General features: G+C 37.0%; 1 protein-coding gene across 4 annotated transcripts; it reads right to left on the reverse strand.

Annotated features, from left to right (window-relative positions):
• Window positions 1-49,136: 49,136 nt before the first annotated feature.
• Window positions 49,137-117,711, reverse strand: GRB14 (growth factor receptor bound protein 14). Of its 4 annotated transcripts, none has more exons than XM_054070204.1 (14): window positions 117,578-117,711; window positions 115,999-116,131; window positions 79,651-79,825; window positions 73,715-73,836; window positions 71,460-71,534; window positions 63,403-63,540; window positions 62,234-62,344; window positions 61,947-62,042; window positions 61,272-61,352; window positions 58,927-59,043; window positions 58,771-58,828; window positions 58,592-58,679; window positions 55,031-55,124; window positions 49,137-51,298 (listed from the first exon to the last, which is right to left on the reverse strand). In XM_054070204.1, exons 1-14 carry the CDS (start codon window positions 117,607-117,609, stop codon window positions 51,152-51,154), a joined length of 1,467 nt encoding a protein of 488 aa, XP_053926179.1. In that variant the 5' UTR covers window positions 117,610-117,711; the 3' UTR covers window positions 49,137-51,151. The 4 variants fall into 4 exon arrangements, with proteins under 4 accessions (XP_053926179.1, XP_009553823.1, XP_053926181.1 ...); XM_054070205.1 differs by having other exon boundaries at window positions 49,139-51,298; window positions 79,651-79,807; XM_009555528.2 differs by lacking the exons at window positions 115,999-116,131; window positions 117,578-117,711 and adding an exon at window positions 98,911-99,048 and having other exon boundaries at window positions 49,138-51,298; window positions 79,651-79,807.
• Window positions 117,712-121,896: the final 4,185 nt, after the last annotated feature.

The raw sequence follows: 121,896 nt of genomic DNA on the forward strand, positions 1-121,896 counted from the left end.
AGTTCAAAAGAAATATGAGAAAGAATGAAGAATCCAGCCTCTACTGAAAAAAAGCATAAACCAGCATAGTGTTAACGATGAAATGGTATCTAACATACAAATTCTGCTAGGACTCTAATAAAGACTGAGAGGTAAATACAGATGTTTCACTGCTTTTCAATGCTATACATTGGATGAAATTTTGCATTCACCAATAAATGAGAAGCAGAATTTGAAATCCTACATTGCAGTAGTCTAGTTTGTGCAATTCTACATCCCACTTTATGAAAAGTGTTAGCACAAGCTCTAAAAAAAAATTATATTCCATTCACCACCTCTATATACTTTAGAGTCACTTTAAGATAAACAGTGCTGTGATAAGAAGAAAAAAGCATTAGCGCTAGCTTTTCAGCAAAACTGTTTCCTTCTGAAAAGTTCTGCAGAAATTACACTGACAGTGATATTTAATTGTAACATAAAAATTAAACACCATTTACTTGATACAAAATTGGGATAGTATGTAAATTAAGTAAGTTTCAATTCATGTCTTCTTACTCACATCTGTTGGCAGTTTAAATAGTTTTACTGCCATTAATTGTTACAAAAGTGCAAGATTTGCTGTATGCTTGCCACTTAGGACCAAAGGCACAAAAGTCTAATTGAACTAAGTAATTAGTAATTTGTCATTTCCTATTGTCAGCAATTACTTTCCATTAGAAATCCTCACTGCAAATTCTAATTTGAAGTGAGGTTTGCATTTTATTGCTGTCCATCCAAATTAGTTTAAAATTGACAGCTACATTTTCATGTAAAAATTTAAAGATATTAAATATGCTTGAAGACACTGAGACATAGTCTACCACATGTCTAGTTGCAATAACGTATCTGGAATCAAAGGAACGACAAGGAAAATCCAAAATAATTCTTTCTTTTCTTCAATTATGAAGTATGTACCAGCATTACATAGTAGGATACATCACACTCCCGTTCACGTGAACAGTCCCTTTAATTGGCAATTTAAACAGCTAACACAAACAAAGTTTGACACACAAAATTATGTTGAGGATTCATTGGATTTTTTATTTCCTTTTACACAGGGAACCAGAAACGGGTTTTGAAAGTGAACTATACCTGAATGGAACTGTGTGTTTTCATGCCTTGCCCTAGAGGCTTTTCCTTGTGGTTTTTCTGCAACAGCAATTTTTCTTTCGTTATTTTTCAGACTTGTTAAAGCAGTCAGCACTGTCCAGTTGTCAATAGTCAGTGTGCAGCATGAGGCAGCACTTGGGAGGACAGAAGTGCTGCAGGTTCCTCAGAAATGCACATGGCTGATTAGCCGCAAGGAGGTAGAAATTTATAATTAAGATGTGTCAAAACGATATGAACCATCATTTCAGGGCTCATAACATGGAACTGCCAAGCAAACAGCAACTTGGTGCCTGGTAAAATGCTTCTGCTGCCCAGTCCAACTCAGTTCTAACACTAGTGTACAAGTGGTTCAACTTCTCTTAGTTCTTAGAAAGTCAAAATAATAATGGTATAAATTTATCAATATCCAGGAGCTCTTTTGCATGCAAGTTACAAATCTGAAAGCAAAGAATATGGAGTTCTATTGTTTTTAATGTTAAAAAGTGCTCAGACCTTGAAATAAGGTCACGGTTAGAGTGAGTTGACAAATGTTTCAACAGTAAAGCTAACAGTTTAGCAGAGCTTCATGCTAAATCTGTTCAGAAGATGCAAGTGGATAGCAACTGATATCCAGCTGGTAAGTAAACCTCTCGTAAAAACATGCAGAAGACAAAAGGTGTATGATAAGTTCTCACCATAAAATGAAGGGAGGGAATTTGATGTATAGTTGGTCAAATGTATTGATTTATAGAATTAGAAAACTATTAAGACCAGAAGAAAACAGCATTGCACAATTTTATGTCTCGGAATAAAACACTTATTAGAGGTAGTATCAAGGACATTTGCACTTCAACTGCAGTTCTATGGTATACTGGCATCTTTCCTTTTCTTCATTTATATGATAAAATAATTAAGCTTTAAAACTAGCAATGGTGATTAATTTCTCCTAAATAGCTATTCTACATTCATATATACTGACAGCACACATCTTTCACTGAAACTTTCTCTGATAGCTAGTTAATATACATCACAGATCACTAGCATTCTATATTCAGCACACATTAATTATTGTTAATTTAGAACACGATTCCTATGAAGAAACATATCCATGTGCTTGCAAAAAGCTCATCACAATCAATGCTATGAAAAAGAAAAGTGACAAATTCTAATGATTCATCAGTAATAAATAACAAGTAGTTCCACAATACTTCCATTACCAAAGTAGACTGTACCAGGGAATCTCTCAGATAGTAGCACAAGTCTCTTTCCTTACAAAGATTTAAGTACCATGTTCACTAGGAATAGATACATTCCATTTTCAGGGGGGAAAAAATAAATTATCGGGTACAAAAAAAAATGGAAAACAGAAGGAGAAAATGTCAACTGGACTCTCAACACAAGTCCACTGGACTGGCAGAAACCTCATTGTAACACACACACACCACCTTCCATTTCAATTAATTTTACTTCATACAGTATTGGTAGGAGTTGATTATAATTAGATGTTTGATGTGTACTAAAGAAAAAATGGATCTCCAAATGCATAGACTGCTTCCTAATTATGTGTTTCCCAATTCCATGGGGTGTTCAAAGCTAGGGTTTGGAGGTATTTTCAGAATAATAAAGACAGTAGTTATATTCCAAGCCATTTCTGTAGCTGTGTTTAATTGCCAATAAGGCACTGAAAAAAAAAACCCAGAATTAAATTAAAAGTTCAATAAACAGGGATCAATATTCTTGTAAATACCAAGTCTATAAAACGATCTTCTCTTTAAGTGTAGTTATACTACAGGTACCGTGTAGATTACCCACATTTAAATTTTATGTGTAGCTTGAAAGTCTAGTTAAATTTCTTTCCAGTAAAAACATGTTGAATCTAGGAATGCTGTCAAAAAAGATTACAAACCTGCCATTATTCTTAAACTGTTGCTGTCTTCTGATTTCGTATTAGCTCACGATCAGCTGAATAAAGAAGTCATCTTCTGTCTAAGATGTAAATAAATCATCAGCTTCAGTTACTTTACCACTAGCTGTTTGTCATTCAGGAAAATAATGGTTAATCAATGACTAATCAATGAAGATGTGTAACGTATTAGTTTGCAGTCCTTCATCATCCTATTTTCCTCAATTGCCTGGGGGTTTGTGTTCAGTACTTACAGAATCGATTACAATTGTGAGTGATCATTCAACTCATGTTGAGAGCTGTCAGCTGTGCTTTCTGCTAGGAGTTTTTACCCTCCTGTTTAATAAAAGATGCTAATATTTAGCTGCATCTGACAAGCTATATACCATAGTAAAAAAATTTATAAGAAGTGCTTAAGTAACTAATTGCAACACTACATGTCACTTGATGAAACTAAACTTTTCCTGACTTCACAATAATCATAAGCATTACTGGCTTGCTGTGGAAAATTAAAGGAAAATAGCTGTCTGCTTGAGTCTGATCATGCCTGCAGGGAAGGTCTAAGAAAGGCAACTGACAATGATGCCTTTGTGCATAACTGCGGGGGGAAAACAGATAATTCTTCAATTTTCATATAAACTGACATTCCTCACCGCATAACATTCATGTGTGTGCTCAATTTCCTACTAGAGCCACTGGAAAAGTTGGACCTACAGACTTTTGATACACAACAACATAAATGAGAACAAAGGTTTGTATAATGAAAGTAATGTTTCACTGCTTGACAAGACTGTTTGCTTTGAAGCAGATTTAAGCTTGTCACCATCATAAGGAGAAAAGATTGGCTGTTGTTCCCCCACACACGCCAAATATATTACTACCAATGTATAGGTTTATTGACTTTAATTATTGTTTTCATACTTCTCTTGGAAAATGCACGTCAGTGGTAGTCATAGGGTGTGATGGTGGAAACTAATAATTGTTAATGTATTTCATTAAATATTTAGAACTGAGCAGTATTGATTAAAACGGCAGTGGGTAAGAGCACATTTCTAGTAGTTTTAGCTCCAACAGCTCCCTCTTGTGATTGAAATGCCAAAGCTCCCCTGCCTTAACAGCTTCATTTGAATGTCATGCTAAGCTTAACCAACATTAAGAAAAAGAGAGTGAAGTTGCGCTACCAGAAAATCATGTTAATATATATTTTTTAACTTAAAACATTACAATGTATTCCAATTATCAAGGTTAATACCCAAATTTAAACTAAACCGGTAAAAAGAGTAATTTCTCCATTAATTTAAGGAACGTACCTCATTTAAGAATTATTTTAATATTGTAGGGGTTTGTTCAGTCGCCTTATTTTTAGCTGATGCGATAGACAGAGAAGACAGAAATAGGTTTCAGGAAACAAGCACTTTCCTAGCACAGAAGGTAAAAGCTGTAAATAATCCATGCCTGGTATTTACACGGCGCACGGAAACTGTCCAAATACATCCTCTAATTCAAAGTAATAAGTGACCAATCAAAAAAAAAAAAAAAGCAGCATTATTACCTTGCTATAGAGAAGAGCATTCCCAGCATTAAATCTTATTTTATTTCTATTTCAAATAGAGATGAGGGACAAAAGCATAAAATTACCTTTAGCAGAAGAACAGATATTCAAAACTTTTTTATTTTATATGCAGATAGATTGATCTAAACTACCAATTTCTAAGACTGACAGGGAAATTGCTAGTGTATTTAGTATTACTACATACAGCAAAACTAAATCAAATTAGGTAATAGTTACAAAAGTACCCCTAGACAAACAAAAATATAAAGCTGACAAATTCTGTGTAGCAACAATCTCCCTATAACCAAATAATAACCAAATATTGTAAAGGAGTAAAACTTCAGGTAGCCACGTAGTCACATTACCCACAACAATTGTAAAAGCATGACAACAATCATTATATTTATCCTCCATTTCAAAAGAATCCGGTTTAATTTAAGATTGCTTGGCTAAGCTGTCCCCTAGGATCTGAATAAAATTCCTACTGGTAGCTTGGTTGTTTCCCCCTAAAGCTTCCTATAGTATACAGAAATATTTAGACATGGTCAATTCATCTTAACAACATCTTAAACAACCACCCCAGCTTCCAGCCCTTCAGAATGACAACACAAATAATTGCTCTGAAACCCCAAAGTAAAGGAAACAACACTTTAAATCATGGATGGCATTTTTAGTGCAAACTCCTATTGTTTCTCATTTCTTAAGTTCCTGTCAAAGACTCAAAGAACACAAATAGGCAAAACAGATCCATTCCCTTTTAATTATTCGGTGTCTCCAGAATAGCCATATTTTTTTAGACCAGATGAGACAAGAACAAAAATACTAGCTGGCTTATATCACATTCATACTCTGAATTACCTTGCTTTGTCAGCTGACACTTTTACTTTTGGTCTGGAAGGCCTCAGCTCATTATCAATAACAGCCAGAATGTAGTGACTACATGTGACTAAAGTCCTCTCATTCATGACTTTAAAAGCCAAACTGTGTTCTGACATATCATGAAAATTTATTTCTAATATGCTTCTTGAGTAAAATTCCTAATCTTTCTGTTTAGAATGGAACATTCATGCAGAAACATCTTGCAAACATATTACATAAAAATGACAAAAGCACTAATTTTATCCAAACAATTGATAAGAAAAGTCTATGAACGATATGATTCCTGATGCACAGAACATTTCTCTTTTTAAAAAAGATATAATCATTGAAACAATGACAAATGAAAGATTCAGAAAAGGTTATGACTTGACAAAGTAACATTTTTAAAACTTGGACACCAGTCAAATTGATATAAGCCTCAGTGATGCAACACTTTCTGACAGTAAAGTCTTTACCACTGTCTAAAATATATAGAATAGCCTATTGTGATTGCTTAATGTCAACTTTTGTTCATATGCTCTTTCATAAAAGTGAAACAGGGAAAAATGATTTAAAGCAGTTCAATTTGTCTATTTACCTTAATCTTTAACTATTCCCATATGTCTTAGCTACATGATGTATGACTCGCCATAAACCAATTTTTCAAAGATATACAAGACAGAAAAAAGTCAGGCTCCTAACCTTTTATGCACTGAACTTTCATAGACAGCTGGCAAAACAAAACACTTCTAGGCTTCAGAAAAAGCTGAAAGGTTATTTTGCTCTCTTGCTTTTAGGAAACATTTGCATCTGTTAAATAAGATACAGTTGCAACATTTCATCATAGCAAACAATCTTGAGGGAGAAAGGTCTTTTCCGAATCAAACTAAAAAGTTGATGGCTGCTATTCTAATAGAACAATTAGACTGCCGTTCGGGAGGCAAAGAGTTGTGCACTCTTTTCTGAAAACCACCCTGTGATACCATATGAATAGTGACATTAAAATCTGCAAGTAGCATAATCTCACTTTACAGTCGCATGCATAACTCAAAGCACTTAGTCTAATGACCATTTTTCTAAGTATTTAGTAGTAACACGCACTTTAATATGCATCAGTCTGAAGGACAGGGCAATGCAACACGCACTTCTGCTTTCGTTTAACAAGACCTTCACTAGTAATATAGGAATTAAGAAATGCATTGCAAAATAAAAGCGCCTGACTTACCTAGAAGAGCTGGTAGACTGGAGCAAGGCGGAAAGGTGTTAATGAGCAGGAAGTTTTTGTCCCGTCCAAGAAGTTGCAGCATAGGATCCACATGAGCATTGGATTAAGCAAGGTACCAGGTAGAACTATGCAGAAACTTGTTAGTCCCACTCTAAAAAAAATAAAAACAAAAAGAGAAGAAAAACTTACATAGGTGAAACCAGTTTCAGAGTTTTAACACCATCAAAACCAGTTATAATTCTGTGTAGTGGTAAACAAATTAAGAAATATAATCTTCAATATTTTTTGTTTCAATTTGAAATATTTAAAAAACCTTCTACATTAAAGGACAGAATTGTGAACTTCATAACTAAGACAGCTTTTCATATCAACAGGACCTAAAGCAACATATGCATTGTCTGTAATTCGGTATTGCTATGCATTTCAAAATCATTTGGCGTCAGAGACAGACCAGTAGAGATATCTAACAATGGGAGGGGGCCAAGGGGTTGTGTGTAAATTTTCTGTCTGTATTTTCAGAAACATCATTTTGCTAAAAGCTGTTTGTGCTAAAACAAAGCAACAAGAAGGTGTATATATAAAGAAAAGGGGGGGGGGGGATAAACCAAACACCTCTTGAATTTACAAGATCAGGGAAATAAAAATAATTTTAATCCAGAATATATATTTAAATGTATATATAAAACGCTAAAATTAAAATGGCTGTTTTTTAAACTTCAAGTAAGCTTGAAAAACTGACTGCAGATCATGTGTACAATGTAGGGTCAATGCTGTATTGAATTTCTAGACCATTTTCAGACTACCTTCTGGCAATGGAAGCATTTTGACCACTGACACTCCCTATGGGTATATCTGACTATCCTGGTACAAGGCACCGTTCCCCATTATTGAATCTACAACAAACTGCTGTAGGTTATTCATTGATTGAGTGTTTAAGTGTATTCTTCAGGAGCAAATGGAGAATGAAATCTGTAAACAATCATGCACACAACATCAGCCAAATTCTTCACTTGGAGATGGTTTTCAGTTCCAGTACTTAATTATCTGTATTCTTTGATAAAACCTCTGTCACTTTAAATAAAGATGCACAGGAATTTTGCTTTTAAAAGATACACCAATCTACAATGTGGAGCTATACATTTTATTGCAAAGTAAAATTAATTCATCATTGGCCAATATGACTACATAGGGACATAATGTTTAAACGCATCTGCCATGCTTTTTGCTAACATCTTTATCTAGATCAATTACAATATGCACTATCACTATTAAATAACCAATATAGATGCAGGCTGCAGCTCTATAATATCCCTAATGGAGGTTAGAACAGATATTAAGAGCTACATTTTCATAAGCTCAAGAAGTAATTGTGTGTACTTGTCTGCCTGGGCATATCTTCAATCAAGCTGTATTTTGATATCACAGGAAAATGTTCCTTTTTTCCACTTTAACCAATGCAAACCCCTCTTTCTTTCACACATATATAGTTATGAGTTCAATTGTACAGTTCATCTGACACTGTATTTATAGCTATTGCCTGAATGAGTGGTTCATACAGTACTAGTGAGCTAAAAAAACCAAATAAGACTTACGAATTTTATTTCATAATTTCCACCTTTAAATTAAACAAAAAAATAAGAAAATCTATTACCCTGAGAAAATATGCAAATTATATTATTTCAGCTTGGTAAAACTGTATTCGTGTGTCATTGTAGTACAAAAGCGTAACAGTTTACCTTTCTTAGAGTTAAATCTCTAAGGTTAATTTTACCATAAATCTACAATGCAGCTTTATAATTCCCTCCCATTTTCACTGAAAAACTGTAACTACAATACCATTACTATTTCAAAATAGCACCCAAATGCCAGGGATACTGGAGCCTTTGCCATTTGAAGTCCTTTCCATACATGCAGCAAAGATTTGACTGTGCTGTAATAATACATAACATTACCATATGGAAAATAACTTTTTTGCTCTATGAACTGAAATTCAAACTACATTAAGATTCTGTTGCACTAATGCATTGAAGAATGGGGAGTACCTGCATGCTCTGTGCGTGAAGACATTGCAACATAAGTTGAGCATAGACTAGGTGAAAAAAACCAAAGAAACAAACAGAGTACCTGATCTGTTTATAAACTATCTAAGCATGCATGTTGTTAGACAAGAAAACATTAGGGTGCACAGAAAGACTCCACAGGCATGATAATTCAGTGTTTTAGCTGCATATGCACTGCAAGACAAGGCGCCTTCATGCCTCCTGGCACCCAGACACCTGTGGCTCTGTTCAGACGGTAATTTGGAGTGAGGTCTTCAAGAGGGTTCCCCCTTGGAGAGGTGCCTTCAGAGAGAACTATAAGGATTTAGTTTAGACAGCCGGGGTGTAATACTGCAAGTTGCACCACGGAGAACATCTGTTCTGCAACTCAGACACTCTCAATAGGCACTTTTGAACTGATGCTCAAGTGTGTTATTAAATTGTGGTAAGGTATCAATTTCCTTTGCTTTCTGACAAGGTTCAAATCCATACCTCCTACCATCCCAAGGGGGGCAGCTCAGCCATCTGCCAGTAACTACAGACTGCACTTTCCTTTCCATTTTACTAGAATTATGCACACATGCTTGATGGGCTACTGGGGGAATGGGCAGATTCATATTTGGAAATCAAACAGTACTAGCCACTAGATGCTTGCCTAATTCCATACATGTCCACAGCTGTGCCCAGGAATAGGATTCAGTTGCATCCTATTACAAGTACTTTTGTAATAATCCTAGAGTATCTTGCCTGGTCTCCGACTGCCATTTCAGAAACATGGAGCTTTCCCAAAGTACACCTTCTGGCCCTGTGCAGACATGTTGAATGCTCCAAGACTGTCTGAAACAGCACAAAATATCTACATTTTTACATGTTCTACACTTACGCTGACACCGTGAACTGAACTTCAACACAGTACTCATTGGACTACGGAGACTTAACTCCTGTTCTGCTTCTACAGACGCTTAGAAGCATCTTATTCTTGAGCACTGAATGACCACACATTCATATAGCCCACTGGGAATCCACTTTTATGAATGAGATTTCACGGACTTTGTATAAAATAGTTACCAGACCAAGAAGAAGAACGCATATTTCCTATTCCCTTCAAGTAAACTCATCTTTTCTGCAAAGAAGGAGGAGAAAAGCAACCTAGATATTAAAAAACTATTAATATATATTAAATATTAAACTAGAAAAGCTAGTGAGGCATCTTGCTGGAAAAAAGAGATACGGGTTCTGGCCTGATATACGTTCAGACCCTATCAGTCTGATTGATGCTCTTTCTACTGAGCACCTCACACCAGTGGACAGAAATTCCTTTCAGGAAAGGAATATCCTCTTTTGCTTTTTGTAAAGAAACAGCTCCAAGGATCAAACACCAAGAGATTACTTAAGGTTATAAATATGACATAGAGGTAGATGTTCAAGCTCTGAAAAATTAATGTGGTGCTTCAATACTGCTTGTAATCATGATTTCTTATTGACTAATTTAGATGGTCACCTTGTAAGTATCTTGGCATAAAAGAGATGAGTAAGTCTGATCATTTCTGCTATCAGTAAATCTCTATAATCAGAGAAGACAGAGTAGAAGTTTCACATTGCAAATAAGGTCCCTAAACATCAGGTATTGCTACATCCAGCTTCATAACAGCTGTACTGTGACCCCTTAAAGGAAGTGTATTCCTGCAGGTCCAAATGCACAACTGACTGTGTAGGCTATACAAAGGATCTGGAAGCACTTTAAATCTCCCCTTGAATCTTTTGTAGCTGACTAACCTTACGTTAATTCTGTTGTGTCTTAGGGCTTCATTTTGGAAGTCTTTGAAAACCGAGGGCTTACATCATCACAGGAATTTCATAATGCTTTAAAGCAAGGCAATCACAAACTCAGATACAGCAACACAAAAAGTAAAGTTCTGGAGTTTTGTTTGGTTTGTCGGTTTTGGTTTTTTTTTTGGTTTTGGTTTTTTTTTTTTTATCATCAATAAAGCTCTATTGCACTAGTAACCATGGTTTCTTTGTAAGCTCATTTTGTAATGCTGGGTAAATCTAGCAACAGCAATATTTTAAAAAGTCACTCGAGTTTTGTATTCTTATATTTTAGCTGGCAGGTGTAGGAGAGAAAAAGGAATTTCTTCCTCTGCATGCTAAACATGAACAACAAAGCAAACTTTCTTCATAAAGAATTTTTCCTTTGGGACAGTTCTCTGCACATACCTATCTTTAAGTTATATTAACATGGAAAAAATAGGGCATTCAGCACCCTTCTGCATAAAAATTTATTATGTTCTACTTCCCATCCTAAGCAAGACACCAAGACTGCATATAATCACCTTGTCACTGTTTCATTTTAAGTGCGGTCAAAACTTGTGTTGTAAATCCCCTAAAAGAGGGGCTTACTCTTTTGACAGCAAACATTTCACTCCCCAAGTCAAGTTGATTGGTTGAAAGAAATTTGCTCTGGTACAATATTCATTTCAAATTTGTTTTGTCTTAAATATAGGGATCACCTTACATGTGATTACATCAACACATGAAAGCAATCTGAGCTCACTTGGGTGGGAAAGTTGAAATCTGGCAGAGATGCAGTGTTTGCCATTAAGGCTGCGCTGGGGAGAACTCATGATCGGAAAGTGACGAGGCTTGAGAATGCACACACTGCATTAGCTCTGCTCTCTGATGCTCCCTGTGCTACAACAGTCTTGAAAACATAGGGTCACCTCATTTTTATGATATGTACTTTCTATAGGTCAACATGTGTAGCATAGAATTATAGAAAGCTTTAGTTGGAGAGGACCCCAAAGATCATCCAGCCCAACTCTCCCACAGGGACACCTCCCACTAGATCCAGCTGCTCAAGGGCCCATCCAGCCTGGCCTTGAACACTTCCTGGGAGGGGACATCCACAACTTCCCTAGGCAACCTGTGCCAGTGCCTCACCACCCTCACTGTGGAGAATTTCTTCCTGATGTCTAGTCTAAATCTTTCCCCCCTTCCAACTTAAAGCCATTCCCCCCTCATCCTGTCACTAGACGCCCTTGTAAAAAGTCTCTTCCCAGCTTTCTCGTAAGGCCCCTCCAGGTACAGGAAATCCGCTATAAGGTCTCCCCACAGCCTTCTCTTCTACAGATTGAACAATACCAACTCTCTCAGCCTGTCATCATAGCAGATATGCTCCAGCCCTCTGAGCATCTTTGTTGCCCTCCTCTGGACCTGTTCCAACAGTTCCATCTCCTTCTTATGTTGAGGATTCCAAAACTGGACACAATAGTCCAGGTGGGATCTCATGAGAGCAGAGTAGAGGGGGAGAATCCCCTACCTCAACCTGCTGGCCACGTTTTGATGCAGCCCAGCATCCTATGTTACATATTTCAGGCAGAGAAAGTCTTCTAGAACTTTCACAATGTACTTTTACAATAAGGAATACGATCCTAGAACATGGCAAACCAAGAGCAAACAACGGCTGTACGCTTTCATTCTGCCAAATACCTAGTTATCTCCTCCCACCTTTTGTTGTACCTAAGGGAGTCTTCACTGATGACTGAAAATAAATTTTTACCATGGTTGCTACTTAAGTTCATAAGCTTGCCACAGGGGAGAAAATATGTTACTAGGATCATCCCCGCTTTTACCAACCATGCATTAGTAGGCACTGGTTTAGGAACTATGGGATAAACAAAAAAAATAGATTAAGTTTGCCTCTCACAAATAGTCACAATCAAGAGAGAATAATTATTATTTTGCATTCCTTTTCAGGGGCAAGAAAAATACACAATACACAGAAAATGCTCTGAAAATTATTTAGGCAGGGGTCCAGCCTGAATCCCTAGTAACTGGGAATTAATACTACCTTCTCTTTCTCATCAAGGAAAGCTTTTCAGTTCAGATTAGTATGACCCTAAATTTTTTAATGGTGGTGTGTTACTGCTTCTAATATGAAATTTAAGGGGGAATGGCAGAAGCACACAGAGCAAATTGTAAGCATTCTGTTGAATCATAGAATTATTTAAACTGGAAAAGATCTTTGAGTCCAGCTGTTAAAGTAACACTACAAAGTCCACCACTAAAAATGGTGATATATGAATAGTCTGTTTCTCTGCTCGGACAATTGTTTAAGTCTTGCATTTGGGAGATAAGACCTGAGAATTAAGTAAGAGTAAGAATAACCTCAGAGTCCTAGAGCAGGAAACCTAAAGAGCAGAACATCTCAGAAACAGGTTTTTGAAAGAACTGAGCTCTGATCCACTGCAACTCCAATAAGAACAATTTTCTACTTAGGAAACTATTTGAAGATGGGAAAAAAAAAAAGTTACGGTTAAAAGAGAATATTTCTGTAATTTTGAAACTGTACTACTTGCAAATAGTAGATTCTCTGGATACAAGATAGTCTCTAAATAATCTAAGATTCTTTACTTTGTTGAATGTTGCTGTTGTTGTCTTGCACCTTAACAGATTCAAAAGGCCCAAAACAGAGGCAATAAAGATAAGATACATGCTTGTAAGTCTTATGTGATACTAAAGGAGAAAAGTAATTTTAGGAGCTGGACTATGACATCTGAATACAAATAAAGGGACTTCTGATGGTACTGCGTTTTATTTATGTAGAGTATAAATGAGGTGAGTGTGGCTTTTTTACATCACAACTCAGAAAATAACTGTTGATCTAGAACAGCTGCAAAAAATTAGTTATTGACACATCAGTTTAGTAAAGACTTAATACAGAAGGACAAGGAAAGGGCTGCGTGTTTAACATTAGCATAAAAGAGTGACACTTATTGCAAATTTAATTACCTAATATGCATATTTGAAAGTTGTCTGAAAATAATCACTGACAATTTATTGTAGTTACTGAAAAATTAGCAGCTCCAACTGGCAGAGGCAATGCTTGCTGCTGTCAGAAGGAAGGGAGAAGTTGGTGGGAACATAGTCACTTTTGGATTAACTAAGGAAGGATTATGGCTAGGGTATATGATGCAGATGGTGGATAAATAGTCATTTTCTGATGGTGGGTAACATCTAGGAACAATATCTGGTACAGCCTGAAGAACTTTCTCTTTTCCTTCTCCTATTAATTCTGCTACTTCAACTTAGAAAGAAAAAGCCAAGTATATATAACATAGTAGGAAATCGAGAAGAGAAATGTAAGGCCATTTGATTGTTACTTACAAAATTGACCCTTTACTAACCTATGAGAAACTAGTGAAAATAAACAGACTTCACCTGTAGCCAGCTGAATGCACGAGGTGAGCAGGGATGCCTATGATTGATAAAACATACAACACTTGGAAACCCTGGAGCAGAGAGACTAATCTATGAAAAACAAGCTTAAAGAACTAAAACAAAAAAAAAAAAAAAAAAAGCAGCTTCTTGGACTAGAGCGCAAGCCGCTCCCAAGGATGAGCGCTGTATAAGTTTTATACCACACCCTTCAATGAGAAACTGCTTTCACGATGGCTTATCCACATTGTCATCGCAGAGATACCCTTCACACAAGCACCAACAGGCACCAAATCAAGGTCAAAATGCAACCTCAAGAGTTATTTTAGGGTCCCAAAAACTACTTGAGTAATTCCGCTTTGATATCACTGATAATTAAATGTAAACATTAAATTACCTATACGCTACTAAGCAGTAGAAATGAATTTTAATTATGTTTGGCTGCTTGATTCAAATATTGATTACAGACATCAGACAGCACAATTCAGAAATCAGGAATTTCAGACTGTGATTACGTTTACTACATAATAAATAGCTGCAAATATCTCACTGGGACTATTTAAATGGAAGTGTGATTACTGTCACAATAATTCGTTCTTACATATTACTTCCACTACGTAAATAATCTCGAAATGGCAAAGTATAAGATAATGCCCACAGTCATACAAAAGGGTTGTCTTGGCCTCCTTTCCATTGACTAGAAAATGCATTTATCTATATTAGGATTACAGAAATGAACAGGGGTTGCGTGACACAACCTTACCTTGCCCTATTTTTTTTCAGCTATAGCATAAATAAGGTCATCTCTCCTATAACAGAGAGACTGGGCACGGAGAAGAGCCCATTTAAGAATTTTCCTTAATTCAGGAAATTAAATTGGGGCCCTTTCTATCCCATCACTCTACAGCAAAAAGGAGCTCAGGAGGGAAGAATGGTAGATTTGCAAATCGGATTAAAAGTGTGTTTGATTTCTTAGCAATCTAAGACAGACATTGTCACTTATAAGAAAAAAAAACATTGCTTATGAGTGATCTACTGCACAGCAGGATTTTGGTTGTGGTTACTTGCAATCTGCTCCCTGACAGCTGCTCATCCATTCTGTGCTCAGTGAGTCTCAGAGCAGAAGCAAACTTTGTCCTTACACTTGTTGATAGAATTAAACTGTTCTTAACCAAATGAGTGGACTTGAGGCATCCAGTCCTATTAAAACATACAAGAGAGTCACTTGCCTTCTTCAAATCTGTTTAAAGTGCACTGAATTTCTGGTCAACAGAAAACTGTTTTTCTTCATACAGCCACAACTGCAAAGGAAGCATTTGTTTGAAATTGATCTCTCCAGTGCAAGCTTTAATGTGTTGTTAAACTCAGCCATTTAAGCCACATCCAGTGAAATAAAACTCTGATGACTCTTAAAGAATTTAAGATTAATGCAGGAGGAAATTACCTTGCCTAGTCATGCCTACTTTTATTAGTACCCTGCAGTTGTGTTTCATTTTGGATGTGGCAAAAGTATGATTTGAAAGTCAAGAAGGCAACTTCTTGCATTTTGTATTTAATTATTGAACACAGAACAATGCTAAATCTGCATTTCCAAAGTTTGTGGTGTTGTGGTTTGCAAGTTCTACTTAATAAAACTGCAGTCATGGCAGTAAGAAATTATATCCTCTCATGATCACACTGAGAAACAGCATCTGTATTTTTGAATACTTATGTCCAGTAATCATTATACCAGCACTGCAAAATTTGACAAATTTTGCTTTTTTATTTTATTTTTAGATTTCTTTTTTTTAATATGTTGAAAAAGATTAAGTCTTCAAATGTTCCAGTAGGTTCCACTGATTATACATGTTGGGTACAAAATTTGAGGTTATTCCTGGTGTATTACTTCCAATCTTTATGGTAATATAATTTTAAACAGAGAGCAAGTTTCATCTTACGGTTAAGTTGATTTTATTTATAAGGCTACGGTATACTTGGAATTCATCAGCAAAATGGCAGAACAAACTAGACCAACGAGGTTAGAGAAGTTCTAAAACATTTATCAGGTTCTCCAGACGAGCTGTACTTCCCTTGACACATCCCTGGGCACCATGTGGACTTCCCAGCTCTTTGTTCCCAAGAGCTACACAGCCACACTCTTGTGCGGCTGTTTCAATGCCTAATCATTACCAACACAGCTCGAAAGATATTCAATATATTAACTAATTTAATTTCAAATTAAGATGCTTTCTGTTGTTTAGTCAGGCCTGCCTTTAAACACAAAGCTGAACTGAATTAAGCAATTTTGTTACCTCCTTTACACTCATATCTTTTCCCTGCTGCAAAAGTAAGTAAGCCTCCAGAACATTTTATCAAAACACATACATACTAAATAGCAACAGGCTGGTAGGAGGCAGTACACTAGAGGAAAAAATGCTGAAGAGCAGGTTTTGTTTTAGAGTTAGTGAATATGAAAACCATACAAGACTAGCATTTAGTGCTTCATGATCATATTTTGACCGTTGCTGACATGACCAAGAACTGGAGGAAACTCATCAAGAAGTAGTATTAGATTTCTAAATATTTCTTAAATATTTTCCTCCTTTTCTGGCCATAAGAAAAAAAAAAATAAAAAGAAATAAAAGAAAAATCAGTAAAAAAAAAGGGAGAAACTTGACAGTGAAGAGCAGCAAACATTCTTAAAAGTACTTCGAACTCTTCATAAAGAAACATGAGAGAAATAGTATAAATCCTTTGAGGTATGAAATTCTTTCATCATAAAAGAAGTTATTACATGCCGAGATTCAAACTTCAACCACGAGTTGTGCAGAACTCCTTTTAGCTATTTATGTGCACGCAAGTGTTTAGAAAAAGGTCGACAGCTCTACAGAGAGCTAAGCAAATGGTGACTGCCTGAATCTGTGCTTAAACCTGTCTGGTCCACAGCGAAGATCTTAATATTACTCAGCATCACCAGGCAGTATTTTTCTGAAAGAAAATGAAGAGTTGATTCTTCCATTTGGAAAGAGCAAAGGTATTTTTAGGAAGGCAGAATATAATTACTGAAGCTGGAGTTTGGCCAGGTCATTGGCATTAACTTTCCAATTCTTGGGAAAAAAAAAAAAAAAAAGAGCGCCATGAGGTCTTTAATGGTCACAGGTGGTCAGAACCTTGAATTTGCATCTTGTCTGAAAGACCTGAAGTGCGTTATGCAAGTATGCATGGAAAAAGAAAGTCTTGATCTGTCAAAAGGGTAAATCTTCTACTTAAATTTAAATGTCAAGAAAGACTTAAAGTCTAACACAGTCTAATCCCTGAGCCCCTAACCTTAGTGAGCACTCTTCATTCAATCACTAAAAGGAATAACAAAAACAAGTCTTATAAGTTTTGAATTTACATCCCAGATATTTTACTGTCCTTTACTGCAGAGTGGACCTTCATCTGAATAAAGGTAAGAACACCAGCAGTTTATCAAGCACAGAACTGGGGGGCAGAGGAGGAAACAGAAACAGAGAGAGGTAGAGAGAAAACACTGCAACAGCAGAGCATATACTTTGAGGGCTAAAGAGAAGGGCAGTTGATCAGACTGAAGTTAATTTATTTTTATATTCAGAGCCAATCAATTTTAGGCAGAGGGAAAAAGAAGCGGTGAGATTTTTCAGTTGCTCTATTCAACAAATCACATGGGGTAACTGAGCATGACATCTTTGCAATGCCCAGTCAACCTCTAAACAATAAACCAATCCAGCCTGCAGACCAATACGCAGTTGCCTCAGGGTTACAAGAAGGGATTCAACCTCTTGCAAGACTGATCGTTAGCCTATTTCCTAACTCACCTGGAAGTCATTCACCAATACTCAATATTTTCTAGTACACCAGAGCCCTGAGCCCCAAAAGGCCATTAGATCAACAACTAGTATTCAGACTTTAGCAAGGGATCTGTCACACTAGAAGCACCTGAAAGCATTACAGGTATAAAGTAGTTTGCCACCACAAGCCACTCTTACCTTGTTTGTGCTGGAGAAGACAATAGGCAGCAGTTCCAGGTCACTCCATGACAGTTATCTCCTCTTGTTCTCTCCAAGAGAGAGGACTGAACATACACCTGAGTCTTCATCTCAAGAGCTAGCTGTTACACATCAAAGAAATTCCTGGCCGCAGTAGGGACAGAAAAATTTTCTATCCCACAGGTCCCTTTTGGGATCAGCCCTTCCTCTCTCTGCCCTTCCAGCACTGTCTATCTTCTCAGCAGTACAGGAAGGTGCCAGAGCTTATGCTTACAAAGAGAATGTAGGAGTGGAGATAAGCAGGTGCCTGCTTGAAAAATAAATAATACACTTTCTGAGGAAATGGTGAGGGATGGATTAAGATATCCTGAAAGGATGAAAGTAAGAAAGAAACCAACCTGTTTCCCCAATAACTGTATCCAACTCAGTACCTCAAAACCAGCCCTTCTCCCCTACTCTTCCTCAAAATTTGTCCCTACTATCACCAAAATAATTTCAACTTTGCTTATACCACAAAAAGTCTTACGTCAGCTGAACATCTAGTAGCAGCAGTCTTTGGCAGGACTTAAAAACCGTGTATAACTGAACATACATGCAATTTCAGCTTTACTGTGGAATGCTTTTAGAAGCACTCACTGTGATTCTCCATTTGCCTAATTTCAGCTTTTTGCTAATATTGAAGACAGCACTTTCATCTTGCTGCTTACTCTTAAGCCCTCGCCATATCTGCCAGTTCATTTGTGTAGCCAAACTATGTGTTACTACAACAGATTTATTTATTTATTTATTTTTAACTCATTTTCAAAAAGTCAGTTCCTCCCACACAAATATCCCACACACAATTTTCTTCTTTATCCAAACTCCTTTGTGTTTGTTACTGTAAATGACTTGGACTGGATGGCAAGAATGGCTAGATTTTATCACTACTTTGGTCTGAATAATTAGATAGTTCCTACATTCTTGAAGGTAACTACTTCTTTCCAAGGATTCTCGGTCATATTTTTTTTTTTCTTCGCATCCAACAGGCTCATTACACAGAACACAATCCCATCTCTTTGAACACAGTAGCAAGAAATCAGACAGGGAAATTTTATTTCTTTTTAGAGAAAATCTTTCTAGTCACACCTAAACAAAAAGAATTTTCTCCATTTAGCTGATAGAAACAGGCTATATTGTTGTATCTGTAGGTTTGGGATTTTTTCTCCTATATTTACACACTACCGCACATAGGTGCAATTGAACTGAATTTGCACTGCTTAGTTATGGTATGAGAAACCCCCTTTACATCACAGTTCATCTTTCCTGGACAGGGATGATTTTTTTTTTTTTCCCCCAATAGTTACATCTCCATTCAGACATGATTAAACAAGCATTTAACCATTCCCTCCTGCATCCTGTCAGAAGGCATCTTGCACTATCGGTAACTCTGGGGAGACATTGTCATTGTACTGCCAAGGGTTGGGCAACACTTATTGATGTGAAACTGTGCTAAACTTTGTGGTGTTTCTGCTTACCTGTGTGATATCCAAGTATTTCTAGGGTTCCTGTCATTGCAACATGTAAGCTTACACTTAAAAGCTTCTCTCTCTACTCTGAAAAATTATGTTCACTCTACAACAAGCAAGAAACAGCTGAAAGCACTGAAAGCACAGCAGGACAAGGTTGGGGACATCAAAGGAGCAACAGTTGTGTCACCAGCCAGGTTAGCAGAGCCAGCAGGGAAGCTGCACAGAGGATAGAGGACATAAGATGTAATGAATTTCAAATTTGAAAAGTGCTATAAAAATTCAAAATCGGACAGAAATAGTACAGTTTGAGCAAAACTTAAAAAAGCCCCTCAAGTATACCACAGAGAGGAGGGACAAGTATTTCAGAAAAAGAAAATAGGAAGAGTTTAACAATGAAGGTTGTGGTGAACAAAGAAACAAAGAACAGCACGCAACATTTCTCCAGGCATGCTAATAGTATCACAGCATTACCAGTTACAGCCAGGATGTCCAGAAGCAAAATTTTCCTGAGCTCATGCACAGGATTAAACACTCAGGCTGATCTGAATCTCCAAATATATGTATGCCCCTTTGTTCACTGACAGTGGTGCTGTTGTACTCATGATGTTCTACAGTAGCAAGCAGAAGAGATGACCTTTCCTTGGAAACATCATCAAACTACATAAAATTTGATTTTTAACAATGGTGAGACACAGACAAGCTTCCAAGCACAAAAATCCTTTTTCAGGTGTTTTGACTTGTTTCTAAATTTAGAGCTATCACTCTAAATTTCATTTGATTAATTTTGAAGAGGAGATGATCTGATCCATTTAAGAGTTTCTCTTCAATACAGTTTCTGAAACAATAGCATCACAAGAAGTACAGCCTATCCAAGATCCAAAACCAAAATAACCTGCAGATCTACTTCTCAAAAGCCCGAGGCCTCCAAACACATCAAAAATACTTGCTCTCAGGACACCTTGAGCAACTCAAGGACATCTTGCAGACATTCCTTTAACCCAGGCTCTCGGGATTTTTCTGGCTCCTCTAGGAGACACGTAGCTCCTTCAAAGATGTACTACAAATATAACGAAGATAACAAAGCACCCAAAACAACGTGGCCAGCAGGTGGAGGGAAGTGATTCTGCCCCTCTATTCTTCTCTTGTGAGACCTCATCTGGAATCCTGTGTCCAGTTCTGGAATCCTCAATGCAAGAAGGATATGGAGCTGTTGCAACAGGTCCAGAGGAGGGCTACAAAGATGATCTGAGGGCTGGAGCACCTTCCCTACGAGGACAGGCTGAGAGAGTTGGGGTTGTTCAGCCTGGAGAAGGCTCAGAGAAGACCTTATAGAAACCTTGCAGTACATGAAGGAGGCCTTCAGGAAAGCTGGAGAGGAGCTATTCATAAAGGCTTGTGGTGATAGGATGAGGAGCAATGGGTATAAACTGGAGAGAAGCAGATTTAAACTAGACACTAGGAAGAATTTCTTCGCCAAGAGAGTAGTGAGGCACTGGAACAGGTTGCCCAGGGAAGTTGTGGCTGCCCCATCCCTGGAGGTGTTCAACGCCAGGTTGGATGGAGCCTTGGGCAGCCTGATCTAGTGGGATGTCCCTGCACATGACAGGGGTTTGGAACTAGATAATCTTTAAGTTTCCTTCCAACCCTGACTATTCTATGATTCTATCATCTATATCTTAGATCATCATCTACCAGCTTTCCTTGAAACTTCAGTAAGTCATTATAATTTACACTAGGAGAAGATTTACACTCAGGAGAAATTCCCCCACAGTGGAAGATATTGCTTTTAGTCTTCAAACCCAGTAAGCCTAAAGCAAAACCCATTACTGGAATCAAATACCCCATGAGCTATGCTTTACCTAATAGGTAGAGGCAATCACAGAGCAGTCAAGATAGAAGATTGCCATTAATTATCCTAACCACACCACACTAAAATTATTTATGCCTTTTACAGAGCTATCCATAGTTTCAGCTACCTTCTTTATAACTACCACCATGAACTTGAATATGAATAGAGCAATTGAAGAAAAACGTAAGAGAGAACACTGGAACTAACATTCACAGCTCTACAGGGACAACTGGAATGACAAAATGAAGTGACAATATTTTTCTAGAATATTACAGTTTATTCACGAATCTTATACCCCCAAATATTGCTTTAATGTTCCTCAAATTATAATTATCTGTCTCTTTCTCTGTGCCACAGAGGTTAGTGACCTTGTCACCCCTCTCCTTGTTAATACTTTCCCCTTCGCTCCATGGGTCCAATCACCTTTTCTTTCAAATTGCCTAATTGATGAACATAATCAAGTTAAGCTCAGAGCAATTATTATCTTTTTGGCTTCCATTTCAGATGCTAAGAATGGCTTTATGCTGAAAAGTTTGTTTGTCCCCCCTCTCCTACCCCGCAGCTATATCGGCTCTTTTCTTATCAGTATTAAAGAGCTTGAGGTAGGGAACAAAATTTGTTCAAACTAAACAAAAAGCTAAAAAAACATAAAATTTTTACCTTACTTAAGCCTTCAGATACATGAAAACTTTACCTAAAGAGTTAATTTATATCTGTAACCTGAAGCTCTGGAAGAAGAGATAGGAGAGCACAACAGCTTTCTGTAGTTACTTTTTCTTAGGTGAATGAAAACACAAGCTAAGAACAAGATGCATCTAATGCAATAATGGCCTTAAGTCAGATGCAGAGTCCCATGTTATGACAATTCCCTTCCCTCAATCTCTAAACCAAACTTATTATGGCTACAGCTGATTATTTAAAAAAAAAAAAAATCTTAAACTTTATTTCCAGTCCTAAGGTATCTCAGGTCCTTTGAAAAGATTGATAAAGCTCTGTTATGTCAGACTCTCCTTTAATCTAGGCCATTAGAAACACAGACCTTCCCTTCTGAGTACAGGGAACTGGTGCAACTAATGTTTAAAAGTATGTCAACTGAATATTGTTCTAATGTTGGGTCATCATGCATATTGGAAAAGGATAATTCAATGACGGAGACCAAAGAATCAACCTGAACTTTGCAAGTCGGGATACACACTATCTGCTAGAAAGATGCACTTGCTGTGTAACATCAGTGGCTTGTTGGTAATAAAACACACTGAAGACTAAGTATAAATTTGAAGTTAATAATTTTATCAGCTTTCCAGTTCAGAGCTTTACTTTTTCCTTCCAACTGGCACTGATGTTTCCCCATACAAAGTCACTCAAGTTACACATCCATCATATTTTACCATGAGGTTCAACAAGGCACAGATGCAAACTCCTACATCTGCGTCAGGGCAATCCACAGTTTCAATACAGTCTGGGGGACAACATGATTGAAAGCAGACCTGTGGAGAAGGACTTCGGGGTGCTCATTGATGAGAAGCTTGACATGAGCCAACAGTGTGTACTCACTGCCCAGAAGGCCAACCGTATCCTAGGCTGCATCAAAAGAAGCAGGGCCAGCAGGTCAAAGGAGGTGATCCTACCCCTCTATACTCTGCTCTCATGAGATTCCATCTGGATCACTGTGTCCAGTTCTGGAATCCTCAACATAAGGAGATGGAACTGTTGGAAGAGGTCCAGAGGAGGGCTACAAGGATGATCGGAGGGCTGGAGCACCTTCCGTATGAGGACAGGCTGAGAGAGTTGGGGTTGTTTAGCCTGTAGAAGACAAAGCTCTGGGGAGACCTTATAGCGACCTTCCAGTCCCTGAAGAGGCTACAAGAAGGCTGTGGAGAAACTTTTTACAAAGGTGTGTAGAGATAGGACTAGGGGAAATGGCTTTAAATTGGAATGGGGGGAAGGTTCAGACTAGACATTAGGAAGAAATTCTTCACAGTGAGGTTGCCCAGGGAAGTTGTGGAGGGAAGTTGTGGATGTCCCCTCCTCCCTGGAAGTGTTCAAGGCCAGGCTGGACGGGGCCTTGAGCAGCTGGGTCTAGTGGGAGGTGTCCCTGCACATATCAGGGGGGTTGAAACTAGACAATCTTTAATGTCCCTTCCAAATAAACCATTCTATAATTACATGCTTTATCAAAATGTGTATTGTTTACGTTGGACTAAATATTAACAAGCTACTCCAAATCACTTCTGCTGCTTTCAATTTTAAATGCCATGGGAAGAAAGATATTTTGCAGAAGAGGCAAGACTAATTGGTTGCTTCAATATTTTGGGGTTATGTTATTTCTGCTGAAACAATTACCAATTTACGTTTGCCAACTTGCTTGTCACTGAAAAGGCCTCCTCACATTAGCACACCAAGCTAACCAAGAGCTGTGGCATCCCTGCTTTTGAGCTCTCAACATGCTTTTCAATTGAAGCTGCCAATAGTACTGAATTATACAGTTTTTGATGGCAACTATACCAGCAGTAAGAGAAAAACCAAATTCTTTTCAGCACATCCAATATCAATAAGATCTGAACTCAGGTCTCCCAAGGTGAAAGGAGCGTGTATCAAACCTACCATGCCACCTAGCCCTCAGCATATTAAGATATTAATTAGTCACTTTCCTTATTATTCAGTCAAAATATGCTGGATTGAAACAAATTAGATTTTTAGCACATATTTCACACATTGGATCAAGTCTTGCAAGGATTTTCTTTTATTATTTATAAGATCATGTGCTGTCTTCCTGCTGAAAATGAGATGGTCTGCATGAGGAAAAAGGTAAAAGAAAAGCAGAGAAATGAAAATCAGATATTCCCTAATGATATTTAAAAATAGAAATTTTGCTAGTGTTACATACAGCATGTTCCATCTTTTGAGATTTAATGGCTCTCTTGTGGTTTAATGGAGAATTACTTTCTATAATTGATTATTAAAATTTAAAATTGCTAACCATCTTCATTACTAGACGAGCGAACATGTTATCCTTGTAATTAAAAAAGCTTGAGATTCACTTTCATCCTGTTGACAGAATGGGCAGATAGTCTCAGCACTCCAGTGTGATGGTTTCAGGGTTCTTGTTTCGCAAAAATAGCCAGCAAGTTATTTGATGATGAAAACACAGAGCATCCACAGAGATTGAGCAAAAAATAATGAACAAAGATAAAATAATAATAATAAGCCCTACAAACTAATTAAAGTTTTCAGTTCAAACTATCATAGGCAGAATGCATTGAGTATTTTCCAATTAATTTCAGTTGAGCTTAAGGAAAAAAAAAAAGAAAGGGGAAAACAAGACATGCATGTTGTTTGTGTTACTCATACGTCTTATGCAATAAATTGGAAAATTTTTGCTAGTTGCCTTTTGGAATTCAGTGCTGGACTTCCTACTTGCAGTAATACAGAAAAGCATCTGGGACAAGTCTGAAGATCACCATCTTCTCACTTTGGAAAGCCTTAAAACTGAATGAAAGGAAGTAGACAGGATGACTGAAGGTACCAGGTCTAGTTCATAAAAAACAAATTTTATGATACTCTCTTAAGTACAATTCAAAGGTCTGAGGGTTTGCACAACAGGAGCTGGCCTTTCTGTTGAGACTACCAACAAAATTTTAGGTCTCAAATTTTAATACCACAGGCAGAACATGAGGGAAAAAAAACATATTTAATACAATGTTTTAAAGTTATAAATCATATCACCTTTCTAGAACTGTCTGCATTGTTCTGTCAGTTCCCCTGCTTTGCAATATGATACACGACCATCAAAATTTTAAGTCTTACACTGAAGCTCTGCTACTGTTAGCCTGAAAATCATCTTTTCACCTGAAAACCATCTTTTCATCCTATATGTTTAATAGTAGATTCTTTGTTAAAAGACATCACTTAACATGACTCTATTAGCATATTTTCTCCAGTGAGGGGAGAAAATTATCACCTACAATTCTTATCCTGAAAAGCACAAGGAAGTTTCCAAATTACATTGCAAAGATGTTTAATTACAATGGGAAAATTGTTCTTCAAGTGGGAAATACGTTCTATTTGCAATATGCTTCATGTGATCTTTCTAAACAAATTGTAACATCAGTGCCAAATCTCTGAACCATGTCAGTAGCACAGTCCACAAGCTCTGCAGTATTTATAAACACATTCTCCCAGCTATTCCAGCTTCTGGTTTCTTCCACTCAGTTCTTGCCCGGGACAGTTCTTTTCACCTCCTCACAGAGCATACAAATGCCACTTACAATACATATGTTAGCATAGGCTGCAAATCTCAGCACAGTGCAAGGGCAGATTGAGAATAATTAACAGCAGGCATTGACATATTGTTCACTAGTAATGGCCCAGAACATAATGTCAATGCTACTTTCAAAATATGCCATGGAGGGAGCTCCCAAATCCTTGTCAGAGTGTGCTCCAATGCACAATGTATAAAGTAGCACCCGTTTACCTCCATATAACTACTAGCAAAAGAAGAACTGTGAGTATATTAACTTGAAAAATACATACTATATTACTATTCAGTGTTAAAAATATGATCACGTTCATTACTGTACTCTAAGTGGCTTACCTAAACCCAATATTTCTAGCCGCTACTGCTACCTTTGCATTAGCGCTTAAAGGTGTATTATACCACACCCCTAGGCTAATCAAGCCCTCTAACCTCAATGAGCCTACAAATCTCTAAAGTTTTACTAAAACACAATATACTTGGCTACAGAGAGCCCCTTTCTGATCCCATGGCTATAGGGCAAGAGAAACATGCTTTAATATTCCATTCTTCTATTTACTTTATCCCAATGAGACAAAAGATTTCAAAGAATTTTCCTATTTGAAAGGAAAAGGAGTATGTTTTTCATATCTAACAGGAAGCAATGTGTATAGCCATTCAAAAAAAAAAAAAAACCTTTGGTTTGTTTTTGAAAACAGACAAGCTGGATCTTAAAGTGTGATGGGTTATGATTTCACATGGCTTCTGTTACAGAGATAGCTCTGAAAATTATCTAAGTGTCATGTAGGTATGAGATTCTCTTCATCCTCCAAGCTGCAAAAATGTTTTAATCAGAAATGGCAGAATCAGAACAAATTGGAACGGACTGCAATGAAGGAAAAGTTCACTATTTCAAACCTGCTGCGTGAATCATTTTGTGTCTTTATGCATCCCGTATTTGAACACTAGGCACCTTGAGACTCACTGGCAGATAACAAAATTCAAACTAAATTATTTCTGAGGGTGAGCACTGTAGTGTTCCAGGCAAGGAATCACAAATTGAGATGTCAATAGGATTATTTAGAGAGAACTAGAAGAACCATCTTATTATAAAAAACATGTTTTCCCCCACGGTTTCAAAAATTATGTGAAAGTTGTCTGCATATACCTGTGATATTCCATGATGTCAATAACCCTGCTGTCCATTTTACCTCATTATGCCTGCACTTCACACCAGGTATTTAATGCCTTAGCAGTACAGAGACTAGGACCAGATTTCTCCCTCTTCAGTCACAGGCAAATCCATGTCACAGAGGTACCCTAATGCTAAAGATATGGACAGGGTTGCAAACACTTGGAAAAAAAAAACCAAAAAACAAAAAACCAAAACCAAAACCAAATCCTGAATAGCTCTGTTTTCTGCTTCAACCTGTGCGGCACAGAACAAGCTACTTGCAGACATCAGTAAGGTTTTAAGAGATACAGTTAGTTTTGCATACTCAAAAAATCCACAGATTAGTCTTGAATTACATCTGAGATTAAACAGAAAGATGTGAAAATTAGATTTTTTGGCTCATTTGAGCAGGCTTTCATGGATAGCTGGAAATAGTTTGTAGACATCCAAAGGATTATGCTTCCTTTTGGTTTTGTACTGTCCGGTCAGGGAGGCTCACAGAGACAGTGTTTTGGAGATCACCAAGTGCAGTCTATTCAAACAGTCCCAGAACTACAAGTACTTTCAGGGACAGGGGATGGAGGGAAACAGAAAAGGGCCATGTAGAAGCAAATCTGAAGATCTTTATTTAAATAGCAAAGCCAGCGAGGCCCACAGCGCCTCAAAGCAGAGTCAAAGAAGACAGCAGAAGAAAAGGTAATTTATATTTTCTGTACTTTGCCCTTTCCTTTAATCACATTGATTTCCTGGTAAGTAAGCGTTACCATAAGCAGTGCCAGGAAGAAACATCTTTTCATGTGTCTAAACGTAAAATCATAACTCTAGTGTTTGCTCTAGGAGAAGCTTGGAGGGAGTGGGGCAGGAGGTGAAAGCACCAAAAAGGTACAGATAACAGCTTAGCCAAAGAGCGTCAAGACCCAACTATCCATGATATGCAGTCACACTAAGCTAGTGCAAATATCCATACAATCACACAGCTATATACCGCATATGTAAAAATGAAAATCCTGTCCACGCTTCTACTATTGTTAAGTAACTCATCACATTTTCCTGTATGAAAACACCAAATCCCTCAAACTTAACACCAAAGGATCTATTTCCATGAGACACTTATGAAAATTACAGATTGCTCTAATTCAGTATGTCGTTAATTAATGTTGTTGTGGCTGGATTACAAACCCATTGTCACCCTTACACGTGATACACTGCATATCAGTTGGATGTTTGGCTCTGTGCCTGGTTACAGCATGGGAGATCCAAACCTTCAAAGCTGGCCTTATGTCCTTCTTCCCTCCTGAGAGGGTTTCTCCTTGTCCTTACATGGCTCTGCTGTGCTCTTATTATAGCAACAGAATACCTAAAGCCTACTGCAAAGACAAGTAAATCTCTACCAGCAAGACAAAGTAGAAATTAACTAATTGGGCAACATATTTTTTCCCCCCAAAGTTCATTAATGTTAAACTCACATCTTCCTGCACTTACATAACGTAGTGTACATGCATTGCTTATGTATGCAGGAAACCCTTTTTGCTCTCCTTCTTACAGTATCTCCATGCTCGTTCTTAGGTCCAATTTGCATCACCTCACCCCAGCCAATTTCCATTCCAATATTCTAAATGACTAGCTTATAGTAAGCAACTTCAATTTTATAGTTTTACATACAATGAGACAGAAAAGACAACTAATTATTTTCACTTTCAAGGGAATCAGATGAAATTATGTGTAATTTAACATGGATGTTTCTTTAACCAAAATGCAAAGTAAAAAAAAGTTACTCTTAAAGTTGCTGAGAAGCGGTACCTGAAGTCTACTTGTACTGACTACAAAAAGCTGGGTTTCTATTTTAAAGAAACCTTTTAAAAACAAACAATACAAAAGCATTTACAGTGGAAAATTCTACATTAGGTTTCATAGAGAAAAAGAATATAGAAGCAGTGTTTAACTTTCAACTCTAATTGGAATCTCTGAGATCTGAAAGAATACCCAAAAGCCTCACACCATACCGAAACCAACATACGTCATCTTTTTTTGCTTCTTCCAGATGCAGATGAAATCTGATGCATTACCATTATAATTATTCCATTCATATCTACATTAATTCAGGTAATGAAAGAATCTTACCACATGGCAATTAATGCTTCATTTGCAAAAGAATGCACTGGTGCTTAGGTACTGCATCTGGAAAGGACAATTTAAGTATTGTTTTTAATAGCTTAACTACCAAGACATATCAAATTCACAACAATACAACTGAAGCACTAATTTTAATATTGACCCAAGAAGATAAAGGGGAAATGTGAAGTACCTTTAAGACAGTGCCAGTGACATGCAGATAAAATGCAATCTTATTCTACTGACGTCTTTCAAATTAACCCCAAAAATTTCATTCCTATTACATTGATAACTTCCTTTAAAACTTCAGCTGGTAATTCTAACAAGCCACCACAGAACATTTTTCTCCCTATCAAAACATTGTCAATATATGCTCTAAATTTAAGGGTCTATAACACACTAAAGCAGAGTATCACCAACTGAAAACAAGACTTCATTAAAGAGGCTTGCTTTCGTTTTACAATAAAGTATTAAATGATTGAAATTTTACGCTGCTTTCTACACCCAGAAAGTTTTCTCTCTGTTGTTGGAACCATGAAAAGTGCTAACTGTAATATAGCTATTCATTTAAAAATAGCTTCATTAACATAAACAGCATAAATTCAGTCAGTTTTGATCTTGCTGCAGGGAGCAAAACCTTCAAAAGACCAATAACTATCTTAGCTAACTAAATTTTCATGCGGCAGCAAACCAAACAATTGATTTGCTGATGCATTCAAACAGGATTTATGAAATTCCCTCAGTCAGGTTTTCCCATTGCTTTAAACCTATACCTGCTCAACTAGCAGGATCTGCTGTAGCTTCCTCAAATCCTGCCAATCCAGTTCTATTACAGTGCCAGAAGGATTTATATGTGGTCCTACTTTTATAAACTGCAGGCTGAAGACAATGTTTGACACCTCCAAGGAAGCGACCCAGTCTGGCACACTGATGACGGTGAAACAAAACCGAGCAGATTTACTGGCAGACGAGAGAGCCTTCTCAGGCTACATGGACCTACAGTCAGCCTACCTATCATCACCAACTCCAAGAAACTTAAAACTACAGACCACCAGTCCCATACCACTCATATGCCCTTGGGTAAAGAACAAATCAAGACTCTGAATCAAAAAAGCAGCTCTGGACGGTCCTGACCTCTATCAGCTCCCTGACTTTCCAATACCACTGCACAAGTCGCTCAGCTCAGCCCCACCAAGGACATCTATCAAGATATTGGGTCCCCCTCCAAATCATTACTGAGCCACAAAAAAGGAGTCTTTTGGGTCTCAAATCAAAGTGCCGTAAAGTCCTTTATCCTACATGCTCCCATTCCTCTGATTTTGCTCTCCTTTCCTAGCAGAAGAGAGTCAATGGTCCTCAACCAATAGTCAGCACGTATTTCACTAAGTTGTTCATGAGCAAGAAACATAAGCTACTAGTAACACTTGCATTTTGCGAAGGTACCAAGATTCACTGCAGTAAGGCATCTCAAAACATCGGTTTAGTTGTTTTAGCAGGAGAAAGAGATGGAAATAAGCTGATAAAAAAAAATAAAAACCAAATGAAATGCATACAGGTAAATCCAGAAACAAAGAATACCAAGTACAGTCAAATCAATGCTTTGCTAATTAAAAAATAAAGCTATCAACTGTACAGTAACTAACTGTAGCATCTAGCCCACAAGATTTAAAGAGGTTTTTCCCCCTTAAAATAAACAGAAAAACTTAGTTATGCACATGCATACACAAACAAAATATCTTTAGCTCTTTACAGAAATTCTACAACATACTTTCAAAAAGTGTATAAACTGAGGACCAAGTTCTAGTCTGATAGCATGCCCGAAGCATAGCATTCGCCTCCATGGGAACCAAGATGATGGATGTACAGATGTGCAGAACGTGATCAACACAGCATAGGTACTGCTATCATTTCATGGGAAGCACAATGAGAGCAAGAGGTTTTGTCTTCTCTCTGCAGAAAATATTTTTCTTCTCTGAAATATTTTATATACCTTGTCTCTTCCTTTTTACACAGAATCAATGAATGAGTGATGTTTCTGGTTTGGGTGTTTGTTTTGTTTTTTTTTGTGGGGGTGTTTGTTGATTGATTTTTTCTTTTTTTTTTCCCTCTCTTCATTCAGTGTGGTCATGCACAGAGAGCAATTCACCACCTTGGGAGTCACACACCCTTCAAAATATTCTTGGATCAACAGAAGAACCACATGGCAGCCCTCATTTAGAGTTACAGGAAATAGTAGATAAACTATGATTGTGTTAACTAACAAACAGTGCATTGAAAACAATTTGTTTTCCTGGTCTTATAAACCATGGGTTTCTTTTCCATTGCATACATTTGCACAAGCACTGTGATGGCAACATTCAAATTTATATACAGTTTACCACTCAAAGCCTATAATTTAAGGAGTGTGACAAATCTTATACACAGAATACCAAGAATATTAACCATTGCCACAAATATCAGTGCAATGATTATAAAAGTATACTGACCTCTGAACTTGCGGCTGTTGTTTAGTCATGGATTCTACAAGCACTTTGTTGTTGCTTTATTACATACCAACTACTTTAGGTTACATATGTTTGGTTTCTCAGTCCCACTTTTATAAGAGTGCTGAAAGCCCGCAGCCAGTCTCATACTGCAGACCAGCAGCAGAGTATGTTACAGTTCCCTGCTGTGCTCAACACACTGATGTGAGAAGTGTAAGAGAACAAGGACAAAGCTTTACCTCTCCAGCTCTAACAGTTCTGGAGTACCCCACATAACAGCCAAGACGCCAGGGCTTTTATTTAGCTATAGACCAACCTAGAACCTAGACTGCCAACTGTCAAAAAAAAAAAAAAAGGACACCATTTCATATCAACTAGCAAAATGAATGTAATTCAGTGTCTGACAAGAAGAAATAAGTGCTGCTTCCAAAACTGATTAGGTAAAGAATTGCAATCTTAGCAGTTGTCTGTCTTTTGGGGTGGGATGGGAAAATACACACTGAGAGACATTTTAGCATTGCAAATGTATGTTATTACACACATATGCTAAAACCTGACAGCTCAAACGGGATGTTTTCCCCTTTATGAAGTATTTTGAAATAGATATCAGTTTGATTAAAACCCAGGGGAAGGTTGAAGTCATAAGAGCAGAAGGAGAACAGTGAAAAACAAAGATCTTGTTGTTCATAACTGCTCTGATCCCAGGTCACACCAGCTTTTTGTGGCATTAGGCAACAGCTGCTTAAGAACTGTCTGCAGTCCAGGGGACAAAAACACAGCAGTATAGATCATTACTTTTCTGATAACAGTGAAAAACCTAGGGTGCAGCTGAGCTGCTAATAAAGCCTGTGAAAGCCATTTTTTACTCTTCCAGTGTGTCTTCAAGGCGCAGTTACTCCTTTTTAATCATATATTACCTGTTACCGGCTTTCTGTCAAAAGATTCCCAGTCTCTCTTCCTTTGCTGCGTAGGAAGTAGCTATCACCTAGTCTTTTAGCTTTCCTTCCTCAATTCCTGCAGAAAAAAAAATCTCACTCTCCAGTTCTCAAGTCACAAGTGTCCCTCTCTGCTCAAGGACGCTTACCACCTATCTTTCTCCTGTCTGGTTGCCCAGTATATTTCATTCTCTCTCAAGGTAGAGCTGAGTGTAGTCCTTTAAGTCTGCCTCCTTCAGGCTTGCAGGCACCCTGCTTAGCAAACCGAGAAGGCAAACCGGGTAAAGGAAATTGTTCCATAATACCTGCTAAAGTAAGTATTACTACAGCTTATGGATCCTTTTGGATCTTCACATCATTTTCACAGATTTTCATCAGTCAACCAAGTACAAATCTGCGACCTTCCTGCAGTCTCTCCTGCACTGGAATTTAAAGTGCAGTAATTGCCACGGTTTTTTTCAATAGATTTTTACTGCTATCAAATTTAAACCAAGTATTAGTTGCAAATTGCTTCTAGCCTAGGGCAGACATCTCACTCCAGGGCTTAATACTTTATTTGAACCTAGTTTGACTTTCAGGCATTAGATTTTTAGGCCTTTTTCTTAGGAACTGTTCCTCTAAATACAACTGCAACATGAGTAGTGGTCAGTGTAAGAACAGCAACTGTTTCCACAAGCTTTTCCTTTTCTTTCAAATAGGAATGCAACATTTGAGGACCTACAAGTCCTCTACATACAGTAATGACTATATCTAAGAAACGTTACACATAAGGCAGCAACACAGGTACTGTGAGGTATAACACCAACGTGCGCAAGAACCTTACTATGTGAAATACTCAATTTATCTTCTTCATAAATTATGACCTCCTACAAAGAGTCAAGAGCAATACACAGACTACAACTACAATAAATATGTCTGTAAGCAGCAATAGTCATATTTTTCGTTTACAGTAAACTCTCTAATGGATGCAGATATGCAGCACTTTAAAGGCCTGAAAGCTTGGGATTTTCTTGTTCTGTTTGCTTCTTAGCATCAGGAAGGGTTTACAGGAAATCTTTCCCCTACCCATTTTTGACCCTTTTGCCAAAATTCATATAGTTAGTATCTTATGTACTGTGATAGATAAAGTTGCTTTTTCACCTCTGTTTGCATGCCATCCCTAAAACTCCTGACATTATTAACCTCTGTTTTTCAGCATCTAATAGATGTCACCAGAAAAACAGTTTAAATAAATGCATCCTGGAACATTCAGTTAGTAGCTAAGGTACCTTATGTAAAAAGAAAAATAATGATAAGTGATAAATGGGATAAAGATTTTAGGGAAATTTTATTGTATTTAATTAATCTACCATTTTTACTAAGTTGCTTTCAAGTGAAATGGCTTTTTACCAACTCCTTTTGAAAAGGTTAGAAGGCTATTCCCTGAGCTACAATCATTAGCATATAGATGTCTCTAAGTGTTAATTTCTATTTTCACTGAATGAATGTAATTTAAAATGAGGCCCTTTCAAATCAGTTAACTTCGGCCATTTGAGAAAGATAAGAAAAACAGACTCAAGCATGAACTCCAGCAAAACCTTCTTCTTAAGGATAAATATATGTCACTATTTAAGAGTCTCCATTGCCACATGCTGCAAATGATAGATTTCAGGAAAATTATGGGAAACTGTGGATGCTGGGATTAAAGTCCTACCGGTAGGTGATAAAATCCATTAATAAGGTTAACAATAACAAAAAAGAAAGGTTATTTTTAGAGTTCATTTTTAAAAGAGAGTAGAAAACCAGCCTAGAAATTAGAGTTGTGGCAATTAGTTTTATACCTACAGCAAAACTCATTGCATAAAACTGAAAAAGAAGAAATTCAACAAAGGAAGGATAATTTAGAAGCTGATCCACCTCCCAGTGAAATGGATGGTATACCAACTATCATCTTCAGCTGGATCAGGCTCAAGAGGGTTTTCGAAGTTTTCATTTTAAAATAACCATATGCAGGTTCAGCATGATGTACTATGAACCTCTAACACTGCAATCCACCCAGGTATGCCACATCTCCCAAGAAAAGAGGGTTTTTCTTCAGCAGGTCTCCAGCATATATACACTCTATAAGATAGTTAATAAAGACAATATTTGTAGTTAAACATGTCTTTTTCACCATCATAAAGTCATAACCTCACTAGATCATAACTTTCCTGAAATTACATTTCTCCTCTGAGTGATCATTTCTTGCTTGAATATCTTTTAACACAGGGGAAGAAAAGAAGAAAAGAAACAACCAATCAACTTCAATGATGGAGAACATGTTTTCTCATGAGAAATATGAGATATTGGGAAACTGAGTTGCTCTAGCCTACAAAAAGCTGGTTTTATGTTTCAAAGAAACGTTTTAAAACAAACAATACAGAAGCATTTACAGTGGAAAATTCCACCTGTTCTGGCAAAGCTACAAAGGTTTTGATTATATTTAGTTTGCACATATTGACATGATCATTGTAATACTATGGCAGTGAAAGTCCTCAAAGTGCATTTGCTTTGAACATACTGACCTGGAACAGTCAGACCAAAGTCACAGTGTTTTCTTGGCAGCAGGAAATCCCTAAAAGTGTGACAGGCTCTACAGAGGAAACCAGGAAGACTGTTCCTTATTTTTACTCATATAAAATATCATTATACTGGGGAAGGGAACAGTGCAATGATCAGAAAGTTAAAACTAAAAGTCAGTAAGAGGATAGAATAATTCCTTGTAAGCTCTCCTGCCACAAAGAACAAGCAACAGGAGCCAGAAGACTGGGTTTTATAGATGAAGGTTGAAGGGATAGAAAGCCAGACAGTGAATATATCACACACATCAAATATATGAAAAAAAAAATCCTCCAAACTCAGTTTCTACATTCTTGTTCATCAACACAGACTAATAGTATTATCCTATTCAACATGTTTCAGCCATGCTGGAGACCAGACCTCTTGCCTCAGCCTTCCCTCTCCTCTACCAACAGCCAAAAGGCAGCCCAGCTGCTGTCAGTATAGATACAAGTCTATTAAGTCTATTAGGAATCAGACTATGAGCAGCAACATGGTATATGAAATAAATTGAATGGATGGTAACATTCAGCTTTGATATTCTTTTTTATCCCAGTCACTTTTCTGCATCAGACTTACTTGAAATATGCTGATTATGCAAACTTTGAAAATGAGCTTTATACTTTTCAGGTAAATACACAAACCTTGTCCAATCCAATATTATAGCAACATACATATAAACAGACCAAACCCTAGCTCATATTGCTACAAATCCTTGCTAATAAATCAAGCTTGTTTAAATAAGTCATGTACTGACACCGTAGGTACTCCAGTCTCTGTTCTTGGATATGAATTGGCCAGAGGTAAGGATTTCCCAGCCACAGAACTATTCACAAGATTTCCCAAGTTTACACTAGGTGTGAACACTATCTAGACAGCCCTGTTCAGGAAAAGAGCAGCATTTGTGTATAAAAGGCTAAGTGGAAGTTATGAAATCACCTTCCACACTTATGAGCATATCTATGCCATTCTTTGTCCAGCTTTTTAAACAAATTCTAAATTAGACTTTTATTTTTGTTTCCACTCTGGAAGATAGTCAGGAAAAGCATGATATACTTTTGACCTCTATTTAAATTCCTGAGATTCTATTTTGTTTAAGTTTTTCCACATATAGTTCCCACACAGTTTCAAAAAAAGTTGAATAGCTAAATTTCTTCACATTATCTCTTCCACCACAAAAATGCAACCATGCTTTTACCAGAGTTGTAAATAAAAAAATGCCATCATATTCTGAAGTTTTTGCCAGGCCCTTCATGTAAGCAGAATCCTTGTGCTCTGCTTTTATTGTGTATGAAATGTGCACAGTCTTTAGAAATGCAGATAATCAAAAAAAGAGCCACTAGGGAAACAAAGTAATAACATTAGCTAATGCCACACAGTAATGTTTATTTAACAAATCTGTGTTGCATGCCTGACATTTCCCCTGGCATCAATTTATTTTGTTTTGCTTTTCTCTGATAGCAGCACAAATGCATTTAAAATGTAAACTTATTTTACACCTACCAAAGTGTATACACAATATAATAAAAACATATACTTTTTTTAATATCTTATGGGAATACATACTGGAGATGTGCAGAAAGCCCAACAGCCGAAGTAAATTATCTAGATTATGGAAAATGCTCATTTTTAGCTTTCCCAATAGCTACTAAATCTGCAATTGTCAGTGCACTGTACATCACTGTATTATGTTATTTATAAAGTGCCACAATGTGACAAAATGATGCTATCTATCAGGATCCAATCTTAACTGAAAGTGGCAGGGGAAGTGGAGAGGATGGAAAGATATCTTCGAAGTCCATTCAAACTGGCAGTTTGGAATAGTTACAAATGGCAAATTTCAGAAGTTTAATTTGCTGGCCATTTGTAAAAGTGCACACAAATGATTCTATGAACCAAGTTAGAAAAAAAAAAAGTTTCTACTTTCAAACTTCTCTATAACCAAGCTTTCTCTTGCTCCACCTTCCTCTCAGCAAATATCATAGTTTCATTCATGTCATTCTTGTTTTCTTCATTAGAGTCCTAGATTTGTCAGCCTTTCTCCTTAGGACCGGCACCTTTCTCCACTTAGAAAGCCAGACCAGTCAGCTGTCTCCAAGAAATTCTCTTTGATTTCTCTTTTCTTTGTTGTCCAGCAATCTACTGTTTTTGCTGCTACACTGGAGTTTTTCAGAACACCGAAGTCCCAAATTTTATGTCTGACAACACCAGACAACACACCAGGCAGGACAAGTTAAGCTCTGTCACATATACCCACATGCTGAACTCGACATGGTTGGACTCGATGACCCAGTGGGTCTCTTCCAACCCAGTGATTCTATGATTCTCTGCTGCTTTCACAGTAAGTAATTTTTTTTTGTAAGTAGGAAAATTAAAGTGTCATTAGATTCAAAGTAATCAGAAAGAACTACTCAAAGCACAGACATGCAATAACTGGCCAAAAATTAGATGCTAACACTCCAAATACACCAGTTCAATGCTCAGCAGACATCAGAAAAATAAACAGAATATTACAAACCATAAAGGAGGAAAACTAGAACAAAACCAAAAGACACCTCCACATTCTAAAAAAAAAATCTCAAAACATTGTGCGACTTTGTAAATCCGAATACAGATCTTTCTGCTCCAATAACATCATTAAAGGAAATAAAAGAGTTCAGAAAAGCACAAGAATTATCAGGAACGTAGAAAATATCCAAAATGGGGAGAGTTCAACTCTTCAACTAGTCTCTTTACCAGCAAAGGAGAGTTATGTGCCTGTTTATAAAGTAACAAATTGAAGTAAAGGTGACAATTCACCTGCTCACTACTTGTCACTTATAAACTTCTCAATCCTATCAAGCAACATGTTGAAAAACGCACACAGAACTTTGTGTTAGGAAGAGAAGATTGAGTCCATTTTACTTAAATTAATTTGGAGGCATTACCAAAACTCATAATGAGCATCTCCCCATCCCCTAGGGATGAGAGAAAGATTAACTCAAAGTAGCTGTTCCTACAGGCAAAAGGTACACTTCTTTTCCATTTTTTTAAATCTCATTTCTTCAATGCTGCATTTTCTTTTCTCCATCTCTCATATAGAACCAGAGAGTCTGCATTTCAGCCTCTGGAAATTATTAGCAGTTTTGCAAGTACAGGAAATTGGGCAAAAGGCTTCACAGGAAACAAGATACATCAAAATTATTCCTTGATGCAAAGAAAATTGTATAGTCTTCAACTAATCTGCATGGGCCCATATCCCCAGTTACAAGCCAAAGTATTCAGGAATTGAAGAATAAGTGCAAGCTGACTGGAAAAGGAAGTTTAACAAGGAACTGTACATATGTAGATAGTTTTGACTAGACTATCAAATTAATACTGCAAGGTTTATGTTTTGTTAAACTATCCTTAAGAAAAAGGCCTAGATCTAGAAGATATTTTAGAACACGAGTGTCTTACTGCTATTGCTGCTACAGCAGAACGAGGAAAGATATGCTAGGATATGCTGCCATATGTTCATATTTGCTCAGTTGCCTAGCTCCATCTATTTTCTTCTCCAATACGAGAGCAGCTTGTGTTTCACAAAAACTCTCACAGTAAATGAAAAAGGTATTCCTCTAGGTATAACGCATCATTTAAAAATGTTAGCCCAGATATAAATGTCACTGTTTACTTGTTTGACAGATTACTCCTTTACCTGGCATAAAAACATAATGTGAAAGCTTACCTGAAGCTATAAGATGTTTTGCATTACAAAAAACATACCAATAGCACATTGTTAGTACACTGATATTCACTGTTCATGTAGGCACACAGATCATATGTTATACTTAAGAATTTTTCCTGCTGAGTACCAGTATTACAACACTTGAATAAGTTCTATGCAATCATTTTGAGTCTGCCATCCTAAAAACAGTTTATCTAATGCTCAGTGAAAAGCAAACAACCAAAACCACACCTCTTAATCTGGCCCCAGTGCAACACACCAGCACAATTCTTCTCTTTCTATCAACAGGATCAACATTGATTAAATTAGCAGATATCTTAATCACAAAGCGGAAGACACCTTCAATGTCAGGCACCTACTTCTTTGGTACACTCTTCCACACTTGTACTCAAGCTCTCTATTACCTCTCCAGAAAACTCTAATCTTGTTCAGTCAGCAGAGGAGAACTGAATATCTTACACAAGTAAATTTCAGTCACTGTATTTATTCCACATTCAGCAGCTTGATATAATGAACCTTTATCATTCTTTCTTGTAGAAATATTTTTTCCAGCACAAATACTACGCAATGCAAAAATGTTTGTGTCAGACTAACACATTTCTTGCTATAGTCTACATTGCTTTCTTTTCCTTTTTCAGTGCCAGCATTTTTTATCCTCATATAGCATCACTCTAGTCCTTTCTCTGCCCCAGCCATTTTTCCCAAACGGTGAGCTGCCCTTGTCTGGTTCTGTTTATTGGCTCTATCCCAAGATCAAAAACCTTGAAAAGTTACAGGCATGATTTCCTATTGGAAATCCATGGTGTAATCATTACATGATTTTGGAAGCGTCAGACACAGAGAATGTGCCGAAGTCCCTACTCCCTGAAGCCTCACTTTCTTGGGTTTCAACTATGTAAAACATCTACTATGCATATATGAATCTTTTGGTTTGGATGAATAAGGTGGCTTTTTTAAATATTCAGCAACTAAAAAAAAAATTAATTTTATATATTCATATTTGGTGTTGTTTCCTTGCCTCTGCTTACGGCAAGGATACCACCATGTGTTATAAAATGTATAACCGGGGCAAGAGTCTAATTCAATACACAGGAAAATAGTAACACCCCAGGACTGACAGAGAACAACTGCTGACACCCTGATTTAGATAAGGAATTTCCTCTTCCTCCTCTTCCCACTACCCACAAACAACATACACATATTAGAGAGATTAAAATCTGCTTGAGGCTACTAAGTAAAGAAGTACTTTGCATAAACATTCTCCTTTACTGGATGGTTTCCACTAATATTCACTAATAAAAAGCCTGTTTGAGGAGCTTACATTCAGTTAGATTGGAAGAGACCAGAAACAGCACAATTACATTAACAATCAATTTCATTAGAAAGACATCATATCAGTTCCGTTCAGTAACTCTGTAGCTCTTACAGCTTCCTTTACTCTATGCCAATTTGATGTTTGCAGTGCAACACACCTGACAACATTTCTGTAGCAAAACTGTATTTTTTGTCTGTTAAAGCAAAGTCTTGAATGGAATCTTAATAATATTTAAACATGTATGTATTAATGTGAATGCTTGAGGATTCACTTAATTCTACCTCAGTCTTCCATTTATTATCAAAGTAAACACACTATCTACTCATCAAAAGTTTTGAACCACTGTATTATGACAGTTCATCAACATACTAAAATCTTTATCATAAATATTGTTTCTATTAGTAATATAATGATTTATCTCAAATGTCAAATCTCAGAAAATTATTTTCAGCAATAGTTCTTTGTCTCTCCTGTTACTTATTACATCATCACTCAAACAGGAAGTCAGAGGAATACATTTTCTCTGCAAAATATTTTAATTCCATAACAGGGAAAACAACACAGCACTGGCCACTGCATGAAATTCAATCCCTTGCCAAGCAAATATATCATATCATCATGTAAAACCTAGAAACAAATTACAAAATACAGCAAAACACTAGTAATCAGATTGTACACTCACATTTTGGATATGAACAGTTGCCAAACAAGACCTCACATACTTAAACAAAAGGGACACCCACCTCCCCCCCAAAAAAATAAAAATCACAAAACCAAACAAACCAACCCCACCACTAACACATTTTATGTTTCCTAATGCCAAAAAAAAAACCCATTCCAATCCAAGGTCTTATCCCTTCCTCAGCTCCTCTCAGTCACCTGATGACTTTTTGCCATCTTCCCATGCTCTTTGTTGTGGGATTTCTCATTACTGATCTTCATTTAGAAATATTCTAGCCTCCAAATACCATCTTATCTCCACCCACAGAGAGCAGACCAAGCGAATCGTTTCTCCTCCTTCCTCCCACAGCAAAAGGAAAACAAACCTGAGGTCACGACTGGTTGTTTCTTGTTCTTCAGTCTGTATCCACAGGCAGAATATTCAAGTTTCTCTGTACCAATTACGCTTCTCCAAACTGGATTAATATTAAGTTCCTAGTTTACTGAAAGCAACTTAAATATGCATATACCTCCAAACACACTTGGACCTACAGGTACTGAAATAACAGATTGTCCAAGATCATCTTGTGTGCATTGTGAGGACTTTATTATGTGTTCAGATAACAGCATGAACAAAAAAAAAAGAACCTCTTCACCAAGACTAGCACAGGAGCCTAAAGCTTTAAACTCACAAGACTTCTTGGGGGAAAGAGGTTCTTTTCAAGAATGCAGTATAGAGTTACAGGCTACGGACAGGTCATTTTATTTCTTTATAAGGGAAAAGAATGGCATTATTGAGGTTATTTGATGCTTCAAGTCACTATGTAATGTGCATTTTTAAAAATAATCATCTGCATTATGAAGCTTATGACATCATGAAAGAATCTTTAAAGTACTTCTTAAACTGTCCCAGTTATATATGTGAAAAAAACTATAAAAATCAGAATGAAAGAACAATTCTTAAATTAGTACAAGGGCAGAGCAACAGCTTTTTTCAAAAATGGCTTTTATGCTGAACATGTTTGCAGTTTTCAAATTTATGGGTGTAGCTGTCAACATGTATATTCACTTTTAGAATATCGTCCTGGCTTAATGAGGTCTCCTGGAATGATTTCTTTTAATAAAAAGTTAACATGCTTATATATCTGGTTTCCACCTTTCTACTTTTTTTTTTTTTAAAATAGCTACACTACTCTTTTGCAGAGAGATCACAGCAAGGCTTACTTTAAAAGTTCACAGTGCGTTCAACTACTTCAACACTTCAAAGTCAGGCAACTTCCAATGAAATTTTCAAGTAACAATTGTCATAGACAACTCTTAAAAGGAATAGATCCACATCTTCAGCATAAGAAACTTAAGCCAGTGAAAAGGCACAAGAAAACTGAATTTTAGTTACACTCGCATGCCATCAGCAAGTTGTGCCACATTCCTAAATAGAAATCGGATTTCTTGCTAGTCTGTCCATCTTTGGTTAAGCCTCACAATACCATCACATACCATGCATCTACCTCACTTCTTTCTTTCTCACCAACTCTCCACCTGTTTATGCTGCCGTTTCTGTTAGGCAAAGATTATTAGATTCCAAAAATAAACACACATACCTCAGAACAAAACTTTGTCTGCAACATCAGGCTACTGAATGACGAGTTCAGTTATTCAGTAAAAATACTGGTGTTTCACTAGCCCAGAGTTGCTCCACGAGACTCCACGTGTGACAGAGTTGGTGACAATTTTCAGATTCATACACAATCCTTGCAAGGATGTCTTGACTAAGACTTGACCTCCACCCCAAGCAGCCAAAGTAGTTGTTCTTCTCCAGCTTCTTCCCTTCCATTTCATCTTCTCATTCATTATTCCACTTTTCAGTATTTTTCAGGGTTGAAACTGCCACAGCTTACTTGGCAAAAGTGCCACAGTTCTCCAGCTTTTATTTGGACTTTGTTTCCTCCAGCCTCTTCAGCATCACAATTTTCTCCGTAAGGTCTCTATTTGTTTAATTTTAATTCCCAAAAGCTTCTCACAATCTATCTATTATGCTATAAAGGCAAACCACTCCATTATAAAGATGTTCAGTTACCTCAAGCCTGAATTATTTGTCTGTACAAACCAATACAACAGAATTTCTCCACCACCAGATTTCTTTGTGAGGAGTCTGTGTTATGTCAAATTCATTTTTCTCCTACTGCTATGGCCTTGAAAGCATCCTGAACAGTACATGTGCATTAATACATTCAGTATCATGATTTCAGCACTAGAGTCATCAAATTTAGGTACAGAACCAACACTGCTTCCAGATTACATCCCTTGTAAAACCTCATTAAAAGAGCTGCAAATTAACAGTGGTCTTCATACAGCAAGGACTGTATTTTTCTCTTTTCTACAGACTAAATTCTAGGACGATAACTGACAAAAAATATTTTAAAGAGAAAGATTAATTCCTGCAAGTAATAAAAGATAATCTAGAAAGAATTGCAAAAGCATGCAGAGAGAAAGAAAAGTTGAAAGCCTAGAAGAATACCAATAGTTAAAAGTTCTCAACAGCTCCTTGGTTCTACACGATTGAAAAAGCATGTTCATTCTTCCCTCTGTCTCCAAATTCATGACGAGTGACATAGCTTTATTTTAAGTAGGAGCAGAAGTAGAACACATTCTTGCAGACAAAGACATTTCACTTCACCACAGATCAACCTAAAACTCATTTGTTGCAAACTTCCATTCTCATAAGCAAAAAGGTAATGCAACTCAGCTGTACTTCTTTGCCATGGGGAGGTCCTTTTAAGAACCACCTGTACTGCAGATACTCTTTGAATTAGTGTGTTAGTTTTACCTCTAGCAAATAAATAGAAACAATTAGATAATTCCCATAATGCTTTTTAGTTCCTAAGTCTACAGTGCTGAGGAACAAGGAACTTGTTGTTCAAAAGTATTGTACATCTTACACTTTTACAAGGCCAAGGCCACTTCAAATATAGATTCTTACTGGAAATTCTTTCTTGTAAAGGAGGCTACAGGGTTTTTTGTTGGGTTTTTTGTGTGTATTTTTTCTCAAACACACAATACAGGATAATAAGTGCGAACAGAATTATCAATGTACAAGTCCTAAAGAGGCAAAATATTTCTAATTTTTAGTTCAACTTCATGTACTACTCTTAACTCAAAAATAGAGATGGATATTGTTCAGTCACAGTGAACCCAGTGACCGCAGTCCATCATTAAACATAATATCAGCTACAATTCCCACTTCAGCACCAATTGAAGCATCACCTTATTATACTATGTGATTTCCACAAGCCCTCCAAGTTATTTTTGATGTCTTTGACTCTGATCCTGCCAACACTTATACGCATTATCTTAAGCATACTGAAACCCATAGCATTACGCACAGCACACAAACAAGCACATGCATAATTTCAGAAATGAGGACTTGATTAATTGTTCAGTACAAAAGCGAACCCCTACAGATGTGATGTGTACAGGTTAGGAAACAACTCACTCCAACAGCACAACTATTGTTGTTCTGAGTGTTAGTATCTCTTTTAAAATTCCTTCCTTACCCTTCCACCCTCCTACACATATCACCTCCTTTACAGTTCCCTCCAATGCCTAAAAATAACTAAGTGTGCATATGGTCTGAGCACCACAGCCCTATATCATGTAACCGGGAGAAAGTATTTTAGTTTCAATAGCTGACCTCACATCCATCATCAGAAGAGATTTTTCCATTAGTTATTTCCCAGAGCTGAAACATTTAGCATAGGTTTTAAATTTGGCAATTGCAGAGTTCCAGACAATTCAACAGAATAAGCTTATATGTTAAAAAAATAATACAACAAGCTTCAAAAAAAAACCAAACAAAAAATCTCCAGCCTGCAAAAACAATGCATTTTTTCCTCCCACCTACATCCTCTTTCATTATAAAAAGATATGAAATTATGTATTTCCTTTCCTTCCATTTAAGGATTTTTCTTCATATTGGAAAGTTTTCACTGACATTAAAAACAAATTTAAACTTATGATCCCACCTGGAAGCACATCAGTCTACTCTATATTTAGGAACGCAAGTATAAGGACTCATTCTTTTGTTCAGCTTCACCCATAAGAAGGGAAGCAGGAAGCATCGTCTTCAATATCATCTCAACTCTTTCTACAAACTCGGTTATCCTAGTCAATGCTCTTTCCTCTGCTCCTTCTCTTTCGCCAAGCAGGTAGCTCGCATAATAGAATGGGAAACTGAAACACATTTGTGTGAAATGGTGTTTCAAGTCAGCTTTAAATAAGAAGAAAGCAATAACAGAAAGTTGTACATTAACATCTGAGTCAACATCTCTCATAGAGAACTAGAAAAACGTTTCTAGGACTGTGCTCTGCTAAGGAAGTTCTGATCTCACACTCTAATCTTACACCTTCAAGAAGGCACACCTGCTATTATGAATAAAGAACAAACATTTTTACTTAGGCTTATACCCCACAATAAAATTGCGTCTGTGCAAGTTCAGTGGTGATGTCAATACAAACATCTTCCTCAGGTCTCATTCTAGAAAGGGCTGTGCTCCACTTCTGCTGCCTGCTATAGCCAGGGCTAATAAAATGCACTGCACTCCACATGACTGAAGCTTAAAGAATACTTAGGCTCCAGATGCTTAGCATTTGAAAATAAAGGCACTCTAACTTAGAAACAGAACAGGAAAAAGCAGGAGGAGGAAACAACACAATAGGTATGCGACCACCTGCCGTCATGCTTTCCCCTCCCCATCTCAAGCCCCCAGCCTTAAAAAAAAAAAAAAAAAAACCTAAACAATTTCATTCACTATGCATTAAATTGAAGACAGCACAAATAACATACCTCCTCCAAGCACACCAAGCTCAGAGCACACATATTTATTAATGGCAACTCATTAATGACAATCTCCACCTGGGGGGCTCATCAGCCCCTCTGGAAGGGTGACTCCTCCCTCCCAGGAGGCAAAGGGCAGGGCAGTTGCTCCTAGGCTGCTTGCATCCTGTTTTGCCAAGGGCCACCGAGAAGAGCTGGTGCAGGTCCTCACTTTCCTTGGAGCCTCTTTCATAAAATGTCTGGGACCATCGGCCGTGGCCTTCAGCGGGCACTCTGCCAGGGGGAGAAGAGGCAGAGCTGGAAGGAGAGGGAGTGAAAAGTGAACTTCAGGTCTCCCTGCTGCAGAGCACGGTGCCTGAGGAGTGTTGCCCACTGTCTATCCTACCTGCCCCACCGGGCACTAGCACAGAGGGATGGCAGCAAACAGACAGGTCTTGTCACCTCCTATACTTTCTCAAAGAGGCGTTACAAAACACATAACAGATCCCATGTGCCCACACTGGAGCTATCCCTGCAGGTTCAACAGCACCGGGCTTCTCCCTCTCACCCCCTGGCTATAAGGTCCCACCTGACCCTACTCCCACATCTGCCTAACTTCTGCCCTGGGCACAGCTGTGAGGGCACTGCCTCTCCTCATCACCCCAGAGAGCTGGTAGGGGGCAGAGCCCCTCATTTGGAAACTTCGCCTGGCGTTTGCCATAGTGCCTGGCCATTCCCTGGTGCTAATCTGGTGAGAGAGACACTACCATGGAGCGGTTCCTGTGGAAACACTGGGGTTACTCGCATGCCTAAAATCCAGCAAGCACTTAAGTGTTGTTGAAACTGCATCTTAATATGGTTCAGTTTGTAACCATAAAGTTTAGGGGAATCATCTGTATTATTAGCATTAATCGCATAAAGTTCTGTTTTGAAAATATGACTCACTAGTGGATAGAGTTTTCCCAAATTGCTTAAAAGATTAATAAAATAATCAACTTAGCAGAGGGGGAAAAAAACCACAAACTATTCCTGTAAGGAAATCACTTTATTGCCTATACATGTGAATGAGCTGTTTTAATACTCAGGTTCACTGCCTCCTCTGCATTTAATCTCTTCTCTTTTATGTGCTACTCTGATTTTTTTTTTTTTAAAGACTTTCAGGCTTTTTTTTTAAATTAATTATACAAATCATTAGTATTAAAAAGGTAATATAATGGTTTCAAGAACAAGCTTCACAGACTATCTGCATATTTAATCATCTCTGCTAATAAATTTTTAATCACTCATTGAGTTCAGGTTCTTGTCTTGAAGCTTAACTTGATAACAAACCTAGCAACTGGTAGAACTAATTGGTACAGAGTAAGTGAATAATTTATAAGAGGAAAAAGCACTGGGTGTTCTGGAGGTGTGCAGAGACCACAAGTCACAGATATTTCTGGGAGGAAGCAGGAAAACAGCAGCTGATTACAGGAATTTCATGATACGCTGCTGACATCCAGAGGCCAACAGTCAATAGTGTTCACATATGGGAACCAAGCTGTAAAGCGTGCTATAAAGCCAGATTCATTAAGTTTTAAATATTCATGCATTTCATTAAAGTTAACATTAATTGCACTACCATACACATTGATTATGCATAGACCATAAGTGTTTAACCTCTGAAAGCTCGCAAGTATATTCAAGTAATGGGGTATGTCCCATCTTCGATGATTTCAGTGAAAGCTTCAGCTACAAAGTCAAATTAGAAATGGAATGCATTACAGTGCTAAGAAATAATAGGTCGAAATGTCACAGTTATTTTACTAACCAAACAGAAAAGCTGATATAAGCTGTATGTTGCTTTGTATTTTTCTAAACTAAAGTAATAAAGGTAACAAACATGTCGTGTAAGATTTCTTACTGACTAATGTTAGGCTGATTTACAAGCTGCATCTATTAAACAGATTTAAATCGTTAAAACTAATTGGTGGCTGAGTGGCTTCTATTTGATGAAGATGAGTAGCTTTTAAACAATATAACAACAACAGAAAAGGCTATTCTTTTGAAATAAGCTGACTTTTGTCTTAAAAGGAAACACCCCAAACCCACTTATACTACAGAATAATTCTACCTCCAAGGAAGCACAAAATGCTATAATTCTTAAAATCAGGATGTAACAGACAACATCTGACAGAAATTCAATTATCCTTGAAAGATGCCACTTGCAGTTAGTTACATACGTAATCCTCTTTTATTTAATGGGTTAAAAATCTCTTTCAAAACATTTAGTTTGATGAACTGCAGGCTTGCTACATTTCAAAAAATTCATTAAGTGACTTAATAAGATTGTTAAGTAAAAACACTCAGACGTTAAAATATGTCATTTAATGCTGCCCAAGCAACCTTAATTCTGGCCATGTATGTATATGCATTATGAAACACCAGTGAATTAACTTTTAATCTCCTTTGAGCCAAGAAGATTTTGAGATTGAAAACTAAGGCACAAAGGGCATGCCGACAAATACAATGCTGAGCTTTAGAGCAATCGCTGAACTACCTCAGATCTTGCAGAGCATACCCTTGCAGGGCTAATTACCCCAGAAAGAAAGATGAGCTTGTACAATTAAACTGCTTCTGGTACCTCTGCATGGCAAGCTTAGTTCTCTCTTCGTGGCACTGTGCTACTGAAAAACACTCACAGAAGTATAATATTTTAAACCCAAAGGAAGTATGAAGTGTTTTTAAATCTCCTGCTTCAAACCTAGGTCCTTTGACGCTGATTTTCCATCAACAACACTAAGACTGCAGGTTCTGACCTCCCCAAAGTAGAGATAAAAACATACTGCTTTGTTATGCATTAAAAGACCCCTCTGCCAACAATACCAATTATATACATTTTTTTTAAATATGTTCTTATATCCTCTATGAGGTAGACATAAAACTGTCCACATTTTGTAGAGAAGAAAACCGTTGGAGACAGATAGACTGCCTTGCCCAAAATAGTACTGATTTCTCCCTGAGCTGTTAACAACTTCTGATTAGCCAATTTTCTTTGTGAAGGTGGGCACCAAAGAAGTGTAGTATTCCTAATTAAAAGCCATATTTAACACACTGAAATTCTGTTTAAACAGCATTGCTTACACCCTCGAAGAACTTAATGGTCACACATATCTTGAGTGGCATCATAAAAATCCTTGCCATTTTTCTGACAAGAAAATACTGATTAATAGAAAGGATCTTAAAAGTCATACGTAAACAATCTCTACCATTTAGCACGTTTAAAGTAATCTGAGATATCAAAGAGTTTGGATTTGTTTGGTTTGGGGGGGTTCTGTTTTTTATTTTTGGGAGTTTTTTTCACATTAGATCTACCTCCTTTGTGCTCCTTCCTTCAGTAATATTTAAACAAGCAGAGTGTCTCCTAACTCATTTAAGCACCCAACTGGACTCTATTAGTTTTACTGGCATGGTTTTTATGGTATAGTCACAAACAACCATACATAGCATCCAGGAGAGGTACGTACATTTGTGGGGAAGGAAAAAAAAAAAAGATTTTGTATTCTCAGCAACATTTCAGTTTAGATTTTAATTAAGAGAGCTGTCAAAATGCAGGAGGCAACACTTTACAGAGTAAGTATGCTTTGAATACTTGTCAGTTAAAAACTTTCAAGTATCCCAAACCCATGCTCATTAAGCAATATTTTTTTTTTACTTGGAGTTTTTTGATGCTGAGGTGTTTTTTTGCTTTTCAATTTCACCTGTGGAAAAAAAACAAACCCTGAAAAAGCAGCGAAGGTTCTTGATGGCTGATGTCTCTCCACACCATGGCATAATACCCACATTCTCTTTTCTTTTCTGATAAATCCAGAAGTGATAAGTACCTATTCACCAAGCTGTTAGCTTCTCCACCAAGCATGCTAGCAAATACATGAACACAAATTGAAATTATGGCAAAGCTTTCACACGTCCAAGGAGAAACAGACTAAATTAGACAATTTATTTCATTTGCCAGATCATAAAAAAAACAGGGATGCAGAGAATGTTTCTCCTTATTCTATACCAACCTCTGAAATACTACTAGGACTGAGAAACATCACATCACATCACTAAAATAAAAATGAAGCAGTTTTAATTAAACTACATTTTTTAATTACAATTTGAAATTAGTTTTGAGGTTTAAGAGTTAAATTTATTAGACTGTGAAGAGTTTTACAAGGCATTCTTCATGTAATGAGCTTAGGCACCACATATGTTACATCTTTGGTACAGGTTGTGATGAGCTGTTTTTTTAAATGAGCTTTAAATACTGTATTTGCATACGAGAGGAAAAGGTCAGTGATGTGCAGATCAAGTCAGTAAATTAAGTATCACAGTATTCTGTTATCATGATTGTCTTCCACAGATACACAATAACAAACCCATAAGCTGTAGTTGCCATACTATTCTAACGCTTCCATCTAAATGAGTTGGCTTACACACATCGGTGCTGCTGTGCCCCAGACCTATTTTACTCCATCCCTTGCAGGCCTCCTTCACCTTCTCTCCACCAACTCAACAGAACAGGTATGTCTGACAGTCAGAGAATTGAAGCAAGCAGAGAAAGGGGGAGTGCAGTGGCCCATCTCCAAGCCTTACCTTGTCCTCCAGCCTTTACTCCGAAGAAAGATCCTCAGAGCCAGGTCCTAAACCCTCATACAAAGATCAAATCTATTGGACAGCAAAGGATGCCTCTCTCAGTCAAGCCTCATTCCACCCACGTCTTTACTCAAGGATGAATCAGTATCATCTCTCTTTCAAAAAAAAAACAGATACCAAAAGTACTTCTAATGCTCTGGTCCAAAATTTGACTTGGTCTACTGTAACAGTTCTTTTTAGTTGGAATGTTAGACATTTGGTAATCTCTAAAGATATGTTGACTGGTAGCTATAGTGAAATTTTTATTCTGTTATAAGTAGTAAAATAAGCTAGGAATTGATTGAAAATACTCTCACCAGGTTTTCAGTGAAGACTTAAAAGTTCATTGGATCTACCCTTTTTTGTAAGCATTGTAAATTTGTAAATATTATAACATTATCTTTGGGTTTTTTTAAGGGCAACTGAAGTTGTCTCCCTCCCCAACTCTAACAATACACAGTACTTAGCAGGTGTCTCTCTCCCTCTCTATGTGTTAGAGACTGTAGGTATACACTAAACTGCATTATGCGCTGCACGATGCTTTATGCATGTCTATACATATGACAGCCAAGTAAGTGACTGTCCAGCTCTGTATAAAGATGTAGATTTAGTCATTAGGTTAGAGAAAAATATCCTTTTAAAGTATTACAACGGTAATAGCACAACAAAATACAACTAATCGGTTTTAAGTAATTTTAATGATTTTTCATTTTTTGTAAATGATAATCCTCAAAGTAGCAGTCAAAAATATAGTGCAAAATATTTATTCATTTTATTTACAAGTAAAATATGCAGTTCACCTTCTTATCCTCACCACCATAAATGTTACTCTTCTATGTGAAAAACAAAAATTATGAGAAACATTTGAAGAGACAAAAAGTTAAATATAAACCTAAGAACAAAAGATGTTCCCTTCAGTTATATTTTTGTAGAAGTTACATAATATTATTTTTTAAAGTTGTTTTCAGTTGAAAAAAACAAAAAAAAAAAAAACCCAAGGAAGTCCAAGACAACACTAAAGAATTACAAAGAAAATAATGTTTTCTTAAAACCATAAAGTTAATTTTGCTGCAACAATCACAAAGCAATGTTCTTATCTATATAGAATACAATTATTTTTTTGCAGCTTAAACACAGAATCTTTACAATGTAATGCTTTTTCCCTTCCTACTATACAAATTGCCTACAGGAGAAAAAGTATTCTGGTATCTTCCTTTTCCTCTGATGAAACAACAGATGCTTTGGTTAAAGAGCAATTCGTGCACAATAGTGTTTCAACTTGCAAGGCAGTACTCCTTTATTAAGTTGGTAGAACTCCACTAGCTGGATGAGATCAGTAAATCTGGTATGACCATCATCAAGGGTATAGAATAGCTTTCCATCATCTTCCAACTGTAAAAACGAAAAAACAAGAATGAAATGAAAAAATCTCCTTTTGCTATGGTGTTCCTTCCCAATTGAAATACTTGTTTGAGAAGTCTTCTTGAAGACTGAGATATTCAACATGTCATGACTATTGAGAGAAGGAGAAATACAGTGGTCATACACAGCAAGATCAAAAATAAACAGGAAAATAATGCATTTGTTAATCTCCTCTTTAAGTTGGGTATATCCTTTAAAGGAAAGAACTGTTAAATAAGTATAGGAATAGTCTTTCTGCATCAACAATGCTACTTCATGCCTTTGCTCTGGAACATTAGATGGAGTTAATATGAACAGTGAGTTTTTAGAGTGACAAGAAACAACCAAATTTCAACTGCTACATTTTGTATCAGTTACTTTGTAAGGTGCAATGCCGCTATACACAAGTAACTTGCTTGATATAGTACTATGTTCTTTGTTTTAGGAGAAAGAACCATTGCAGCTCCAAACACATGTATTAGCATAGATACATGAGAGGGAAAAGAAGTTGCAAATACCTCAAAAGATTAATTACTTCTGTCTTTTAGATGCTTAAAAATTTGCTATCAGTATTTCCCTATTCTAGGTTACTGAACGTTAGCTCTCAGACAACTTGTATTGCACTGCTAACTATATACTTCCTTGATGTATTTCCCCTATTGCTGATATGCCTAATATTAAGGATCTTCAGTGCAATACTGACCAAATAGTTAAGATTTCTCACCTGAAGCGGCTGTTGAACTGCTTATGACTCTCAGTGATACTACCCCTTTCTAACATGTCTGGAAGTAGTTTGTAATTTCTTTATTCTCAGACCTTGGTCAATCCAGGCCAAACACTGCAATGTGTGCATTTGTAAACTCTGTGCTCCAGCCAAGAATGTTAAAATGGATTATCATCCATTGGACTTCCCTTATGCATGCAATTTTCCTGCCAACATACTGTATAGAAGGAAGAATTGAGAATTCAGATATTTCTTGACCAGGATTTCGTTTTCAGCCTATTTTGCCCTCTCCAAGTTAATGTCAAACCTTGAACTGAATACCAGAAGATGGCTAATTCTAAAGCAATCAATATTTTGCAGCATAAAGATTCATATCAAAGTTATGTTGCCCAGGAACCTGACATTCTCTGCAAGCTAAGAAGCCTGTTAGGAGAGAACATTAATTGGAAAAAGACAGTGCCAGAAATGTATACCAATTCTTCTTTCACATGGACTACAGAACAGCTAATTTCAAAATAGACTACACTGAATTTAACTTTTATCAACTCAAAGTAGTAAGGCTGAAAAATACTTCTAAACTATCAAGTTCTCCAGTTTTCACAGTGTGGGATCCCGAATGTATCTCAAAGGTTTTGTTTTCAACTTGCAATCAGTTCCCTGCCACCAACCTGCAATACCTGTTGCACATTACTAAGGTTTACATGAGGCACCTGTTAACATGGGAACATGGGAGAAGCTTTAATTGGCGGACTGCGTGCAGTATCTGAAAGGACACATATTTAAACATAATATAACCTGAAACAATGTAAAATGTGAGGGAAAAATTATTTAGAGACTGAATTAATTTTAACTTGTAAAAAAGCCTTCTAAATACCATTTGTTTATTTACAGTTAGTAGGAAAGTTTATCTGCTTTTCCCAATGACTGGAAAAAGGAAAGAGTTTAGAAGAACAGCAGGATTTGAAGTTCAAAAAGTTAACCTTGATCTCCAAATAATAATTACTTATTGAAACTTACTGCAGTAACACAAAATGCCTTGTTTCTTAAAAAAATTATAACTTCATTTAGAAGAGCAACAGTGACTGGAAGAAAACCTCTCCCCCCTCAAAAAATACTTTCCTGAACTCCTTAAAAAGTATTGTCCTAGCAAAAGCAGAGCATGTAGTACGTCACGGTGTTGAGAATAGCTGAGGGGTACTGAATGCAACTAGAAATTAAATGACAGAAAGGAACCAAAATATGCCTATGTTTGGGGAACTAACAGTTTCAATATTCACATTCTCTCTCTGGATTAAGTTGTTCTCATTATAGATTTATTGCTTCTGGTAACTAACTTAGGATAAATACCCTTACTTTAAAAAGAAACAAAAAAAAATTTCCTTCCTGAAGTGCTAAAGGGCTTCTACACCATCAGCACGGAAAAATTGACCCAAGTCTACAGACAATCCATGTCAAAACAAAGAATTCCTCGTTCCTCCACAGATGCTACAACAGGACAGCAAGGTTTTAGCATGTGTGTATATGGTTAATTCCTCAAATGCACTGCAGAAGAACATTAGAATTGACTGAATAATTGACTGAAGAAGAGAATCATCCAGCTCAGAGGAAATGGAAGATAACTGCAGCTTCTGCTACATCTGGTCTTGCAGAAAAGAGGGTCTGTTTCCTGACAGGGAAGGAAAAAGTGGTCTCTTAGAGTTAAATGACATCCCAATGAAATAGAATCAGTATTTGTACAGATTTCAGAAGGTTTTTTAAAACACACAACAGTTATCTCAAAGTAAATAACAGAAGCAACTACAGTCATTAAAAGCACAGAAATCTTACACCTGGGATTCTGATCACAGAGCACATTCTGATGCTCGCATGGGATTCAGGGCATAGTTATCATTTTTGGATAAAGGACTCCTCCATTGTTTGTGCCTAAAATGATGAAAATCCCACGCAATTATTTTTACTATCATTGATTCATTCCTTTCTTCCTCCAATATAATGCTTTAGTTTAATAAAACTAAATGCTACAGGAACTTTTATAGAGGAGGATAAAAGCTACAAGCCCTAGGTAAGGCCTACAGAAATTTGATAAACAATCATGGGGGATTATCCGATCAGAACCAAAACAAAAATGCCACTATGCTAATTTCTTCCAAGCAGAGCAAATCTCATTGAAAATTCAGTAGGAAGAAACATGGAGGCTAGAGTATCATGTAGTCTGGAAGAATGTTTCTTGTGAAGAGAGAAGAAAAAGCTATAGGTCTGCTGTTATGTCAAGCATCTCTAACTAAAACACATAATGCAAATGTCTTTCTCATCTCAACAGAAGCAGCCTGTAAAGCAAACAGTATAAACCCGCTCTGGAAGGAGTGGAAGGGATACAGAAAGCTGGCCATTCAGGGAGGAGATTGGATGATATCTCCAATGAAAAGTGATTGAAATATGATTTCAATTTAGGAAATTTCAGCTTATCTCTAAATAGCTGGACTAAATAAGGATAACATTTTTTTGCTAAAATTATTCCCCTGACTTGGACCACAATAACAAGAATCATACAGAGAGGTCAGTCAAAAACGTTTGACACCAAATAGTGAGAGAAACTCTCTTGAACAGATTAGTCAGTGAGTTACACACACACATCGTTGACAGTTCACCTAAACAGATGGCTAAAGAGAAACTGTGCACATATTGAAAAATGAAAAGTCAATATGACCTTTATTAAAACATGATTTTCATTGCTTCCATTCCAGTTCAAATAGATTTGTCTGCTTTTTCAAGATGATTTTTAGGATTTCATAATACTAATGGAGCTTTGTAACAACTCAAATAGCAAAGCTCATAAATGTTCAATTCTACTCAAGAATACTGTTTATTTTTAGTGATACAGGTATTATGTTAACGTGTTCCATACAGCAGCTAAAGAAAAAAAATCCATCAATATTTTATCACAATTATTCAACTGTTTTGTTTTACAATCATATATATAAACTGAAACATTTACTTACTGGTACAATTTGAAAATGCTTTATTTTTAATCCATGACTCAGTGACAATACAAATGTTTTGGGATTACTTTGGCTATCACGTACCAGGAATACCCTAAAAGAGATTGAAAGTTTTCACAGTAAGATTACTCCAGAAAGCCTTTTGTAATCATCCAGTTAAAACTGTTGTAAATTCATTACAGTAAGTATTAGTGAAAAGCAAAAATAATAGTAATTATGTAAGTTATGCTTTTAATCAGTATTTCTTTGCAAATGTCTCACAGAAATACTTTTTCTGAAATTCTTCTTCACCTTGTCTATTATGGGAAAAATATGTATTCTCAAAATGAATGACACTGTAAGGCATTAGTTTTTACACTACATTGAATTACAACACATCTCTTCAGACAGAAAAGCAGCCTCAAAGCTTGTGCTTTAAACAAAATTTTACTTTGGACTCTGAAAGTTACCTAAATCACAAATGTTATAGGGAAAATTCAAAATCTAGTTCAACAGGAAATTTGCAGGAAAAGACATACCAGAATTATTTTCACATCTGGTCAATAGTCATTGACGCAGACTCACTTCAAATCACATCACTCTCAATGCCCAACAGCGTCATTGTAACTCTTTCATCAATAACTTATTCCAGCCATGCTATAGACAAACATAATTTTGCCATAACCTCGGTAGGATAATCTTATACAGGCAAAGGATGGTTACCAATAAGAGACAGCTTTCATTGAATCACTAGGTTTGTAATATCAGCAGAGAAGAACAGTTTGGAGAACAGAGAGGAGGCACCTGACTCACAGCTTTATAGTGGACAGATCCTGAACTGTTTGTACAGTGCTGGTCTGGAATATAGCTAACAAAAGTACCAAACAAGGCAAATGGAAGGGCAGATATCGGCAAGCACGCTCCTCTTACAGGACACAAAAGAAAAGAATAAGATGGACTTGCAGGTATCAACCAAGCACTAGTGACCACCTTTTGCCCAACTCCATACTAGAAATTAGAGCACAACTATTATAACAAAGGAAAGCACTTCAGGAGAAGAAAGCTTACACTGGATTTTCACTGACTAAGAGCATGGATCCAAACTACTGATTTTATTCTCAAAGTTTTTGAGAATTCTATTTGTACAAAGTAAGAAAATACATGGAATTAAGATATTTGTAGCCCATAATCATTAAATCCCCATCCAGTCTAATTCGGAGCTCTGATACTAATTCAATTATTAAAGAGGGACAACTGTCAACTCAGCGCACGGCTTTTAAGAGCACAGAAGAGTAAGGACAATTGCAGCTCTCAATAGCTCTCTTAACAAGCTCTCTCTCACCACCTAGTGGCTTTTCACCCTCTCCAGGACACAGTTCTTCAGAGTTACAAAGATCCTTTGTATAAACTTAAATCTTCTGTATGTTTGTCATTAAGGACTGGCATTTTACTTTATTCAGAAAAATTATACTGGTTTATGTTCCCGTTCATCAGTTCTTTAAAGTCCATTTTCTTACTTTTATCCTTGTTTTACCAGCAAAGCTAAGCAATATTTGTCTTCCTTTGCATAAAGAGCTCTTTACTCTTTTCTAACCTTATCACAATAGACCTACTTCAGTTGTCAAAGAACCTTTAAAAAGATCGCTTTAATATGAAGAAAGGGTTGTAGATCATACAATCTTTGCAATGCTTGTTGGAAGTGGGCTTTTTAGATATGCTGGATAGCTACAAACAAATGTTCCTTCATAAACATACAGGGAATTCTCTGAATGACCAGTTGATTTTTTTTCATGGGCCATTATCCCATTCATCAGTCAGATGCTGATCAGTTCGCAATCCTGTCAACCATTTATCACTGAAAAGTCTTCAAACGTCCTCTAGGGAAAGTATAAAATCTACAATATTGCTACATAAACTTCTTTAAGAACATTCATTTTATACCAGAACAGTTAATCCAAAAACCTTATTCCTTCACAGCACACCTTAAGATTCTTTACATACTAGTCCCTTTATCTTCTATAAGCCATCATGAATATTATATTTGTTGGTACATATGGTATTACAGAGGTCCCACCATCTCTATCATATATGCTGGAGACGTTCCTTAAAAGGCTCAACATGGATTATTTTCTCTGCTTCTCCACCCTCCCCCCCCAAAAAAAAAATTTATTATTCCTATGAAAACCTTTGTATTTCTGGTGATAATTCATTCTTTCAGCTCATCAAAAAGCATAGCGTTTGTCAGGCACTGTAATGTATTCATGACTTCACTGTAGCTCCTGAATATGTATTATATTACAGCGTATGAGTGCTCATAGTCCCATGCTCTAACCAATTCTAAATTGCAAGAGTATCTTCCTCATTAAAAATAGAATGCACATCTATGAATAGATCCAACAATATAACATAAACATCACTGTACAAAACTAATGTTAGCAAGGTATTCACTTACTCATCTCAAACACCATTGCTCTTTACTCACTAAGTGTACTGGGTTTCATTAAACAGTAAGTGTGTGTACCCGCTGAAATACGCTGGAAGATTCATCATCCCTAGATGGACATACTGCTCAGAAATAAATGTTGGATTCACCCCCGTGTCCTGTCCCTCTCATATAATAAATGCAAAAATGAATGCAGAGTACGGAAGCAGTTTCAGAATTATTAGCTGAGCTTAAAAACAGGACCCTGGAAAACAACAACAAAAAATAAAACAGAGAAAAAATACAAAAGGGGGAGTCCAATTAGCCATCCTTGACTAATTTGACTATTTTTCTCTCCCTTTCCTTCTCATTTCTTTTTTTTTCCTAGAGCCCTTTCTGCAGAGGTAGAAAACAGTGTTTCAACATACTTAATCTAAACCTGAAGGGATTTAACCAGTTATCTGATATTACAGGTATACAACTGGAAAGAGTCAGAGAACTTAGAGTTTTATGGAATCACTCTTTGAATGAAGGCAGTCCCAGTTTACATTTAATACAGGAGTAAGAATAAAAATATAGAAATTAAAAACAGGAGGATTTGAACATAAAATACCTACTTGCTTTGTCATTTTTAAAATTAAAATTTAAATGAGAGAAAAATAAAAGTGAGTAGTCTTATCCTAAGGTTTCTTGTTTACTTTTAAGGGATAATTAATTTTTTTTTCATTTCATGAGGGAAAGCATACTTTTTTTTCAGTGGATATCCCTGTACAGTTCATTCTAAAATAATAGTAGTTGATGTGTTCAGGCTTTCTTTCATTCTTCTATCACTAATAAGAGATACAAAAGACACTGGTGCCAAAGTTGACAGTGCCCAGAGAATACTGTGCAAATACAGAGCTCAAGTGCCTGGCTCTGAGCAGACATAAGTAACCTGACAGTGACAGAATTGGAGTGTTAGATCACCACTTTATTACTTCTAAAAGATATAAAACAGAAACCAACTGATCCCCAGATAGCCCTATATAAAAGAACTTCTATTTCTCTTAGGTAAATGCAAAATCTTCCTTCCTTCATCTCCCCACCCCAATAAGTACATGAAAATAGCAGTTGTTGACTAGAAATGTGTCACAGAAGTGTTACCTAAAGAATTAGCTTACCCATCTACAAGTCCATGCTGCAAAATAAGCCTCTGAGCCTCTTCTCTAGAGATTTTATGATGAAACCATGACTGAGATCTGTGTATAGCTGTAGAAATAAATATCTTTAAAAAACTTGTTGCCTTTATTGAAAGAATCAGCTATTGCATTTCCCTGGCAATGAATTAACTCACACATACCCATGTTAGGCATGGCAACAGGACTGCCATGTGTGTTGAGTCGTAAACATCCTCTTTTCTGTATGAGAAAGAAATAAAAACATTACTTCAAAGCTTTTTTGCTTTGAAAAAAAAAAATCAGAAAATACTATTCTGAAAAAGCAAAGGTGTTTATACCCGCCATGCTAATCCTTCTTCAACTGCAACAGAAAGGGCTTCTGTTGGATTTTCTATAATTCTGCTTCTGTGTCCGGAGAAATCCATCGCTACTAAAGAATTTTCTGAAATGCTTCTCTGCAACAAAGAAAAATAAATTTAATTTGTTCATTTTTTAAAGACTCATCATTTAAAAGTGAGCTTCTGAGAAAACATTATGTTTTCTAAGTGGTGTTTCAAGTATCCGCAGTGTTTCCCATCAGAGCCAAACTCATTTTACCCTAGGGAACATTTGTAATTCAAGTATGCTGCTGCAAAGCTCAATCTGTCTGGCAGGACAGATCATCTTTTTGCATTAGTGCAATAGATGATAAATACATCGCTTTACCATAAACTCCATTTCTATTTTTAACTATTTTTAATTATAACTAGCCCTTTGTATGTCAAAACAAGTCATGAAACTGTTATTAAATTGTCCAAGTAAGAGAAAAGGGATAAAATACAAAATTCTTACACGTAACCATCAAATTAACAAAGATTTGAAATATTTTGCAACAGGTAAATCCTGAATTTATATATTTCCTATATAAATTGTCAATCAAAGTCTTCTGGAGTTAAGCATTGAAAACAGCAATTTCTATGGAGTTTAAATATTATTTTAATTCATCTCTTTTAACTCTTATCAGATTCAACAACTGTAGGATCTGTTAAAAAAAAAATAGAATAAAAAGCACTGAAGTTTGACCAGTCTTAAAACTCACCAAAATACTTCTCAGAAACCAACATTTACAAAATATTTAATACAGGTTCAAATGTTGGCAGGCACTGTAATACCCAATAATTGATAAAATAAAATAACACCAAGAACAATAGAACATCAAATAAAATAATTCCAAGGACATTCTAGCATTCTTAAGTTAAAATAACATCTAGAATGCAAGAGGCCCAGATTACTGTAGGATTAGCAAAGTTTCCCCGTCCAAAATCAAAGCAGCCGTGTTTTGTTCCTGTTTGGTTATGAGCATGAACATAACCAGAAATGGAATATGGTAATTCTGTCCAGTTTAATTCTTGATACTGTAGTCTAAGATCTGCCTTAGTAACTGTAAGCTGCAAAGAACTTCACAAAAGTGGGAAAAAAAAAGGCAAAATAAAAGAAAAAGTTTGCCTCTAGGAGAGTGGATTTCCTTGTAGCTGACATGGTTGTGAGTTATGGAAGAATGTGAAACATGAGAGTGGTTCCCCTACGAAGCATGTTCATTAGCATGTTAATTCCCAAATTTATCCAGTTTGCTGTTTAATTCCTGAATTACACACAAGCAGAAAAGCAGTGCCATGCTTTCTACTGGTTATAAAATCTGCCTGTGTTAGAAGCTACGTGAGCTAAAACACATGCAGTAGTGTAAGAGGAGAGAGAATCAGTAATGGGTCCCAGGTCTGTCATAAAAGCAGCAGCTGGCTATTGTAACAACTTCACATAACAGAGAGTAAAGACATGGTCAGTGTATTACGTACAATTTTGAAGCCATGTTTATTAGCAACATCACCGAACACTATTTTTGTGAATACCTATAACAGAAAATGCATACTCTAGGGTTTCTAACAGCAAGAACTATAATAAAAGCTAAAAAAATGCACCATAAAATCACTGTCACATGTCCCAACAACAAGTAATTTTTACCCAGTTTAGCCAACAAAACCCACAGAAAGTTATATCATTCATGAAGAAGTCTCTAATCAAATGACTCATAAAGACTCGGGATACCATAAGATATTGAAGAAAAGGACAAATTGATCCAATCCAACCATCTGACTGAGGAGCTGGACACAGCATCTAGGATAGGCTGTTGTTTCTCCAAAACCCATTTCACCCCAATTATGGTGTTCCTCTGAAGTCCAGTCAGTACTACACTCGCTGAAATTCATCTTAAGCCCTCAATATTAAAAAAAAAGAAAGTACTACTATATACTGAAAAGGATTTGTTATAGCTTTCTTATTAAACATATACAGCATCTGTAACCTTAAACACTTCTTTTTTAATGCATTGGTAGTTCTGCTGCTCTGTTTCCAAAACTCTCTTTCATTCTTTTTAACACTGATGATAAGCCAATCATCTCCCAAAATACTGGAGATATGAAAAAGGGAAAAAGCCTGTTAACTGGTCCAGACTACCTGATTTGTATTAAGTAAGCAAATTAATTAAGTTGCTCTCCAATCAACCCTGACAGCCTTAAGGATTTTGGCAAGCATTTGCACATGCGAATATTTGCAGGGTTGGGTCAGTACTAAAACTGACGTAAGTCACTTAAAAATAGCACCATGGCAGAAACAATATTTTTATTTATGGAGCTACTGTGGGACATACCATAGGTGTAATACTCAGCGGGCTGCAGCCACTTCTACCTTGATATGGTTGCATGTAATTCTGATACAGCTGCATCCCATACTAAAACCAGAAAATAATATGGTTAGCATTTAAAATTATAAACCTAAGCCAAGTAATTTTTTTTTCAGATGTAAAAGATAAGACATACTTTTCTTACATCATTACAAACCAGGGATAAATGCTGGTAGGACAAGGAAATGCACAACATTTTTGTCATTGCTGCTGTCTTTACAATTGTACAATCTACGTTAAATATTATACTATTCATTAATGTACAAACTGGCCTATATGTATTTTGTCACAAGCAGGCAGATTTTAAAAATATATCAATGTTCCCTTGTTGTGTATTCTTGCAGCTTTCTTCAATGTTAGTCAACAATCTCACTGAATTCAACATAGTTACACATAAACATATGCTTAATGTTAAATATTTGCAGGACTGAGGCTTCAAGACATCATCCCATCCTCTACAATGATTCCAGTAATTTAGGCTCCTTCTGTTTGCTGGGATGAAGAAAAAAAAAAGCTTTCAGAGTTCAAAATTAATTTTGTGAATGCATGGGAACTTAGAATTACATTCCTTCTCTACCACACAGTATCAAAATTTCGCTTGGTAAACTTCAGCAAGAAGTTAATGCTACAGAGAAAAATTACCTTGAGCAATCTAATTGCTGTCATCCAACAGGTCCTACTTTGTTCATCATCTGCACAGAGTTGTTTCAGGTCTCTGGTTCCTCCTGATTTGTTAGGCTAGAAGGCCACAGCACATTTTTTTAGCATTAATGCATATCTTGAAGATAATACCTGTTGAAATAAAAGCCACTAATTCTCCTATTTTATAACAGACAGCTGAATACTGTTTTCAAAAAACCTTAAAGAAACTTAAGCTTACCTAAAAACTGTGGCTTGCTTTAATACTTATCAGAATAATAAGCTTGTACCTTAAAGCAGAATCCGTAGTTTGTTGGTGCTCCAGAAATCTTTTTGCCGGTCAAAGACATGTACATATCACTATTGCTGAATTCACAGAAAAACTGCAGATGCCTTGGCTCCTAAAAGGAAGGGAAATGTAATAGTGTTAGACTATTTTTAGCCAGCCTCTTCAGATAAGAAGCTCAGAAGAATATATTAGCTATCTGTACCAAAACAGTACTGCAGTTTTAACTGTGACATCACAAAATCTAGTAGAAGACAGCTCAATGTTAATTTTCTAATGCAGAGAAAAAAACCCTCAAACTAGTCTAAGAGTTCATTCTTCAAGAGAGGGAGAAAAAAAACAAAGTACAAGTGACATAATTTCTGGGAAAATATCCACTAAATTCAAGCCACAATAATATTAGAGTAGGAGTCAAGTTTTGAGAGCAGCATGCATTTCAAATATCAAAATAAAATATACTTTCAGAATCTGAAAAACACCATGCTGTAATAATTACTCTCCAGTACTATTTCTAATGATTATCTCCATGCTCTAAGGTTAACTAAGTCAAGGAAGCAAATAAAAGATATTTGCTTAAGGATACAAAAGTAGCCCAATGAATACTCTGGCAGCTAACACAGAAAATTCAGAACAAGAAAAAACATTGTTTTAAGTGGTTTGTGTAAAAGGTGCCTCAACTCCAATGTATCCTGTTTAACATACTCAGTTTTAAAGTACTGCCATCAAACAGTTGAACGAGTAAAATGAAAAATTGCAAAGCTCTGAGAATTCTCAAAATCTTCCTGTAAAATCCTTTCATACATAGGTTTTCGTTTACTTTAGATAATCAAGTATTATGGCCATTTTTCAGAGCATCAACTTATACTTCAGGATTTTAACTACTATTTGAAAACTCTATTTAATAGAGTGCTCTGTTAACTGACTGGAAAAATATTAACCAGAATAAAGCAAAGTTATCAGGCAAAAAGAAACTACTGTTTCTAAGACAACACTTTACCAATTTTATATCTCAATACCTCTCTAGCTTTTATCTATAAAAAATAGATTTATTTTTTCCTTTTTCTCACTATAAGTTGAAATTCAATTTATGTTTATTATTGCAACAAATGATAAATACGCACGCATTTTTTCTAGGTTCACAGTTCTCTCTTTCTTTTTGTTTCCTTCCCCTACCTTAGATGTACCTTTAGTCGAAAAATAAAGACCAGATCTTCTCAAAAGGAAGTACAATTTTTTCCACGATTTTTTTCCCTGCTCCTTTGCATGCAAATAACCATGAATCTCAGGATACGTACTGGAGCTTAGGAACATCTGAAAGAAAATATCATAGATGCATTTCTCTTTCCATCTGAAACCAGCTTTCAGTTTCATTAACATACTCAAATGGGACAAATGGGAATAAATGCCTAAATCACCACGGTAATTTAGTTATGATTGCATTGAGTACCACTGATTTAAGGCATGTAGAATGTTACACAACTCCAAGGTATGCTAAGCGAGCTACATATTTATACGGAACATATGGTTTGAAATGAGAGCATTAGTTATGCAATATGTTGACTTCAGCAACAAAAGCAGTGTAAGAAGTTCTGATTCCATATCTCAGACCCTATTTATATAAAACTGCAAATCAATGCTACCAACAGAAGAAGAAAAAAATCCACTTCTCTCCGCTGTTACAAACCAGATAAGGGAACTGATCTGGGTTAAAATTAATTCAGTAAACAAATCACAAAATCTGAATCACAAAGATATGCAAGTGAGGTAGATATTTCAAAAGGAGGGAACAAAGGTCTCAAGACCTGAAGTAGTGCTTAAGTAGGAGATTTAGGAGCGTTAGCTGAACCAAAACCAGGAGAGGCTGAGCCAGTCACCAAGACAGCTCATGTCTGTGTGCTCAAGGACATGTGGCACAGAGTACTGAAAAAAACCTGCATCAGGAGGAAGGAGGACTTCAAAGTCTAAGAGATCAGCCACTTTGCTTCCAGAACTGCACGGAGAGAAAGGTGTGCACCTTCACAAGCTATAGAAAAGGCAGAATGATACAGAAAGGAGAGAAGTTAACTAATGCACTAAGAGGAGCTAACTGATGCATTGTCACTCTCAAAATATTCAGTAGCTTCTCTTTAGCTATTTAAACTTGACATTGTCAGAGTACAACACAGCTGTTATCTGGCTAAGACCAAGCGCACAGTTTTACTCAGTTGGCAAAAGTTCCAAAAAGTTGGGAACCATGTTAACTTTATTGGAATTCCATGTAATACATTGATTTTTTTTATTACTCTTCTTCCAATAAAACTACTCAGAAATATGACTCACATCTAAACAGACTAACCTAGAATTCTTCAGTCTCCATATATGCAAAGGAATCTACATTTTCACTAAGGTCTTCAAGGAACTTTGCCCCAGACTGGCCTGCAAAATCATAAATACTATTCATGTTTATACAGAGATAGGTAACAAGGGATTTTCTGGTTGATATCTGCAGCTTTCATTGCTATATTTTACTCCTGTCCACTGCCACTTCCAGAAAATCTGTATTGAGGACATGAAGCAACAGATTCCCAGGCAAGAGACAGACTGGCCCAGTAAGAAATTGCAGCAAAATGATGACATGAAAGTAATTTTGGAAGTACACCAAGTTCATTGGGCACTTAATAAAGCAGCTCAACCAAGATACACAAAAGTTTCTTTCACTTTTATTGTTTTCCTACCTTGCAGTCAGATGAATGACCATACCACCTGTAGACCAGCCTGAGCTAATCCAATTTTGTTAGTTTGAATGCACTAACATGGCCAGGCTTCATGTGACAGGAGAGTGCCCGAGCTCACAACTGTGAATGCCTTATGAATAGCTTCACCACTATTCACCTGAACAACTAAATTACAATAAGACTGGGTACTTCAATTGACATGCTGGCATACAGCTGTGTTTATAGTTAAGCTATTTCAGACACATTGAAGCAGACAGGTAGGTGCTGGTAGGTGTTCCACCCTGTTAATCTTCCCATTTACCATGTATTAACAGGTTCACTGATAGAGAATATAAAGGCTCAATGGAAAAATTATTTTAACACCATAAACAAAGTCAAATGGAAGCTTTAGAAAAACCTAAAACACTCAATGTATAGAAAAACAAAAGAGCATCATTTTAGGCTTTAGTATCTCTTCTGAAGACAAAAGGAGAAGTTGGCTCCCAGCCTGCACAAGTGTCTTCCCCAGGATTTCTGCCTTAAGAGCTTCAAACCAGAAGCACTGTCATGAATTTATTTTTTTTTTTATTTGGCAGATCAAAGTGGAGGAGCAATACAAAGCTCAGCTTCAACAGTCACTGTTGTACCAACGCTATCCATTAAAATAAAGTAGCAATAATGCTAAGAAAAAGGCAAGTCCAAATCTATCTTTTTATTTCTAAGACAGCTGAGGACTGTGTGAGAAAATATAACACGAACAAACTGTAGTGAAAGCTATTAACTGTCAGAAGGAATGAGCAGTAAAAATATTTCAAAGTGAAAACTGCATATCTGTAATAAACGCCTAAAACTAGAAGTAGTAGAAAGGATAACTTCCTTGGGATTTTTGGTGGAGGTTGGTCTTGGTTGTTTTTTCAGTTGTTGTTTTGGTTTGTTGGGATTTTTTAAAGGAAGTACATCCAAGATTATTGTAAGAGGAATGGATCCCTGTTTATGCAGATAAGAGATAATCAAAATAGGACAAAAATTTTAAAAAAGTCCTTAGAATAGGAAGAAGACATATGGGGGAGTTAAATGATGGTATGCTGTAGACAAGGATTACTGGTAACACAATACACAGAAACAAGCTTGTACCCTCTCACCCATATGTAACACGGTATGTAGGGTGGTGTCAAATATCACCATGTCTTTCAGATACTAATACATGAGAGCACCAAGGACTCAATTATGATTTGATTAGCTCTAAACCCAACCAATTTAAAACCAACCTGACGCAAATAGATGTCTTCTGTTGCAAAAAAAAACCAAATAAACAAAAATCTAATCAATCAATAAGCAAAAAAACCAACAGAACAGGAAAAACATTCCACTGTCTCAGATTAATATAATAACAAAAAAACCCCCAGAAATACTAGATGTCACTGAATGCAATAAAGATCAAAAGCTACACTCTCAACTACACAAATTATTTTTCTGTACAGTCTCTATCTTCAAGGAAAGAATAGCTGCAGTCGTCGACAACATTTCCTATGGTGAGTGCTTCTTGAGCACATACAATTTTAGAGAGTGAAATTAGAGAAGCCATCATTTTCCTAAGACATTGTGGATCAAGTCTGAATTTGATGACTAATTTCTTCAAAGATGTGATGACAGGCAACCATCATCCCAGTGCTTTTAGGAATAAGCAGGATTTCCCCCTGAACCTGCTGATAAATTTAGGGGACACCAAGTAATACCAGTGAAAAACTGATACTGATTCTCAGTATTGTCTCCTATAGACTTCTGTCAGTCTGAGGGGTCTAGACTGGGAGAAAGACCAGCAAAACCCAGTGGGGAAGATGGGAGAAAGCAATGGGCAGACTAGAGCATGGTTAGGAGACTGACAAGAGACTGACATTCGAGTGCATGGCTATTTCAGCCTGAAGACTAGAAACCAGCAAGATAGAATTATAGATTCACAGAATAGTTAGGATTGGAAGGGACGCTGAAGATTATCTAGTTCCAACCCCACTGCCATGGGCAGGGACATCCCGCTAGATCAGGCTGCCCAAGGCGCCATCCAACCTGGCGTTGAACACCTCCAGGGATGGGGCAGCCAGAACTTCCCTGGGCAACCTGTTCCAGTGTCTCACCACTCTCGTGGTGAAGAAATTCTGCCTAGCATCCAGCCTAGAGATGAGAAATTGGACAGGCAAAGAGGGACTTGCTGAGGTAGAGATATTAAACAAATTACAGTTTTAATCTTAAATCTCTGAAAGCAGAGTATGGGAACAACTGAAAATACAGGTAAAGAGACAGCAATGGGAAAAGGAGGAAAAAGACACTATCAGCAATTATGTTTCACAAAATTATGAGTGTGAGTGTCTTGGTACTTCTTTTCTGCACTGGGCTTAAGCTTTTCATATATAACACCAACTTTCTATATTTGTTTAGAAAAGACATATGTTGCCTTCTTTAAAATATCCTACAGCAGGTAAAAGGTTTTTTCCATGGCTCTGGAAGATGGCTTGTGCTATCTACAACAGCTTTTTTTAATGTATTCAAATTATATGTAAAAAGCTATCAGAGAGAAGCAGCCAATTTGGTCAATACAAGACTTGGAACTTGTCTACCTACTGAACCTGAATATCAATGGTATCTATTAAACAATGAGGAAGAGGGGGGAAATAGGTCTATTCTTAAAGCAAAACTAGAAAAAATGTAATTAACACAAGTCATTTCAACTTTCTATTTTCAAGATGAGACTGTAAATTTAAAGCAGATTGACATACTGCATACAGAAAAAAAATTCTGTTACAAACACAATTAAAGATTAAAAAGGCAACCACAACATTGGATAAATGAAAATGAAATGTAGGATTAAGCTGTTACCCTTCAAAGTACATTTAAAAAAAAATAGTGAATTCAGTGAGGCTGAGATTTCACCTACTAACTCAGAAGGGCTCAATTCTGTCAACATTATCTTTGCTGTTCAGTCTAGTCATTGGGAATGCTGTCATGGAAAAGAATACAAAAGGTTGTAGTATTTACATGAATGAATCTAAAATAAGGGTTGCATCGTGTGCAATAAGCACACGATGTTTCAAAGAAGTCACACAAAATTTAATTCAACAAGTTTCACATCTAATTAGTGAATTAATTTCCTCACATATGAAAGTTACTAGTTGTCAAAAAACAAACAAATAATCCACCCCAAAATCTGAAAATAATAGAGTATATCATTCAGGAGAGGCCTCAGATTTACATCTTTTGTGTTCATTTTTGTTTTAAAGCGTCCAAATTGCAGAGACAACCTAATGAAAGTTCCAAAAGATCCACAGGGCCTACCACTAGATGTTCACAGGGTGCTGTGCCTCTGAACAGCAGCCATACTCTAATCCACGTAGTGACACATTTCTTTTTTTAGGGTAAGATCTTCGTGGCAGAGATTAAACCTCTCTCTTTGGTAAACACACATTCAGTATACGTCAGACTTAGTAATCATACTTAGCACATGCTGAGTGGACAGGAGACAGGTAAACCCTTCTTAGTTTTAAGGCTATTTAGATGCTCTGATGTAAAGTCATCAGCCAAAATTCTCAATCTTTCACTTTCAATGAAAGTCCAGAAAAACATAGTTGAAAAACATTTCACTTGTTTACAGATAAATACACAAAAAGCTGTGAAAGCATCAGAAGCGATTTTTTAATCACTTGTAAGCGTTGAGTTGTTAAAACTAATGTCTCTCTTGATATTTGACCAAGCACGTCACAAATAATAATAATGTGAGCCCATTAACTTGTCTTAATGAAAGTTTCCAAAGCAATAGTGACACACTGTCAACAAACACCTCAACAGCTTCTGCTGAAACACAGAATCCTAGAATGGTTTGAGTTGGAAGGGGCTTTAAAAATCATCTAATTCCTACCCAGGTCAGGTTGGATGGGGCTTTGAGCAGTCTGATCTAGTAGGGGCTGTCCCTGCTCATGGCAGGGAGGTTGGAATTAGATGATCTTTAAGGTCTCTTCCAACCCAAACCATCCTATGATTCTACCAGCTGGGTTAAGAAATTATCTTCAATTCACTCTAGGAGTCTCCTACAGCTTGCCATGGTACTTTCCCAGCATATGTCAGGGTGGTTGAAATCCCTGAGTAGGATGAAAGCTTGCGCGTGTGAAGCCTCCTGTAACTGGAGGAAGAAGGCTTCATCAATAGGCTCTCTTTGATCAGGTGGCCTGTAGTATACACCAATCAGAAGGTTCCTTTTACTGCCCCATTTTTTTTTCTGATACATAAGCTTTCAACCTGTTCATGGCTACTCTCCAAAAACAGCTCTTCACACTCTATCCATTTCGTGATATAGAGGGCAACACCTCCACCCCTCCTTCCCAGTCTTCTGAACAGCCTGTAGCCATTGATAGTCACACTCCAGTCATGGGATTTGTCCCACCAAGTGTCAGTGATGGCGACCAGATCAGAACTTTCTAGCCACACGGTAGCTCCCAACCCCTCCTGTTTATTGTCCAAGCTTCGTGAGTTTGTATAGAGGCACTTCAGCTGGGCTGCTGGCCACGTGACCTTCTCAGCGGAAGACTCCTTATTTCCCCTAAGTTGTCCTGTGGGAGTTTCATTCCTGGGACCTGCTACCTCAGGAACCTGCTGCTCATCTCCGCAGGACTCCAAGTGTGCCGTGGCATCCCCAGCATGCCCCAGGGCAGCAGGTGGAGAGCCCATACCAGCACCCCATCCCTCCAACCATTGTGTGTCCTCCCGCAGCTTGTCATAGGCAAGCCTGATATTATCCCCCTCCCCTTCACATCTAGTTTAAAGCCCTACCAATGAGCCCTGCGAGCTCCTGAGGAAAGACCCTCCACCTGCTTTGAGAAAGGTGGCTCCCATCTGATAGCTGTAAACCTGGTGCCATGTAGGCTATCCCATTGCCAACAGACCCAAAGTTATTACGGTGACACCAGCCACAGAGCCATGTACAGACTGAGTGCATCTGATCCTTACAATATCACCACCCGTAACTGGAAGGAGGGAAGAAATAATCACCTGGGCATGATGACTGCACAATCCACAAAGGTATTCTCTATTTCATGCCTAATCAGTTTTATTTGATGAAACAGCATTAAACAGACAATACAATGCAAAATAGCAACTGATTAGGGTTCATAATAAATTTTTAAGCTATCAAAATGGGAAGAAAATACACATATTTAGAATTATTCTTACCCACAAGCTCCATATACATCCTATATATCACAGCACATTCTGTTTCTAGAGCTTCAGGAAGTTTGTACAAGGCTACACAGCAAACAGTTCCATTATAAAATTCCTTATTGTTTTTTCACAAACTATCAAATTACATTTGTGAGCAAAAAAAGTACGTTCCTCTAACTCAGGAGACAAGATTTTCTAAATTAAATATTTACATTACAATGCAAAATCTATTTTCTGTTTAGGTAGCAAGAGTGAACCAGTTTTCATTAGATATGCAGCATCTCTTGAAATTACCAAGGTTTTATATAGGTTCATAAAAATTATTTACAGAATCTAGTATATGTCAATTAATTTAATGAAATTAATTTAATTTAATTTAAAACATTTTTTACTACATTTAGGATAATTTTCACCTCCTGACTACTATCTACTTCTATAAGGATATAAGCATTTAATACAGAAGAATGCTTTGAGAGTTAGTTCTTTAACGTTAATTTTTCATTCACTTGGGGACGGTAAGGTAGAATTCATTATAGAGATGCAAAAAAAATAGTAATTTTTATATTTCTTTTAATTCTACCTTAAATATTTTAGTTTATTATGCTGCCTTTCCAATCACTCTTTATCCCTAAAGATCACACATAGGGTTATTTTCTTAAGACCAGTGAAAGTTCTTCTATTAATTAATTTTTCCAGTGACAAGCAAACAAGAATGATGTGTATGTTTCCACCTTTATTACTCATTTTTCCCCTCTTTGAGAAGACGATGATCCTTGATATGGTCATTCTATGAAATTATTCCCACTGTAAATTAAAATCTTGTGTCCACTTAAAAGATGACTAACACTGAGTGACCTACCATTTTTTTTCCAAAGGCTGCAGCACCCTTCAAGCTAACAAATCATCCTACTCAGTCTAAATTTTCTACTCATTAAGTTTAACCATTTAACTCTCTCCTATATCCATTTGTATCACATTACCAGTTCCTCATATTCTATCATGGCCTGCTGTTAAGTATGTGCTGGGTACTGCAGCACACCACAGGGTCTTTCACCTGAAATACTCTAGGTATTAACCATTTTTACTGCATTTTGTCTGTTTCGGTACACCTTGGCTCCAAAAGAATGTGCAAGTTTCCAAGTGTGGTCACAAAATAACTGTCTGGAAGGAAGACATCATTTCATATCTCATAAGGGAAAAAAATTATTAACCATGGGTTTGAGTTATTCAAAACCTAGCAACAGATGCAACAGTGACAAAGAGCTACGCTCACAAAACACAGACAATGAGAAAATCTGAGCTAAGCTGACTCATCTTCATTCAAAGATTACATACCTGTAATATCCCAGAGTGGCTTACAGCTGCGTTGGTCTCACTTGGAAAAGATATCATATGATCTGGAAAAAAGTTCTGTAACAATAATAATTTGTATCAACATTCCATAAAAATAATAATAAAACTTCCTATCTCTTTTGGATGTAAAATTAAACTTCAATGCAGCACAAGACACTGCACATTCATTGATCCAATAATTTAAGCTTGCCTTAATATCCTTCCTAAATTTGTGACATCCTAAACATTATTTACTGAAAAACATAGAATTTCGAGAAAACATCAATGATCTCTGGAAGTAAGAGGGTTTCATAGACCAGTGCATCATATTGCAGTACTCAGCCCTTAGTATTGTTTTTCTAGTAGTAAGTTCTATTGCTGTTGACATATAAGGGTTGCCTGGGTCTTCAATATGCTACAGGGAGGACACGCACCAACATTCTGAAAAAAATATTGTTTTCTATTTTTTTCATTACACTACAAACCCAGTAAAATATTTTGGAATAACTTCCATTAATAAAGAATGAATCCTCTCAGGACTGCGGGGGGTTTTATTGTCTATTTGGTATTATATGAATAGGAATTAAGATAAAAATCTGGCTACATCAGTATTGTTAACAAGTACACATTCAAAATGCTGATTTCATTACCAAGGAAAGATCAAGGTATAACTTATGGTACAGACCTACAGTTGGAGAGTTCAACATAATCATGCAGATATGAACCAGCCAAGAGTTTGACCATTACTAATGAGGTTTTCTCAAGGTTTGGACAAGTTTGAAACTTTTAAACTAGAACAGGGTAGATTTAGACTAGACCTAAGGAAGAAATGTTTTACAGTGAGGGTGGTGAAACACTGGAACAGGTTGCCCAGAGTTGTGGTAGATGCCCCATCCCTGGAAATATTCAGGGTCAGACTAGGCTCTGAGCAACCTGATCTAGTTGAAGATGTCCCTGCTCACTGCAGGGGGAGGGTGGGCTAGATGACCTTTAAAGGTCTCTTCCAACCCAAACTAGTCTACAATTCTAACATTTCCTTGAACAGACAATGTCCACTGACTTTCATTTTTAATAATACTGAACTACTGGTAGGGTTAATTCATATCAACTCATTTCTGATAAAGCATTCTTGCTACACTTGGGACTACAGTACCCAGAAGAATGACTCAACAGGAACAGTAAGGATTCTGATTAGCCCCAGCTGCTGACGCTAGTCATAGCTGCATGTCTGCCACACTCCATAGCTGCTTCCAATCACTGGTTAAACAATTAACAAACAGATTTATTCTTTCAAAGCTTCCCTACTAACTGTAGCCCATCTCAAGCTTCGAGTGTTTTACTAGTGCAGGGGTATCTCCACATCAGGGAAGTACATGATTTGCCCAGAGAAACATAGGTGAGGCAAGGAAAAAAACCCCTCACATCTCTTGTATCTTTTAGTATCTTAATATTTCCCTTTTCATCCTTTTCACAGGTAGATAATTTGAGTTCCCTTCCATTTTTGACCTTTCAAGTCCTCATACATTTCTGCTATTTCTCCCTGTGACATCTGAAACAAGCTCCCTTTGCAAGAGACATCATTAGGAGTGATCCAAATACACCATGCATTTCAGCAACCAGATGGCGAGTTTCTCCTGCTGAGCCACAACTACTTCCATGGCCTCTGTCATCAGCCAAGGTCTGATTCAGCAGCATTAACCTTTGGCAACATCCTTGAGTTACAAATTTTCTTTGCTCTCTTCCCATTCTTTACATATACTAACTTTGGCTTCACTTTCACTTACTCCTAATAGGTTATGGCTGCTCATAGCCTCTTCTGTCAGTTATTATTTAGCTGCAGCTATGAGAAGCTGCCATTGGGCAGCACTGGGTCATACCATTCATAAAATCATCTCTGCTAAAGATGCCCCTCCTCACACTGCTTCATTTTACATTTCGTTATCACTTGATGGAAATTTTACTCAATTTCAAACATTTTATTTTGTCATAAGTCCTTGTCCAAAGTGCAATAAAATTAAACCCATGTCTGATCTCTCACCCCCCAAAAAAAAAGTATGAACATGGAAGTTTTACAATTGCAACAAAGGGAGCAGCCATTACACCCACTACACTACATTTCTATATCACACATATTCCTTCCTAATCATTCCTTTTGACTCCTGTTGTACTAACAGCTTTACACTCTGCCTATCTATGTGTAGCAGAAAAGATTATTTTGCAGCAACATCAATTGCACAAGATATAATGTTAGGACTTACCAGTGGATTTTTAAAAAACTCATACTTGGCATAATTCTTTCTAAAATATAGTCTGTTTTCCTCTTCTATTACCCAATTTGACTGGACTTCCATCACTAATTCATGGTCCTCTATAGGTCTTCCTGTAAAAGTACAAAAAAATTTGAAAAAAGACCATGTAACCTGCACCTAAAAGCCTAGGAGTAGAATAAGAAAACACAAAGGTCAGATGATAAAAATATTATTAAATTAAACAAATACAAAACGTGAAACGAGCAATCTGAACACAGTCTATTAATCAGGTCCATGTTACACCAAGTTACTGTTCCTCCTCATCAGAGCCCAGCTTTTGAGGTAGGTCACATGGAGGAGGGGATGTTCATGTTTTGTTGTTGTTTACGGGGGCAGCTGAGGGCTTTATTCCATTTCATGGCCAAATCCATGTTCTCCCTACAGAAGCCAGGCAGTTCCTGCTGCGTGACGCATGGGCAGCAGGCAGCAGACCATGTCAACCATTCACTCAGACTGCCTGGAGTCTCACCAATGTCTTGGTTATGCTCCTTTCTCTAGTGCATCATTTGTAAAGGGAAAGTTATCTGCAATATAGAAAAGCATTAATTGGTCTTTGTCTCCTCAGGCCTCCACTATGTCCTGAACCATTTCTAAAACTAAAGATGACCTTAAGGCATTTCAGTGTTTTTGCACAAACCAGGGATACTGAGGATTTTAGGAGCCATAGAACTAGCATATGCAAAAAGTAAGCCATGAAAAAAGAACTAAAAAAGACAAAAAATTACAAAGTGAATCTTAACGTGTAGTTTGGCTTTGCAGTGGAGTGAGGAGGGAAAAAGAATTCAGTTATCTGTACCACAGCATCAACACTCAAAATTTGTATTCTTGCTGCTTTAGCCTGCTTCTGCCGCTCAGATTCTACTCATAGTGCAGGAAGCTAAGCATAAATCCTGAAAGGCCAAGGATAATTTCTGTACAATATTATTTATACTGTCTTTAATAATTTTCAGCAGCTTATGGAATAACTTTATAAAAAAAGGATGAACATACTTCCAAATCGGTGTACAGTTTTTATGGCTACTAGTTTTGGACTCTAATGAGAACACGATGGAGTTGAACAAATTTGTAGATGTTATTTAAATTACCATTGGCACCTCCAAATTTAAATTACATTCCAACAATGAACTCACTTTAAAAATAGGTCCAAGATCTAAACTTAGTCACCCTGCCATTTATTGCTTCTTCACATCCAATTCTGATCATAGTTTCAAAAAACTATTAAAAATATATTAGTAAAACCATGTAACTCACAATTTTCTGACCACATTTTTAACACTTCATTGCATCATAAGGAATCTTATATACTTTAAATGAGTGCTGATGCTGTCATATAAGTGCTTGTTAGAAACTTTTTTTCAAAAAATCATAACAGATAAAAGAATAGTATAGATTATTTAAAAACTTAAGTAGGTATAATATTAAGTTAATATAAACAGTAAATTTTTGCAAGGTCCTAAACTTGCATTAAATTTTACTGATACTTCATCACATTTAACTCATTCTTGAGCCCATAAAGACAAAGACTAAGGATGCTACATGCAAGTCCTACTTGCAACTAGATCAAATAAAGCATAAAGTAATACAGAAAACAAAACACAACAAAAAAAAGAGAATATTTTAAAATCTTGTACAGACTGCTGTGCTCCAAAACACATTCTTCAGATGCAAGGGTAAAGAGGCACTAAATAACTGAAGGTCTTACTCAAAACCAGCATTTTTTCTTTCAGTTTTATAGAGAGAAAGTGCTCCTCTGGGATGACATTTAAAACTCTTAAATGCTTGGCATTGTGACATTTAAGAAAATATCATTTCCTCAAGACTTACTTCTCGGTACAAAAATAAGATATTCCACATCACCTCAATGGGTAAGGATGCCTGTATTTCTTCATTTTTAAGGTGTCGCAGCACAGAATATTTTACAATTGATTCAACTTACTTTCTTGAAGGAAGTGAAACACTGCTAGTGTCGTCCAAAACACAGCCCTATAATCAAATCCCTAAATGTCACCATAAAAAAATGCACTTTGGTTTAGTTAGATCATTTTTTCTCTTCCAGCTAGACTGGAGAGTTTCTACCTTCCCCTATACTATCTCTTCATTACTACTATGTCTAATATGAGGAGCACTGCTACAGTCCAAAACAAAGTCTCCTTAACTATGGAAAGTAACTAAAGCACCAGAAAGAAGATTTAATATTAAAATGCGCAACAGAACACATTTCAAATGGCCTTCTCTCTAGCCACCCAGAAGGGGAAAAAAAATTTAAACTAAATGAAACCCAGAAAAGTCATTGCCCAGTACTATTGCACAACTGGTGCTTAGTGAGACTTCTGTCCAACAGGCTACCTAGAGGAATGTAGATAGTGAAATCAAAATGAGACTGAAACATGATGATGTGCTTGGTGAAGGCATTATCGTCTGCTCAAAGAGGAACCCTAGGACATAGAATCATAGAGTCACTAGGTTGGAAAAGACCACCAGGATCATCAAGTCCAACCATTCCTATCAACCGCTAAACCATGTCCCAGAACATGTCTATTGAGCTGCAGAAGCAAAGAGAACACTGTTTACAGTCAACACAAAAAAAATCTCTAGAAAAGGAAAAATATCAGGATGAAGACAGTATTTTCCTTAAAAGGGAGAAGAGCTATGAAAAAGTGGTCTGTTTTCACAGCCTGCCCTGTACAAGGGAACTGTAGTGGAAGTACAAGAACCCAGCACCAAGGTGGTACGGATGACACAGCATCAACCAAATCTAGGCATACCTCAGCTGCCTTCAGTAATCTTAGACAAGATGGAAAACATCCAAATATGTCTTGAATTCAGTAGCTTGAGATAAAAATGACGTGTTCCAGAAGCACACAGTTCTGAAATATATGGTGATTTACAGAGCTGTAATAATTGTCATACTTCAGACATTTGAAACAGAGCCCAGGTTATGGCAAAACTTCAGAGGTGGGTAGGAAGGCTGAGCATCCCCTGAGGTAAGGCAGAGGCAGCGTGCTGTGCCCAGCGTGGCTGTCCCATTGGAGGCAGATGGGGTGCACTGGCAGGTACCCTGGGATGACAGCATAAGTAAAGGAAGCATCTTACCTGCCCACCTGCCATGAGTCAACACCACATGTTAGCACTTGCCATAAAAAGCAATGAGGACAAGAGCACGCTTAATATTTAACAATATAGTTTCACACTAAAGGGTGTATAGGTTTGTGAAAACAGGAATATATAAACCATGGTTTTATGTTTCCTTTTGGGTAGGAATTTTTTTCTTTTCTTTTTTAACCTTCATATGCAGATATCTCCACACAACAATAAAGGCACACTCCAGTGATTTAATTAATGTCTGTCTTGATTAAAAGCAGAACGCTGTGCTCAGCTCAGTAAGATTCATGCAATCATATCTAATTCAGGAGTATTCAGACAGCTGTTAGATATTAAAGAAAATGTTCTCTAATTGATGAATGAATTATTAATCCCCATCATACTGGAATTTACACAGACACATACACCCACTCACAGTACTTCTCCTTTCTATATCCATTCATTTAACTTGGGAGCAGAAAAAGACTGCCCAAATTTCCATGGGTAAAAGATACAACAGAATAATAAAATACCAGAGTCCAAAACTAAATCATCATTTGAACTATATTGGTTCAGGCTTCTTATCCAGTGCCTGAAAGGATGCTTAATGCAAGCCAAGATCAGCATGTTAAACCTTGCAAACAAAATGTCAAATTGCCAACCTCATCATCTAAGATTTTTTTAAAAAAAGAATGAACAATTCAACTTTTTCCAAAACTATGCCCAAAGCAGCTGGAGCAATCAGAAGCCTGTATGGTGAATGCAGGCCAGCAATGTTGAGAATTTCATAATCTTAGAAAAAGCCACTACACTGATGATTTGATATTGAAATCTTCCAAGAATTCCTTCAGATTGAAGCAAGCACACTATTTGACAAAAAGTGTATTGTGTAAATAAATAAACCTGGAGAGAAACAACGGCACTATTGTTATGGCATGGTTTGTCAAGAGAGTCTTCTTCAATAGTTACTACACTATTTAAACATAAGGTACACTATAAAATACAGAAAACACTTCACACTTCAGTATCGTTGTCTAAAGACCTTTTTATACCCCCTTTTCTGTAGCAGTCAGTCATTTACAGCCTCGACCTAGATTTAACTCTGACCTTACTCTGGGCTAGAAGCATCTTACAACTGATACATTCTGTGCAAAAGGTTATAAATATCTTTGAAATTTTACAAAGCAAGGAAAAAAAATTAAAAACATTTGTGGATGCCTTCATAGGATAAAGCAGCAGAAAAAGGCAGAAAACATTTTTAGCTTTTGTAGTTCCTCTTTAATATAAGGGTATTAAACATAATATAGGCAGAGATGTACAATTCAGTTCATTTTACGCAAGTGCATGAGTCTGGATTCCCTAGATACGTATGCAGAAAGGGAATTTAACAACAGCTTTTAGCCATACATAAATGTAAGTTGTGTGGGTGTTTTTTTGTTGTTTGGTTTGTTGTTGGGTTTTTTTAACTCAACAGTAGTGGAGTTACCAGGTACCAGTGCATTCTCTTCTGAGAATTAAGGACTCCAAAGAGTTTTCTATATATTTTAGAATGCAAAAGGTCCCCAAAACATCTTCTTCCTCAAGTCACACTTTGCACTACCAGCTGAAACTGTCCTTGAGTTTGGAGAAGTCATCATACCTTTTGTAACCCTAGTACAGTGCCAAAAGTTCAAGATGAATATGGAAACTTTGAGAAACATGAAATTCAAATCAATTTTTTTATGGCATTTGTCTTCTACTGGATTTTTCTGATATAATTCCTTATCAAAATGAAACAAAAGACACTACTAAAACATAGTGCTGTAAAAGGAAGTAAGATTGTCTGACTTAGATTGTCAGACCCACTGACTACATCTTAGCAATGGGTTTCTAAACTCATCTTTGGCTGAATGAAGTCTTTCCTGTGCTCTCTATGTTTTACATCTCTGGAAAGAGCCCCTTTCTCCCTATATTTAATTGGTCCTAATGTGTTTTTATACTGCAATATTAGACCTATACATGACAGAAAGGAGCAGAGAGCAGAAATTAAAATTATCATTCTAAATTGAAATCACAGATTACAGTTTTTAAACTGTATAATAGGAAAAAGAAGTTCTTCTACTACACTAGAGGAACACTGGTGACATGGAAGGAGTTCAGAGCATTTTGTTTTCAGCAACTTAAAATACTAAGCATGAAGTCACTTCAACACAGTTCACTGGTTCATAACTGGCAGTTTAGAAGAATGGTTTTGTTCTGCTTTTTAAGTAGTCCCATCCCAGAGTTCACAATAAATCTAGTCAAACTGATTGTATTGAAGGAAATTACCGACAACCTACTCTGTTTGTGTTTCTGAAGACTGAGTCCTATTGTCCAGAGAGAATAGCACTGTGTAACCGCTTTCTGTCCTTGATGTCAGAAATTTCACTCAGGTGTGCTGAGAACAAAGATTTTATTTGCAATGAAAATAGCCCAAGCCTTGTTAGAGACAAGCAGAAATTACAAGTAAAAGCAGAACTTCCCAAGAAAAGCAAGGGAGAGAGAAGAAGGATTTGTAGTGAGAACCTGAACCTTAAGTGTCTTCCAAATCACTCCTATAGATGCAGATCAAGCAGTGTAAGGCAAACATACTACCACAAAATGTACTTCATAGATATGCTTTCAAAAAACAAAGACAAAAAGAAGTAGCAAACCACCAAAAGAACAAATTCACACAAGGCCTCCCATGCTTCTAAGCATTTCATTACAACTGTACTTCTACGAAGAAATAAAGACCAAACACCTTATTGTGCCGCACTATTGTATGGTATTAGTATTAGTCTTACCTAAACCTGTGTGGGTAAGTTGTTCAAAGAGAGTCCAGCTGTGGTCATCAATATAGTGGTTCTTCAATATCAACAGCTGACATACATCCCTGGCTGTTATATCACTTGGTACTTCCAAAGCTCTGCTAGTATCATCTTCACTATACACTTTAATAACCTGAAATAAATAGAAAAGCTAAAATAGTCATAAGTTTAGTCCTTGATTCAGGTAGTCCAAATATGTTCCTCTCAGCATCATGACTGAGACAAGAACCTATACACACAGCAAGTGATACTAAAGACAGCCATTCCTCTCTACTGCAAGGGCGTAATTGAGAACAAAACCGCTGAGCAAAGCACATACCATTTCTAAATGTTGCTTCTGGACATCCCTCGCCACAATACACTGGGCAGACTAGCATGTTCACTTTAATAAAAATATTGCAATGGAGAGGTAAATAAACCCTGTGAAACTGTATATTTTTATATAAGCTAAAGAAGAAATCAGAGGATAAACAGTGAAACTCAAGAATTCTGTGACTTCAGAATGATAGAAAGATACAATAAAGTAAGAGTTAGATCAGCAATCAGATTCAAGATGCTCATAATTCTATAGATGATAAAAAGAGGAGACTCTACAGAGCCACTTCCAATTTTGACAAGCAAGAACTGGAACTACTAGTAAAAAGAAGGGATATATACACACATACCAAATAAGCCACACATGGAAAAGCATTACCATCAGATGAGGAAAAAAAGTAAAGAAAGTGTTCTAGACAATACACACGCAAAAAACTTATCACAAGTATAGAATTTTTATCATGTTTTATGTCAGTAGCTTTTCCAAATTTCTTTATTCTATTAAGCACGGTGTAGGGGAGGGAAGGAGGGAATATAAACTCTCATAATCTATCCTTGTCATTATCACTTTTCAGTGTCAGTAAAAATTTTATTTTTCAACATTGGCACATATTTGAGAGTCCTAAAGAATGGTCCATTAAGTTCTTTAAGAGGTAAAGCTAAACTTGCTTATGCTTAGTTTCAAATGAAGTGGCTAAGGAAGTCTTACTCCACACTGACTGACTGAAAGAAGGCATGACCATTAAGGTATCTTTTTCTGTATTTTGTTTCTCTGAAGGAGAATGACTCAAATTAATCAGAGGAATCAGTGAATTGGATGGAATTGATGCAAATGAATAGTGCTCTGCCTTTGTAAGCTCTGCACAGTGATTAATCCCATTAAAGTAAACACAATTTTTTTTTGTAAGAGTAGAAAATAATTTCCTGTACTTCACAGCAGTCAAGAAACTCAATACTCTGTTAGATTTCTTTTCTTTCTTATTTTTTAAAAGTAAACAAAGGCCAAAAGTTGAAAAATATTGACGCCCCTGACACAAGGATAAACTCTTATATGTGCTACTGTATGTTATAACGGTAATACCATTCCTAAAATAAAACAGATGTTTGAGATTTTACTATAAATGCAAAAATGCAGGTAAACATGAACAGTAGGTATAGAAGATTTGATGCAAAATGAAATAGGCCACAAAAGTTTTCTGGGTACTCTGAAATGCCCTAAGTGATCAATTCTGGAATGCTTCTGTTTAACACTTTGTACTTTCAAACAAGCTGTTTTCACCCTAAAGGCATTCAGTGTCACAAGATTGGGAAATGAATACACTAATTCATATTTAAGAATGGGATTTATTCCCCAATATTTACCTTTACCAGTAGTGTGAAGTAACACATTATTCCTTCTCTATCAAAACAGAGAGAGTATAAACGTTCATCCCTGGCAGAGTGCCTGCTGTGCACTGTGCCAATGGAAAAACTAAGCAGCTCACTTCCTAGTGACAGTCTGGCCACAACAGCAAGGAACTCAGCACAGGTTAAACTACCCTGCCTACCCCGTCAGTGCCAAAGCACAGACATCCTCAGGCCAAGAGGACCCAAGCCATATTTAATTCATCTCAAAAACTGTCATCTCAGTTTATTGAACTTATCCATATTCCTCAGAATACATAACACACCTCACACCTGGATTTTATGCACAAAACCTAAATACCATTGGAAACTCTTCATTAAACACCAAGACAAAAGTTCTTACTTTAAATGCAAACAAGCATGCTATTGTCACTCAGTCCTTAATTGCTACCTTACCAAACACATGCTCATTTCAAGCTTCTAATGAACAAAATGAGCAATGCATTGTTGCCCTAGCTTCTTCCAGCAGCTCCTTCTCAGGTCTGTGCCAAAGCTGCTAGGAAAGTGAGCAAGAAGCTGCAACCATCTCACCTGCCACCTGTTTCTCTCCTACTAACAGCAAAAATCCTAAAATAATTAAAAAAAAACAAAAACAAACAACCCCAAAAAACACAGGTGAGCTCACTCATGCTTTCTAAGCATCAGAACAAGGAAAAAGGACTCCATTTGAAAACCACATAGAAATTAAAACACATTGATGGCCTTATTCCTCTCCCAAACTCAACTTTTCTGTATGGAACTACATACACAACAATTCTATTACAAACTTTGTCCCTGCATATTAAATCAGCATGAAGTCCATGATGATTTGCTTTAACATCTCAGCTCATAAATGACAACAGCTCAAGATTTCTGCACAAGGTTCAGCCATACTTGCCACTACACCAGTCTCTGGGATATGGCAAATAAAATCAGGCTTCTAAAGTGGTGAAAATCTCTCTCTACTCATGAATCAACCACCTCAACACACAGCCTTTCCCTGGGAAACAGGCAGACCTTGGAGAAAGCCAGTCCAAAGTTTCCACAGGCCTAAGTTACAGCCTAGTATTTATATTTAATACAAAAGGCAAAAAGACTACATCAGCATTGAATTCAATGATCGATCCTGCCGAATCACCCATGGTTGGTGGCTACAGTTGGTTTCACCAGATGTCTATGCTTTGGCACCATTCCCACTGCTAAGCAAAGGAGATTGGCAGCAACGCAGCCTGCTTGCAGCAGGGTCTTGTTCCACACACACGATTTCCTAAACTCCTACACCAGTCACACAGAAATTATGTTCTGCAGCTCAGAATAAATAGGTATGAATTATTTAAATGCCTGCAGTATCTACAAGGATTCAACAATTAAAAGAGGTGTCTGGCAGGGTGTGCTGTGAATGGAATGGAGGGCTGTACAGGTGAGTAGACAAAACAGCACCCCATCACCTTAAAACATGTCCAGCTCTGGGCAGCACTGAAGGTCAGGGACAGCTTCATTAGCTTCTCCGGTAAGTCTGTGCCAGGATGAATCTAAAAGCTTTTACAGGCTGAAGTGCTAGAAAGGAATGAGACAGCATAGAAGGGGAAAGAAAGGGAGATAATTAAAGCCACTTTCCTTGTCCTAATATTGGACCAGATGACCGTTGCAGGTCCCCTCCAAAGGTAAATATTCTACTTCTCAATATCCTCACAATCAATTTGGGTGAGAATCCACACCAGCACCCTGGGTACGGACCCTGCCAGCACATACTAGCAACTACACTTTTCTCCAGGTACTCATCAACTTCAGTGGTGTGCTTGTTTTACAGCAAGAGCACGTACAGCCCATGCTGAGGCCCTTGATGAACGATTTCTACAGAAATTCTTTTTAAAGGGGTTAAGAGTTGCAGTGCAGATGACTACATTCTTATTGCTGAAGAAATAGAAAAAGACTTTTTAAAATGCTGAAGACAGCAACACAAGTCATGATAATGAGCTGCCTGCGGCCATTCAACTCAGGGAGTAGGAAGCCTTGGAGGTGGCCTTGGACTACAGGAGCACAGCTAAAACAAAACAAAACAACATAACAAAAAAAAAAAACACAGGAAAAAAAAAACCAACAAACCAGATTTATATTCTCTGAGAGTATTCTCACTTGGCTTTCTTAGTATAGGGAAATAAATCCTGCAGAAGTCTACAACAACAGATCACTCCAGCTCACAGCTATGACATGTGCTGCCTTATAAAACAAAAATGTTGTGCCCTTTTTCTCTTCCTTGCAAGGGATTCAAATACAGCAGGAGACAACAGACAGGCAGTCACCTAACAGACCCTTCTAAACTTCTGTTACCACTTTAGTTTAATGAATTGAATGTGATGGTGCAAATCGCATCCTTTTGAGTGACCTTTGAAGGGTTTTTAATTAGAAAGAGTTGCCCATTCTGCATTTCTGCTCTTTGAAGCAAATTCACTTATAGGATTTGCAGGGAATGTATTTGGTCCAAGGGGAGCGGATCACATGAAACAGGATAAATTCAAAATCCCATTTTTCCTTGAAAATATATTGCAACAAATAGCTCTTTTCCCAGAAGTAGAGAATGCTCCAAGAATTAAAACGTAGCAGGATTATGCTAAATATACAGTTATGCTGACCTCCTACAGAGAGGAGGAAGCTTGAGAGACCACTTCTTTACTTTTGTTAACAGTTAATATCAGCATTAGGCTAGTCAGCCATCCCCTCTCTCTTCCATTTTCTCTCCCTGAAAATTTGTCTGAGAAGTAGCACACAAGAAAAGAGCTACTGCTGAATACGAGCTGTCATCACAGTTTTCACTATCATGTACTCTCAAGCTTTGTTCTAAAGCAAGCTATTTAACCTCCCTTGACTATACTTATCAGTAGATAGAAAAAGTTGCCTCAGTAGTGCTCAAATCTTCTTTCCTGTCTGGTTTATAAATACGAGGAGATACAAGGTCTTTCCAGAAAACAAAACATCTCAATAGCTTACATTTAAGACACCATAAATAAGAAATTAGCCGCTCCAAGATTTTCTTGTAAGAGAGCATCAAGCTGAGTATGACATGCATAAATCATATTCATTGCCTATGTGAGCAGGCAAGGAGGTACAGTTTTCCTGTGTGTCCTCTTTCCACTTCCCAATATACTAAAAATCAGCCAAGATCCTCAACATATCTTTATCCTTCAAAACAATTATTTTAATAAGAAATGTTGCTTCAAAATAAAACATATTCTTTTTTGTATTTTGCTAATCATCTGAACTCAGAACGTAAAGTCAATGTTGACAAATATAACCCAGTATTTAATACAGAAAAGGAAAAATGAGACTCTAGTGTCTATACTAAAAAAAAAAAAATCAGAAGGAGAAAAAAAAATCAGAAACTGATTAAAAGAATAAGTAAAATAGCACATAAGGTAAACCATGTGGGAGAAGGAAGAGGAGCAAGAGAAGGCTGGACTTTACTCCCCCAAGTCTTCTTGCACACTCAACCATCATCTCTACCACAATAATTAAATAATGTGTTTCATAGACTTATAAGACAAGGTGTCCAAATCTGATTCTTCAGAATCTTCAAGCCATCTGTTTTGGAAGTGCCAATCTGCAGAAACAGCACAAACATATGGAAAGACCATACCCTGCACTGAGGAATTTCAAATTTCAAACTAAGTCCTGACATGTGAAAAAGCCAGGTAGATCCAACAGAAAAAAAAAAAAAAAAAAAAAAAACCTCGGCACATGGAGCCCATATTTAGCTGCCTACATCAAAATGACCTGACATTTACATGACTCTTAATGCTCTTGTACAGCTATTTAAGACAGTGGATGATAGGCTTTAAAAAAAAAAAAATAAAACTCAAACCATTTCATTTACAAAGATAGAAGCATCTAACTTTAACTTATCATTTCTACAATTATTTTTTTCCCCTGAATAAAATACCACACATTTTGTACTTAATATAAATGTGACTGAAATCGTAACATAAGTGCACAGTTATTGTATGCAAAACCTGGCCTTAAAAAGTCTTACATGCCACGGTGCCATACTTCCCCTGAGATCCTGCTTGACACTGTTCTAATCTCTGTCGTTAATATTAACCAATAGGTTACTTTCCTGAAGCATTTGTTCTCCAACTTTCAACCTTGCCCCCCACTAGACAAAGTTTTTTGCTTATTGATATTGGCAAAGAGTAGGGGAATTTGGAGTGTATTTGAATTACTGTCCCAGTTCAGTTCTTAGCCAATAGCTAAACAATGGGCAGCTGCTTTCTCACCTCCCTCCAACTGGGGATAAAAATTGGAAAAAGAAAGAAAGACCCATGGGTTAAAATAAAAACATAATAATAATAATAGACAAAACTATACTTAGCCCTTCCCTGAGCAGTGGTTGCAGAACACGTGCTCCCAGCAGTGAAAGTCGGACGGTGAACACTGCCAGAACTGCAGTTCCAGCAAAGATGAGGGTCACAGTAGGTGCAAAGATCACAGCGGATGCAGAGATTACTGAGCAGCAGAGCAGCGGGAGCAGAGTGCACCAGGAGCAGGCAGGAGACAAGAGCGCCATCCCAGGAAAATTTCCTGCTTATAAACGGAGATGTTCAAGGTATGGAGTAGTTCTGACAACTGTCTTGACTCCGCTTCTCCTAGCTTTCTACACCTGCTTATTTGCAAAACATGAGAAACTGAGAAAGGTCTTTGGTTTTCCTAGCAATAACTATAAACGTCTGTATTTTTCAGCATTTTTCTCACACTAAAATCAAGAGAAAACAGTAGCTGCTGAGAAGAAAATTAATTCTATCCCAGGCAAGCATAAACACTGCTTAGCTACAATTAAAACCCATATTTGTTATCAGTTGTGTTCTCACACTAAGCCTAAAATGCTGCAAGTACTGAGAAGTGCAGCTACTGAGAAGAAAATTGACTCTATCCTAGCCAAAACCAGGACAACTACAATGGAAGCACATCAATTTCTAGCATTTTTAACTACTCTATGACTTATAGCAGTAGTCTGTTTTGGTTTTAGAGAGAATCAGCAGAACTCCACATTCAGAGAAATATTAAAGGGCAGGTTAACTCATGACTAGTTAAAAAAATAAGGTTTACTGTCTTCATTATCAGGTCCAAGTGCAACACTTTCCCCTCAAATATTCGACTCTACAGTTAAAAGGCCTACTTCCAATATTTCCTCCAGAGGGAGGATTCTCAGGCCAAAAGGATTCTCACAGTTTGCAGAAATCTACATCTGCTATTAAGACAAAAAAAAAAAAAAAGTGTGCATCATGATAAACTATACTTGCTCATTTTAAAGCAACTATTTTCTTAATCACTACAAAAGGAGCTTTCAAAAATTTGTCTGTATATGTCCCTGTGAGGAATGAACATAGTGAACTGAAGTACAAACACAAATAACAGGAGACACATTAGTATTTTAGGCACCCAAATCCAAAATGGTAGTCATTAAGCCTGCAAACCTTTCTTCTAGAAGGAGGGTTCACAAGGCACCACATAATTGATGCACAGATTTGTCAACGTGTACAATCAGCTGTTAGGAACTGAAATCCCCAGTGATTACAGACGGGTACCTGGAAACCTGTCCATGGGGGAAGAGGGCAAATCTGAGTTCCAGCATGCAATCCAGAAAAACAGATATATGTAAAATACAGGTCCTAGTGAATCCTGATTTCTTATTTGGAACACAGCATAGCTTCACAAGAGGCAGAAGGAACACTGCTCCCATACAGAAGAAAACACAGCATGTATAAACAGTAGCTTAGGGGACACCAGAATTAGACAAAATCTCTGCCACGCACAGGCTCCTTATATTCCTATCAGCTTCAGAAAGGGAAATTTTAAGACCCTGTTGCTAGCAAGAATTTCTATTCTACGGCTCCAATTTTCTAGAATACTTTGCTTTCTTCTAAAGTTAAAATGCAGAAAAAGTGACAACTAAATTGTCATCTTCTTCAGTAGGACACCCAAGGCTAGTAAGGAAAGATAAGCACCTTGTATGGCTTTTGAAGCCATATATTGAAGACTCGGGAGATCAGTTTCAAGAACATGACTGTAAGCCAAATCACTGATTACAAGGACAGCAAACATCAAAGAATGAAGTAGTTGCTTGAAGAAGGAAGAGCTGTTCTTCCACGTTATCAAAAATGAACTTTGCAGACATCTACCCCTGATAGGTGTGGTCCCACCTGAGGTATGGTCCCACAAGCACTAAAAGATATAAAACCACCAAAGATTAATTATGCCTGGCTTGCAACGAAATCAAAGTTCTAGGAAAGGAAGAGCAAAGTCTAGGAAAATTGCCTACCTTTCCCACCACAACCTAGAAAAGTCTCAGATTGTTTCCAAAATCTACCATTTTTAAAATGACATTTCAAAGAGCAAAACTGTCAATTTTCAGCCTTTACTCAAATATAAGACCACCGACAAACTGAATTTGTCTAGCAATTAATTAATTTGTTGCCTCAAACACAATTCATTGGTTTAGACCTAAATATTCTGTTAAGAGTTATCAAAAAAAAAAGTTTAATTTCACAGCTACGGTATGCACATATTATCAACTCAATTTCTATTTATTTTCTGTAGTAGTCTTCTGATAGTTTACTTTGGCACTATGGCAAGTGTCTATTATATAGTCCATAGAGTCACTTCTCTAGACTCTTAGTACATACTCTGTGCCCTACCTAATCCAGCACAAGATTAACCATCCCATGAATGAAAAAAATCACACAGACAGAAGGAACTAACAGCAATGTAAGGAAGTAACAAAAAATGTCTGATATTACCTGTAGTCAACTAAGGTCCAATTCTTAGTTTTAAAATATGTATTTCCCATCTGGCTTCAGGTAAGTCTGTATTAGTCCCTCAGTTTCCTTTTTGTAAAATAGGGTAGAGGATCTGAAATCTGTTTCTTTGCAGCAGAGCAACAGATTGAACTCATTAAGATTTGTAAATCACTTAGACTTCCTCATATGACTACTGCTTTCGATGTGTAAATATGTTGTATTATAAAGAGGGAGGTTAAATTATGCAGATCTCCAAATTATAATAAGCTATGTGCAAAAATATACCAGCAAAGTTCTTTCAAATGAAGGTTAAAACAATCACATTATAATGTTAGAAAAAAATGGCAGAATGAGGACAATGCTGACATACAATCATCTCAAAGACAATGTCAGTGAAACTGAAGAGAAACAAGTTTTGAAAGACAACATAAAAGTTAAAATGCAAATATCATCATTTAAACCTGAATTTGATATATTCACTTTTTCAATATTGGTCAACACAAGCAAAATATAGTTATAAACAGTAATAAAATAGTTATAGAAGAACTCATTTGTCTGTATAACACGAAACAAAACGCAAGGTCTAGAGAAAGCAACTTCCCTATTCTGTACAATAAACTCATAGTACATCCACTTCTAGAGCAGAAAGCGAGATCATTGTTAACCATACGATATTTATAATCACATGATACTTTGCTCAAAAAGTTACTATAATTGGATAAATAAATAACAACAACTACACTTTGAAATTCAACATGCTGTAAGTAAGAACTGCAGTAAAAAATACCATGTAGATTAAACACAGAAAGTGAAAGATTTATCAACAGCCCTTACCACAACAAAGGACCAAATCAGGAGTAAGAAATGCAAAGGGATCTACAGAAGTAAAAACCACAATAAAGTCCTTAAAAAGAATGTACATTATTTATAAGGAAAGGCGGGGATGGACAGGACAGCTTATTTAAATAGAGAGTCTGAAATTATTTCAAGTTACCAGAGATTTTTTTCAGAATATGGAAATTCCAAACAAATACAGCTAAAGAGGCATTTCAAGTACAACTGGTAAGACATGTATGAATAACTAGAAAGCTAAATTTAAACATCATCAGTAAAATTTCAAATAATACAATTCCATGGAAAAGCAGAATGGCATGGAATATCAATTTCAGGCTCTTACTAATACTAACCTTAAAATCAGAGTGAGAGCTCACATCTTACAAGCCATGATAAAAATAAGTCTTATGAGTAACGCTAAGTGTTGCACATTAACATCTGACACAAAGCTATTTGAAAAACCTCTTGGCCCTGGAAAAGGTAAAAGGTTCCCTATTCCTGTCTTCCATGTACCACTTACTTACAGACAGTTAATCAAATACAGGTCACTTCTCGACCTCAATGCTCAGTAAACGTGGCTCCCCAGTTAATCTAAACCCTGTACATAGACATGGAGATCTCAGTTAGGAAGACAGGAAAGTTTTTACATCTTTCTGTCTACTAAAAATAAATAAATATGATGAATGAGTGAAACTTGGGTAAAATTATTTAACCAAGGGAAAGTAATTGTAAAAGTTGGTGGAGAACATAACATAATCCAGCTTCCGAAGAAGTACATTTGTACACAAGCTAACCATGCATCACCACCTCTTTGTGTCAGAATCGCAAAGCTCTTTCAAGTAGCTCAGTTACGTCCAACCAATACATCTCACAGCATAAAGCTTAAGTTATTTAGATTAAATGTACGTGCTTTATGACCCATTATCTTAACTCAGAGCTACCTTTATATTTCACACAAAATTCACAGAAAATTGCTAAAATAACCAGGAAGGTACAAAACTTAGCTAAGAGTTTCATATTTTGCCTTCAAGCCAAGTATTTTATGACAAAAGTTCAAAAGCTTCATTGTTTGATTTAGAGAGTTCAATATTCAGACCAAACTTGATTACTGCATTAAGGTTAATAATGTAGTTTCACGTGAACTTTTTTCATGAAAAGTTCATTTAGTAGAGGCAAACTAGTTAGTCCTACTAATAAACTTATGTTATTTAGTACTTCAGTCCATTGTTTCAACCCAGACTGCTAAATCTTAACTTTATCTAGCTTTTACGTATTTAATACTAATACAAATCTTTACATTTTACTACATACAATAGCAACATTTAGAATACATTTAATACACCTACCATATACTGATGGAAAAATATCCAGTTAGACTAACTGGACTTAAAAAGACGGATAGAATGGAAAATCATACCACAAGGTTCAAAGAATCTGACTTGAGAGAGGAACTTCAGTATTTAATTTTAAAAAAATAAAAAGGGTTTGTGAAATAGAAAATGAACAGAAAATGAAAAAAGTGCCCAGTGCACCAGAGTTTTTTATCCCACAAACTACAAATATGGTAGAAATTATCCACCTACTACTCTACTTTCCAAAGAAGTCATGTATGAAGACAGGAGGAGAAAGAAATTCCATTACAAAGCCACTAAAAGATACCTATGTTTTTTTTTTTGGTTTTCTGTGTACAACAAAGTTAAGGGCAGAATGTTATCAGCCTCATGTTTGAATAGCTTGTCCCTATTTATGTCAAACTGCTAGCATTATTTAAATGAGGCTTTCTGTATTTAATAGTGCAGTTTGTCCAACATATCCTTCGCTTGTCAGAGATAAATAGAATGCTGTGTTCCAGCACAACAGAAAGCAAATCTGTTACTGCCACATTCTGGCTGCACTCTATGTTTCTGAAGAGATACCAGCTAAAAAAAGAAGTACCTATTGTTTCTACCAGGTTTTTCACACTACGTTGCTGGTTTCTCAGTAAAGCAGATCTCTTGCTGAAGTTGAGAAAGACCAAGTCTCTGAATGACACCATTAAGAGAACAGTCAGTTCCCCACTTCCTTTGCAGCAGTCCTAAAATAATTACTTTAATTAAAAAAAAAAAAATAATATGTTTTCTTAAAACTTTTTTTTCAATTTTACACAGACATGAGGGCTTGAACTACAACACAGTTTCAATGTAAAGAATGCCTTTGCCGTCACTTTTATCACCTATGTATTCCCATGGAGGTCACCAGATGAGAAAAGAATGCACTCTGTAAGACCAAGTAAAGTTTAGATTTTTAGCTAAAGAAGATATAGTTTAGAATTTTTCTCAAAATATTTAGAATGGTAGAGGGAAAAGTGCAGAGTAAATACGACAATGGCTAAGTAGTTTAACCTACTATAACCAATAGTTGTTTTAGAATGCTGAAGCACTTTCCCTTTTGGTGTAAGACACTGCTGGATCAGACTACCACATCATTCCAGACCAGCACCATCTCTGGGTATCTGTTTCTAGTTATGGGTGGTGTAAAATGGCAAGATTTAACTGCTGAAGAATAGTTATTCTGACAGAACATTTTATCCCACAATACTTTTCAACTTGTCTTTAATTTTATTCACATAGCATTACTCTCTCCAGCCAAAGAATAAAATCCCAGTAAAGAGTAAATCCTGCAATAAAGCTAGTAAGCCTATTCAAAACATGTAAAACCTTAAACTATATATACACTGTCGTGTTATTACAGATATGTCAGAAAATTTTGCCAACAAATCCAAACCACTACAGGAGCAGAAAAAAAGACCAGGAGTACTAGGTCATGGAAGTCAGGTCTTGTAATTGTCAGCAAAAACGTAGTAGCAATCTAATGCAGAAGACACTAAAACAACTGAATAAAATGGAACAAAAAGATAATGTTAAGTGGATGATGTAGAAATAAGAGAGAACTACAGAAGTTCAGGGTATTTTGACCTCTAAATATTTACCTCTAATCCTTTGTTCTAAACCAAAAATGAGGTGTGAAGAGTGAACAGCCTTAAGTCATACAGGAAAACTGAGTCAGTAGCACATCTCTCATCTCTACATGTGCCGTGATACCCTATATTCAGCTGTCTGAGTTGTCTGGTTGCCACTTCCCTTCCTCATACCCAAATCATGTGCATATTATCATAAATGTATGCAGGAGGTTTGTGTTATGATCCTAAAAGTCCTGTCAAACAGGATACCCCAAAAGATGGTGACAGACAACAATCCAATAAGTTACAGTCAACAGTAACAAAGACAAAATGACGACATAGAGGGCTCACATATGCAGCTGGTGGATAATTTGATGAGCTAGTTAAGTCTGGCTGTCAAGCTAATACAAGACAAGCAGAGGGCTCCAATTGCTATTCAGTCTAGATACCATTTAATTGCTAACCTCTTGGAAGAGGGAATTAACTGGTTCAGAAAAGCAGTCTAAGTGGTCTAAGAAAAATGCACAATGTTATATTAGGGCAAAGGGAAATGATACAATATGCAACAAGAACAATGCAAAAGACTGTGAAGAAAAAAAAAAAAACAAACCAAAGCAAAACAAGAAAAAAAACAGGATTCTAGTAGGAAACAAAGGAAAAACATTAAGAGTGTCAAGTGAATACTTCCTTCCAGGTCTCAGTCCTTCATAAGAATTTTAGTGGTGCCAAAGACACAAACAACAGGAACTTATAACCTTAGGGATGTGCAATACATGGGAAAGAAATGAACCAAAGATCTCTCTTCATGTTAGCATTTTTGATGCCCAAGCATGTGTTTTGGTAGAGATACAGTTGGGCAGTCCAAGGCGGCCATTAGAATCTGCCAGAGATAGAAGATTAACTATGTTGCATGAAATGTGATGAACTATGAGAAATATGATAAGAGTCTATCAACTCCGGCTCAAGAAACTGTATATGTATTCTTGGAAAGTGTGACTTGCTAAGTTTGACTCACCTTGCTTTGTGCTGTTCCCTAGGCACCCATTTGTACTGTACTGTTCCCATTTAACTACTTTAAACTACGAAAAACACTTTGCATTGAAATAATGTAATCATAAACAAAGGATTGAAAGCCAAGTGCAAGAGACTAAGACAGACTAGAATCAGGGTAAAATTTCCAGCGTTAAAGTATAATTACATTGGTTCAGAAGTTTTGCTCATACAGTCAGAACTTCTTTTTTAGGTCCTTAGGGCAGCTGGCTTTTTGTTGTGTTGGTCCTGCCTCTGTTCCTGACCCACAGGCAGAAAAACAAGGAGGGGGAGAACACAGGACATGGCCAGCACCCATAGAAACAGCAAGAAAATGAGGAAGAAAGCAAGCTTAAATATGAATAATCCTTTCGTGCAAGGTGATGAATTTTCTTTATACACATTAATATATCTTTATTTTATCAAATGTAAATAAAATCTAATTTTTCAAGTACCTGCTTATGTTGAAAAGTAACTTGCATGTTCAAAGTAACACACAAAACACATAAGCAAGGGAAATCTGATATTTTGCGTAGGTCGGACCCCAACACCTTGTGTATAGTTTGTTGTGTTTCCCCCTTCATACACAGCCATGCAGCATAATCAGTATGGGGTTTACTACCACTAGAAATAACTATTCAGCAATAGCTCTTGATATATTTCAAGGCTAGAGAACACAGTTTGAAGGTCAAGTTCTGACTTCTTGAAGCATAATTTATTCAAGAGGAGACTAAAGTACTAGAGCTAGAAAATGGCCAAGCACTTTCTCCAACTGATGAAAAAGATGTTTTTTTCCAAAGGATTTCTGCCAACAGAAAAAGGATTATGAGCTGAGTAGGGCACTAAACTGCCAATTTCCTTGGTTACTGTATGAAGAATGTTAGATGTTCAAAGAAGGCAAGAAGAAACTGAAAAGCATATCAAAGATTTGTTCAAGAACTGAAGACAGAGAAGAGACAGAGTGCAAAGTTAATTGTGCCACTAAACCTTGTCAAACTGTATGAGGGACAAGTAATGACTGAGGGTATTAAAACACTGAGAGTTTAAAAGACCTTTCTAAAAAGCTCTCTGCACTCTCTCATGCACACACACATACATATATCTTTACGTACCTTTCATGGCAACTATTCAGACTAGTGCTATACATTTTAAATTTCAAGATCATTAGTAATTCTGTGTACACAATATTGTGTAATATTTGATTGGTTGTAGAGAATGAAATGTCACAGGATAGAAAAATCCTTCCTCTGCACCCCATAGGGACTGCTAAAGTTAGTCCTATTTTGATTTCATTTATATATGTGGGATCAATTTTATGCACAATAAAATGTTACGAAGGTTTACTGGCTTCATGTTATACAAAGCAGGAAATACAACTGGCCAAACTGACTGCTATACCAACATCTATTTCTAGATGTCTGCTAATATTCAAAGCAAAAGTTGGTCCCAGAACCCTTCAAGTACAGTATCAGATCTAGATTTATTTGGCAAACTTCATCAAGAAGGGGAAAAGTCCCCTAACAGGGCCCTGTTAGTAGCTCTTTCCTAAGCAGGCCCTGGACGTAACCAGACCTCTTCCACAATGACAGAAAATGCTAGTCTGCCACTCTCCTTCCTGCAAACCAAATCTTTAGCATTGCATCCACCTCTAGTCTAAGTAGGTAAATTATCATCTGCAAGTACAGTACGACAGATGACAGTTCATGAATCCTTTCACAATTAACATTAAAGCTGTATGGTCCCTCATCTGAGGTAGATACCTGTAAAATTAGTTTCACAAAGTTTTTGTATATAATCAAGAGGAAGTAAGAATTGCAGATCTCCTTAAACAAAATGCAGCTATTTTAGCACATGTTAAATATATTAGAGGTGGCAAGACCTTTCCTAAAGTCTACAAACTAGCTGGGCCTTCTAGCAAATTTAAACATAAACCTCTTCCAAAAAACCCGTTATCAGTCTCCTGAATCAAGTTTGGGCCTCTATCCTTTCCCATATATAATCCTTCTCCTCAGCCTTCCTCAGCTCTTGTTCTAGCTCAAAACCTTTGCTATTTATATCCAGCTCTGAAGATCCAGTAGCAGCATATCCTTGTGCTTTATCCTAGTAACCCTCATGCTTTATCCTAGTAAATCCTAGCCATAAAACAAAATAGTCCATCAAGAATAAAATCTTACAGTGATTCAAATACTTCACCTCAACCATCATAGGTTTTCTCAACACTGTTCCTAAAGACTTTAAAGAACACTCAAGTCCATCTCCCACTTAAACCTCTTATCTGTCTTCAGGTCTTTGCAGGATATTACCATTTCTTTTATTTTATCTTATTATTGTATTGTATTATTTATTATTATATTTCTTTTATTTTTTATTAGCGTGCAAAAGACAGGGCACAGATACTGTTTATGCATCTTTAAATGATTGCTTTTCAAACTGTCCTTATGAAGAGATGTTTCATACATGAATGCTTTTGTCTGCCTCCAGTTATTTTATAAAAGGTATCCATTTAATGACACCATTATCGTGTCACTTAAAGTGCCGTATGTAAAATTCCTGGATTAGCACATTGGCCTTTCATCTCAGGGAACCTAAAGCAAAACTGAAAAATTACTTTCATGCTCTTAGCCTTGCAGACAGACATTACTAATTCTCAGTACAATTTGGCTTAAGTGACCATTTTTCCTTGGGGGAGGGATGAGCGTTGATTAAAGCAGCATGTGACTTCAGGCCAGAAAAATAGATGGAATAAAGATGCAAAAGAATCTTGAAATTTGCAAGCTTATACATGTCCTAGATTTGAGCAATCTAAACTACACTCTCCTTTTTCTAACTAATATTTCTTCCATTTAAAAGACATCATGCAAACTCTTCAAGAATCACTGGAAATTATTCAGCTGCAATACATACTGCCTATGTACACAAGGCTTTTTAACATTCTGTATCCTCGTATGCTATGAAGTTCCCAGCTGCTGTGGAAAAAAATTACAACTCTCGCTGTTTATATAACTTGCATTCAACATCAGGTGCATAAGTACTCTTCTACTTATCATGTAACAAGACTAGTAGACTTGTGGGTGTTTATCATGAATAAATGATTGGACTTTAAATGACTACAAATTGATGTTTTGAACGCATTACGACCTTTTCTTTTTACAAGAGTACGAAGTTATTCATACGAAAGATAAAGAAGACATTTACTCCAACTGTGTTGGATTAATTATATGTCTAGTCTATATACACACTATAAATCTGGTTTTAATAGTATTCAATATGCATAATTCCCTATGATTATTAAGCAAGTCATTTTTCTGCCTGTGCTAAAAGACCCCTTGGAATCTAAACGAGGCCCTGTAGCTTTAGTTAAAAATAAGAATAAAACATGTCAACTGTGATAAGTTATTCATACCAGATTTTAAAACAGAAAGAAGCATGATATAACTTTGGACAAAGCATATTAAATATGCAAAATGAAAATGAGGAAACAAAACATGTATTCAAGAAACTAGCAGAACAGCCAGTTTAGCACATCGATAATCCTAAATTTTACCTTTTATGAGGGAGAAAAAAAAAGGAAGGATAAAAAAAAGACTTGCAATTTTTGCAGTACCATAATTAAACTCAACTTCTTACACAACTACCGATCCCATGAATTTAAGTAATAATGACTGTGGATGATATACACAGATAGCCTAAAATAATGCTTTAAGAGCCAATGCTTAATTTTTGTTGACTATGCAGTGCTAATATAACGTTCTTAACACTTCCAGGTCCTTCATGAATTACAAAAGAAAGCAGTTGCACTACTTTAAGTCAAATCTAAGGTCATATCTAAGGTTCTAAGGTCCACAGGGAAAAAACAAACAAACAAATTTACATACGCACAAATGTTACCCTTTACAAAAAAAGGCTCTTTCTTGACTGCTTTCCTGCCTTCCTTCCCTGCAGTACTCCAGTTCCAGAAATTAGAGTAGCGCTACAGAAATAATAAAAGCATCTTCTGAACAGAGAGGAGATACTTTCAGAAGGAATTCTGTATGCATAGATACAAACATCACAAGCATAAAAAGAAGTATTAAATTCAGCATACAGTGAGCCCTCAGTGAGGACACATGACTTCCAGAATCTTTGCAACTGTGTAACCTATCTACCTACTTAAGCAACATCCCCTGCTGCTTCCTCCTCCTACTGCCTTTGTTTTTATTTTTGTCTTATGAATTGCACAGATAAAGAGAAGTCAGTAACTGTTGAGAGCTAATTTGATATGTGTGAAAATATTTGTTTTAAAATAGGAGAGAATGCACAGAAAACAATCTTACTCGTGCATTTGTCAAAAAAAGTCTTTAAGTTTCCTCGGAGAATGATACTCAGATCTCAACAGTTAAAAAAGAAAAGCAGTCCATTAAAATAAACAGTGCAGTTAAAAGTGAGTTTCCTACTCTTCTGAATGCTAAGCTGAGTAAAGTTACACATCCCTCCCCACCCACACAGCACAAAGTACTGCTGTGTGCACACCAGAAGAGTCCAACACAACTGCATGCTGCAAAAACAAAAGACCCGCACCTCCTGATGTACAAATAACCAAAGAACAGCCAAAAATAAACTAAAGATATAAGCACGGGTGGGGTGTTGGAGAAAGGGAGAGAGGCAGGGGAGGGAACCACAGAATTGATAGGATGAGAACAGAGAAGTTAAACTTAAAATACAATTTTTAAAAGGCTAATTTTGAGGAGTGAAACAGAGATATACCAAATTGATAGAACTGTGTAATAACAGATCTTGCACACATCTAAATCTAAAAGGAAAGTTACCATATCAGAAAAGTGATATACAACCGAGACAGTAGTATAATCTAATATGTTCCAATCCATCACACTAAAATTGTATGTTTGCAGGCTTCCCCTCCAACTCAAACAGAGAAGTAAACAGAAAGAATATCATACATCCCAAATCAATAAGAGTTATGTGCTAATATACTACTTTAGACCCACCAGACTTACGCCATAAGATATATATGTCGTGTCCTGTGGAAATTGCTCATGAGAACCATTTAAAACCACAGCAATATTTCAGTGAAATTTCATTTTTCCCACTGCTGGTATGAAAAGCCTCTGAGTAACAAAACAGTCCATTAACACTGATTCAGGCACATTATGCAGCAACAAATTTTTGAAAAATATCTATACATTTATAAAACAAATCAAACTAATGAATTACAGTTTGTTTGAACTAACTTCTTAGAAGATAATGTATCTGGCTTAGCAGAGACTCCTATTTCCATATTTCACTTCCATGTGCATTTTTAACTTCATAGATACCCCCAATGCACAGAGTTACACTAGTCAGTCTTAGCACACACAGATGTAATGATTTTGCATTGCTTCCAGTTTTTAGCGGGATAAGAGAAAAAAGCCAAGCTACAGGGAAACATGTATGCTGTTACCCTGACTCCCAAAATACATGATGTACCATTCACTATTAAGGTGTTAGCCAGAGAGAGTGGGGAAGAAGTATGCTGTGTTTAAGGCTGATCCAAAGCCGGTGGAAGTGGACTCCAATAATCATCCATTAATAATAGTAACATAGCCTTCCACAGAGGGATATCTTAATGTTCTGAAATGCAATTATGCCACTTGATATTTAAAAACTGCATTAAACTGTAAGCAAAATCAATTTCTTGCACAAGATACAGAATTACAGTAACAGAGAAAAAAGCACAGTAACAAATATACAATCATGTATACATATTTATATAAGTATGTAAACGTATATTTCACATACTGGAATAAATATATCTACATTTATCAGAAAAGAAAAATTCTTATTATACTAGAGGGAAAAAAAACAGAAAAATTAAACAGAGCCCTTTTAAACATTGTTTATTTACACTAAACAAATATGTTACCAAGCCACGCTAAAGTCAGAATCACAAGACTGATTTAAACGCCATACCCATTTCTGCAGAGTTATTGGCATAACTGCAGGCAATGTTACTCTTCTTGAAGTCAAACTCATGTTTGCTTTTCACAGAACGTGCCAGCCAGGTGAGGAGATGCAGCACAACAAAGTAGTTACCAACACTCCTTGAAGCCTGACTTCTCATAACCCAAATGCTGGGGAGCCGGTGCACAGAAAAGACTAAGGATGTAGTAAATTTCCCTCTGTTTATGTGAATCCAGTCCTACTCAAAGCCAATTAGAGAAGACACCAGGGTATGACAAACTTGAAATCAACCAATCAAAGAACTCGAAAACTCGTCTTCTGTCCTTGAAAAGGCCCCACATTGATATCTCTGGCTATAAAAATATGCAGAACACCGTGTATTTTATCACTCAGAACCCTGTCTTCACTGACAAAACAAAAACAAAAAAGAAGTTATTAAAGGCAACATTCTAGCACTTCACCCTGAGTGGTTGGGGTTTTGTTCCTGGCTTTTTCCAGCAAACAAAATATTCTTTAGTGCTTCTGATGTTAGGGTTTCAGGAAAGTAACTGAGCATAATAATAGATGCATTGAATCCATGGAGTCTTAATTCTAGGATTCTTAACTACCTTTGTTCAAAGCAGCAGCAAAAATCTCTTTTTACTAAAATAATACAATTTATACCTTTGCAAAGCAACAAAAGCCTGATAAAGTGGCACATAAAATGCTACAAATGAGTAAAATTTAAGTCTGCTTTGTGAACTCAAGTTGCTGATCACCCCCACTCACATATTTACTTTACGTAACAAACATCTGCATGACAAGTTTGATTTCATTAACCTGGCTCTACTAAGTAATTTTTTTAAGGCCTCATAATGTGCTTAACAGCAGAAAACCAGTCTTCTGGTTTTATGTAGCATAAGTAAGCAATAATCTTGCTGTAAACCAAATTATTAAACAGATGTTAGAATTGTGATATTGGATATTTCTTTTATAACTTGAACAAGCAGTTCACATCAGAAACATTGATCACCATAGGTGAAGATTGCAGACATTATGCAAAAATTATTTCAGTATTCATAGCATTTCAAAAAATAATGTGTCAGATATGCAGAGTACTGTACTTTCATAGAAAGCTACTGCAAGTTTATTATTTAGCACACACCTGATCTATGTCCTCAAAGCATTCAGCACTGACCTGGTAAATATTATAATACTCCAAGGTAATAGGAAGTAAAGACAATTATTTTGCTAAACTTTCAGAACCTGCTGTCCTTGATTGAGACACACAGGGATGAAAAAAACTGATAAGAAACTGATGCCAAGCTACGAAAAGAATTTGTTCAAAGGCAGATATTTGATCCTTGTTCAGTTAGCTTTAAAACAAAAGCTTTTAATAAAGCCATAAAACCAGATAAAATACAGCTGATATTAGCCATTTCCTTGGCTCCATAATAAAGGTTCAGTTTTAACTTTGACTCATTTTACATGGAGTCTATAGCAGCAACAGATGCATAGCAACTAATCTTCTTGGTTTAAGGTATTACGTTTACTTACTTTTATTTTTCTCTCTTAGGTTCCAGTTCAAAATCCTTATGACTGTTTTGAGAAATCAGAAAAATAAAAATCTATTCTAGAGATCAAATTTAAAGTGTTAATTCTGTAACTTTTGGAATGAACACCCTTTTCTACTAGAGATCGCGATGATAAATGTCAAGTGTTTGCAATTAGGTTTTTACCTTTCAGGCATAGTTTTTTATTTCCTGTGGGAGCACATTCTCAAAATTCCATTATGTAGCTTCAAAATTTTGCTGTAAGAGTCAGAAAATAACTCGTGGTACCAAAGCCTGATCCTGTAGGCATTTTATTCCCAGAAATATTACACATGCATATGTTTGCAACACCAGAACAAAACACTCTCTCTACAATCCTTTTTCCTTAGTTCTCACAGAAAAATGTTTGGTGAACAGTAGCTGTAAATCTTGGTGCATTGCATTAGTGGCTTTATTGAGAAAGAAACAAAAATAACCCAAGCCATTTTTCCTTACCCCTGGGTACTGAAGGTCCTTGGCTCTTGAAAAGCACGTGCAGCTTTTTGTTCTATGAATAATATTGACCTATTTGTCTGCAAGGTGAAGCAGAGGATTATTTTCCTCAGTAAGACTATCTGTATTTTATCTTCTCTAGCCAGACATACAGACTAGACCCATTTAGAAAGTCAGCAAACACTTAAGTGTTACATTTAAGTTTGTAATAAAAATCCAATATTCACATTTTATTTGATTTTAAACAAAAATACTACAGTAATTTACTTAAATTAATGAAAGTACACATCAGTTGCACCCAAGAGTATTAAAAATGGCATTGAGGAATAACTTCATTGCTTACATTTCACAAACACAAATAAAATAAAATAAAGTAAAATAAAGTAAAATAAAATAAAGTAAAATAAAAGACATTTCAACTTCTAAGTGCAAGCCTTGCAGAATCACTTCACCATCTGAAAACCAAGAGGTGTTCTGTTAATAAATATGAGATATTGAAAAACTTTGAAAGCAAATTACACCTTCAGGGAAACATAGATAATCATATATAATTTTTCCTGCAGATAAAAGTTTTGACTTGTCCATTGCAGTTTTGCAAAGAATTTTGCTGGTGCTAGTGGACAGAAAGGAAACCAGATCCGGCTCACTTGCTCAAGAGCTCTGTAAAATAAATATGTTGATGCAGCTTTTCACTCCTATTTTTGTCACTAAGCTACCAGATACTGTTCTGAAAACACTGTGCAAATACTTTTTAGATACTTAAAAATATAAACCACTTCAACTTCTTGCCACTAAAGAAAGTGTGACTAAATTGAGTGGGCAAGAATCAAAAAGCTCTTAGTAAGAGTTAGTAGCGCCAAGTATAGATTTTACAACAACATATGGAATAGAGATATCTTGCTAGCAGTGGAAGGTCAGTGATGTTACTCAAGGCACTGGATACGGAGGCACAACAGCTGATCTATTCCTGCCTCTGCCAGACATAACACAGGAATGTGGGCATTTATAGGTAACAAGAGCAAATCAGACTCAGCTTTTGCTTCTATAGATGAAAAAAAAATCTAGAGAATATAAATTCATTAAGGTTTATAAAAAACTTTCATGTTATTTTTTGTACTTGTTTTTTCTTTAAGCTAAGGCACAAGATTATTATATAAGACTAACATAAAGTCAGGTAAGTGACTTGTGGTACTATCTGCACTTCCTTGAGAGAGTGCTCCTGTCTGCTTGGCACCTGTAGTCACTTTGTCTCTTTACTAGAAAAGCCAGTGGAAACCAATACAGGATATTTTTTGCTTGGGTACATTTGCATTTATTTGGGAAATAATTATTTTCTTTAAAATCACTCCACAAAAGAAAGGTTTCAAAGTGATTGAGTGAGTTGTTGTCTTTCTCCTCTCATAGTCCCTTATGCAAAGAAATGTTACAAACAGAATATACAGTACAACCTCTCAGAGGATTAATACTTTTTGAGTCCTATGCAGGAACAGTTCAGTTTAAAAACAGTTAAAAGAGTTAAGAGTTAAAAACAGACTATATTACCTATAAAGCAACATACGTATTACATACCTATGAACTTTAAAATAAAGTTTGAGCCATCATGATCTCTCTTCTTCTGTGGCTTCATGCAGTTATCTACCTATTAAATTCTATTTTAAGAGACTAATGTATCACAGAAAAAAAGAACCAGTGCCATTGATATTTTCTAGTCTTTCCATGGATGAGCCAGGCATTACAAACACGCCGTGGCAGAGCAATGTAAAGGCAAAGCAAGATAACCCTAGATCCCAAACCCTGCGCTGAAAAGCCATCTCCAAATATGTCACTTCATAGCTCTCAGCAGACTGCTGCCCTTTTGGTGGCCAAGAAACATGTATCACATCAACTATGAACTCGTTTTAATGCTGTCCTTGAATTACTGAACCATGTGCCAGCTTCCTTCATCCCCCTTGCCTATAGCTATGACATAACTGGGTCAAACTGACCCTTAAACATATTTAAAGCAAGATTCTCAGATAAAAATTCTCAGCAACTGTGCTTTCTGACAGTCAAGATTATAGACTGGCTGTATTAGAAAATATTTTCTTATCAAGCGTTAGCTTTCCACAGGAAAATGTATTTAATGATACACATAGAGCCAAAGCAAAGAGAAATACAGGTTGCAGGCAGAAAGCGTGGAGACAAAGACATGTAAGACAGTGTCTTGGTGCCAAGATGAATCACTGGCTTGAGTTTTACTGTCTGCATACACCTGCCCTGTGAAGGAGCCAGTTACATTTGAGAAAGAGAAGACTTTCTCATGTTAGTATTTCTGTTACACAGAAATCAAACACCACCAGCAGTCAGTCAAGCAAATACGAGAGTTCCACTACATTGAGACTGCTTGGACTGAGTCGGTAATGCATTTTATCTTGGAATCACAATAGTATATGAGGATCAACACACACACAAAAAAACAAACAAACAAAAAAACCCCCAAAAAACTACCTGTAAGTCTTTTTATTTAACAAATTAAGAAAATCAACTATGCTCACCTTCAAAATAGTTCGCTTTTGAGGTGACACACAGTTGATGTGATGCTGTTCAATTCCACAGATCAATTTCTGAAAGGCTGTTGAGGATCTCCATTGTTTTTTCTTTCACATCTTGTAGTGGTAAGAAATGGGTTCGTTTGAGCGCCAACATGATCTTTTGGATCTCTTCACCATAAGCCTCAGTCAATAACTGAAAAGTATCCATCACTAATGTCTTCAGTTTCACAAGAGACTTGACGTTCACTCGCTGTTCATTCTTGTACACCGACATTTTCCAACCAAGGGTAAGAAAATATCTATATTTGAACATGCATCTACTGAGTGAAGCGATTGAGTTGAGCCTTGTCTCACTGTGACAGATTAGAACATGTTCTACAGCCATCTCTTTGCCTCTTCCCTTCCACACTTGGGTCCTGAGCTATAGGGCTAGTCTCCATTTTGTGTCAGAGTTTGTATATTCTCTTAAATCTTATTTAGAGGAGTCTATGCAAATTATTCCCCAGATCATTATTTTTGTACTTAGGTGAGTACAATCACTACTTCAAAACTGCAGTGCTGCTGGAATGGTTAAGGAAGAGATTAAAATAGATTCATATAACTTTTGTACCTATGTATAAGCTCTGAAGACAAAGACTAGGAGTAGTTTTTCATCACTTCTACACAATACTTCTATAGAAAAAGCCTAGATCTACTCTGTTCTTTCCTCTCCACTAACTTTCACACTGCTTCTTTGTAGTTATCCTCCAAATGCCCCTCCTTTAGGCCTAAAATGCTGAGCAGCTTCTGTTTTATAAACTCATTCAGGATTTGCAAATTCTCCGTCATCCAGAAGAAAAAAACCCAACCATGATGAGCTGTTCCAAAGACCTCTTATTTTAAATATCTTCTGTCTTCTACATGGCACAGCACTTACATATTCCAGTTTTCCATAAAGTCCATTCCATACATAAGCTTTTACTAGCTACGGCCAAAGTGTTACAAGAATGTATACTGTCATTACAAGAATGACAGTATATTTTATACTTATGAGCTTTCTATCTGTTTGCTAAATGTCTGCTAAAAAAGAACAAAGTAGCAAAACTCCTACTGGATACTTAACTTACTTCAAAAACGTATTAATGCTTAAACTTCAATGTTATTTAATAAGGTCATTGTCTCATAGGCAGAAGTACAAAGAACAAAGTACAAAACTTTCTAAAAAGCAACTTAACAGGAAGCCTTTTCCAAAATCCTTTCAACTCGCTTCTGATCTTTCAAAAAAAAAGAACAAATCCATAAAACCCCCAGTACATCCTTTTTCATGATTGCTCCTCATCTCTACAAATGATAAGGATATTATCCTAAGATCATACTAATGAGCAATTGTGTGATCATGGAACAGATCCTCCTAGAAGCTCTGCTAAAGCACATTGAAGATGGGGAGGTGATTAGATGCACCCAGCATGGCTTCACCAGAGACAAGTCCTGTCTGACCAACCTAGTTGCTTTCTATGGTGTGGTAACCACATCAGTGGGCACAGGAAAACCAGCGGATGTAATCTATCCAGACTTCAGCAAAGCCTTTGACACTGTTCTCCACAACATCCTTCTCTCTAAACTGGAGACATATGGATGTGACGGGTGGACTGTTCAGTGAATAAGAAATTGGTTGGATGGTTGCATTCAGAGAGTAGTGGTCAACGGCTCAAAGTCCATGGAGATCCACGGAGATCCACGATAAGTGGTGTCCCTCAGGGATATGTAATGTGCTATTTAACATCTTCATCAATGACATAGTGAGTGCACCCTCAGCAAGTCTATCAATGACACCAAGCTGAGTGGTGCAGTTGCCACACTGGAAGGATGGGATGCCATCCAGAGGGACCTGGACAAGCCTCAGTAGTGGGCCTATGTGAACCTTATGGGGTTCAACAAGGCCAAGTGCAAGGTCCCACACCTGGGTTGGGGCAATCCACAGCTTCAATACAGGATGGGGGATGACATGATTGATAGCAGCCCTGAGGAGAAGGACTTGGGAGTGCCGGTTGATGAGAAGCTTGACATGAGGCAGCAATGCGGGCTTGCAGCCCAGTGGGCCAACAGTATCCTGGGCCACATCAAAAGAAGCATGGCCAGCAGGTCAAGGGAGGTGATTCTGCCCCTCTACTCTGCTCTTGTGAGACTCCACTGGGAGCATAGCATTCAGTTCTGGAATCCTCAATATAAGAAGGATATGGAACTGTTGGAGTGCGTCCAGTGGAGGGCTACAAAGATGATCAGAGGGCTGAGGCACATCTTCTACAAGGTCAGGCTGAGAGAGTTGGGGCTGTTCAGCCTGGAGAAGAGAAGACTCTAGGGAGACCTTGTAACAGCCTTCCAGGACCTGAAGGGGGTGTACAAGAAAGCTAGGCAGGGACTTTTTGCAAAGGCTTGTAGTGATAGGACAAGGATGAATGGCTTTAAATTGGAGAGGGGAAGATTTAGACTAGACATCAGGAAGAAATTCTTCACAATGAGGGTGGTGAAACACTGGAACAGGTTGCCCAGAGAAGTTGTGGACGCCCCCTCCTTGGCCAGGTTGGATGGGGCCTTAGGCAGCCTGATCTAGTGGGACTTGTCCCTGTCCATGGCAGGGGAGTTGGAATTAGATGATCGCTAAGGTCCCCTCCAACCCAAACCATTCTATGATTCTATGTAGACACAGGTATAAATGGATATCGTTGCCCAGAGGAGACAACATGTGAACTATTTACTATTACAAATGTGACTCACCATGTACTAGAGCCCACCAGAATACTGCCAAGTGAAACTTTTAGCTGTGAAATATCTTTTTTTTCCACTGTTACTTCCTGAACAAGCCGCACAAACTCAAACATCCCCTACTTCTGAGAAAATTTAGAAGAACAGAATCATTTTAAAATATAACTTCGTGAGAACAAATAGATATAAATATTAAGTGCAATCAGTCAAAAACTACAGATATTTGAACTAAGTTAAAGCATGAAAATAAGGATATGGACACTTTTCCTTTAGTCCTGATAAGTAATTATTGTACTAGACAGAAACTAGGCAGACACTGTCTGCTTACCAAAATGGAACAGATTATCCTCCGTCTTAATTCTAAAATGCCCTAATCAAGAGAGGGGCAGATGTTAGAGAAAAGCCTAATAATGAAAATCACACCAGCCTGGAAAAAGTCCTCTCTTACCATTTCATTTATCTCTCCTCAAATTATTATGGAACGGTTCACATTGCAAGAACAATGGCAAAAAGCTGAACACTGCTGTTTATTGCAGCTCTAAATTTCGGTGTGTCAAAGAGCATAATGCAGTTCCCCATCCCTTCCAATTTTCCTCACAAACTTGTGGGTTCTTAAAGCCTTGTTATCCATACACCTTGCAGAACTTTTCGGCTGCCTATTTTTGCAATCAAAAATTTCAAGCCTTATTGGAAAGCATACTGATAACAAAATTCTGACAATTGAGTTATAAGAAAACCCTCATGTTGCACTGTCTTCCCTCTCACTACATACTAAATTCTAGTGACTATAAGAACAATTTTTTGCAAAGTTACAGCCTGTTTCTCAACAGCTGATACCATATCTATGCCATTATCAAGCACTTGCAGCTGTTTAGAAACTCCAGGTCTTAATGTAATCAGTAACAGGAGTTATCATAACATAACTAATATTAAAAGGCTATTTATAGCCTAAGAATGCACTCATTGAAAAATCCAATACTAATCTTGTTTTCATGTGGATATAATATCAAGCTAGGAATCAAACAGATAGACATACCAGTATGCAGCAAATGCATACATACAAAAAATAGGAACAATCCATCAATACCCTAGTTAGAAGCAAAGGCAAACCACTAAGATAACTGATATACATTTCTCTCCTGAGACTTAAGTATTAAATATAATTTACACTATTGGGCTAAAATATGAGCTGATTAGCTGCAAATGAATGTTCTGTGACTGAAACAGGAGAAAAGAAAGTTCATGCTGTTACTAGAGCAGAGAGGTCTAATTTCTTCTCCCTCTTAATTCCTCCTCCCACAATTGCCCTTCTTGAAAAATTTTCTTTGGCCTGATTACCTTTTTTTTTTTTTTAGTCTTCCCATTTGAGGTGACTTCCATCAGGACTCCAGCATGACAGCCACAGTTAGGTAAATTGTCTTGAAGGTTTTTCTTTATCTTCATTCCCAAATTAAAGGCAGTCATAAAAGCTTAAATTCCCTCATTTCTACCAGGTTTAAATATGTTGAAGACAAACAAAGAGAATACAGCCAGTGGTCAACTGTTACCTCCCACTTATCATTGCAGGATTTCACCACTTGCTAGAAAAATATCCCATCTTGTTAATAGAAATAATCAGAAGGTGTGGAAATCAGAAGATCTGCTAGAAAAGTTTGAAATCCCCAAACCCTGAAATCCCCAACTGGAAGCTCTGTAACACACAGCCACACAGACACACGATCCACATCAGTTGTCAGTAACAGGATTCAGACACCCTCCCACTGCCTGGCCATTGTGGTTCCAGCTCTACAAGTACCAAACAGAAGACTACTCTTATCCTAAAGATACTCATCTAAGTAATCTGCAGACGTCAAGGCACTATCAGTTTTCTGCTACTACACTGCACGAAATAGGGTGGTGAGAAGGGTGAGAGGTCTTTGCCAGTTTCTGGACTTCTTACATAAGGGAAATTTGGTCCTGAAAACAAATGCAGGTAAAGCACAGAAGAGATGTAAGGATGCAACTTATAAAAAATGAGAGGTCCTTTTTTTGTCCCCATAGTTCCATATCCAATTGGTCCAATTTCCATTACAGTTCTAGCTAGATCTCTTAAATAAATTGGCACAGCATAAAGATTACCACTGCAAACAGTTAAAAAGCTCATGAATCAAAAATTGGGGGAAAAAAACCATCCAATAATACATTATTTTCTCTGGAAATATCATATGAAAGAACTAATTAGTTCTCAGCTATCTATTGTAAATAACTTACAAGACCATGGAGAACATGAAGAACTCCATTCTTCAGTTAATGCCCCACCAGTAGGATAACAATATTTTACTATGATAAAATCATAAAAATTTCTGAACGTCTTATGTTAGTTTAAGTACAGCAAAATGTATGGTAAACTACTTGGTGTTTTCTCCGTCTGTTGCACAGCTTTGGATTGAGTGGAGGTTAAAGTTGTAAACCTTGAATAAGAAATATCTAAGTTGCCAGATTTACCAAACCTGTAGCATTTCAAGTAATTTAACTTTATCATTGACTACTCTTATTTCATTCAATACTCTACAACTATCAAACTGGTTAACTTCTAAAAACAGCAGAATTTGAAATAAAGCGGGTGTTTACAATAGTGGTCAATGAGATGACAAAAGTAGACCACAGTAGAACCACAGAGATTTTATAAGAACAGAAAAGAAAGTTGCTGCAAACCAAAGTGCAGAAAAAGACACAAGAAATACAAAAACACATAAGGCTTGGTCTCATCTTTACCTTGCTGAAAATAAAAACTGCTGTGGTAACAAAAGAAGAATATTATCTGTGGAGCTCTCATGCACATGCAGACATGAACTTCAATTCTAAATGTACATGCTTAAAACCAGTCATTTAAGTCTTTCGAGATTATAAAAAACAATCCTCTGGGGAACAGAAAAAGGTCTTAATACTTTGGGAGGAGTAGGAGTACTGCTTCAAAAAGCAACAGAATCCACGTCTTCTAGTTTAATAATGCCTTTAAACAGCAATCCACATAATTTCTTCATTATGAATCATAATGTTAATCTAGAATCAGGGATACAAATTATGAATGTTACTAAACACCACACTGATTAACCCAGACTGTGTGCCCCTCCAAGTCCAATGAGAACATTTATCTGTTTCGATACAAAGACAGTTCAGACAGTGGTCCATAAAAGAGAAGATGCCAATAGCGTTCCATTGCTACAATACTGATATCTTGCACTCTCTACTTACCACAGCGTAACTTACTGACAATGTCACCAATGAGAAGCTGCCTGGAAAAAAGATCTGTCAATAAAATGTTTACTTAATCATGTGTCAGTCTGTGGCAGGTATGGAGCTGCTATAAAGTGACCTCAACTTCTCCGTTTTCCAGTCTAAACTTAAACAAATGCACTCATCCCTGGGGACAACTATGAATAAGAATAGTATCTATCACATCTCATTCCCTTCTGAATATTAAGAGGATTTAAGCTCCATCCATCGGAATTTAATCTTTTAAAGCCAAACTCAATAAAACTAAGTTATCAAAAGTGACTCAGCAACATTAGAGCAGAAGTTCCCTGCAGTTTCAGCTGACTTTAACTGTTAAAGACTCTTGTACATTCAAATAAAACTAGACTGTTCTTATCATCTGCTCTAGCCATCTCGTAATTACACAGTACTACAGAGGTGTCACAGGACTAAAATACCAGGTAGTCAACTCAAAATTCAAGCTATGGATATTAAAGTATTGCTTCTTGGACAACCAAGGTTTTCAAATTTACAGAGAAGGTTTTCTACTCAAACAATGAGATCTACTGCAATATACCAGAGATTTCTTGTTCCAAATGTAACTTCCCAAATGGAACAGAGGAGGCAGTTTCTTGTATTGAGAAAACAGTCCTAACAAAAAATATAAGAAACTTCAGTTTTGACTTTCAGGCTGATGAAGCCCAAATCAATCAAAATCAAAAGGGTTACTAAAATCATTCCAATTTGACAAACATTGACAAAATGTCTACCCCAATTTTTGACAGTCCTGATGAATATTTTAATTTATATTGCTACAAATAGTAAAAATTTAAGCCAAACATTAGCCTAATGTAAGTGAATTAAACAATGAGCTTGCAGGGGCAATATTTTAGTAACTAGAAAAGTTAGAATGACCTTGTATTCTTGCTAAAGAGAAAGGGGGGGGAAAAACAAAGACATGCTATTTTTATGAAGTTAGAATGTTTAGAATCTTCACTAGGGTTGGGTTTGGATAGTAAGAAAATACAAGGTTAATTTGTAACAACATTAGTGGCTGGTGTGAAGTTTGACAGAAAGCAATTTCTTTTCTCTATAAGAAAGATACACCAATGAATGAACCAAAGTAAAACAGACATAGTAAAACACAGAAAGAAGACATAAACAGGTAATTATTCTGAAATTGATGCAGGTTGATGCATCAGACATCTTGTGCTAGGCCACTTCAATATAAACTACACAATATTCCTTGTTATTAAAATGAGAAATTGTTCAAACGTGCTTCCTTATTTTTACCTACATAGACCTGTGACATTCCACTACAGTGTTAATGTGACTGGCCAAAGCACAAAGGTATATGCATTAAAATAGCAAATTTCAATAGGGTTTGAAATAATTTTAATCTAATGTAATAGCAATAAGTCTTTCCTTGGTGGGAGGGTACAGCCATTTAAATGAAGAACAGAGCAGAGAACTGGAGCAGAAGACCACCAGATGAGATACCTAGCTGTGTCCAACCAAATCAAGTCTTATATTACAGACTATGTAAAACCCTTGAGCTCTTTATGTTGGTTCTGTACAGGATGTTTTTTCTGTTAATCTGTAAAGCGGTTGGAAAGACTTTTTCCCTTTCCTTCTGCCTTTCAAACTCAAAGTCTTTTTTGTGTAATATAAGGGGAAGACATGGGAAAAACAGATATATCTTTAGAAGTTGGAAGTAAAACAGATTGAGAACTGATAAAGGAGAATATGTGCAGTGCTCTCCAACTTGGAAGAAGTCTGGCAAGAAACAGGCAGACTGGAATTACAGAGTAAATTTAACTAATGCATCATTTCATTGGAAAAGATATTTCAACCCTTAGAAACTGCCTGCAAACTCATTTAATTCATTTCAAATAAAAAATCTTTCACTTTTGCATTGTTTAAAAGTAAAAAGAAAACAGGTGTTTCAGCCTAAAAATCTGTCATGAGAAAGTCTAAGTACCAGATACTTAGCCATTTATGTCTGCTAATAGAATTATATGCAAAACTTTGAACAATAAGATTTCAAGGGGGTACATTAGAAGGTCCTGAACTATAGTTGAAAAAGAAAAAAAAAAAGATGGTACTCCAATTACAACAGTCAATATTATTCATAAACTTAGAATAGCACACATTTAAAGAAACATTTGCTCTTTGTCATAAAGTTCCTCTCAGTTCTTCTTTGCCAAAACGCTTTACATTAAAGCCTTTATTAATGCTAAAAGAGAAGTGACGTTCCAATACAACCAAATGTGCATTTGAGGTCTCTTCATACAATTGATTTCCTGGAAAGAACATTGTGGGAATATATTTGGATTCTAAATGATAAAAATATCTACTTGTTTAGAACATCAAGGAAGACAAAAGAGGCAAGATTTTAGTGTACTTCACCTTGAGATTTACTTGAGTTTTATTTTTGCACTTCTGATTTAATTTAAAGAAACAAGGCACTAATTACCTTGAACTACTTTTGTGATGAAACACTTTTTGGCTTATCCTTGAGCAGAGCAAGAACTGTCACTCCAGTGAAAATGATTCAGGTTTTGTTTTAAGAGAGGCTTAAAAACTAAGCCTTCTAAATCCACAGTAGCCTCTTTTCAGCTAGTTTGACCAAAGAAAACCAAAAGTACAGTATAGAACACATTTTTTTACAGATAACATTTTTCCCTACTAATAAGCATTTTGATTACAGTTAAGAGACAAAAGTACAAACTGTTTTATGTTTTCTGTTCCTTGTCATTTCTTAGAGAACACAAACTCTGAGACACAACTAGCTCTTCCACACATGTTCACATACTCCACCTAATAACAGCAAATGATCGATTCCTCAGAGGAAGGCGTTTCCCACCATGAGCCTAGTTGACCATGCGGTGTTGGATGAGAGAAAAGCTGGTTCTTTTGGCCTTTTCAGATAGAAGTCTTCCACTCTGAAGCATAAAATTCAGTTTATCTGTACATACATAAATATAACATTATTCATGCCAAAAGCATCCAACTCCCTCCTACGTTTCTTGCAAGGATACCAAACTTGATAACTTCTTACTCAATGGATTATGCAATCCAGAAAATAGTCTTCCTATCCATATGTTCAGCTGTTGATTTCATCTCCATATAATTCCTTTGAGGATGAGGATATTAAATACATAATCCCAGTCCCACTTGTGAAACATCTCAAAGTTCAACCTTCCCAAACATGGGTGTGATACCATAACAGCACCTCCACAGTGTCACCTCCACTAAATGTTCCACTGAAAACAGGTCATACGAGGCACAATTCTGCATGTTCTCAGCAGCTCAATGCAGGCCTGTTCTTTCCATTCCTTCAGGTGCCAGTTCTTCCTCTACAGTAATAAAATTTGTCACTATACTGACTCTACAATTTTACTCCTGAATTTGATCCCCACTATTCCCCCTCCCTTCATTTTTTAAATTAAAAGATAAAAAAAAAGCATAGTCAAGGCTGCCTCTCATAGAAAGTTTTCTCTAATTACTGTTAACGTCTCACAATTATGAGTCTGTGAAGATATAACACAAAACTGTTCCAAATTGTAGGGGGGGAAAGGAGATGGACAGCTGTGCTGATGAGGCAGAGTAAACAATTTTCAGACACACAGATGTCCTACTTTCCACACAGAGAGGCAACTCCCTGTTCTGCTACGTGGCTTTTACCGATTTACTTTTATAAACTTATTTCCAGTGAGTCAATCCCACAAACAGACATGCTGTTCAAGCAGCATGTTCAGTGTTTGGAGAGGCTTATGATAAAAGATCATCAGAAGACAGTAAGAACTTCAGCTTAGAAAAACGAATTCAAAATTATGTTAATAATCTGTTCAGAAGAGGAAAGATTTCAGATGTCATAGGTACTATGAATAAGAGAGCAGATATTTGTGACAACTTCTATTTCCCCTGGAAGTGGAATTTTTTTTCTGGAGAGAAAAGCAAGGTAGAAGAGGCATAACTTCTTTGGGTTTTTTTTCCTTTCAGAAACACATGTTTTGGTAATAATGACCTACTAGACATAAGTAGAAATTACTCTGTAATTTTGTCTCCATTTTGCTTGAAATTAAAAACACAGCAGAAAGAGAAACAAAATCATAAAGAAACCAATCTAAAAGAAAAATCACTGAAAACATATGTAGATCATCAAAGAGGCAACTGAAAAAAAATCTGGCATCTGTCAACACCATAAAAAAAAAAGTGCTTAAGTGTAGCTGGTTTCTCTTAAGAGTTAGGAAACTATCGAACTGTAACAGTAATATTCATGACCTTGGGGGCTATATTCAATGATTTCTTTGTATATGGATTAGGTATTTGCAGACAAAGCTGCTACGAAGTTGGCAAAACAAGAACAGGGGGTGGAAAGATGACATTTCCAAGCACAGCCTCCACAGCCAACTGTGGGAAGTCAAAGTCACAGCCAGTTCACTTCTCTTTGCATACCTACTTAGCATTCCTTCTCTCTACTTTTTAAACTGAAGTAATTTTATAAACGTATTAGAAGACTTCAAACTGAATTTCAAAGATAAAATTTAACTTAATGGTTCTCATTTGGCCTTGATCTTCAATGACTTTAGATGAAGTACGCAAAAACAGTCCTGCTGAGTCTGACAAAAGGTCTGCTTAGCCCAGTGCCTGCAGTCTCCTGCAGTGGCCATAAACGGATACCTAGGCAAAAAGGCTTTTTGACGGGAACTATGGTCTTGTTAAAATGCCTCCAAAAAATAACAGGAAGACTCCTCTCAATTTTTCTGGTAACTGAAAAATGAATCAGGCCCTCCACAGACACTATTATTATTTTAGCTTACTTCTGTCAGTAAACCAGTTGTTCTTGATCCTACTTTTACCAAAGAAAGTAATATGTTCTTAAATGGAAAACCAGGAGAAATGGAAGGACTGTGAGCAGAAATTGTCACAAAATGTATGAAAAAAGCCTTTATAAAGAAACAGAAGTGAAAAATGAAGTTATGAACATCAGCTTCTGAGAGACTGAAGCTAACACTCAGCTGACTTAACTGATCAAGCCAGTCAGTAACTTTAAACATGACAGGCCACAAAAGCAGGTAGTTGACCTTTGTGTGTCAAATCATGCTGGATGATTTGACACAATCCACTTTCCAGATGCAAGCACAAAGACTACCACAATGAGTGCAATTTAAGTAATTTAAACTAAGTTTTTTTAATGTGACTTCTAGTCTTTTTGTTCTGAAAGATGTTACCAATTCAGTGTTTTTCATGCCTCTGCAGAGACAGTCAATGCTCCCACCTTGCCCCCATCAGGAAACTAGTACAATTTTAACCACTGCATTAGCAACATTTAGATACACACTGATCAGAAATGCTTCAGATTGGTATTGCTGTTGTAGGAAAAAAAAACCTAAAAGCAATAAAAGCAGTCCAGAAAGATACTGTTGTTATTTAAGAAAAAAAAAATAAAAAAAAAATAAAAACAGGCAAAATGTGGCAAGATAGAAACAGTGCAGTTTCCCAGACAAACACATATTTTTCACTGGAGAAGCAGGGAGAAGGTTCATCCTTAAGGTGACGGCCAAGACTTTGTAAGGTACAAAGAAGGTTCTCTGGAAGGTACAAAGAAACAGTCATGGCTAGTCAACTTCAGAAAAGCTAATAAAACTACAAGAAACTTCAACTTCCAGACAACTTCTTAATACAAATCTAAAAACTGAATACGCAGCAGCGTTAAATTCTTACATGTCCGGTATCATCCCTCTAACTGTTAAGACAGAGATCTCGCAGACCACCAAGAAAGACAATGTGAAGGAGGTAGTATCCTTAATCCCACAGATGTTCCTGTCAGAACTCTTTCCAGTCTCAAGAAAAGAAAAGATGAAGGAGACAGGTAAGCTTTCAAAGCAATTTTCAACACCAGTAATTTCCATTAATTGGAAACTCTTCCTCCTTAACCTCTACCTCTGCTCAAGGTAACAAAGGCACTGTGTGTGAACACGACTAAGACAGAGCACTGCCAGGACTGTCTGCCCACTCCAGCTTCCCTTGGCTTACAGTTTACGGTACTTATGGAAACATAGTAGTATCAGCCACACAGAAGTAAAAACACATACATATAAAGTATAGCCATGCACACAGCATTTGCTCCTTCCCCATCAATTTTGGTTTTATTTAATTGTCCAAGAAAAATTAGACCTTCAAACAAAAGGGGCTACTCTTTGACTGTTAGAACTCTCCTATAGCACTGATGACAGTAATAGGGTGGGGAAGGAGGGAAGATAGAAATTAACTTCTTACTTAGGGACAAAAAGTACTGCCCACCTGCCTAACCCTGCTCCTGCTTTACCTGTAACATTTGCACAGTCATATGTAGACCCCAAGAAAGAACAGTCACATCTTAAGTCACAGATTACAAAACCTCATTTTTTATAATCAATGACCTACAGAGGAAATTTCACCAAATTATGCAAATATGGAATACCTTTATTAGAAAAATAACTTAATAGGTCACTGGGCTTTTTTTCAAGCTTTCATGAAACCAATTTAGAATTTGTCAAATAATAATTTACAAATCTTACCTGTATTTTTCTTGAAGTTGCCTTGGGCAACAGACTGGCTGACAAAACTGATGCAAATGGAGAGCAACACAGCTCGGGAAAAGGATTTGGAATTGATGGAATCTCCAAAATATTGTCATCTTTCTTTTTTCTCCTATTTCAACAAAATACATAATAGCAAGCGATAATTGTAACAAGTGCCACTAAAAATTGCAATATCCAACCACAATGCATGAAATACTAAGGCACTAATACCACAACATCTGGTTGCGGCAGTTGCCTTTTTTGTGCAGGTTTGTTTTTTGTTTTAATCAGCAGGCTGAATCTATTAACATAGAGTGCTTAACACTGCTTGAAAGCAATCCAAGTAGTCAGTTCTGAATATAAAGTTGTTTGAATACGTGTAAGACTTTACAGAGTAAGAGCACAGATATATGTATATTGGCTCCTGAGGACATTGGTAAATATTTTGTTGTCCCTGTGTTCGTGCCATTCTCTACGTAGACATATTACAACAGTGGACGCATGACGCTTGTCGGTCACACTTCCTGAGTATATCAAAACTGTATTTTGAACACATGAAAACTTTTTTCCCCAGAATCAAGAGTCAAAGTGACAGAAAAAACAAAATAGTGAAAAGCAATGCACTCATTTCTGTTTTCAATTACTTTTTTATTTGAATCTCCATAGCTCCATCATAAAATAAATGTCTTAGTAGTTGCTGGTTACTTAAACCAGACTGTGCCGCAAATGCCACCAACCAGCATTTGCAGGAGTAGTACAGATAATCACTACTGTGCTCGCTGGAGTGCTCAGTCATGCACTGGTGTAAAGTATTACATTAATAATGTGGTTGGTTAGTCTGCTGTATACACGACAGTGCATGGTTTTCTCACCTAAAATACTGAACAGCACTTTGTTTACTTGATTTCATTTGGAGAGGAGTACCCAAAGCATCTCGAGTATTTGAGTCTGCCAACATATAATCAGATTTTTCTGCATCTGTGAATTGATGACTCCAAGATTAATATTAAACTTTATTACCTTCATTATTATCATTCATATTATTGTGATTCTGATATTATCATATCAGATTTCACATACTACAAAGTAGGGAAAACCATCAGAGCAAGGGAACGATGCAGAATGAAGACGCTTTACTTTCTGGAAATTGTCAAGAAACATTCATTTAAAGCGATATTTAGCATTAAGGAGGAGTACAAAATCCGTACGCAGTATTTTAAGATTCTGTAAACTTCAGTCTATCAAAACTGATCAGACGCTTCACGAAAAGCCTCGCTCACGGTTTCCTCTACTAAGAATAGAGACCAATGGCTTTAAGAACAGCCCGAGAGGCGACAAACGCAGAGTGCGCGCCGCTGGCAGCAGCCACGGGGCATCGCATCTCCCGAGCATCACCAGATGACACCGCGGCGACAACTCCCGGTTTGGCTCCGTCCACCCCAAACCGGGAAACCTCTAAAACAGAACCGGGGGCCGGAGGGGGCCAGAGGGGCGCAGGGGCGGCTCCGCGGCGGAGAGAAGCGCCCGCACGGCCGGCCAACAACTTTGGAGTTGCGGAGCGGGGCGGGAGCCTTACCTGTCGGGGGGCGAGGGCGGCGGGGCGGACATCGGCGGAGCGGGGCCGGGGCGCTGCCGGGCGGAGCTGCTCTCCGCTGCGGAGGAGGAGCGGGGGAGCAGCGCCGGCGAGCGGCACCGAACGCCTCCCCGGCACACGTGGGCGGGCGGCGGGGGGCGGGGAGGGGGCGCGGGGCAGCGCTCGGGGCTGGCACCTGTCCGCGCCCCGGGAGAATCATTAACTGAGCTACCGCATCCTCCTACGGGCTCTGCGAGAAAGAGGGAACGCGAGGCCGAGGGATAAACCCGTTGCCCGGCGGGTTCCCGTGGGGAGGGCGGGTTCCCACGGCGGGGACGGGTTCCCACGGTCGGTCCCAGCGGGACGTGGGGAGGTTTTCCTTGAGCTCTTCCAGGGCGACCTGCGCCGCCGGGGGAGGCAGCTCCCGCCCGGCCCCGAGTGCGCGGAGCTCGCGGTGGCAGTTCCGCGGCTCTGCTGTCCGCAAAGGCTGCAAAATAAAAACCATTCCCTCGCTGTACGAAGAGCGGTTTGACGGCACCACGCTGAGTGGGCAAAATCGTGTCACTCGGCCAGTTTGAGAGGCAGGCGAATAATGAAAGACCGACCCTGGTAGGAACAACTCTATGTAGAGACTTTGTGACTGCGCTTGGCGTGGTCTGAGGCTCTAACTGAGATGTCAGACTGGTACAGAATGTTTTGGGACGTGTATTTTGCTGTTTTCCTGAACGCACAAAAAAAAAAAATCCCTCAGGCACAAGCCAAAATTTCAATTCTGGAGAAAGGTTTTTCTGACATAGAAGTGATACTCACAGTTTTCATTTTGGCTGAGTCACAGATGATTTTGCAGGACGTCTGTTTTCAATGAAATGAAGGATTCCTTGTCCTCTGAACAGCTCCCTCTCTGTCGTGCTGACAGCAGAAGTGCGAATCTGAGCCAATTAACAATTCTTATGTACAGAGAATGGCAAACATATCTGGAATTTTATAGTCAAAAAGATGATTGGGTGGATTTCCTCATCGCTTGTGAACAGCTGTCTTTTTACATAATCGCACAGATCATACCACTGTCTTTTGCCTAATGGATTCACTGACACAAATGTGGTGTGTGGTCTCCCTGCACCCTTCTCCAGGCTGAACTACCCCTGCTCCCTCAGCCTGTCCTCCTGGGAGAGGACCCACTCCAACAGCTCCATATCCTTCTTGTTCTGAGGACTCCAGAACTGAACGCAATACCCCAGGTGAGGTCTCACCAGAGCCGAATGGCAGAATCACCTCCCTCAACCTGCTGGCCACGCTTCTTTTGACACAGCCCAGGTATAGTCAGCTTTCTGGGCAGTGAATATACATTGTTGGCTCATGTCCAGCTTTTCATCCATCAGTACCCCCAAGTCCTTCTCCGCAGGGCTGCTCTCAATCACATCATCCCCCAGCCTGTATTGAAACCAAGAAACTGTCATGACCCAGGTGCAGAAACTTGCACTTGGCCTTGTTGAACCTCATGAGATAAAATCTTTCAAGTGGCAATTGTATGCTGAAATTAATCAGCATTTTAAAAGTTCAGCCACAAAAAGAAAATATGTTTTGACTTTTCACCCAGTCTATGCAACTTGTTACATAGTGCAGCCTGCCATATGTGATACGTGTTTGTGTCTTTGGTTTAGTCATGTAATTGTTTTAAAATGGCAGACAAATAAAAAACACGAGGAATATTAGCAAGTAAATTACATGCTTGTATTTTTCAAAATAACTTTCCTAGGATTGTAATGAGTCATGACAGCAAAAATGCCACTTGTAGGAAAAATCAATAAAAATGTAATGCTATTATAATTTGAATGTAGCAATTTAAGAAACAAATTTACTTAAAATTCTTTTTCTGATTCTTGTAGTCTGTTCTAATGCTTGGTGCTTTCAGAATAGCATTGTATGAGAAAAATATAGTCGTTGTAAAACTGAGGAACAGAAAGACCTACATGATGAAGCACTGGAAATATTGCTTAGGTGAGAATATGAAACTAAAGTTTCTCCTGATTTACAGTCACTCCTTGCAAACAACTGTAAGGATCAAAAAGATTGCCTGAGCTTGGCTAAAGATACTGGAAGGGCATTTAACCTAGGCTATGTTCAAGTGTAACTTTTGTTAACTCCTTTGAACAAGTACAAACCCAGTAACCTCTGGACAATTAACAGCATTGTTATTTAAAGGCTGGCAGATTGCTGCTAAGGACTTATACCAACGTATTTTTTGAGTTGTGTGACTTGACCTCCTTTTTTATCATCTACATATGTAAGTTATCTAGTCTGGGTTTTGATACTAGCTATGCTTCTGCAGCAGTGGTCCTCATTCCTGTTGTTTTATGTTTTCCTAAAACTAAATTACTGGGCATTCTTCAATCCTCAACTCAGTAGTTTTCTTTTCTCTTTTAGTTTAATCTTTGTTAGATCTAATCATCTCCATGTATTTATCAAATAAAATTAAAAATATGTATTAAGAAAGAAAACCAATGTATTCAAGCTATTCAGCATGCACCCCACTTCCAGAAAATCAAGCCCTCCGGTTCTTAAAAGCCTGTGTGCTATTTAGAACCACAGTACTTGATTAATGTGACAAAATTACACCTTTAATTAGAGTAAACTTTCACAGTTATTACTGACAAAGCAAAGGCTTAGAAAATCCAAACTATCTGTGATTATCTCTGAGAAATGTAGAGGGTTTTTGTTGGATTCTTTTATTTCGCTCTTTCACAAACTCCCCCTTGCATTTTATCAAGGTATTTTCAATGTGGTTTTATATGTATAATTTTTATATGTATAATTTTTATATGTATAATTGTTTTGCCATAAAAAAGCTGCATTATAATTTTTTTAAAGATGATTACACTATGAGTACTAATATCATACTTCTACATGGTCTTCTGTCATAGCCACAACAACAGAGAAAACAATTATCTCTACTGAAGTACAAGATTGCAGCCCTAGAAGTAGCTAATTTTTCCAGTACAAGGCTATAACTAGGCCTAGGACTTGTCTCTCAGTACAATGTTTTCCCTACGATCACCCCAAAAATACATTGGATCAAATGTAATGATACAGAGGATCACCTCAAGAAAAAAAAAAAAAAAAGCAATTAGTCAAGTAGAAAAGGCATGCCCCAAGATATAAGCCTGAATTTGTAATTTATGTGTATTTATTTTATCAGTGTACTTAGACTGTTTTGAATATGTATTATGGCCCTGATACAACAAGCTGTGCATACTTGCTCCCTCTTAAACATTTCAAAAGCCCGTTTCTAACTTTGAAAACTGGCCCATCTGTTTGGGCAATACTTGAAGAGAGCCAGATTTATCCAGCGAGCAAAAGTAGAGGTATCACTACCTAACTTCTTGGCAACAGTGCGTAACTCTTCAAAAATTATCTGTGGCTGAATGTTTTGTGAGGAGCCCGGTATATCATTATGGCTCCCATTGAACGTGAAGTTTAGAGTTACTGTTAAAACGTGTATCTTCTAATGCAGATAGGGAAAAGGTTCCAAGGGATTAAATCAGTACCACCAGTCTCAGTCATTTCCAGAAACTGTTCTTCAGCTTAATCTGAAATTCCCTCTCACGCACATACACAGACTACAGCGTGTAATACTCTGCTGTTTCCCCTGACTTAATTTTCCTCTTCTGCACTTACTATCAAGGTTCAGATTTGCACTGCGTTTTCTGTTGTTGTTTGGTTTGGGCTTGAGAATTTTACCTATTGAAAAGTGTGGATGCTTTTGTAAGAAATTTGAGTAGAGGGATGGATCTTATTGCTGGCTTTGGAAAAAACGTTTGCTAATTCAATAGCAAGTTCTGTGATTCCCTGTGACAGCTTTGTTCTCAACCCAGAACACCCCCCGGTGGAATTTTCCCTTGAACTGTACAAAAGAAGATGATTAAATTCCATGCAGGGTGTTGAGAATGATACCCTTCAAATCAATCAAATCAAATCAAGAGCTTATGATTTCTGAAAGGTCATTGTAGCTAAAAACAAATAATTAGGTTCAGCATACGTTTGGCTGGGCGGCATGTAGGGCTTGTGAGATGCAGGTCAGACAACATGACATACTGGCTTCTGCTCCCTCGTGCTAAGGCTGTATGAAATCAATCATTCAGCAACCTCTATAATAAAATGTGTATTAGGTGATGCAAGCTGCACAGGCTAACCTTGAACTTCTAAAAGGCATAAAGTTCCCTCCTAGAGAGAACTGTAATAGTCCAGGGTGAATATTACACATGTATGGACTACAGTGTCTACGCCTTCATCTAACGGTTCTAAATCTACTGGACTAGATGTGA

The sequence above is a fragment of the Cuculus canorus genome, chromosome 6 (assembly GCF_017976375.1).
Source record: "Cuculus canorus isolate bCucCan1 chromosome 6, bCucCan1.pri, whole genome shotgun sequence".
NCBI lineage: Eukaryota > Metazoa > Chordata > Aves > Cuculiformes > Cuculidae > Cuculus > Cuculus canorus.

Excerpts from the sequence above, each read along its gene's own strand:
- GRB14 (XM_054070204.1), bottom strand. The coding sequence starts at position 117,609 with ATGTCCGCCCCGCCGCCCTCGCCCCCCGACAG. Across the intron at positions 73,837-79,650 it reads ACTTACCCACACAGGTTTAG|GAAGACCTATAGAGGACCAT; the intron begins GTAAGACTAATA and ends GTACTTTTACAG. Across the intron at positions 71,535-73,714 it reads AGTTTTTTAAAAATCCACTG|AACTTTTTTCCAGATCATAT; the intron begins GTAAGTCCTAAC and ends TTATTGTTACAG.